Source organism: Acanthopagrus latus, chromosome 10 (assembly GCF_904848185.1).
Source record: "Acanthopagrus latus isolate v.2019 chromosome 10, fAcaLat1.1, whole genome shotgun sequence".
NCBI classification, from domain to species: domain Eukaryota; kingdom Metazoa; phylum Chordata; class Actinopteri; order Spariformes; family Sparidae; genus Acanthopagrus; species Acanthopagrus latus.
The window spans coordinates 10,914,226-11,058,404 of record NC_051048.1 but is presented as its reverse complement, the minus strand read 5'-3'; the positions used below and the strand labels follow the sequence as shown (position 1 = coordinate 11,058,404).

The window sequence follows — 144,179 nt, the reverse complement described above, 5'->3', positions numbered from 1 at the left end:
ACATTGCCGGGACATTACTTGCTGTTGCTTCCTTTCTTTAATCCCCCTCTGCTGCTCAGCCTTTTTCCGTTTCTGTGCTTCTGTTTTTAGGCTTCCCATATTGTGAATAAATGTGTCCTAGACATTTTTTTTTTTAATCATTATTTTTGTGCAAGTTTTAAATGGTTTTTTGGCCTGTGAGTTGCGAGGGAAACAGATGAAACTCAGCTGTATGGTGTGGTTCTACAGTTGAGTTGACCGGACGGGCTAAGTCCCCCGGTGATGCCATGTGTTAATAGCAAATTGGGAATCATTAAATAAGGAAAATTACTAATTTAAGAAACAATTGCGAAGCTGCTACAAAATGCTTTGCTGTTTTTTCCACCATTTTGAGCTGAAACTAATTAACTGATGGACACCATCACACTGTATGCATTCTAGATATCCATATGTTACCTTCCGCCACTTGTGGTGACAAATAACATACTTGAAAGTGAAATCTAAGGGAAAGTGTAAAATACTATCATGCACTTTCAGGCCAAAGAACCCAGTAAATATCACATGGAAAATGTCAACAGCTCTGCTTTGATAGCTGAGTTTGTCCCATGTTGGATTGTACTTGTAGCATGCTTCTCATAGATACAGTATGTGTTGTAGCTAGTGTGTTTTGATTGTTACACATCAGGTAAGTATTGAAATGATGGTTAAATACTTGAATATTTATTATAGTCAAAGACAGTGCTCTAGGGGGAAATGCATCTCCTGTGGGTATTGATAAATCTTGATATAGGGTCATTTCACACCGACTCACCTAGGACCTCCATGAATTGGGAGGTTGTAGAAGTTCAAGGAAATTAAAAAAGGAAAACAACCATAAAAGATATATTAAAAAAAATAATGAATATATATATATATATATATTTCAGCTGAGTAACTAAGGATCTACGATTAATATATTGTTAAATGAAAATGAATGAATGAAAAAAGGCTGATGAAAATACCTTGAGGTCAACACAGTACAAATATTTATACATCTACACCTACATCATAACATAAAGAATATTTGGAGTACAGCAATATGTTTTTGAAAGGTCCCAAAAAGGTAATGGAGTTTACTTTATCTGTTTATTGATTTATTTATCTATTTATTCAGAGAAAATCCATGACATGAACTGGAAAGAAATTTGAATTCTGGGTGAGTTGGTAAGGAAGGACCCTATAGTATAGTATAGTTAGATATAAAAGTAACCAGTGACTATAGTAATAGTCTCCAAAGTAAAGCTTCAACCACTTATTCAAAGTGCTCCTGCAGCATCATCCACCTCTCTGCTATGCTAGCTATGTTACCTGTAAATGTATTGCTCATAATTAGCCTTTTAAACTTTTAATCAACCAGCAGCTCGCATTCATTCAAGTTGTCTTGCTGTTCAACAGGAATTAACACAGTTATACGAGGTTAACGAAACTAAATGATCAGCCTGGATTGTGCCAGTGCAGCTAGAGTAACTTGATCAATATTGAAGTCACACAAAAACAGTCAATAATACATAGTTTACATGTCTCTACTTGTTCAAAAATGATTTATTAACTATCACCTCGATTGTGTTTGGTGGACTAAATTGATGAACACCCGCTAGGACGGACATTCACCTCTGACCAATTGGTTCAAAGGCTGTTGGCATAAGCAGTAAGACGCTAATGCTAGCAGTGTCATATGTAAAGCCAAGAAATTGAAAAAGAGACACATGCCTTGAGACATTTAGACACACTTTATGCTATCGTCCATGACATTCTGTATTTACTCACTCACACTACCTGGCCTCTCCCCCTCCAGTCCTGTAATTGTGGAGATCCCCCACTTCGCTGCGCTACGGGGAAAGGAAAGGGAGCTGGTAATACTGAGGAGCGAGACCGGAGAGAGCTGGAAGGAGCATCACTGTGAACACACGCAGGAGGAGCTCAACCAGATACTCAACGGCATGGATGAGGGTCAGTTCGTCTGCGGGGAAAACAGCAGAAAACCTGTCAGTTTGCTCCTACATTATTGTCTCTGACACATGTCACTCTCTGCTGCCGTCCTCTTCCAGAGCTGGACACGCCAGAGGAGCTGGAGAAGAAGCGCATTTGCCGTATCATCACGAGAGATTTCCCACAATACTTTGCTGTGGTGTCTCGCATCAAGCAAGACAGCAATCTTATTGGTCCTGAAGGAGGCGTCCTGAGCAGCACTGTTGTGCCCCAAGTGCAGGCGGTTTTCCCCGAGGGGGCCCTCACCAAGAGGATAAGGGTCGGACTACAGGTAATTGACAAAAACATCAGTATACCTGTTGACATGGTCAAAAGTTTTCGTACACTTGTAATGAACATTTACAGATGCATCTCATGGAAAAGTTACTTTTTCTGTAATTTATTTTAAAATGTCATATATTCTAGCAAACTAGACTATTGTTGGCCAACTGAGTCTTGTTAATTATTGGGAAACACTGCACAGATTGGAGTCAGCTGAAGAATCTGGTACAAAGTACACTCCAGCAAACCCTAACCAAGCTAACCCTAACCCTAATCCTAACCCTTCAGTCAGAAGACCAACCTGTGCATGACCTGTGTAGGATTTCTTGACAATAAGAATATAGGTCATTATATTCTCTGTTTACTCCATCAGGCCCAGCCAGTGAATGTGGATGTAGTGAGGAAGATCCTGGGCAACAAGGCCACCTTCAGTCCCATCGTCACTTTGGAGCCACGCAGGAGGAAGTTCCACAAACCCATTACCATGACCATCCCCGTCCCCAAGACCAACTCCGACCCAATCCTTAATGGCTTCGGAGGGGACACCCCCACATTACGACTGCTTTGTAGTATCACTGGTTAGAGAGCACACACACACACAAAACCTGCAAATAGACCAGCAAGACATATGCTCACAGTCTAATATAACAATCGGATATTTTGCATCCATGTGTAGGTGGAACAACGCCTGCTCAATGGGAAGACATAACCGGAACCACTCCATTAACATTCATCAATGACTGTGTCTCCTTCACCACCAATGTATCTGCCAGGTATCACAAAAAAGAGTTTGTTGTTACCCAAGTAAATCTATTACTGGTCTGATTTAACTCAAATGAGGCAGCCAGCAAATACTCAGTCTCACCGATTCTTCCCAACCCCACTCTGCTTTCTAGATTTTGGCTGATAGACTGTCGGCAAGTCCAGGAATCTGTCAACTTCTCCACTCAGGTGTACCGAGAGATCATCTGTGTCCCTTACATGGCCAAGTTTGTTATCTTCGCAAAGACGCACGATCCCATTGAGGCCCGACTGCGCTGCTTCTGCATGACAGACGACAAGATTGACAAAACCCTAGAGCAGCAGGAGAACTTTACTGAGGTGGCCCGCAGCCGAGACGTGGAGGTGAGGAAGGAGAGCATAGGATATACTTTTTGAAATGCTATATTCAACAGTTAGGCTGGGTTGAAAATGGATGCAATTACTTTTTATCATTACCATGTGTTATTTAGCCCTTGTACTCACCTGCCTGTTATATATCCAAGGTACTTGAAGGCAAACCTATCTATGCAGACTGCTTTGGAAACCTTGTTCCCCTTACCAAAAGTGGCCAGCACCATCTCTTCAGCTTCTTTGCCTTTAAAGAAAACAGACTAGCACTCTTCATCAAAGTAAGAACTATTTTTTTAAAATATGTAATGTGCAGCAATATTCAACCATAAGTCACCGTATTGATTTTCTTGCATATTGTGTGCATATAAGATAGACTTTTCCTGACTATTGCTGAACTGCTTGGCTGTTGCAGATCAGAGACAACACTCAGGAGCCATGTGGCCGTCTGTCCTTTATGAAAGAACCCAGGAACTACAGGTCACTCACCCAAAATGCCATATGCAACCTTAACATCACCCTCCCATCACACTGCAAGGTAAGGGCACCCTACTGTTGTTTGACTCAACAGAGGTTGCGTATCTTGTTAGTTCTTATAAGTAAAACTGTGCGTTTGCAGCTATAATTTACCATGAAAAGCATTCCAATAACCTGGACCATACTGCAAACTTGAGCCTATTCCCCCTGTAATGCTGTAATACATACTAATCTCCAACTTATCAGTTGTAATACCTTTGCAAGACATAACCTTAATTAGATTCTAAGCAATATTTCTAGTAGCAAATTCTTATTTCTTATATTTAAAGTTTGGCATCTCAAATCGCACATTAGTAATGCCGTGCTACTCAACTGTGAACACTGACTTTCTACCCAGTGAGCCTCCAATAAGTCACACAGTGTGATGGCTAGTCTGCATACCATGGCTAGTTCAAGAGGCAAGAAACATATTTTGTATGATTCAGGAAATCATGTGAAAGATGAATCTTATTTTATCGTGAAAATCTTTGCCTGTAATGCTTTTTTTTAACAATCACCGCGGCTTTCCCAGAAATCACACTGACTGGTTGTCTTCGTTGCTATGGTAACCATACATTGTCCACTGTCACTTTTTCCCTCTTTAACGTTGCTATCATTTCTATTTGTACATCTTTCTGCTTCTTGCTGCTTCTTGCTCCCAAAAGGAGTCCGATTCAGACCAAGAGCAAGAGGAAGAGGTAAAAGCAGCCACCGCTTCTCTCTCTCTCTTCTACTAACTAGCTCTGCTCGCCTAGCCTGTCCACTGCCTTGTCATCAAGACTAAATCAAAGACGTGTTCACAAGTAGTCAAATGTTGTATTTTAGATATATTTTGTTTATTGTAGTAGACTAGTGTGTGATTTGTCAGTGGCATAGCTCATTTTTGCTGTCGTTTGCTGTTTGTCCATTGTGTTCTTTATATCAACTAGCAGTTGTTGTAGTAATAGTAGTTAGAATAACAAGACATCCAGTGGATGAAAGAAGACTAACGGTGATCTATTTCCCATGTTTTTTTTCCAGACCAGCAGAATGCTAGAGAAATGTAAGACATTGTTTTCCTATTTAAATTTCTTTATTCCACAAAATAATATACTAAATTATATTGCTATTCTTTAATGATATTGCATGTGTGCTTATCTTCATTAATCAAACTAATATGACAAAATACTGATATTGTATGGGTGATTAGCCTAATGAAGTTAAACAGAGCAATAATCAGACTGACACACTGACACTGCCATTTAAGCCCTTAGCATAGCTGTAGATCATATCCATCTAATCAAAGCCCTTTAAGCTTCATGTTTTTTCGTCTTGTCAAACAAAGATTTCTTTCCTGCACCTCCCCCTATCTATGTTCTGTTTCTCCTGAGGCTTAACTTCACTCTTTACTTTCTTTTTCTGATTTCACACCTGCCACAATGTCTTCAATTTAACTCTGTCCCCCTCACAATTTGAGATCGGACATGTGGAGAAAGAGTCAGACGCTGCCATCTACGTATGTACTCAAAAATTGAGCTCATTCATACTGTGGTGATGTTTATTTGACAAAGACCTCTAAGTTTTTTGCTGGTCAGAAGCAGGCAGCCACTTTCGTTATTTATTATGTTGAACCTGTAGGGTCATTTAGTGACTCCAAATTAGCTTGAGGTAGGTGGATGGATGCAACTGGGGTTGTGTTCATGCAGCCAGGTCACATATTTTAGCTACGTGTTTTGGAATTAAAATGCCCGCATTTTTAAGCTGCATAGACGACACCAAAAATATGTTGTGGTTTCGTACACAATAATACCTCTCCAAAATCAAAAAAATCTTGCCACGTATTGTGACTGCAACACATTTCACTTTTTTTCATAGCACAGATTTAAATGCGCATCAAAACACATCTTTCCGTAACATAAAGGCTGACTTTGTAGAGGTTAGGTCAATGACAGACTGTTGATATTGATATAATATTAACATAAATATTAATGAGAGATCATTAATATTATTGAAACCTGCTTGTGGGATGTAAAAGTTCCCCAACCTTGGTTGCTCACACCCATGTGCACTTGCTCTTAGAGTTCCTGAAACTGGGTGCTAGCAATTGCAAAAGCACACAGTTTCAAGAGATTAGGGTTGAAGAATATTAGCATTCCCTCTAGTTGTATGCCTCTTGTGTAATGGCAAAGCAAGCTTTCTGAATCCTTCCCCTCCTACCCTTCTAACCTTGTTCATGTAGTAATGTGAACATGGCTAAAATGGAAAATGGCAAATAAGATTTACATGGGCAATTTAATTAGCCTGTACATATATGGGTCATGTGTTATTCTCTTAAATCGCATGTATGTGTTTTTAAGAGGAATGGAATATGTATAATATGTACAGAATATTTGATGTAGATATAACTGACAATGTATATTGGCAGTATTTGTGTAACTGGACCAAGAACTCACCACATTACTGAATGAAGACATATTAGCAAGCAGCTCTTGATCATGAGCATCTCTTTTGCACTAACTGTAAACTCAATCAGTACGCAGAACTTTCCACTCACTCTTTACCGCAACCTTTCCATCAGCACTTCCCTTCGCTATGCATGGAAATAACTTGCCTTACATTAATGTGTATGCGTGTGCTTGTATGTCTGAATAGTTACATGTAATGTCTTGTTAATAACAGCTAATTTGTTGTTGTTTTTTGTTGGTGTGGTTATGTCGGAATGTCCCCTCACAATACCATCTGCTTATGGTTTTGTACACAGTTATTTGTTTTCATTTGAGTTACTTGTGTAGGTTAAGCATAAGCCTGAACGGCGGGCAAAAGGAGTTTAAAGTTTTGCCCCTCCATGCAAGATGTTTTTTCTTGTATTTTAGCAATCCTCCTTTGATTTTGTGAAAGTGAATGATCTGCTTTGTCCAGAATTAAAAGCATGACAAATCATCTTTTGTTGTATAGACTATCACTGGCTTTCTTTGACAGAAGCAACTAGTATTCTAAGTTGTTTTCAAGTCACATTGACATTTTTGACATTCTGAGCAATCTTGAGATGTCTTGATGGTCTTTCTTTGTTTCCTTTGTTTTCCCTTGTTCCATTGTATTTGTTGGTTTCTTGGTTATCTAGTCATTCATAGTCCCTCATAGTTGGTATATTTTTTTTTAAATGTCTTTCAGTCTTGTTCAATAGATTTGTCTTGTGAGTGTGGGTGTGCTGAGTGTATAAGCAAGTTATTTCCTGCTCATATCATTTGCCATTGGTATTATTTAGCCTTTGCTCCCCCACAGTTCCCCAGAGACATGAAAGTATAAGCCCAATTCCTCCAATACCCTGATGTAGAACCCAATGTGAATTTGTTGTCCTATGATCCCTGCAGTGTGTTCCAATCTTGTCCTGACCACATTCTCCAATGTCTGTCTCCTTTCATTTGAATTTTTGATTTTCTTTACTCCTTACTTGTTCTTCTTCCATATGGAAGATGAAGAGACGGAGACATCAGTCCTGAAATCAGAGCTGATCCGAGAACCAGACCTCCTATCCGACGTGTCAGAGATGAAACAAGATTTGATCAAAATGACTGCCATCTTGACTGCAGACTCCACAGAGAAATCCCCTTCTTTAGGAGGGTGTGGTCTAGAGAAAGGGACTGAGGATGTTTCTGGAGAGCCATTAGAAATAATGGAGAAGGACTTAGAGAAAGTCAAAGAGGACCTAGAGAAAGTCAGTGAAATACTGAGGAGTGGAACTTACGAGGGAGAGGCAGCAGAGAAGATAACAAAAGCAGCTAGAATGGCTGAGGAGTGGGTTCTCCTCTCAGACAGTGAGGTAGAGGAGGCCAAAAGGATGGCAGCCTTAGAAATGCAAGAGCCTGTCTTACGTGAAAGTAGAGCTAACAGAGGAGCCCCCAGACCTAAAGCCATAAAGGACAGTGGTGACCTGAAAGAATACCTCCTGGATGCACCTGTGAGCTCCAAAACGAAAGCTAAAAAAGAACCAGTCGTCCAAGAAAAATTCACTGATGTTGTGCTACGCAGAAGTGCAAAACCAACCGCTTTAACCAAAGTGCAGGACAAAACAGCTGCTGGAGATGTTAAAAAGCCAGTCAGGAGGAAGGGGAAAGACCAGGGGCATGCAGAGGAATCAACAGACACAGGTGCCCTTCTAAGTGTGCCTGCAGCTCCTGCCCCAGCATCACCTGTATCCCCAGTCGTTGAAGAAACCCCCATTGGGTCAATAAAGGACAAAGTCAAAGCCTTACAGCAGAAAGTAGAGGCAGAGCAAAAGAGCAAAAAGGTCACCGGAAGCAAGCCTTCACAATTGCCTGTTATGGGCAAATCCTCTCCAAAACCCAAAGAAAGCCCTAAATCAAAACAGGGCCCTCCAAAGTCCCCCAAAGCTGAATCTGAAAAACTTGAAGAGACTATGTCAGTTAAAGAGCTGATGCAAGCATTTCAAACTGGGCAGGACCCCTCAAAGAGAAAGTCTGGGCTATTTGAGTTAAAATCATCCACCACACCAAGATCAGAGAAAACCACAAAATCTGAAACCACCCAGTCAAAATCCACAACCAAAGCAATGGCCTCGCGTGTTTCCCAAGAACGAGAAGTATCTTTGGATTCCAAACCTCGCAAGAAAGAGACTACCCAGCAAGACAGAGAGAAAGAAACCAAGTCAGTTGCTGCTGCCCATTCAGAGCTAACTGAAACTGTAGACTTTGGGAATGGTGGCCTTGATGATAGCTCTGACAGCTTAAAACATGAGGGTGTAGCAGACTCACTAAGTGCCAGTTCTGGAGATGGAACCCCTCATATGAGCTCTGAGGACAGTTACAAACATGAGGGTCTAGCCACTCCAGGCACAAGCCCAGAGAGTGTGTGTCTTTCTCCCAAAACTGGACAGCAGACCTTGACAACTTTGGCAGCAACTGCCACTACGGTCAAAAAAGAAAGTAAAGACACAGAGAAGTCTGGAGACTCTGGTATAAGGGCCGCTGGTGACCAACTGTCTACAGAATTGACCCTCCCTGTCTCTTCCAGCGAGGCTGCAGATGACCACACTACAAGTGAGTCCATATCTGTTAGGAGGAGTGAGTCTAAGCCATCTAAACCTCAGAAGCTTACAAAGCAAATTTCAGAGACTATAGAGACTTTTCTTAGCGATGACGAGAGCCCTGATCGTCAGCTAGCATTGTCATTAGTTGGTTCTCCAGCCTCTAGATCGTCATCTCAGCGTCATGAAAGCTTAGAACTGCCTTTAAAACAAGACTCAGATGCCCTCAGTCCATTAGCTGATGACTCTTTGACAATAAGCCACAGAGACTCTCTAGAGGGTAGTCCTCTCATGGAAGAAAACTCCTCCCATAAATCCCCAGACTCAATTGACCCTAGCCCAACCGAGGAATCACCCCCTCATGACTCCTTAGAGAGCAGCCCTGTAGAGCAAAAAAGCCACCCGTCCTTCCCAACAGCTCTAGGCTCACCTAGTAAACCATCTAGCCATCCAGAACCCTGCAAAGCTACAGAATTCCCCCAAGATGCTTTGCGTGGTAGGCTGCTTCGAGACCATGAGGCTAGTGCTGATGATGACAGTTGTGAGCAGACATCTCAGATGACGAGTTCTGGTAAGAGTCCCCTCTCCCCTGATACTCCTAGTTCTGAAGAGGTAAGTTATGAGGTAAACCCCAAACCCCCTGACCATACATTCCTCTCTGTTCCATCCAAACCGGCTGTCATCCCTGAAGATCCAGAAGAAGAGGATACATCAGACAGCTATGAAGCTAAGAGAAAACTCACTCCAGAGGAGGAGATGTTTAAGATGGCAGCCAAAATTAAAACATTTGATGAAATGGAACAAGACGCGAGGAGCAAAAAAAACTCTAGAAAAGATTTGTTCCCTTCAGCAGATGCCAAAATAGGGGATGACAGCTATGAAACATTAGAGCCCACAAGAGGGAAGCTTTCGCAGAGTGAATGTGGGCTCAGTAGACCCGCTGAAGATTCAAAGTTAGCTGTTTTTGTTGATCCCCATATTAAAGTACAACCTCCCTCTCCTTTTTCAGCAGGTTTGCATGATGGATCCCACAGCAAAGAGGTCAAGAACACAACAGCCAGTGTCACTTCAGAGGGACCTCAGTCTGTCTCAGGCCAGCATCATTCAAAATCCAAACTCGAAACCGCACAGGCACAAACAGTCCCACCATCTGCCGATAAAGACAGTACTGCCAAAAAGTCTGCTGGAACACCAAACGCTGAAAACAGAACAGATGAGCAAAAGGAGGAGAGTTTGAGGAAATCAAGAGAAAACAAAAGTGATGGCAAGGGTGGTCAAAAGTTAGGTGTTACCGATCAAAAGATTGGTGCACAAAAACAAGGTAGCAATGTAACAGATGAGGTGAAAGAGGATCATAAGGTGCATACAGGAGCACCAGAAGCTGCAACTGCTTCCATAGGTCGATCAAAAGAAATGTTCAAACCGGAGGTCTGTATCTATGATGATACAGAAGAGGATGATGATGCACTGGGACCTCCCAGAACTGAGTCAAAAGGTGTCACTGCAAGGGTGGACACTGACTCATGGTCTACCATGCGGGAGGATGATGCTGCTTTTGCAGCACGTGTCAAAGAGGAGGAACAAAAGATACTGAATCTGGCAGTAGATCGTCAGTCTCTCCAAGCAACTCCAGACACAACACCTGGTAGGACACCAACAGAAGAGAGCACTCCTACCAGTGAGCCCAACCCCTTCCTATTCCAAGAGGGGAAACTCTTTGAGATGACCCGAAGTGGTGCTATTGATATGACTAAGAGGAGCTATGAGGAAGAGGCGGGTGGCTTTGCCTTTTTCCAGATAGGAGAACAGCCTTTAGAGGAGCCTCTCTTAGAAGAGCCCAGTCAGGAAGTTGTGAGATCAGCAGAAGAACCCGAAGTTGGCCTCAATCTAACACTAGAGGTAAAGACTGAGGAGACTGAGAAATCAAAAGAAACAGCTGAGCTTCAGTCCCCAACTGAATGTGACCAGCCAGCCTTGAAAGCTGATGCCTCCAAATGTAAAATCCCTAAAATGGGCATTTCAGCTTCATCCAAATCTGCAAAGAAAGATCAGACATCCCCTGAAGGTCTAGAGACTAAAACAGAAAAACATGTAAATGAAGGTTGTTTAGATTTAGACACAAGTTGCCCTGACCAAATGATAACGAATGTACAGACAGCAGAAACTACAGTCACCAGATCAGTTTATCCTGAGCAGGGCCAAGAGTCCTCTGACTCTTCTCCAGAGGAACCTCAATCAGTGATAGAAGCCCCCAAACAAACAGGCAAGTCCAAACAAAGTTCTGCCAGTAGTGTTAAAAAGACTCCAGTGAAAACACAAGCTAAGTCTGCTGCTCAAGGTCGGGGAAAATCCACAATTCCCTCGCCATCTCATTCAACCTCCTCTTCAGCAACTCTTAAAAAAGAGGCCTCCTTCACTTCCGAATCAAAATCTAGAATACCCATCAAGGCTAGCACTTTAAAGCCTGATTCTAGTGTCAAGCGTGCCGAGTCAACCCAAGACAAAAAGCTTAAGGTTCCTGTAAAAAAGGATTCAAGGAGAAAATCTGAGACAGATGCAGGTCCTTCTGTGGATGCCAAAACCAAGACATCTTCCAAAGCCAAGAGCTTCTGTGAGGGGGAGACCACCAAGCCATCCGCTAAAAAGAGTGCTGATTCAGCAAAATCTAAAAGCTTCCAGTCCAGATTGCCAGTCCGTGGCAAAAGCGGTCAGTCATCTCAGCCAACAACGCCCACTAAAGAGACAAGTGAGCCATGCAAACAGTCCATTGATTTCTTTGAAGAGATAAGTGATGAAGCCGCAAAACTTGTGGCAAGATTGGCGCAGGCAGAGACAGAGAAAGAACATGAGGCTGCAGCTGCCAACTCGGATGATGAGAGCAGTCTCATCGATCCATCAATAATAGAAAGAGAAACTTTCCCTGAGATGCAGTTCCCTCCCTCAGGAGACGTCTTTCCCATTAGACCACTGTGGGACGACCCTGTTGAGACACAGATGCAGCGAATCCCAGATGATAAAGATCAAAGTCAAGGTATCCCCCAAGTTTAAGGGGCTATTCTCTATCTGTTGTGCCTCATTAGTACACTGCAGCTGTAAAGGTGCTGCCTCTCTGTCTCTTGTAGTTGAGTCCCAATTGTAGTTGAAGAATCCATGTGACTGTGTCACTTGTGCTGTGTTTGTGTCTGTAATGACGTCTATCTTTCCTTCTATGTGTGCTGAGAATCTCAAGATTGACTTAAAGGCTTTATGGAACTTGGGAAGACAACTTAGTGTCTAAAGTGTTCTAAAGATTATTTCAACCATTGCATGTAATGCTAATACTCCTCTAGTTATTGAAATGTACATTTCTTAATCATAGTACCACCACTAGGTTTATCATGGCTATTCTTTGCAGGCATTTCATGTACTTGTTTTAGGTTTCTTGATTCAATGTAATGAATTACCCCCCCCTCCAAAAATGAAAAAAAATCTGTCAAGGAAGCCAGTGAAGATTTCTGTCAATTCCTTTTGTAAATGTGGTCTGATTTGGTATACTCTGCGGCTCTGACCGCTCATGGCTGTCTGGTGGTATTTACAGTAGATCCACAGGATGAAGCAGAGAGAAAAGAGCAACGGTTGGCCATTATAGCTGACCATCTGGGCTTCAGCTGGACAGGTGAGTCAAACGTTAGCTGCAGTGATCAAGGTAGCAAACTTAAAAGATACATAATTACTTAATGTTTGCTGCCAAACATTTCAAATGCATAACTGTGCCATCGAAATCATTACTGTGATTTATTCTCCTCCACAGAGTTGGCGCGAGAGCTGGACTTCAGTGAGGAGCGGATCAACCTTATAAGGATTGAAAACCCCAACTCACTTCAAGATCAAAGCCATGCCCTTTTGAGGCTCTGGGCAGAGAGGGAGGGGAAGAGTGACACAGGTAAGCGATGAGTAGGGCACGAATGTCACAGAGTGAAATATTTTTTTTGACATGTAAGTTTTAGGTCTGTTTTCTGTGTCGCCAGAAACCACACTGATCAAAAGACTGACCAAGATCAACCGAATGGACATTGTTCACCTCATCGAAACCAAGATAATCAAGTCCACTCAAGACGAGACAACATCACATACCTATGCAGAAATAGAGCGGACAATAGCACTGGATCATAGTGAAGGTATGTGATGCAGATTTTCAGGTTTTTGTTATGCTTTTATAGTATAAGACCAATAACCAAAGTATACATATTTTCTATATTCTTGCACTGTATCCTCTATCAGGTTTTTCTGCCCTTCATGAAGACATTGACAGCCCCAGGCCGGGCAGGCGTACAGAGGCCACACGCAGGAGTCCAGGCTCAGGACAAGAGGTGCCCATGGTGTCAGCAGAGGACCTGTCCTCCAGCTTGTCATCACTTCATGAGACAATGGGAAGATCAGAGACAGATTCAACAGCAACAGGCCTTCTTAGAAATGCCCAGAAAGAGAAACTACAAAAAGAGATGGAGACAACATAGTAAGTTCCGCAGGAAATTCATACATGTGCTCAAAAACATACCTGCGGATGTCAGCACTGTTCGTTTTAGATGGTGTGATGTATGACTCAAAATATGCATTACAAATATTTCCATTCAATGATTATAATTTAAAAAATAAAACATTTTGATAGATTTCTGCCCTTATCACCATTCGCAACAGAACGTGAAATAAGAGTATTACTGTTCTGTCAAAGGCATCTTTGTAATGTGATGTAGAGGTGTCTACTGAAGTTAGCATGCTAACCAGTTAGCCCCAGCCCATCCTATCTCATAATTATTATTACATTTGACAAATGACACAAGAGGTGATGGTCCGATAGTGAGATATTCTCATAGTGAGAAGAGGCGATAGCCTGGCACTGAGGTTTAGTCCGCTAATTAGTCAAATGAATAAGCAAAATTAACTCGATGTCAAGAAAGGAAACAGAAAAATACAACCGTATGCCTCCTGAATTTAGGATGAGTGACCACACCTTATTCAACTTGTCAAAAAACACCATTTTCACAAATTTTCGCTGATGTCTAAGCTGGCATCCGTCAGTCTCAGATGGAGCCTGTTTTCAGTCCCAGTCTGGTGTCCAGCTTTGTTATGGTTCTGTTGCCTGTGATCTCAGGTGGTGGTCCAGGCTTACTCTGCTCCCCATTGAGCTACTTGCTAAAAGCAACTAGTCACTACACACACAGTTAGCTACAGCAAATAAGATAGTAATCAACAGTTAGTGGTCCCGCTGCTGCCTATAGTTTCGGAGATATCTTTTTGGCCACTGTTTTTATAAATGACACCTTTAATACATACTGTGTGATCATCACTGGTTTTATGGAACATGTTAAGTTTAGACATTATAATAACATGAAGGGATACTCTTCATACTTTGTGCTGAATATTGAAAACCTCTTTTTTTTCCACAGCTCATCACAAAGAATTTATGAAGAACTGACAGACACGGTACACACAGGCAGTTTTAAACAAGTAAGTCCTTTCTTCACATTGTACTGCACCACTCCCTACAATCTCAGATCCCACCTGATAAGCCCTGTGTACAGAGGTGTACCCATGTTAGACACCCAGATTAGCCCACCTCCTTGTCCCACTGTTGAACCATGTGACGATAAGGGTCCTGTTGATTGCGAGGGAGCAGAGGGCGGAGAGGGGTGGAGCTTGGAGTGTCTACAAACCATCCATACCGAAGACAGTGCCCATTATTTGTCACCATCTCCTTGGCGAGACTCATTCAATAGCTCTCGGACAGGTGTATGCGAGAGTCGACCGTTGTCTATGACTGACTTTGGGGATAGTTTGATTGAGTGTGATCATGCTGAGCAAGACTTCAAGAAACTGTCTATGGAGCTTTTGGAATCCAGTGAAGTCTCTGAAAAGATTTCCTTTATACAACAACCAACAACAAGTGAGCAAAGGCTTCAGCCTGCTGAGCTAACTTCAGATGCAATGACAGAATCCACGCAGGCCAAACAAATGGACAGAAGACACCTGGATGAAGTTTCACATCGACTTTATAAAGTCCTGTATGGTTATGATGTCGACCCGATAGACTCAGATGGTGACAATGTGTCTGTGGTGCCCGGAGACATAGTTCCAGCTGAGGTCAAGGAAGATGACGTTGAGGGAGCTGCTTCACAAACAAACATTGATGAACATGTGTTAAACCCTATCCTTGACAGTGTAGCTGACCATGCCTCAATTTCAGATGACCTTGATCTCAAATCCACTGATGCCATTAATCAAACACAGGATACTACCACTCAGGCATTAGCAGGTCCTTCTGATATGAATTGCACCAAGCCGGATCTCATGAGCTCGGACAGCTTTATTCAGGTGTTACATGACTCAGTTTGTGAACAGACAGATGCTCATTCAGTAAATAACGCTCTCTCAGTTATACCAGGAGCCGAGTGTAGCTTTGAGAAACCACTGTCCTCCACACGAAATGAACCTGAAAACGAGGTTGTGGATTCTGCAAAGTTTACACAAGACATTGAGGCATCCTGTCCTAGCTTATTTTATGATGGATCGTCTTCACCTGAATGTGTGACCAATGCAGCAATATTACTGACAGAAAGTAGGGCCTCATCGCCTGAATCAGCATCATCATTAAATGAGCTAAACTTTCTTGCACCCGATTCTCCAGTACCTCAGTTTAGGCCGTTGTCTCCCCTACCACCTGCTGTTTTTCCATGGGAAAATGTTGATGTTGAGCCTTCAGCCAGGGGGCAACAGGGAGGGACTTACATGCTGTTAACAGCAGAAGCAGAGGAAAGGCCATTAACACCAATGGTTTCTAATAAAAGACCATTTGGAAAACCAGTATCGTTAGGCAGCGATTATAGTGATGAGGGATCAATCTCACCTCAATCGTTAACTTTCGATCTAGAAGACAGGGCGTTATCACCGGAGTCTATCATTTTAGAAGCAATACCGTGGTTTTTTACATCCTCTGAGCGTTTGACTCCATCTCCTGATTTCCACGAGACAAGACCATCATCGCCTGAATCCTTTGGGTCCATCACTGCACATTGTCAGCTTCCACCAGACTCCCCCGTCCCAGAATTCAGACCAGTCTCTGAGATTTGTACAACCTGGCAAAGTAGATTGTCATCACCTGAGTCTGTGTCATCGAATTCGGATTTTGAAACACCACTATTGTTATCAACGCTTTTTAAAGACAGGCCATCATCCCCAGAATCTGTAGCATCTGTAAACAAATATAAAGCATTGTCAATTGATTCACCTATACCTGAATTCGGTCACAACAGGCCTGACTCAGCGGTTGTAATGATAGGGGAGAGATCTACTTCACCTGAATCTGTAAGCTCAGTTGAAGAATATGGTTCATCACTTAACCATGAAGACAGAGCTTCATCACCTCCTTCAGTCGCATCTGGAGATGAATCTGAATCTGTTTTACCTGTGGCTGGACATACATCACCCTTCCCTGAGTCCGTTGAATCTGCAGAGGTAGAGTGGGATTCCATACCTGATGATTATAGAATAAATTCACCTGAACCATTGGATCCTGATACACAGAGAAAACCATCAAAACCTGTGGAATCAGTGTCTGAGAGTGAAGATGATTGGGTTGTTTTATTGTTGTCTGATATTGAGGAAAGGCCACTTTCGCCAGTGCCTGACTACAGTCCAATGTCTCCACAGTCAGCAGAAGTAGACATTACAGCACCCTTTCCTGAATCAGAAACCCTCAATGAGTGTTTATCCCCAGATTCACCCCTACCACAATATAAGCCATCTGTCCACGATGCTGTTACTTTAAAGTGTCATGCATCATCACCAGAATCTGAGCTGTCAGATACAGAATATGAGGCAATGCCATTGCTCTCATATTTTGAGAATAGGCCATTATCCCCAGATTCTAGTGGTTCAAAACCAACAGGAGCTGCAGTTTTTGTAGAAGAATGTACTGAAAAGCAGTTTGAAACAGAAACAAACATTCATCTGGAGGAGTCAAAAACTGAAGAAAAAAATCTTCTGAAATTTGATGAATCTGAAGATTCCAAGACACAATCAGTAGTATTTGATGAGATTCAGTCTGACAAAACCATTGTCACACCACCCTCAAGAGCTGAGGTCTTATCGACTAATTCAGTTATGGAAGTATTATCTCATGATGAAGGAAACAATCCTGTTTCCAAGAAGAAAAAATCTGTGAGAAAGAAAAAATCAAAGAAATTAATCACAACTGATTATGAACCTGTGCAGGATGTTACACAACATAAAAGAAAATCACCTAAGCCTTTCAATAAAACACATGAGGAGATACTAGAATCTGATCAAACTCTGTCGCCTATTTTGCCTCCAGAAACTGCTTCTGATGCGCCGTCATTGGCAGTCACTGCAAATGTCCCTGAAGATCAGCACTTATTTAGAGAACACTGGAAGCTGATCTCACAAATCTGTGACCCTCAGTATTTGGGAGAAAGCTTCATGGGTAAAAAAGGAGGGTTTCAGTGTGCTGTAACAGAGATAGAGTCCTATCAATCAGAGGCAGATGTGACATTTGAAAATGTCCCTGTTGTAGAGAAAGCTTCTTTTCAGTCAGGAGGCTACGAAAGATCACTTTCACCAGATTCGGAAGCCGAATATAGACCCATGTCACCACATTCGCTGCTGGTCCTAGACTCACTTAGACAAGAATCCTTCCACTCAGGGGACTCTGTGGATAGTCAGCGAGCTTTATCACCGGATTCCCCTATTCCTCAGTACCTCGCCTCTTCCTCTGGACCCACACACATTTACTGTAGATCAGTGTCAACAGAGTCAGTACTGTCAGATCTGGAGGCTGATTTCAACATTCCATTTGTTTTTGAGGACAGACCAGCTTCTTGTGATTCAGTATCCTCCGCCAGCTGTGCACTATCACCCGAATCACCAATTGCTGATTTTAGACCGTTTTTACCAGATTCAGTTGTAATGACTGGATTGGATCGGTCTTCCTCAGTTGAATCAATAACCTCTGATCTGGAATGTGATTATTTCCCATTGCCGTTATTGTTTGCTGAGAACAGACCATCATCACCTGATTCCATCAGTGAAAATGGGCCACTTTCTACAGAGTCTCCCATTCCTGTATTTAAACAGACTTGCCTAGAATCAAATGTTTGTACTGCACTTGAAAGATCCGCATCACCTGTTTCAGTTTGTTCAGATAAAGAATATGGTTCTATATCACTGTCACAATTATCCTCTGACAGGAGACCATCCTCCCCTAATTCAGTAGTTTCTGGGGATGACTACAGAGGTGATTCGCCGATACCAGATTTCCAACCTGGGCTGACGGAATCAGTTCCATTTGTTGCTCATAGATCATCTTCTCCTGAGTCAGTGATTTCTGATGTTGAATCTACACACTCAAGTATAGACATAAGTATTTGCCAGCATAGACCTGACTCGCCAGAGTCACAAATACCGGAGACCACAGAGAGACAGTTAGGGTGTATTGGGCCAACCTCATCTCTAAAGGCAGTAAGTGTGCCAGTATATAGACTTGTTTATGATGCTGAACTTTGGAAGCTCATTTCTCAAATTCGTGATCCTCACTATGTTGGAGAAACGTTTTGCAGTAAAACGGGTGTTTTTGAGTATGCTGGAACAAGAATTGAGTACGTTCCGGAGGATTCAGATGTAAAAGAGGGAGACTTAGAGGATGGTGTGAAGATTGACATTGAAGAGTCATCTGATGCAGATGGTCTACAACCAATGCAAACAAAGGCCGAGGGGGAACAGAGACCAGTGTCACCTGATTTTGGTTCTTCAAAAGACTCCTCTCCAGTTATAAATTCTGAATCAGTAGTTACTATGTTTCAAGAAAGGCAGTCAGCTGCTAACGCAACATTTACAGTAAACCAGTTGATGTGTAAACTTTATGATCCTTTTTATGTAGGAGAAGCCTTTGTAAGCAGAACTGAGGAGTTTGATTATGTGGAGTATAGTAAGGAGTACGGTCCCCTTGACTCAGGTGAAGAAAAGACAGGTAGGCCAATGTCACCTGAGTCTGAGGCGGAATATAGCCCTGACTCACCAGTGCCTGACTTTAAGACAGAGTTACAGAACTCTCTTGCTTTGGTTGGCGGATATAGATCATCCTCACCTGGTTCAGACACCTCAGATCTTGAGGATTCATCAAGATGTTTTCCTTCCGACTTCGACATTCAAGACAGACCGGATTCTCCCCATTCAGTGACATCAGAAATTAATAAGAGGCGACTTTCACCAGAATCGATTCCAGAGTATAGGCCTTCGTCCTCTCAGTCAATGATGATAGCAACAGGATTTAGGACATCATCTCCTGATTCAACAACATCAGTCAATGAGCTCACAACATTAGCGGCAGATTCTCCTGTACCGCAGTTTAGACAACATGTAGAATCAGCTGTGTTAATTTCAGAGAGTGGGACATCATCACCCCTATCCGTAATGTCAGACACTGACATGTATGTTCTGGACACGCCATTTATTGATGTACAAGGGAGATCCTTCACACCCGATTCTGAAAATGAGTTGCGGGCACTTTCACTAGATTCACCCATACCTGAATTCAGACAGGCTGTACTCGACCCAGCCATTTCAAATGCTGAATATAGGTCTACGTCACCAGAGTCAGTCGTTTATTCAGATATAGATTATGATGATGATCCATTTGCATTAGCATTTGATGATCATAGGCCTCCATCTCCTGATTCAGTGTCATCCAAACGCCAGTCCATGTCACCTGATTCACCTATACCTCAATACATTACAAGAGTATCTGAACGTTTTCCGTCATTTGTTGAGTTTAAGCCAGCGTCCCCTCAAACAGGTACACTGGGTGTTGAGCGTGCACCTTTGATGAATTTCCCTCCTGATACTGAAGACAGACCAAACTCTCCAGAGTCATTAGAACTAGAAGTTGTAGAGAGACTGCTCTCACCTGATTCGGAAGCAGAGTATAAGTGTTTCTCACCTACATCACTGCTGTCGATGTCCAATTTCAGATCATACTCTCCTGAATCAACTAGCTCTCTGAATAAATTTAGGGCTCTTTCGCCAGACTCCCCTATTCCAGACTTTAGTCAGGCTCTACAAGAGGCCTTACAGAAGTACATGGAATGTAGATCTTCTTCACCAGAGTCAGTGTTGTCAGATTTGGAAGTGGAAATGGAATTACCGTTCTCTATGTTACTTGAGAACAGACCTTCATCAGCTGACTCTTTAGCATCGGTCAGTAAATACAGAAGACTCTCACCTGATTCTCCCATACTTCAGTTTAGGCCAGCTTTGCCAGTTCCACCCGCTACCATTGAGTCTTATAGGTCATCATCGCCAGAATCAGTGACATCAGATGAAGAACTTGCTCCCCTATTGTCTCAGCCATTTGAAATCGAAGGGAGCGCAAATTCTCCAGAATTGTTCTATGAATACCAGTGTTTGTCTCCAGACTCACCAGTACCTCAATACACCTATACTGAACATCCCGTGTTCACGGTAATGTATAGATCTGCATCTCCTTGGTCAGTACATTCAGATGAGGATTTGGAGACAGATTTATGTGTCCCCTGGCTTCTCGAGGAGAGAGCAGCATCTCCTGGTTCAGCTGCATCCAAAGATGAATTTAGACGTCTTTCGCCAGATTCACCCATTCCTGACTTTACAATGGGACTATGTGAATCCCAGGGTTCACATGCTGACTTAAGGTACACCTCACCTGAATCAGCGTTGTCTGATTTGGACATGGAAATTGAGTCATCTTTCCCAGTGATCATAGAAGACCGACCCTCCTCTCCTGAGTCCATAGCATCTCTCAATATATACAGAAGACTCTCTCCTGATTCTCCTGTTTCTGACTTCAGGCAGTCTTTTCAAGAGACGTATCCCGAGTTTCGTGCTAACAGGGCTTCATCACCTGAATCCGAGGCTTCAGAAATAGAATATGCTCCTTTCATTTCACAGATGTCGGATTTTGAGGACAGAGCAGAATCCTATCAATCAGGCTTGTCTGACTCTGATCTTCGAGGTTTGTCTCCTGACTCTCCAGTGCCCCAGTACACAATGATTGCAAGCACTATGTCAGGAGTAAGATACCGATCCACATCACCTGAATCAGTATTTTCAGATGAGGATTTAGACACAGATGTATGTATCCCTTGGCTTTTTGAGGATAGGGCAGCATCTCCTGGTTCAGCTGCATCCAAAGATGAATTCAGACCTCTTTCCCCAGATTCACCCATTCCTGAATTTACAATGGCACTATGTGAATCCACAGTATCTCACATGGATTTTAGGTCCACCTCACCTGAATCAGCGTCGTCCGATTTGGATATGGAAATTGAGTCACCTTTCCCAGTGATCATAGAAGACCGACCCTCATCTCCAGAATCCTTAGCATCTCTCAATAAATATGGAAGACTTTCACCTGATTCCCCTGTTTCTGACTTCAGACAGGCTTCTCTAGAGACATATCTTGAATTTAATGCTTACAGGTCTTCTTCGCCTGAATCTGAGTCAACATGTTCAGATATAGAATACATTGTTACGAGCCTAGGAACACTAGATTATCAAAAAAGAAACTCTTCTCCTGGCTCAGGAGAATCTGGAGATGAATACCAGGCCCTGTCACCAGACTCACCTATACCTGAATTCACACAGTCACGTCCTGAGTTCCCCATTTCACATATGGACTTGAGGTCCACTTCCCCAGAATCAGTTTTGTCTGATTTGGACATGGACATTGAGTCATCTTTCCCAGTAATCACAGAAGACCGGCCTTCATCTCCTGAGTCCTTAGCATCTCTCAATAAATACAGAAGACTCTCTCCTGATTCTCCTGTTTCTGACTTCAGGCAGTCTTTTCAAGAGACGTATCCCACGTTTCGTGCTAACAGGGCTTCATCACCTGAATCCGAGGCTTCAGAAATAGAATATGCTCCTTTCATTTCACAGATGTCGGATTTTGAGGACAGAGCAGAATCCCATCAATCAGGCTTGTCTGACTCAGATCTTCGAGGTTTGTCTCCTGACTCTCCAGTGCCCCAGTACACAATGATTGCAAGCACTATGTCAGGAGTAAGATACAGATCCACATCACCTGAATCAGTATTTTCAGATGAGGATTTAGACACAGATGTATGTGTCCCCTGGCTTTTTGAGGATAGGGCAGCATCTCCTGGTTTAGCTGCATCAGACGATGAATTTAGACGTCTTTCACCAGATTCACCCATTCCTGAATTTACACTGGCACTTTGTGAATCCTACATTTCACATGCTGACTTAAGGTCCAATTCACCTGAATCAGTCTTGTCTGATTTGGACATGGAAATCGAGTTGTCTTTTCCATTGACCATAGAAAACAGAAATTCATCTCCTGAATCCTTAGCATCTCTCAATAAATATCAAAGACTCTCTCCTGATTCCCCTGTTTCTGACTTCAGACAGGCTTCTCTAGAGACATATCTTGAGTTTAATGCTTACAGGTCTTCGTCACCTGAATCTGAGTCAACATGTTCAGATATAGAATACATCGTTATGAGCCTAGGAACACTAGATTATCAAAAAAGAAACTCTTCTCCTGGCTCAGGAGAATCTGGAGATGAATACCAGGCCCTGTCACCAGACTCACCTATACCTGAATTCACACAGTCACGTCCTGAGTTCCCCATTTCACATATGGACTTGAGGTCCACTTCCCCAGAATCAGTTTTGTCTGATTTGGACATGGACATTGAGTCATCTTTCCCAGTAATCACAGAAGACCGGCCTTCATCTCCTGAGTCCTTAGCATCTCTCAATAAATACAGAAGACTCTCTCCTGATTCTCCTGTTTCTGACTTCAGGCAGTCTTTTCAAGAGACGTATCCCGAGTTTCGTGCTAACAGGGCTTCATCACCTGAATCCGAGGCTTCAGAAATAGAATATGCTCCTTTCATTTCACAGATGTCGAATTTTGAGGACAGAGCAGAATCCCATCAATCAGGCTTGTCTGACTCAGATCTTCGAGGTTTGTCTCCTGACTCTCCAGTGCCCCAGTACACAATGATTGCAAGCACTATGTCAGGAGTAAGATACAGATCCACATCACCTGAATCAGTATTTTCAGATGAGGATTTAGACACAGATGTATGTGTCCCCTGGCTTTTTGAGGAGAGAGCAGCATCTCCTGGTTCAGCTGCATCAGACGATGAATTTAGACGTCTTTCACCAGATTCACCCATTCCTGAATTTACACTGGCACTTTGTGAATCCTACATTTCACATGCTGACTTAAGGTCCAATTCACCTGAATCAGTCTTGTCTGATTTGGACATGGAAATTGAGTTGTCTTTTCCAATGACCATAGAAAACAGAAATTCATCTCCAGAATCCTTAGCATCTCTCAATAAATATCGAAGACTCTCTCCTGATTCCCCTGTTTCTGACTTCAGACAGGCTTCTCTAGAGACATATCTTGAGTTTAATGCTTACAGGTCTTCGTCACCTGAATCGGAGTCAACATGTTCAGATATAGAATACATCGTTACAAGCCTAGGAACATTAGTTTATGCAAAAAGAAACCCCTCTCCTGGCTCAGAAGAATCTGGAGATGAATACCAGGCTCTATCAGCAGACTCACCTATACCTGAATTCACAGCCGCAGTGCCTGAAAGTGTTATTGTGAATGCTTGTTTTAGATCATCATCCTCTGAATCCACTGAATCAGAAATTGAGTATGCTTTGAGTGAGTTGTTGATGTCTATGAATTCTGGTGTTGAGGATAGACCAGTTTCTCCTGAATCAGCAGGATCGGAGGTACAAGAAAGGCCACTTTCGGTTGAATCCGTACCAGAATATAAACCCTTTTCTCCGAACGAACTGATGTTACTTGGAAACATTCGATCTGTATCTCCAGAATCTACTCAGTCATTTGATGAACACAAGAGGTTGTCTCCAGACTCCCCTCTTCCTTGGTTTACACAAAATGTTGATGTGACTATGACTGCAGGAACACACGTTGGCTGTTCATCCCCAGAATCAGTGTTGTCATATACCGAATGTGGTTTGGCTTTATATGATGAAGATGTCATTGACAGGCCACTATCACCTCAGTCAGAGAAGTCAGATGATGAATTTAAACCCTTGGCAACAATACAAACCTTAGGCCAGTTATGTACAGAGGAGACTGGAGTATCACCAGCATCTGTTGAATCATGTATGGAAGAATTTCTCGGTGTATCCAAATCTTTAGTACCTGGAATAAATGTCCAAATTTCCAATGAAGCAACCATTGATAGCGCTGCTTCATCAACAGCGATGGCACCTACCTCACTTGGAGAATCAGTCATCATGGTAGCTGAGTATAATCTTGTTGAGGATGCAGAGTTGTGGAAGCTGATTTCTCAAGTACGTGATCCTCTGTATGCTGGTGAAACTTACAGTCGTAAAACGGGGTTTATGCAATTTGTTGGCAGTACGTTTGAAACGAGCGTTCCAGATGATGACCAGGATACTATAGCAAAATATGAAAATCTGCAAGATTCCTCTGCCACAGCACCACCATCAGAGGTTACACATCCAGTAAGTACAAAGGACACAGCTTCAACAGATGATGGCATTCTTTGCACTTCAAGTGCACAAGTCGTATCTAACATACGCGTCTTAGAGTCACCTCCACCGATGATTGAACAGATTTTGTCCTCAGGAGCAGCTCCATACAGACATGCTCAGTACACATTTGAAGTACCTGCCACTGAGGCACAGGCAACAGTTTCTGATTATGATAGGATGGTTGTATCAGTATCTGACAGAAAGGATAAAGATGAACGGTATTCACCGGAATCTTGGACAGACTCCGGACCCATGTCCCCTGATGTAGCTATGGTGTTAGAGACAAGAGCATCATCACCAGACTCTGTAACATCAGTCAATGAGCTCAGACCGCTCTCACCAGATTCCCCCTTACCTGAATTTACAGTCGCGTTGCCAGAATGCATAACGTTCCTGAGGTCAGTATCATCCTCACCTGAAAGCGTAGCATCAGATTATATATCATTTGCAAATGTGGAGTCTCAGTTTGTGGAATGCAGGCCATCATCTCCAGAGTCTGCACTGTCGGAAGATCGGAATCTGATCGATAGGTCTCTGTCGTCAGAGTCACAGCCTGAATATAGGCCCATGTCACTTGAATCGGCCATGCATATGGCTGACAAAAGAGCGTCATCCCCAGAATCATTGCCTGAGTTCAATGAGAACAGGCCACTGTCTCCAGACTCTCCCATCCCTGAGTTTACAGTATCATGGAAGGAGTACACTAATATGCATAGGTCATCATCACTTGAGTCATTGGTCTCAGATTCAGAGTGTGAGCTTGAAGTCACTTCATCAAGTGCTGCTGAGTATGACAGACCATCCTCACCTGAATCGGTCAATGAGGTCAGACGACTATTGCCTGACTCTCCAGTGCCTGAGTTTATGAGAATATTGTCCTCTTATTTTTTGGATGCTACCAACATGGATAGATCATCCTCACCAGTGTCTTTATCATCAGACTCTGAATTTGTTGCTTTACCCATTGATTGTTGGATTGATGATAGCCCAAGGCCACTAAGCCCTCAATCTGCTGAGTCAGAGGAGGAATTGGGCTTTTGTTATGAGAGGACTGACAGATATGTCTGTAAACCCAAACTTATGAGTCATGTGACATCTCCTTTATTGCCTGATCTGTCTTCACCATTACCGAACAAAAGGCCTTTGGCTGCCTCACCGTTGCTAGTTAAGACCGCTAAGACAAAGCCAGAAGAACAAAATACAACAGGATTGAAATCAGAAGTCTTGTCATATAATGAATGGATGCAGCATGAATCAGAAGCTGAAGGGAACTCAACCACACAAACAACTGTTTGTGAGGAAAAAGGACTTCCTGTGAAGCCATCGCTTGTTCAAGACTCAAGAAAAAAGACCTTACACATCAGTCCTGGAGAACTTAAGAGCAAGACAGCCTCAGAACGGGTAAGACTGAAAGCATGACGACCAAGCAAAGACACTTACTTTGGATGAATCCGTTAACGTGTTATTTGGATGGACTAAATAACTGTGTGGTTTGACAAACTAACAACAAAATGTATTGCAGCGTAGTCGTTGAATTTGCCCAGACATTGCTAGGAGGCTTAAAAGTTGCATGTCATGGCTTCACGTCTATTGCTCTAAACCGAATGAGATGTTGGCTGGATGGCAAAAATCTGTCACTGCGGAGTGATGTGATGCTAACCTGATGAAATGTTAAGGTCAATCTGATGGTGCATACCAGCCTGTGGGTTTTTGTGAACTTATTTAGATCATGTCGATATTCACTTACAGGCTCTTCCTCAGACGCCAGAGGAAACACATTTTCATACAGACGACGAGATGCAAAGAAAGCTGTCGACTGCCACAACAATGACACAAGACACCACTAAAGTAGATTTTCTGTTCGCCACTATGAAAGCAACAAAATCAGTTCCACTACAACTTCCTGACCAGAGCCTATACACAACCCACAGAACTGTTACTCCAGTCCTACCTGAGAAGACATCCTGTCCAAATTCTGAAAGATCCTATGGGTACTCAGATTTAGAGTTCTCCCCTAAGAAAGCACAGATCAGTGAGCTTTTTTCACCCATGTCAACACAGTTTCTGGTGCCACCAGATTATGAAGCAGTATTTTCAGGACATCAAACCCTAAAGGTTTCTGAATGTAGCCAGGCCTCCTTGAATGATTTGAGTCCAGTGTCTCCAGTGTTCAGTGACTCCATTTCAGCTCAGGCTGTGAAGGAAGCAAACACCAAAAGAGAGTCTGAAAATCCTGAAGACTTTGAGTTTTCGCCAGACTTTGACCAAATCCTCTCAGAATTTGAGAAAACAGTCTCTGAACTTGAATCGGAGGATCCAAAGGACCTCAGCAAGAGATCAGAATCTCTCGAGCACTCTGACTCTGATCTGGAATTCTTTGACTGCAGACAAGCCATCTCGGAATTCTCTGAACCAGAGGAACTGAAGCTTGAACATGAGATTACCTATCATATCTCCGAACCCCCATCCCCAATGCCCGGGAGCAGCCCAGATGTTGGCTTCCTGAAAGAGAGCCTTCTGTACACCGATCAGCCTTACCTCCGCGTGAACGATTCCAAGCGCTTCTCCTCTGGCAGTGAAAGTCTTGGTGAATTTGCTTATGATTCAGAGGGTTCACGGGAGTGTCAAACAGAGGGCGACGCCCCCGTGTGTGAGGAGCTTCCTTCCAGAGATCAGGCAGGGTATTACGATGACGATGACTTCCTGGGAAGGGTAAGAGTTAGAGCATGAGCACGGTGCTACACTGGCTGGTGATTTGCCTGGCCAGGCTGGTTGCTGTTGTGCGTCGTCCGAGACTTAGAAGATAAATCACACAAGTTTGCACTTTATGGACTAAATGAGTGCTTCTGTGTGCATGTGTTCCTAAGCTGTTGAGAAAATAACACAAAATTAACAACTGTGATGAGTTGCTGTAATAAATACTGCATCATGAGTGACTGCAAAAGCGTTTTTGATGTTGGTGTTGAGGTGTTGGTATTTGCAGATCCTCTTTATGAAGTTAGTGGTGACATTTAAAAAAAAAAAAAAAAAAAAAAAACCTGCTGTGAAGAACTGATCCCATAACATGTAACTCTTTGTTCACATCAGCATCCGCACGTCTTTGATTTCTGCTTGTTGTTGTTCCCATGGGTGTGCGAAATATCATTTGGACATTATGACTCTATCTGTCCATTATAGGCGCAGGGAAATTAAGTCACTCAAATAACAATATACTACACGTACAGCTTTGAAAAAAATTTCAATTTCCTCCGCCATCAAGGTTATGTTTTATTTATTTGTTGACTTGATTTTCAACAGGATTACAAAAAAAACTATGTACCTGATTTTCACAAAATAGACTCTATGAACTTTTAGTGCAGATTCAGTGTAAGGGACAGATCCAGGATTTTTTTCCTCACTTTCTTAAACATTGCTAGTAAGGACGTTTTCATTACCATTTCAGGAAATAATGCATGAAAAAATCTGGCACATTTAGGTGGCTGTTATCTATCTATAAGTGAGTATAAAAGGGGTATGTTAGGGACCCTGGAATAGCCGTGTTGGCTATCTGCATTCGGGTCTGTTCAGAGATGTGAAAACGTGCCCTGTACCTGCAAAGCTGAGCTCTGTAACCAACCCATTACACTCAGTTGTCTCTAAATCAATCCTGACTCACAACCTGACCTGTAATCATATGTACTTCAAGCAGTCTGAAGGGCGAATGGCAAATGTCCAAATCTCATTTTGATTATTAGTTTATTATGAGATATAAAGACTATGCTCAAGATTATTCTGTTGACTAAATGAGGAATGATATTGTGTAGACAGACTTCAGCTGTCATGTCATTGTCAGTGATATATTGTTTTAGCCTGCTCACCTCTCAGTATTGTCAAATCCAATCTTCACAGTGATGAGCCACATAAATATCTATGTTATTGTTTTGACCCGTTTCAAGTTCATTCTAGGTGTTAATTGGGGGTCTGAGATTCTATGTATTTCGCACACCGCTTCCCATCCTCGCATGTTTACTTCATTTGAAGGTTTTTGCATAACTGTGCCTTCTCTTCCTCTCACGTCACTATTTTGTACAGTTTCATTTTACACCCTCATTCCCATTCGTCTGTACACATACCTTTTTTTGGTAAATGAACACAAGAGTGAGGCAAGGCGAAAAGAAGGAACAGCCGCAGTCTGCAGGAGTGTGCTAGACTAACACTTTGCAGACCTGATACGTTGACCCATGCTGGTTGTGTGCTGTCTCCCAGGAGATAGCAGAGGAGCTAGGTGTACTGTCCTCTGATAGCTCAGAGGAGGAGGTGCTGACCACCAGAGTGGTCCGACGCAGAGTTATCATTCAGGTAAACAAGCATGATGAAGCTGTGCAGCCCCCAGTGCTCTTTGGAGTAATGCAGGGTTAGTGGGTAGCAGAGTTTATGTGATCTTTGTTATTTTTTTTATTTTTTTCTTGGGTTAATTGTATAGTACAGAGCATCCAACACTTACATTTGCTTGGCACAAATGTCCTCCATCTTTTTGCAATGGGGGATGGAGGGGGAGCTCTAAACCACATTGTGATTTGTCATTTTCTTTCGTTCCTACTACATTTTATTTTTTCATGTCATGTCATATTTTTGTTTGATGAAGATTCAGTAGCGAGAAATGAAAGCCACAATGTTCCACATTTTTGATATGTGTGTTTGTCATTGTCAAAATACTTTACGTCATGAAAAAAAATAACTTGTTGTTGATTGTTCCACATGAATTGACAATTTTGTGTTTTGTCGTCTTACAGGCAGATGACCTACCAGACATCCCATCACAGACGGTCACGGAGGAGAAGTACACAGACGAGCACGGCAACATCGTAGTTAAGAAAGTAAGAGAACACTCAAAGATATGAGCAACATCAAACTAGCCGACATTCGCGCAGTCGTCACAGTAAAGCTATTCTCTTTCCACGTTTTCCACCAGATCACACGGAAGGTGATTCGCAAATATGTGTCACCTGATGGCATGGAGACGCAGGAAGTGACCATCGAGGGCTCTCACCAGGAGACGGTGCAGATCGAGGAGGGAGACGCTGTCTCTAGAGTGGTAAAGAGAACTGTGCTTCGCAGTGAGGGGGATCAGAAAGAGGTTAGTGTAATAATTTAACAGTGGCAACATTTTGTGATGTTGAGTGCTTTGAACAGTTACAATCCCGCCATTGTGCATTGCATCTGTGACGCTGCACCTGGTATTTGGTCATGAAAGAAAGTTCTCTGCTGCATTCAGGAGTTGTATGACAGTTGTAAATGTTGACTCTTGCCTCATAAAAATGAAAAAGAAATTGTAAAGCTGCTGCCAAAACACACAAAAATACACTTGTAACAATACACAAATGGTGACATTTATGTTTGAGCCGCACACAGTCCCCATCCCCACAACTAATAGTGATCAGCCATGCTAGCAGTTCCGTGAGGCTGCGCATCCAACACCCTCATAATGACAATGCTAATGTTTACCATGTGTAATGCTAACCCTGTTTGAATCTTAGTTTAATGTGTTCGTACGCTAAAATCAACATTTACTACTAAAACAAAGCACCCTGGAGGCTGATAGGAATGTTATTAGCTTTGTGGGTATTTTACCATGCTAGTATAGGATGAATGAGACATTTTGACCAAATGAGATATACGATAAAACTTGACAGTACATATATACATTGTACAAACCAAGGTGCATGGATTTTGTGTAGATTTTTGCTTGACATCTTGTCATCATCTCTGCAGTTGACCTTCTCGGAGCCTTTGGCCCTGGGCGCCGCCACATCATCAGAATTTGAGGTAGAGCCAGTTCAAGGTCGAAAGGTCAGCAAGGTTGTCAAGACGACGGTGGTGAGAGGAGAGAGGATGGAGAAGCAAATGGGAGACCCCTCGCTGGCTGCAGATCTCCCTTCGGCCAGAGAGGACTTCGAGAAGGTCAGTGGGTCCAATCCAGAAGAAAATCTTAGGAATGATTCTGTCAACAACTGATTTCACACATTAACTAGGTATTTTATATTAGTGATGAGAGGAACATTTAAGTAAGTGGAGGTGTAGCTGGTTTTTATACCAAAAATGCTTCCATAACCTGCTAATGCAGATTTTTTTAATAACTTGTCAGTGACTGCTGTTGAGCAGATCTTTACGTCGTGTTTCCAGCGTCTTCACCTCCCTCTGATCCCTTCCTCGTTCTTTCCCCACCAGGCATTGAGTTACACTGGAGGCTTTGGGAAAATGCTCGTGCCTCACGTAGTAGAGAAAGAGGTTGTGCAGGACGACGGCTCTGTGGTTAAAAGGTCGGACAGCAGCATGGGATTGTGTTGAAAGTGACCACAAAGACATCGGTGTTTGCTAAGAGGACACTGAGCAGATCTTAACCTGGAAGCATGGTGTGATTTGCACGCTATCCTCTAACCATTAATGTTACAGTCCAGACTCTCATTCTTGAAGTGGCAATTGTCCAAGGGAAGATAGATGTACATTGTACTCACTAGGATTTTTGCTGATCTTCAGTGACACTTCCCACACACTACCTTCTGGGAAAGATTTTAAGGTTTTAAAGCCCCAATATTTTAGATTTTGTATCCGTGTGTAGAATTGTTTGAATCCCGGTTAAAATAGTGCGATGATTGTATTGCTTGCATCCCATTCTTCATTGTGTCCAACAGTGTAGAGACTAGCACTGGGGGGCACCAACATTGGTGAATTCCAAATTGTATACATTGTTTCTTCAAACAAGTCCCTGGTGTCGGTATATTATTTTATTATTCGTACACTAATATGTCATACCCAAACTGTCGCAAATTGTTTAACACTGAACTCTGCTTCAAGACTGAAGCAGTTGATGGCTTGCGGAGTAACGACATTACATGTAACAGGTTTAAGTAGTTAGGATATAAAATTTACATTACAATTTTGACATTGGAATGATATACTTGTCTTATGCACATGCGCACACATGACAACACTTCACACATCTCACACAACGTCAGCCTGGTCTTAAGTGAAACCGAAAACACTGGTGTTTATTCTTGCAGAAGACACACAGGTTGTTAAGATAAATAAAAATGATCTTGTCTTTTTTTTTTTTTTGCTTGTGTTTGGCATTGAGGTGACCGAAAAGTAATGAAAAGTAAGAAAGTTACATTACTTCAATACTGTTACACTAGAATTAGGTTACTGACTACATTTAATATCAGGTAATCAGTAACTGTATTGGATCACACTTTCAAAGTAATCCTCCCAACGCTGCCTGCCTGATTGGAAATATGACTGTGTTACTGACTGTCTCATAAAGATGTATTTAGTGGGTTTTGCTGCTTTACCTTGTCTTTGGCAACATTTTGTACATACACATGTACAAAAATGTTTTCATAACCAATTGAAGTGATGGCCAGATGAAAACAAAGCTAGACATCACTAACACTGCTTAAACATTGTAATGTTCCATGGGTTGCGTTCAGTTTTTTGACAAACCGTATTTAAAAATTCTTGTTTAACACAACTTTTAAGTTGCTGTGTATTAATATGTGTTAAGGTATTGACCTTATTGACCATTAATGACCATGGACTCCTTTCTATTCGCATTTCAGTCAAATTAATGATTTGTAGTTTCAAGGTTATTTGACTGTGCCGTCAGGTTGGTAGTTTGCACAATATTAATTTATCATATCATAATATTATGTATGTATATATCAATTGTAGCTTTCATAGCTAGCAAATGACTTTATCTCAAGGTGTCACTTTAATTTAGGGTTGGTTGGAATGCAGGTCACTCTGTCGGGTTCTCAACTTGCAATTTGGTTACACAATTAAATATGTAATATATAGATTACACAATTGAATGTTGAATATTCATTGACAGCCCTTAGCATGCAGATGTGACCAACATTACGCCAAGTTACGATAAAATGATTTAATCCAACTAAAATATTCATTTGATGCATGACAAAATCAAAATTAGAATTTAGAAAATCCACATTTTAGATAGCAGATATAATATGATACAATGTTTTATGCAATTGTTTGCATGTGCAGAATGTATGAATGTATCATCTGCCCAATCCATAACACCTAGACAGCAGAGTTTCACTAGAGTATCTGTTAACTGCTGATAACTGTGGCTGCCATGAGCTAGCTAGCTCAGTTAGCAGTGCAGCAATCCGGATCTGCTAGCTGACTTGACTGCTCAGACTGAAAGTTTGGGGCGTGTTGGTGTCTATACCACTAGCACAGGAGCCTCTGACCACCATTTTCATTTTTGTTATTTTTTTAATCTTTCATACTAAAATACCCTGCAAAATGTAACTACATTTCACAAATCATGAAGGGATCATTCTATTTTTTTATTTTTTTATTTTGTATCGCATCATGTGCAGTCAAATTGCACACACATTTCGACACTCAGAAATAGTGACTGCTAATGTGTGGCTCGTTCAAGCCCTACGAGAGTGAACTTGGAGGTGACCAGTGTTTTTCAGTCCACACCTGCACACATGGCCGGTGATGACAGTACATCAAAGTAAATTTAGATGTGGTGTAAAGCTTCTTTTTTTTTCTTTCTTTCTTTTTTTGCTCCTACAGAAGCCACATGCGTAAGTCACGAACCCAGAAGAGGACTGTGATGAGGGATGCCCAGGGGAAGCACGTGCACCTGGAGCGTCTGGACGACACCCCAGACGCCCTGCAGCCCGACGCACTGCAGCAGCACCTGCACCAACTGCTTCGACGCTACTGTGAGGACGACAGGGAGGAGGAGGGGGAGGACGGAGATGAAGAGGAGGAAGGAGGCGACATCGACGAGAGTTTTGACTGAGCGGCCGCTTCCCCGCCGGTCCTCTCCATACATCACCCGCTGAAGCCTTCGGTGGCGCACGCTTCCTCAGATCAGGATGTTCCAGATCCCCTTCCTTGTTATCCTCGCCGATCACTGGATTACAGTTTTTCTATCGTCCTCTTTTTGTCGAATGATGGAACAACAGTACATTGTGCTTTAACACTCTTCCTTCCCTCACATTGTGTTTCATTTGCTCTTTTTGTGACCAAAGATAGCACCCTTCATTTTTTTTTTTTTTTTTTTTGTCGGATGATGTTTTTTTTTTGTTTTTACCTTTTTGGCTGCTGTGGTGTGATAACGGTACGATGCACCAAAGGTCGATGAAAGTCTAAGGCGGGGGGGGGGGGGGGGGCAAATCGGACGTTTCGCCTCATGCATGGCCTCTTCTTGAAGAACTCTTGTAAACATTTGTAAATAGAGGAGATGAAAAAAAGTCATGCTTGGACCAGGGGGGGGGGGTTCCCAAAAATTCAAAGCATTTAATACATTAGCCCACCTTGACCTGCTGTACATGCACCGATTCAGCTGGAGAATGGCCACCGTACAGATGAGATTAATGTTACATAGAGAATAAATTGGGAGGAGTGAATGTTGTGTACTATCATGGACTCTTTATACAGCCAAACGTCACCCTGCTGATCTGTTTACAAAGGCTGTGTGATCACACCTTTTGTCATGCCACGATGCATCCGCCCGCATTTTTTTGGTTCGTGTGTCTGCCCTTCCAAGGCGTGTTTGTGCATTGTTATCATAGCTGCCACCTCCGTGCGTGTATATACAACGTGTTTATTGAGAAAGAAAGTAGCGTTGAGGGTTGTTCTGATGCAGTTCAAGCACCTACCCCGCTGTCCTTGTAGCTCCTGTCCTTACACCTTAACGTGCTGCTTGCTCATACAATTGTCCTACATGAAGTCTCTCAAGGAATAAGGCTGGCTGAATTTTTTTTATTTTTTTTGTCTTGTCAACGAATCCCATGCGCAGAACCAAACCAACAATTATAGATCTTATTAACTTGTATTGTGTATCTTCTTCCTCTGTGCCATAGAGCTCCATTGTTGTCCAAAAAAACAGTTGAAAACACATCAGGGGTTCAAGTTTTGAGGGTGTCTTCTGTGGCTCTGGAGGAGCTTTGACGAGTCCTACAAAGTGCTACTGTTGATGTCATAGAGATGTGATCAGGGCTATCTCAGCAAAAAATGATTTAACAGAGAGCCGGTGTTGCAAAATGTGGGTATGTATCAGGTAGGGAAGTTGTAATGAAAAAATGCTACTGAGTTGCGTTGTGGGAAATGCGTTTGAGGATTTAGGATCTGGGGTGCGTTTGATGTAGCCGCGTTGGTGTTCTTCAGCATTAAAAGTGGAAGCTGGAAGCTAGAAACAAGCGCAACTTCTCCCACGTGTATTTTTTTTCCCAACCCTCATTCTGAAAATTTGAATTTTTCACTTTCAGTGATGGCTCTCTTGCAACGTCAATTACGGCGTTGATGGGACACCAACACGGAGACATCAGACTGTGCGAGGTCATTAAACATCCTCTTTGTGTGTCTCATTACTGATGTTTTATAAATTACTATTTCTCATTTATACCGCATCATGGCTCATATCAGCGAGAATAGAACCGTCTTTATTTCAATGTTTTTTCTTTTGTTATTGCTGCCTGTTGTCTTTAACATGTTTCACCTGTGCTTGATTTCTATTTAATCATGTGTGATGCTGTAAATCAGTCGCTCTGTGTCTTGCATAGACTATATTTTGATGTGAGCTTTATTTATACAATTCACATTTTCCCTGAAGCATTGAGGATGTTTAATTATTTCTTCGAGGCTTTGACCACTGTTATTTATTATAAGCTGACCCGCATACGCTGTCCTGCTGCCCAAAATACCCACGAGAGCAGAACGTGTGAAGAATGCGCTTCTTGAAATAGTCCCCAACAAAAGCACTTTCTTGCGTTCGTGAAACATTTGTTTTAAAAAAGTGACTTCGCTGTTTTGTTTTTTTTTTTTTTTTTTTAATGACGCTATATTTGTTAGTTGCTTGTGAAGTGGGGCCGAGTGGTAAGGAGGTCAGTAAAGTATTGGTAGATGCATTATCACTTGGTTGGTTGGTTTTTGTCTTTTCATGGGGTTTGTTGACAAGAAGAAAATATGAAATAACACCAGACGTATCCTTTAGGGTTACAGACACCACGCATCACATGCAGGCACTTTCCTTTCATTAATGTTGTCAATTTTGACTTGTTGATTCACACTGCTATCCAAGGAATCAGCTTGAAACTCCAAGCAAAGGCAGATTTCCACCATCTTCACTTATCACATACATACCTATTTATTTATTGCCGTCCATTTGTGATCCCTGTATACTCCGAGCTGATATAAGCTGAGAGTGGCTTAGCGTGTGGTGTGCGTGTTTGGGTGTGTGTTGGAATGTGTTGACAAAAGCTTAAAGTGGAAAAAAAACAAGTGAAGACTTTTTCTTTTTTTTTTTGCCTCCATAGACGAACAGGATTTGATTGGAAATCTGGTTGAATTGTGTACAGACTTCTGTTCTTGTGTTCATCTTACAGCCGAGACTTTACCTATGTAATAACACGATCCTCACGTTGCCATTTACTTTGAGTGTGATCCGATGGAAGAATAAAAGAAATGTCAAAAAGAGACCGTTGATTTGATAAACGAGCATCTTGTTTCCATGGTGATAACAAATATATTAACAGCGCAAATATCTATGCGGGCATGTATGACTTATTACTGAAAAAAATAAATAAACCTGAAACGCTAACAAGGCATAGCAGCTGCAGTGTGTACATGGCAGAACAATAAACTGTAAATGTGTCAAATGTGAAGCGACGTCATTCTTTCTTTCTAACGGCTGCCGGAAGGAGTTAGAGGTCAAAATATATGACATTCACCGCCAAGGGTCATTGCAGATGGTTTAAACATTGAGAAAATGATGTCACATGTGAACAGAGCATTGTTTTGTGAATATGTAATTAGGTCATTATTCATAGGTCGTAAGGTGTAAGGTATTCCAACAAGAAATACATGACATGAAATATACATTTTTACATGTAATTCTACTTGTTCCAATACTTGTTTCTACCAACTCAGTCATTATACCCATGTTACTCCATGTTTTATATATATATATATATATATATATATATATATATATATATATATATATATATATATATATATATACACATACACACACACACACACATATACACATATATATATACATATATATATGTATATGTATAGAACAATGAAGTAGCAATTTTCTACTTCGGTTGTATGTGTTTCTCTGTTGTATCACATCAGCAGTAGCATCACATTACACTTTACAGCACCAAAACTAAAAGGTAAATTTAAATTAACACTTAATTTACGACTTAAACTAAGAATGGCGGCTTCATCTTAAAAGAGAAATATTAAGCAAAAAGTAAAACCTCTGAGCCTCCTTTAAAACAATCATCAATTTATTAATTTCTAAGCTTCAGAAATTAATCTTCAGTTGGATATAAAAGATCTGACTATTTAAGCACTTTTCATATTTCTAATTAGTAATACTATTTCTCGTCGGCTCCTCTCCAGCTGAACATTTTGATGTCCATCCCCAACCTCCCCCTTCATGTATTCATGAGGGATTCATTCCATTTTAAGATTGTGCTATATCTTCAGTGTTGGAGCAACACCCTTGATCCAAATAGCTAAATATTCTTCCAAGCAGCAAGAGTCAATAGTTTGAACAGTTTCTTGTGTTTGATATTTATATGTCCATCTGGAAGACCACGAAGGAGGCACACAGGCTGCAACTCTACTGGAACAGAAAAAATAATGTATAGCTCACTCACAACACCAGATCAACATCTTTGTAGCTTCACATGCGACCACAAACTGAATATGATTAATCATGGACTTACCTTTACAATAAAGAGGAGACCATTAGCATCCATTTTGTTCTTAAAGGGATAGTTTGTGTTTTTTGAAGTGGGGTCATGTAAAGTACATATCTATAGTCTGTTCCCTACCGTAATCACCGATCAGCGCAGGCTCAGTTTGGAGAAGCAGAGAGCCGCTCCAGCCCAGACGCTCAGCTTTGTACTGCAGTGAACAGGGTCCAGAGAAAAAGCGAAATAAACCACCTAAAACAAGGCTCACCTTAAAATTTTTTTTATAACAGTTCAAGTGTACCTTATATAGGGAAAATTCACACCGCTTTACATCGCCATCAGACCTGCCTTCCTTTTGGCACTACATTTTCTCAACCGTAGAACCTCCGTATCCCTACGCATTAGCGCAACTGGGCAACAGGCGATCTGCGAGAGGCGAAATACGTCATTCAGTGCGAGATCGAAATGCTGGAAGCAAACAGGACCGCGATCCCTGGAAAGTTTCAGGTTTGACAAACTCTCTTGCCTGGCCTTTGAGATGCTAGACAGGAGCCTTTTTGACTCGACGGCTGAGGGGAATTTGATGCCAAGAGACTTGATGACATTCGCCCTGTGATTCACCAGCTTCTAGTAGCATTTGATGCCCTGAAGGGTATCAACATGGTTCACACGGAGGAATACTGGAAGGCAACTGGTCTCGAACCTTGCCTTTTTTGGGATTTCTTCGAGGAGTTCGGGGATTTGGAGGGAGAAGTAAAAAAACACGCCAACAAAGCCAAGAAGGTCTTGAGAATGAAGACGCAATGGCATTTTTAAGCCTCCTAAAATCATGTCTACATGAATCCAAGCAAAAGATTGACACCAAACCAAGCCCTAAAACACCCCTCCATTACAATGACTCACTGGTAATTGAGAAAGACACTCAACTCATATGCAAGTGAGGCCTATCAGCTCATGGCTCTTTGCGCTACATGTCATTCAGATGAACCAGGTGATCTTGGCATTTGAACTTGACATGGAGCTCAGACATGAGGAGTCTTTTTACCCAGGTGATGGCCTTGAGTTTTTCATGCAACGGCCATGACCACTTGGAGTTGAAGGCTTCGGGACGGTCCAAAATGTTTTAGCATGTCTGAAACCTTGGCATGAACCCAATAGTACGTGAGGGTGCGTATGGAAGCACTGGACACTACGCCAGCATAAATATCCCATGATGCAATGCAGCAGTGATGACAACAACAGCACAATAGACAATTGCGGACAGCGACCATTGCAGCTCTGGTGTAACGTCTAACGTTCCAACGCTTCAATTTAAATGCAAGTATAAGGTTTCACTTATGATGACACACTGCTGTGGTTGTTACGTTAAGTGAGTTAACTACGGAGCTAACGTTAATTAAACGGCTAATGCTAGAAACATAAGTTACGTGTTACCGTTGAATGAAATGCTACATTTATTTGATTGATTCCCCAGGGACAGATGAGCTCCTGGAAATGCTAATCAACTGGTGAGTTTACAGGCAAAAGAAATGCTGCTATGAACGGTTTTGAGTAAGTTGACTCTCATACGCATTAGGTAGGACATACATTTTTGTCATTGTCATGTTTTCGTGTCAGTGTGTATATTGTAGACATTTATTAAAGATCGTTTGAAATTCACCAATATACTTTAACTCAATTGCTTACACCTTATTACCTTAGTAAATAACTGCTTGTAATTAATACATTTCCCTTTTCCTTTTAGGCTATTTAAGTACAATGTTTGGCACGTAGTTGGAGCATATATCAAAGTTCTCTCCTCGTTAGTAACATAAGTCTTTTAATTTAATGGTCTTTTTGGTTAAACTGCAAATTAAATATTATTTAGTGAGTGTAAAGAGGAACATCTTCTACACAACAATTACAAGTAACCAGTAAAGTTGAATAAATATAATAATAAAGTAGCACTAGTAGCAATAATAACAATATTAACAAAGACATTATTAACAATGTTAACAAATACAATAATAAAATAGTAGTAGTAGTAATAACAATATAATAAAGTAGTAACTAATATAATAATACTTAATTCACATTACAATCAAAAAATGTGCTGTACTAAATAAATATAAATAAATATATATATATAATAATGTTTACAAGAGTAGAGAGTCAGTTTCTGAAGCTGCAGAATCATTATCTGATTATCCTCTGCTCGCAGATCAGCTGTTGCCCAGTTCGCTAATGCGTAGGGATACGGAGGTTCTACGGTTGAGAAAATGTAAAGCGGTGTGAATAAATTGAACCATATATACAAATGGTTGATAGAGAAATCCTTACCAAATAACCACAAACTCTATGGGATCACTACAGGGTCAAATACATTTGAAGTAAAAACAGCAAAGGGAGACGATCAAACGAACTATGTACATTTTTACAAGATAGAGGAACATCCTAGACTCATCTAGACTCAGCAGCTTGAGGTTATCACCAGTAAAGTACCAGTGGAACTGCTAAAGACTAAGAAGTCAGAAAATGAACAGGTCAAAACAGAGTAAACAGCAGCTATCCGGTCTCAAATCCACCCGTAATATAAAATATTTCTCGCCTTTCCCCTGATGATCTGAATAATTCGTTAAGTTCGCTCAAAGACCTATTATTTAGACCCACCTTAGGGCTACTGCATCCTGGGGGATAGTGAATACCCTTGCATGCCATATGTGAACAGCCTCTGCAGGACCTGCACTGTGGGGAACAGCTGCACGGGCGTATCGCTGCTCCACTGTCTCCATCGGTGGCACACTACATTTCGTTATGCATTGTGGGATACTTTGAGCGCACTATATAGGGTATAATATTACCCACTAGACATTTTGACAATACTACAAAATGGCGTTGTTAGTATATAGTGCACTATATAGTGAGTAGTGAGTGATTTCAGCTGGTGGCTTGATTCTTACATGGCAGCCATCAACTGCCCCAACCACGACACTGAATGGGGGACGTCCCGCCACAGTCGCTGTGTTGTTCACTGTTTAGCTATCAGAGTAGTGAAGAGGACTGAGAGCCAGCCAATCCTATGCTGAGTCTCGGACAGTGTTGTTGAATTTTAGCCAGTGAGAAACAGTAACTTTCTTACTTTGTGGAATAATTAAGTTATTCCATAAAGTATGGAATTACATTTTAATCACACACAAACAGAGAGAAAGTTGAGACTTAAGTCAAAGTGCCATTGTTTTATCACCTCTGTGCTGATACGTAACACCGGGGTTTGACTCATAATTGAGGGTCTCCAAAATAATTAACATTTGGAGAGGAGATAAATAACTACCTCAAAATTATGAGATTAAAAGCTCAAAATTATTACATAGGTTATGCCCCTGGTCTGGGGAAACCCAGGACATAACATGATGCGCAACTTTACGTTGTTTTCACTCCCAAGAAAGCCAGTGTCACAGAGAAGTTACGTCCAAAGTAGCATTTATTCTTCTTCAGAGGGAGAACAAGGCAAACACGACAAACAAATGAATCTCTTTACCACAATTTCCTGCAGAAAATCAAATATACAGTAGTCCAACAACACACTGGTCTGGGCTGAGAGTGGAAGATTGGTGGAGAGGGGAAACTGCAGTCTTCCGGCGGTTCAAAAAGGGCTCCTCTCCTCCCTCTGACCAATCCTGTGTCAGCAGTCAAGCTGAGCAAGCCAATCAGCAAGTCCAACCTGTTCACACACACACAAAATAAATTCTACATAAAAGTCTCTCCCAGAAAATACAGTGTAAATGGTGACAGCTCAAGTTAAAAAAAAAAAACAAAAAACAAAAACCCTGATGAATATACTGGAAAATACATGCCAGAAATGCGTAAAACTGCAATGCATTGCACTGAACTGCTCTGCTGCAGCGCCGGATACTTCAGTAACAGATACGCAAGGCTTCAATATTTGCCGGATGCAGCAGCACGGCCCATCAATACGGCCGAATTCAGCAAACAGCAGAAAAGAAATGAGATACTGAAACAGCAACGTATCGTGTGGTTAATTTTCAGACAAAAACACTCATCAAAATCTAAAAAAAAAAAAAAAAAAGACAAATCCAAAGCTCATCTTCAAATACTAGAACACCTTTTCTTGTGTTTATCACACTTACGTATCCACCTTATTCCCGACTTCATGAGTTTACCCATAATTTATAACAGTAGCCCGTTAGTTCCGGTTGACCTCTGTGTTTAGGCTAGCATAGCTGTCATGCTCCCTCTAAAATCCTACTTCTGACACAAGAAAGCGACAGAATGGACAGAAAGCGGAGGTGGACACACAGTACGGATGTTTTTGAAAATTCCTGAGGACGTTTCTACAACGGGGCCTCACACGTCAGTTCTCATGGAGTGGGTAGATAAAATTAACCAATGGCCTTGTCGCTAGCTACGTCGACATAGTTAATAATCTTGTATTTTTGGAAGGTGGTCACGGCCAGGAATTACGCAATTACAAAGACGCGTACAAGTGCCTGCACGGTAACTAAATAGGGAAAGTACTGTTGAAGAAACACAGAGTTTGTATTTGTGAGGGCAGGAAGGAAGGAAGGAAACAGTAGAGCCCAGCCACAGTGTCAATCAATATAAACACACAGTGTGGTGGAAGTATTTATCCATCATGGCGACGCGTCCTCAGAGAGCAGGCTCAGCTCCGGCTCTTCTTGCGATGTGTTCTTCAGGTTCAGGCTCAGCGTGGCGTATTCTTGCGATGTGTCCTTCAGGAGCAGGCTCGGCTCCGTCTTTTCCCCCGTAATGTGTCCTCCAAGATCCGGCTCAGCTGTGTCTTTTCCACAGAAACCTGATGTTGTTCAGTGCCAAATTTAGAGACGCGAGATGCGCGTTATCCTTCCCTCTCTTCCGACTGTCTCTTTTCTTGCGATGTGTTCTCCATGAGCAGGCTCAGCTCTTTCTTTTCCTGCAATGTGTCCGGGCTCAACTCAGTGTTTTCTTACGATATATACGTTCTTCCGGAGTAAGATCAGTTCTTAAGCAGAGGAAGTTAAGTTTTACAGCACTGCTTCAATGTCCTGCCGTTCCTGCAGCCACATTAATAAATCAAAACGTAAATATTTTATGGTTCCAACACTCATGATTACGTTACCTCACTTGGCTATCTTCTGTGTGGTCCATTTGTCTGTGTCAGTGTTTTCTTAAAGATTTTAATCATATAGTAAGTATAAGTTGTATAACTTGAATGAGCAGATAGTTGCATGTGTATTTTTTAAGTATGAAATTATTCACATGAAAACTGATAATGACAACCCCCCAAGTTGCCATTGCAACTTTAAATGGCTTTGACTACAGAGATCAGTGCTGAAGTCAGGCGAGATTTTGGGGTTAATCACATCCATGACATTATTAAGTGAGCTACAGGGTTTTATTTTCATTTGCAGTTCCAGTGAAGGTAAAAACAACAACAAAAAAGTCTTATTAAGGACATTATTGTGGCTATTTTCAGCTTTTGGAAACTTTTGTTTTTTTTCTTTGCCAAATTTTGGCCATTCATTGCTATGGGGAAGTTTTCAATTTTACGTCTGCTACTGCTTCAGCACACATTAAGCTAGAGCATTAGTCAGTAACAGGCGGACTACGGGCCGAGTCCAGACCCATATTTGCAGCTTTTCTAGACTTTACAGCACGGTACGGTATGCAGCCAATCCAATCTGTGCATTCCAGGCGACTCTGATTCCAGACAGATGAGAGAGGCGAGACGCCAGTGGCAGACAAGACAGAAGACGAGTGAGGCGGAGACAGCATAGCAAAATAACTACACATGGCCTCTCTAAGAAGAGAAAAGTGGACAGCCACTTTCTGGCACCAAACGGTCTCTGAGACTTTCCCAGGTCTGAGGACACTTGCCCTGTGACCCTCGACTACGTTTGGCTCCACATACAGCTGTGCGGCAGCTTTCTTCAGAATGAACATAATTAAAACAAAATATTTTTCCATGCTCACGAATGAGCACCTGCACATGTGTATGAGGATGGCCCTGACACCATTCAGCCCAGATTTTAAAGTCCTGGCAGGACAAGCTGGAGCTCAGTTCTGTCACTGAGCAACAGAAAGTGGGGGGAGTGGCATTTAGGAGGGAAAGAGAAAGAAACTGTCAAACTGTTCAATTGTTAAGATGTGTTGAGATGGATCTGTTGTAAAATTGGTTCAGACTTTTAAGATGTCAAACATTAACAAATAAAAGAGGGAAACTCAAGCTGCTGCTACACTTCATGTTTCAAAAATCAAGTACTTTATTTTAAGGTGCACAATTTTCAAAAAGGCTATTTTATTTATTTTCATAGTTTTATTTTTAGAAGCCATTTTAGATGCATATCTACATTATTCTCTATCTGTATAATGAAATGGTAAGTGACAGTAGATATTGTCCAGATGTTTTTGAATTGTTCTCTATTTATTTGATTTGACAGTTTGACTTGAATTGTAGTTGAAACTGAGCGAGAGAAACCGTTGCCCTATCCAAATTCTCAGCTTTTTAAGCTCTTTTAGCCTTGTGCTTTTCAGCATTTTTTGCCTTTTCAGCTGTTTTCAAATATTCAGCTTTTCACAACAAAGAAAAGATTTTTCAGTTCTCCCCACATTTCTCTCTCAGTGATAATTCCCAGCCCAAGCCATGCGATTCTAGTGGTTGCACATACGTTGCGGAACAGCTTCGCGACAGTTTTGCTTTATGCTCCCTCGTCTGTCAACCCTCACTGGGTGCAGCACAGCACTGCTGAAACAGCTGGAGTTTCTAGACCGGAGAGTTCTCGCGATAGTTACGGAAACATGCGTGACCGCATGCTATACGTATGTGTTCATAAACACAACAAAGGCAGGCAAAAGGTTAGTGTTCCCAACTGCGGGACTTGGAAGAAGTGCATGGATTTGAGTGTTTTATTATAAAAATCGTAATCTTGTTGTTTCGGTGTCTGACTTCCTGACTGCTGAATTAATTCCTGCAGAAATAAAAGCCTTCCGTATCTGCGACGGAAGGAACCGGACTGCTGGAGCATGAGAGAGACATCATTCGTCACGTACGTTGCGAAATGGCTTACCTACAGTTTTGCTCTATGTTCCTGCGAGATCACGGATACTCACTTGACAGCAGCTATACATATACTTCCCATTCATTCTTATGGGGAATTTTTCAATTTTTGTACTGCTATTACTTAAGCATACGTTCAGCTTGAGCAACAGTTTTTGCCATGAAAATGTTCAAGTCTTTCAGCCTTGTTTGTTTTAGCTTTTTTAAATATTCCAACTCTGAAAAGTTACAGGACTTTGAACTATTCAGCCTTTATTCAGCTTTTTAAAATCTTATACGGTTTTGGAATCATCACAGTTTTAGTTTTAAGATTTTTTAGCTGGTCATCTGATTTTATAATGGATGTGTATTGCATGAGCTAGAGTGCGTGACATCATCGCTAGAGTGGAGAGCAGCTGGAAAACCTTGAGAAGAATTTACTTCCGCTTGATTTGGAACCCACAGCGTTTATTTCACATATACAATATATACATAGAAGTGTAGGAAATCTTGTTGGCTTTCAGTTGGTGTTCTTATTTCAGAGATAGGACTCACACTTTTGGCTGTAGAAGCCCTAGACTGACAAGCACTCCAGCAACTCCCCCCATAAACCACAGTGATAATTTTCAGCCTACATTTCTGGGGGTGGATTTCATCATTTGATGTCGAGATTCGATTCTGGTCAGTCAGTTCGGCAGGAAAAAACATTCATATCATTTGTTCATTCAGTTTCCGGTGGTGAATCATGTAATGCACAGTTCTGAACTCCTCGTTCTCAAACGATCGTGCTAACAGTCAACATAACACTGAAGTACAAGGCAAATACATAGTTGCAAAATCATGTTGATGTATATTTTCAGACAAAACAACAGTGGATAATGTGTATATTCACCTTGACATTAAATTGACATGTATTTAAGGTAAATAGAGAGTAGTTTTTTGCTCATTTTCAGCAAAGGCAACTAAATAAAGAAACAAAGACCCAGTATGTCGACAAACATGTTTAAAAGTTTGGCAAAAATATTATATTGATGAAAAGGTTTCAAGCATAGACATATAAAGAGTAGACGCCGCAACGGCTGCCGGGCAGGGAGAAATGCGGCGGCCATCTTGGGGCGGTCATTCTACTCCGAGTTGAATGAATGTAGGCTACTAAGAAGAACGAAGAAAGAGGCATTCCACTTCCTTCCCGTCCCCATTTGTTATCCAGGTTTTGTTTTAGTCACTCATGATTCTCTCTCTCTCATTTCTCACTCATTGACCTGATATGAGTTATATTGATACTCTATATATGATTTATATATATTTTCATATTCTCTGATATATAAATGTATCTATCTATCTATCTATCTATCTATATATCTATATATATATAAATAATATTATATATATGAATCATATTGATACTCTAAATGATTTATATATTTTTCATTTTCTCTGATATATAAATGTGTATATATATATATATATATATATATATATATATATATATATATATATATATATAATATTATATATGAATCATATTAATACTCTACATGATTTATATATTTTTCATTTTCTCTGATATATAAATGTATCTATTACATATATGGATAGATATATATGATTTATATTTTTTTCATATTCTCTGATATATAAATGTATATATAATATATATATGAACATATTGATTGTGTGTATATATATATATATATATATATATATATATATATATATATATATATTTCTATATCAGAGTAACGATTGATTAAATCGCGCCTGCTGAACAGATTACACTGAGTGGAACGGGTGACCGCCCCAAGATGGCCGCCCCAATTCTCATCAGCCAACAGGCAGCAGCGTTCGACGCGGCGTCTACTCTTTATGTCTATGGTTTCAAGTACCCATTTTGCATACTATGCTACACTTTCTTCCTCCCTTTAAAATTGGCCTACAGTAGGCCTATCCCTCAACACTGAATGAGCTGCTGTCAGCTGTGGAACACACAGACTTCAACATCTCCTTTTGGACTATGAAATCGTTCTGAGATCAAATAGATTTGAAGGTAAAAAAGTGTGAATGATCATTTAAAAAAATTAACATCGCCATTTGACTTTTGTGTTCTTTGACCTGAACAGTGACGGCGACGAAAATCCAGGAACTTCTAGAAAACTGGAGATGCCTGACTGCTCACTCAAAGTTTGCATTCAGGAACATCTTTGCACCAGACAGACGTTCAGATGGCACAGATGTCGCGACAACACAGAGTCTGTCCATCATCAGTCAGCGAGTCAGCGTTGGATAGATGACAGATCTACTTTTCCACCAGGTCAGTGGATTGCTGGACCTCGGGATCAGTGCCTCTTTTAGGAAGGGCCGGACCTCAAGCGTCGCTTCTGTGCCAATATTTTCCACCTATAAAAAGGGATCGGAGGTTGGGTACATTCTTGCAACTTACTCATATTATGGACCCGTCCACTGCAGTCCAGCTATCAGTGCGACATTTTGAAATAAAATTGGGTAAATGCCAATTAGGAGAGAATGAGTAAGATCCACTTTTCGTTATCAGGATCACTAAATCAACACAGTTATAGTTTTGTTGCTGACTAACATATTATTTTATAATTACATTGCGTCTGGTTTCGGGGAACGTATTTGTTTTAATCAAAAACATCTTTAATTGTGATGTAATAATTACAACATACAGACATAATAAAGGTGGCTTGCAGGCTTTAGCGCAGAGTGATTATGGCACTACTGTGTAGCCTAGTAGGCTAAATGGGGAATAGAAACCTTTCCATCAATATAATATTTCTGCCAGGCTTTTAAACATGTTTGTCAGCGTATTGGGTCTTTATTTCTTTATTTAGTTGCCCTAGCTGAAAATCAGCAAAAACAAGACAATAAATTAGCTGATTTAACCGTAGTGTACTCTCTATTTACTTTCAGTACATGTCAGTTTAATTAATCCTGTTTATAACGTGTTTCAGTTCTCTCAAGTGTCTCAGAAGTGCAGCACTCTAACAGAAAGTGCGAGGTCTGAACATATGTCAACATTGCTCGTATGAAGCTCTACAGCGCAATACGCATGCTTTTAGGTTTGAGTTGGAGCTGTACTTAACTTAATTAAAGCAAACGTAATACGTAATGGTTGTGGACACCAAGCAGACAGGCTCAATACAGGATGAAGGCTTTTCATAAACAGTACACCTACCCCATATCTGTCACTGTACCGCCAGGCAACAGAGCAGCTTCTTTACTCTATTATTTGAGAGCCCCTGAACTCATCCTCACCACTCCACCATTTCTCTTCTTGTGTAGCATAAAATGAAGCACAAGTTGGGTTTTGTTGAACCTCCATTTTTATTTGTTCAACTGACGGTAGCAATGGTTCATTAATCAGGGGTTTGGTGGTTTGATCCTCAGTCCCACCCTGATCAGCAAACTGATACTCTCTGTAAACATAGTCAAAGTCCAAAGCTGGTGTAAAAGGACAGTTCTATTTACATTGTTTCTGCTGAGTCATGCTTTTAATTGGAGCAGCCAATCAGAGAAGGGTTGTCTGGTAACCTCAAAAACGTGTGTCCAGCATCTCTCTCTGCTACTATATAAGCCTGTCTGAGGCCGGAGCTGCTAGTTTTAGTCTGGAACAGAAATAGGCAAGGTGACGAGCGAGCATGTTTCCACTGTGTGCAGTTAGTCTGTTGGTTTTCTTGTCACTTGAGGGAATCAGTGCACAGCACAAGCTAGTAAGTGTCCAGGTAGCCTGGAACAACAGTGGACTTGAAGCTGTTGAAGGTAAAAACAGATTAACAGTATTGCTCTGTGTGTGTGTGTGTGTGTGTGTGTGTGTGTGAGAAATCGTTTCATGCCTTCAACTTCAGCCCCACAGCTTCATCTCCATACTGTAAATGTCAATAGTGGCTGTACTTCAAGCGAGCCACAACAACAGCACTTATTCTCTCCATTCATTGTTTCCTAGCCTACCTACTTAGCATGAAAGGTAATTTTGATGTTGTCATATGTCCAAACCACACTAACTTCCTGCCCTTCATTCATTTCTACGTGATGCTGTATTCCTGTGTCTGACAACGTGGAGTTTGTTCGTTGGACGTCATGATGTTGTCATTTTGGTTCCATGTTGTGGTCATGTTCCACTTTAGTCCATTTTAATGTTAATTTATGCTTCTTTTCATATTCATCAGGCGGCGTGTATCCCGTCACATCATCCCTTTGTTTCTCTTTGTCTTTGTGTTTCAGCTCGTAAGCAGGAGATCATTAAAGTCACCGAGCAGCTGATCGAAGCCATCAACAATGGAGACTTTGAGGCCTACACGTTAGTTCTGCTCGTTTGACCCCAAATATCTGAAACACAGTTATTTGCCGAAGCAATTCCTAATATGTCCATGACGCTAATATGGCTGTGTTGCGTTCAATTTCAGGAAGATATGTGATCCTGGCCTCACATCCTTTGAGCCTGAGGCGCTGAGGAACTTGGTGGTGGGTATCGACTTCCACCGCTTCTACTTTGAGAACGGTAGATTTCTGCTTCACGTGGTAGAATGACACATTAGAAACACAGCGTACTGTATATGTCTTGAGTTTAATTATGGTCAAAGCATTCAATCTAGTTGACCATGATAGATACAAATTAAATAATGAAAGGCTTTCTCAATTAACCATTAACTGCAGATTCCCCCTTTTGTAAAATGAAGTGTGTGGGGTTTCAGTTGTGATGCTCACACAGTTGAATGACATTAAACACTGAGAGTAAAACACTCTGCACAGTAAGAAAGTAAAGTCTGATTTTTTTGTAAGGATGAATTGGTTCTTTTAAACAGACATATTTGACTGATGCCATATCGAAAGCAGAAGTTGCTTTGTGCTTTACTCAGTTCCAATCCACTTCCTGCTGTGAGTTGTCAAGGAAACAATCAGGTCTGTTTTTAAATGTTCTGTATTTTGTTCTGGTTAGAAAAATAACTTTACTAAAGTAGTTCAGCAGGTTTAGATGATAACTGTAATGGAGATAATTCTAACTCTTTGGATGGTGAAAGGAAACAACTTTTTATACATAAACACACATTTTTGTACCACAAATGATCATTTTAATTCATTAAGATTGTGTATTTTTGACCCTGCGGATTGGTCCTTTTTCCAAAAGGAGCAGCAATCCTCTCATAACATGAGAACATGAACATGAAATGAAACAGTGAATTAAAATCAGCACACCATTTGTGCAGTAATCTTTCTTCTCTTTTGAATGAGGTGTGGGACACACTACAACCGGGTCCATAGACACACTGGCAGCCAATGCCATGGCCCAAACTAACCATTTAACCACTTTATTTAGTTGCCAGACTGAAAGTGAGTGCCCCTCAAATGATGGTAATAAACCCTCTTTGCGCACACAACTAGAATAAATCCCATCAGTCACGGTAATGTTTTTTGCCCCAACTATCTCAGTAATAATAACATTGTACACCATGTCAACTGTGGACAGGAAAGATGACCAAGACTATAGAAATCAGACCCAAGCTGTGATTAGGTCTCTGAAGATGATACCAAATACTAATAAAAACCAGAGTCCCTAAACGTGCCCCCCTTTTTCTCTTTTCCTCTGCAGCTCTGTCCAAGACGAAGCAGCCCATCCACACCATCCTGCTGAACCCGCACGTCCACCTGATCGGGGATGAGGCGGCCTGCATCGCCTACATCCGCCTCACCCAGTACATCGACGGCAGCGGCATGCCTCGCACCATGCAGTCAGAGGAGACCCGCATCTGGCACCGCCGCGACAGCAAGTGGCAGAACATCCACTTCCACCGCTCCGGCTCGCCCACAGTGCCCACCAAGTAAGGCAATTACACGCACTAGTATTACATGAAGTCCAACTTTGATTATCCCAAATGGGGAAATGAGATATCTGAGTTTCTATAAGGGAACATCGAGCAAAAAGAAAGTAGAAAATATTTGAGTCACAGGACAAAATGAAGTTAAATGTCATCCTATTTTCCAGAAGAGGTTTTGATCTATTTAATGACTCCACATGTGATCTGTGTTTTCAGTTGAGAGGACCATCCTAGACTACAAAACACTCTCCAGCCAACAGCAGTCAGCTGAACAGACCCTGCCTACCAAGTGTCCATCAGCTCCTTCAGCCAATCCCTGCCCATGATAGCTACAGCTCTGCCCTCTCAGTTTGTTGTTTACATATTGTTGCTGCTGCACTGAAGATTATTGTACATGTGTAAAACAAAAACAAAAAAAAAGATTGCGGGAGAAACCTTCCAAGTCCTGACAATATAATTTTGTAGTGAGAGTGTGGTGTTTATTCTTGGATATTGCCACCTGCAGCATGTTTTTATTTTCGAGGTTTTTAGATCAGTATGTTTGGAATAGAAAAGTGGTTTTCAGAGGAGCCAGTTGTTCCAGCTGTTTGTTGTTTATTTTTATTTTTTTTTATCAGGCTGGTCAAATACGTGAAACATCCAGTCATCATGTAGTGAAAGTTTTTCATTTCAATATTGCAGATATAGAGGAGTCATGACCTGTTGTGATGTTTTTCGCCTTTGGGCACGATGGCCAATATATCACCAATCTGCTTTTTACACATGTATCTTTTCTGAATTGCTATCCATTAAAGCTCAGACACAAGCTTGCTTTTGTTTTTTTTAGTGATGTAAAGGTTTGGGTAATTGATGTAAATTGCTCTCTTATCTTAGTCTTTAGCAGTATCCTTATGTACTGAGTTGGCTCATTTCACAGATCCGTTTGTTTACTAGGAATTTTAACTACATGTTTAAAAGGGAAAAATGAACTAAAGCATATGTTTTACCTTGGACCACCATCTTCGCAGAGCAGCATGTGAGAACAGTCTCTTATGAGAGAATGTAAACTATAGTGATGCATATAATTCTTTAAAGCCATTCTGTGACTCTCCAGTTAAATCATATCTGCCTGCTGTGCCTCCTGTGTGTCATCAGACATGTATAGATATATGTATATATATATATACACACACACACACACGTTACAAGTTATCAGTTAATGTGTTAAATTACCTACCTTGTCCATTTTATTTGAAATTTTGGGAGTTCTCACTTGCTTACATGTCACCCGTTTTTAACACATGTACAAAAATCTAATAAGAGCAATGTAACCTTCATGACAGTACGATTAATGGCTGCTGTGGTGTGGATAAGTGTTATTTATAATTGTGTATGTACTCTGTTGCATTTAAACATGTTGTAGCCTTCTAAATGGAGACTTTCAGGTCACAGGTGTGTTTCTGTGGGACCTAACATTCCTCTTACTTTACTCCTCATTGCTCCTTCTGCTACTATGCCTTTTTAAAATATTAAGCTTTGTTCAACTCGTTCCTCTCTTCTTCTTTCTTCAAATGTCAAAACTTTCAGCTCCTCTGTGAGAATTCTGCCACTTACACATGTTCTTACTGTTGTGCCTTTCCAAAAACTAAGCCTTTTTTTCCCACTTTTTTCTCCTTTCCTTTATTACAATTAAAACAATTAAGCACTGACAATAGACTACTTAACACGTATCTAGTGACTTCATAAAAACATAGAATGGGTAGAATGATCTGATGGTTGATCCGATGGTGCTGTAGTCCTCTGGGATTTCGGTGTCAAGACGTTGAAGTTCAATCTTGATTGACATATCAAGGGAAAGCACTTGGATGTTCAACTTGCAAACAGGTGATTCCGTCCAGCTGCCCTGCACTAGCACTTTTGTGAAGCATCTGTGGACCCAAAACAAAACTCTACTGTAAGGACCGTGTTTCACGGTTTGTGCAATCGGCTCCATAGTCCAACCTTTGTGCTTAACCTGGGACTCGTGTTTTATGTCTTGGAAGCGTTGTCTGATTTCTCCCTGTCCCTGTAAGATAGAAGTATGACACTTCACAGCAGTGATGTGCACAAGGGGGGGCAGGGGGCGCAGTCACCACCCTTGTGGCCCAATTGTTGAAAAACGCGTGCTAAAGTGCCCTCCAGGGAGCCAAAACGTGCTAAAGTGCCCTCTTGGGAGCCAAAAAAGCGTGCCGAAGTGCCCCAACACAGTAAACTGCCCCCTTGGCTGGTTAAAACATGTTCAACTTCCCGCCCTGGGAGCTAAAACTTGCGCTAAAGTGCCCTCTTGGGAGCCAAAAATTTCGCTAAAGTGCCCTTCTTTTTGCCCCTGCCCTTCAAAAAGTCTGTGCATGCCACTGTTTCACAGAAGCAGATGCTTCACTCAGTCGACAGATTCGAGCAATGAAATCCCTGGCTGCCTCCCCAGGTCTGAAGACACGGGAGGCACAGCAGGCAGTGGAGTTAAACATGTTTTAAACTAATGCACAAGAGCAGAGAAATGAGACATGACTGTGCAGTTAACCAGGGGTTGTTTTTTAACACCCTGGCTGAAAGTCTTGAGCAAAGAATGGGGCTGTCTACCAGGGAAGCTGCACGACATACAGACAGATATCGTCAGTTCCTCGCAAATATCAAAACCCCTGCAGCCTTCCAACTGGCCAGAGGAGTGTAGGGTGAGATAGAGGCAGAAACAGAGGTGCTGGAGCTCTGCATTTTCTCAAAAGCTTATCGGCTTTGATTTTCATTAAATGCGTTGGTGCTCCTGTGAAATGTTTTTTTTTCCCCAAGACATTATGTGAAGTCTCGGCTAGCAGCCTCCAGGCAAGAGAACATGAAAACAAACAGCAAAAGCACAAGTAGGAGCCAATATGGCGTCTACTATGAGCAGCTGACTGATGGTGATGAAGTGAAATGATGATGGTAGTGAACCACTCATGGTTGTGCTGATCAGAGTAAGAATCTTGTACTGTGTTCACAATGGTTTTCACAGAGAACACAAACTTGTTTGTTATTCATAGATTCCTCTCCCTTTGGTTGGTGGCTGGTTAGGTCAGGGGTGCAAATATTTCATGTGTATTTTCAGTAATGTTAAAGTTTCATATTTTATGTTTTATTTATTTAGTTTAAAAAATAATAGTAAGTTTGTTAAGAGTTTTTAGTATGTATTTTAGAACAGGGTGGCTTCTGTAATGTTGGTAATTGCCATTTTATAGTTATGCGTCTGTTATGGTTTGTAGTTTAAACCATTAGTGAGGTAGCTGTTACATTTCCTAACACCAGCTGTTTTATCCCCCGTTTAAGTGCACTCTGCTGGACAAACTATGTAATTAAACACAATTTTAATTACCCCAAGCATGTTTTTCTGCATTATAGTTTTTAAATATAAGGTTTTCATGTCGGCACGTATTGGGCAACATATACGTAGATACCAATGTATCTGTGACAGGCTAATAACGGGCAATAAAATCGGCCTACTGATAAAATCTGTCCACTGAAAAATTGGTCTGGCTCTACTATTTTGCACAATGTTCATTTTGCGTCTTTCAGGGAAAATTTCAAAAAAATTTCAAATGACCCTGCTTGTAGTGTGTATTGTGAGAAACCCTGCCTGAATTAACTCATTCCACTGCATACAATTTAAAGGTGTATTTACTCATTATTTTAATACAGTTATAAGCAAGACAATTGTAGTAGGGAGAGAAAGAAGATAACTGGATGGAAATAGATTTGTAGAATTTGAAATGTCACAGTTATGGTTCAGGCATCCTGCATCGTTGTCCTTCGGGAGGTGTAGGTGTGTCGGGGCAGGGTGGTGCTTGCATTGGGCCATCTCCCCTGTTAAAAATTAATTAATCACCTACTGTATGAACATATAAAACTATGAATCAAGACTTGATTGCCTGTGGAGTGGCAGTGCCTACTCTTGCCCAGCCTACAGAATTAGAGCATGAGCTTTTTGATTAAACTTCATATTTTTAGATTAGTTTTAAAGAAAGTGTGTTTGTGCCAGTAAATTACAGTCTTTGTGATATTATTACGAGTCCTTAGCGATTCTGTAAGGACACTCCCACCCAGAGTCTAAAAGCCTGCAACTCCCCTCCAGGTATTTGGAACTGAAGAAGCCTCTTGGATGAGAGGTGAAACATCTTCAAGAAACTGAAACAAGTCCAGTTGCCTACGATACAGTGCTTGGAGTTACCATGACCTGGATGGCTGAGAACTTTCATCAGCAAACCTCCATAAAGTATAAATACATTACAATTGTACAATATTAGATCCAATGGTTTTAGGGAGATGGCGAGTTGGTGAGCGTACAGGATATCTCTATATTCCAAAGATAGTTTTTTTTTTTTTCTGTTTTCATTAGCTAAAAAAAAGTCTCTCAATTAACAATCCAATTTAAGTTTTTCATTTTTTAGATCAGGTGTTCAACATGAGATTCGCACATCAGTAGTTTGGTTTCAGTTTTGTCTAAATGAGTTTACAGCAGGTTACAGTTAAAAAAAACCAAACCAAAACAAACTGTACCCTCAAGAAGGCCAGATCGCAGGCCAGGCAAAGGCATAGAGAGACAATTAGGAAAATATATATAATTGATGTATCAAGTGAACAAAAAAGGGCCCAATAATGATCCTTGTTCAATATCTTTATTTACAACCTTCGGCTGATGGTTGCAGTGAGTCTTTCACAACATAAACACATCTTGCTCTAGCATTTATAAGTCAAAATGCAAAAAAGTCAAAAAAGAAGACAAAAGGAAACAAATACAAACAAAGTAATAGCATAAATCACACATTTTATTTGATATTTCATAAACATACATCTTGTCCCAGCATGGTAATGTTATTTCCCAGCACCCCATTGGGAACTGAATGTATCTTAGATTTAAAAAAAAACAAAAAAAACAAAAAAAACAAAGGGCAGTGTGTGAGGGAGGAATGTCATTAAACCAAACAATGCAAGCATTTTTCTGAAGAGAAAATCTCAATATCCTCAACATACATAATCATTCGTTGGGACCCCATCTTTGAACGTGACTCGTGAACGTTTTTTTTTTGTGGGTGACATTTCAAAACATCCTAATCTGAAGTGTTGTAAATATGAACCTATGAGTGATGCTAACAATCTCCTTTCCCTTTAATTCAACAGTGACACAAAAATAACTAGAACGGTGGTTTGCTGATTATTCTGGCTAACGATCAAATTCCTCGTGGCAACAAAACTAAATGAAATTAAAATGGGAAACTTATTTTCAAACTGAAGTTTAAGCTGAACATCATGATTCTGCTTTGGTCCTGTCCAGTGTAAAACATAGTGCAGTAAAACATTGGCGTACGCCAGTCAAAGAAAGAACAAAGGGGGTCACCGGTGAAGGTAAATGGGGCTTAAAGGAAAGTAATAATATTAATAAGTGGAAGTACAAGCAACAATATCACAATATAAAAAAAAGTAAACAAGTTAGAACTGATAAAATTCACATAATTAGCTTCTAACTGTATGAAAATATGATTTAACTGGAGAGTCACAGAATGGCTTTAAAGAATTATATGCATCACTATAGTTTACATTCTATCATAAGAGACTGTTCTCACATGCTGCTCTGCGAAGATGGTGGTCCAAGGTAAAACATATGCTTTAGTTCATTTTTCCCTTTTAAACATGTAGTTAAAATTCCTAGTAAACAAACAGATCTGTGAAATAAGCCAACTCAGTACATATGGATACTGCTAAAGACTAAGATAAGAGAGCAATTTACATCAATTACCCAAACCTTTACATCACCAAAAAAAAACAAAAGCAAGCTTGTGTCTGAGCTTTAATGGATAGCAATTCAGAAAAGATACATGTGTAAAAAGCAGATTGGTGATATATTGGCCATCGTGCCCAAAGGCGAAAAACATCACAACAGTTCATGACTCCTCAATATCTGCAATATTGAAATGAAAAACTTTCACTACATGATGTCTGGACGTTTCACATATTTGACCAGCCTGATAAAAAAAAAAATAATAAAAAAAAAAAAAAAATCAACTGGAACAACTGGCTCCTCTGAAAACCACTTCTATTCAAAACATACTGATCTAAAAACCTCGAAAATAAAAACATGCTGCAGGTGGCAATATCCAAGAATAAACACCACACTCTCACTACAAAATTATATTGTCAAGACTTGGAAGGTTTCTCCTGCAATCTTTTTTTTTTTTTTTTTTTCCAAACATGTACAATAATCTTCAGTCCAGCAGCAACAATATGTAAACAACAAACTGAGAGGGCAGAGCTGTAGCTATCATGGGCAGGGATTGGCTGAAGGAGGTGATGGACACTTGGTAGGCAGGGTCTGTTCAGCTGACTGCTGTTGGCTGGAGAGTGTTTTGTAGTCAAGGATGGTCCTCTCAACTGAAAACACAGATCACATGTGGAGTCATTAAATAGATCAAACTCCCTTCTGGAAAATAGGATGACATCCAACTTAAATTTGTCCTGTGACTGAAATATGTTCTACTCTCTTTTTTCTCGATGTTCTCTTATAGAAACTCAGATATCTCATTTCCCCATTTGGGATAATCAAAGTTGGACTTCATGTAATACTAGTGCGTGTAATCGCCTTACTTGGTGGGCACTGTGGGCGAGCCGGAGCGGTGGAAGTGGATGTTCTGCCACTTGCTGTCGCGGCGGTGCCAGATGCGGGTCTCCTCTGACTGCATGGTGCGAGGCATGCCGCTGCCGTCGATGTACTGGGTGAGGCGGATGTAGGCGATGCAGGCCGCCTCGTCCCCGATCAGGTGGACGTGCGGGTTCAGCAGGATGGTGTGGATGGGCTGCTTCGTCTTGGACAGAGCTGCAGAGGAAAAGAGAAAAAGGGGGGCACGTTTAGGGACTCTGGTTTTTATTAGTATTCAATATCTTCAGCGACCTACTCACAACTTGGATCTAATTTTTATAGTCTTGGACATCGTTCCTGTCCACAGTTGACATGGTGTACAATATTATTATTACTGAGATAGTTGGGGCAAAAAACATTACCTTGACTGACAGGAATTAATTCTAATTGTGTGCGCAAAGTTTTCCTGCGCAAAGAGGGTTTATTACCATCATTTGAGGGGCACTCACTTTCAGTCTGAACAATAAATAAAGTGGCTAAATGGTTAGCTTGTTTACAAAATGGTGTATGGGCAATGACATTGGCTGCCAGTGCGTCTATGGACCCGGTTGTAGTGTGTCCCACATCTCGTTAAAAAGAGAAGAAAGATCACTGCACAAATGGTGTGCTGATTTTAGTTCTATGTTTCATTTCATGTTCATGTTCTCATGTTATGAAAGGATTGCTGCTCCTTTTGGAAAAAGGACCAATCCGCAGGGTCAAAAATATACAATCTTAATGAATTAAAATGATCATTTGTGATACAAAAATGTGTGTTTATGCACAAAAACCTGTTTCCTTTAAGGATCCAAAGGGTTAGAATTATCTCCATTACAGTCATCATCTAAACCTGCTGAACTAGTTTAGTAAAGTTATTATTATTTCTTTTTTTTTTAACCAGAACAAAATACAGAACATTTAAAAACAGATCTAATTGTTTCCTTGACTACTCACAGCAGGAAGTGGATTGGAACTGAATAAAGCACAAAACAAGTTCTGCTTTTGATATGGTATCAGTCAAATATGTCTGTTTAAAAGAACCAGTTCATCTTTACAAAAATATCGGACTTTACTTTCTTACTGTGCATAGTGTTTTACTCTCAGTGTTTAATGTCATTCAACTGTGTGAGCATCACAACTGAAACCCCACACACTTCATTTTACAAAAGGGGGAATCTGCAGTTATTGGTTAATTGAGTTAACTGAGAAAGCCTTTCAATAGTTAAATGTGTCTAGTTCTATCACGGTCAACTAGATTGAATGCTTTGACCATAATTAAACTCAAGACACATACAGTACGCTGTGTTTCTAATGTGTCATTCTACCACGTGAAGCAGAAATCTACCGTTCTCAAAGTAGAAGCGGTGGAAGTCAGTGCCCTCCACCAAGTTGCCCAGCGCCTCAGGCTCAAAGGATGTGAGGCCAGGATCACATATCTTCCTGAAATTGAACGCAACACAGCCATATTAGAGTCATGAACATATTAGGAATTGCTTCGGCAAATAACTGTGTTTCAGATATTTGGGGTCAAACGAGCAGAACTAACGTGTAGGCCTCAAAGTCTCCATTGTTGATGGCTTCGATCAGCTGCTCGGTGACTTTAATGATCTCCTGCTTACGAGCTGAAACACAAAGACAAAGAGAAACAAAGGGATGATGTGACGGGATACACAGCGCCCGATGAATATGAAAAGAAGCATAAATTAAGATTAAAATGGACTAAAGTGGAACATGACCACAACATGGAACCAAAATGACAACACCATGACGTCCAACGAACAAACTCCACGTTGTCAGACACAGGAATACAGCATCACGTAGAAATGAATGAAGGGCAGGAAGTTAGTGTGGTTTGGACATATGACAACATCAAAATTACCTTTCATGCTAAGTAGGTAGGCTAGGAAACAATGAATGGAGAGAATAAGTGCTGTTGTTGTGGCTCGCTTGAAGTACAGCCACTATTGACATTTACAGTATGGAGATGAAGCTGTGGGGCTGCAGTTGAAGGCATGAAACGATTTCACACACACACACAAACACACACACAGAGCAATACTGTTAATCTGTTTTTACCTTCAACAGCTTCAAGTCCACTGTTGTTCCAGGCTACCTGGACACTTACTAGCTTGTGCTGTGCACTGATTCCCTCAAGTGACAAGAAAACCAACAGACTAACTGCACACAGTGGAAACATGCTCGCTCGTCACCTTGCCTATTTTCGTTCGAGACTAAAACTAGCAGCTCCGGCCTCAGACAGGCTTATATAGTAGCAGAGAGAGATGCTGGACACATGTTTTTGAGGTTACCAGACAACCCTTCTCTGATTGGCTGCTCCAATTAAAAGCATGACTCAGCTGAAACAATGTAAATAGAACTGTCCTTTTACACCAGTTTTGGACTTTGACTATGTTTACAGAGAGTATCAGTTTGCTGATCAGGGTGGGACTGAGGATCAAACCACCAAACCCCTGATTAATGAACCATTGCTACCGTCAGTTGAACAAATAAAAAGGGATGTTTAACAAAACCCAACTTGTGCTTCATTTTATGCTACACAAGAAGAGAAATGGTGGAGTGGTGAGGATGAGTTCAGGGGCTCTCAAAGCTAAAGTAAAGAAGCTGCTCTGTTGCCTGGCGGTACAGTGACAGATACGGGGTAGGTGTACTGTTTATGAAAAGCCTTCATCCTGTATTGAGCCTGTCTGCTTGATGTCCACAACCAAAAGTATTACGTTTGTTGCTTTAATTTGTTGCTTTAATTAAGTACAGTTTCAACTCAAACCTAAAAGCATGTGTATTGTACTGTAGAATTTCAAACGAGCAATGTTAACATATGTTAAGACCTCGCACTTTCTGTTAGAGTGCTCCACTTATGAGACACTTGACGACGTGAGACTATATGTTCGATCTCTCATGAGGGCATGAAGTGAATGCTGGTGGGTTGTCGCACACACTTATACTGTGACTGCAGGAAGAGAGAACTGAAACACGTTATAAACAGGATTAAACAACTTAAGTCTAAAATAATTTTGATTCAAGAAACTCATCCGACATTCTCAGATATTAAATTGGTTTAAAAGACCAGTGTGACTTCCATCACATGGACATGGTTAGACACAGTCAAGACAGTGACCAGAAAATGGAAATCTGCAAATCCGAGGATGTTGACTGCAAGTTGTGGCAATACTTATCTTTTCAAAGCAAAACACGTTCTGGAATATGAAGAAAGCAAAGAATGTGTCCTCCGCAAATGTCAAATGAATCATCTAGCAGCAGTGGGAAGTAAAAGTAAAAAAAAAAGTAAAAGCGGTCTCTGCAGGTCAGACATCACTTTATGAGGCATTCTCTACAAAATGGTGGAGAGACATAACAAATGCCATCACCATGTACTTGGACATGGATCCTTTTCAAACAGTTAAGAGAAAGGGGTTTAAAGACTACATACAAGCATCGGATCCAAGATGTGTGGTACCTGGCAGCAAGCACTTTAGCACTTTAAGTGCTGGGGTCATGGAGGTTAAAACACTAGTATGCATAACCACAGACCATGGCACAAACACTGTCAAAGGAGTAGCACTTAATGACTAAAAAAAAGATTGCAGTGCTTCTGCCACAGGCTTTACCTTACCATCGGTAGGTCGAAATAAGGCTGTCAAATCCAGAAAGTACAAAGTACATTTAATAAAAAAAATAAAAAAAATTTGCTCAAGTGCTTTCATTTCGATGCTATACTTTATACTTATTATATTACTACTTCACTACATTTCTAAGACCACTATTGTTCATTTTACTCAACTACATTTGTCTGTCGGCACAAATGATTAACAAATAAATCGGCTGAAAAAGTATGATATTATAGATTAAGTTACCCAACAGTGTATACGGTCATTAAAATTAGCTCAACTTTTACCAGCTTTTACAATAAACGTTCATGAAGATCGGTTCAGTAATGAATTTATTACAGGTCTTCTTTGGAAATGGTTGAAACGAAAGTTAATCTGAGGTGGCTGGTGTGGAGGTGCTTTACAAGGCAAAAATGTGCTTATTAGGTATACATCCCAAAATGTTTATTTTGAGTTCAAAACTAACCAAGTTAATAAACTTTGGACTCCTGCAGTCCAAAAAGATAATGGCCTTATATTGCGTAAAACTGGATATACATACATATAGCGAAACGATGTGAAAACCTTTAATTTCCTTAGATGTCAGGGTACACAACCAAATTGCTGAATATCTATGTCTTTTTGTATTACTCTGGTTTTTGATATTTTTCTTATGTTATTTCATTGTTAAATGTGTGAAGTACGTGGATGTTTCAAACAAACTGGTTCATCAAAAAAATATTAAAACACCTTTCCTAAAAAAGGTCCAATCCTCAATAAGCTGCTCAATTGAAGCACAGATCATAATGAGCAATAATTAAGGACAAAATATTCTAGAGTCTTTGTCACAAATCAATTTTCAGATGCTTGGTTGCTCTTCAGTCATTGGAACCCTTGAAATTAAACACCCTGCGAGACAAAAACATTCCTTTTTCCTTTTTAAGACCATAAACTGAAAGTAGTTGTCTGATTTTAAGGGCACAAAAACCACACAGGTTGGAAAGCACTTAGTGTAAATTTGCATTAGGATTTAGGCTGTCATGACACCTTCTGACCTGTGGGGGGTGTTATAGGATAGCTGTGGTGCACTGTGACAAAGTGGATGAGGTGTGGTTCAGTCTTTAACCCTTGAATGCAATATGTTTATATGTAAGCGCCTCATGAACTGGGAATGTGTTCAGAACCAATAAGTTATGATGACCTTGTAAATAAGCATCAAGTCTGGAGCTCAATCAAGGTTGTTAAGATGGTCACATTCCTTTAAAGCTGTAATTAATCTACTAAAAAGTAAATATGCTATTCAATATATAAAAACTCTTCTGAACACCTATAATTTTGTCATTCTGCTTAAATCTCCAGCAAAGTCAATTCAGATTGCTTGAAAATCCAACAGTTTAGAAGGAAAAGAACCCAAAAGTAATTAAAAACAGTCTGCAGACTGTGACAGGTGATACTACTCTCTACCTGTGACCTAACCTATGCCCCCCCCCCAGCAGTACAATGCGCTCTGCTGTGTCACAGAAACTGATCAAGAATGACCCAGGGATTGTGGCAAAGAGCTAAATATGTTGACCTGGCCCCTCAATTCCCAAGATCCTAGCATTGAGCATCTGTGGGACTTTCTAGAGCACGTCCCATTTCATGGATGCCCCACCCTCATCATATGGGACCCAAAAGAACGACTGCAAAGGTCCCTGTGCCAGACACCACGGGACACCCCAAGAAGTATTTTGTCCATTCCTGGATGGATCAGAGCTGTTCTGGAAGCACAAGAGAAACTTGCAACATATAAAGCAGGCCTATTTAACATGGTGGCTAACCAGCGTACATTTACACTGAATCTGCTCAGGTTTAACTACATTATCTGGCATCACTGGCTTGTCAGGCAGGCAGCATTGAATGCCATGGTCACCTCGCTAGTCTGGCTGTCATCCTTCCTTATCAAGCACTACTAGTCTGACAGAAAGCTACCAATCATTAACTCCTGTGGCATGAGGGAACTTTTCCATGCATGACTCATCAATACCGGCTGACCTTTTTAATACACCTGCACTAAATGACGCACTGATTTAAAGTGTCATTAAGAACTGAACTCTTACAAATAATTACAGCATAAGTATACCCTAATCAGTCATATTATTAAAACCACTGCCAAGTAAGGGGATTAACACTGATCATCTCTTTACAGTGCAATGTTTTACTGGGAAATGGATCCCAGGAGTCATGTAGATTTTTGATATAGCATCCATTGGGTGTGCAAGAACAAGTCAGATCCATGGAGGCCCCACCTCACAACCGACAGGATCCAGTTAGATAAAACATTAAAACCACTGACACTGATCAGCCACAACAATGTTTTAATGTTAAGTCTCCATCTGTCAATGCTGTAGCTGTGAGGAGGCTCTACTATCTCCAGTGGTCAAAAAACATCCCACCTCAAAGTCAGGACTCAAGGATTTCCAGCAAAACATTGCATTTTAAAGAAATTGTCAAATATTATTCACTTCCCCTGTATGCTACTGTTTTCATTGTCTGTATGATAATATATAATCTAATTATATAACAATAATTGAATTGCTTGGTTAATGATTGAAAAATATTTGGTCCTTAGTTGTTTGACAGGGTGTACATGGGCAATTTAGCATTGTAAGGATACATTTAAAGATAATATGGTAATTTGTAAAATATAGCCAGAATTTCAAGGTAGCACCTGCGTGGGAGTGTCCTTAATGGACACTCCCACACAGAGTTTAAAAGCCTGCAGCTCCCCTCCAGTTAGTTAGAACTTAAGGTGCCTCTTGGATGAGAGGCGAAACGTCGTCAGCAAGAGGTTATAAGATGTAGTGACTCTCTGCTAGCATACAACTCCCAGCTGAAAGTATGGTGGTTATCGGACCTTCTCTTGTGGTACAAAGTGGTATAACAAGACAGGATGATCCAGCACTAGCTGGTTAGAGCGCTAACCACAGCAGACATCTCTTCCACACAGCACATGTATACAGTACACAGATGCCTTTGGCATAAGGTCAACACTGTTGTTTCTTCACATTCTGTTAATAATGTTAGGTGAACAAATGCAGAAAAACAATCAAATATTCAAAAACTTTGAAGGATTTTGGCGGGCCCAATTATTTCTGAAAATGTTTAAAATATTCAAAACGGTATTTTAACAACATGTTGGTATGGTCCCCTGCCCAACTGACTATCCAGAGCAATCCAGACAGTTTAAAGAAAAATTAAGTTACAAAACATTCTTTGATGAATCTATTCTTCCTTAATTCTTATATATTTTAAACACATTTTATATAATATTTTTTCTAATCTTTAGTGTTTTGTAAATAATTCATAATCCTCCTTCTTACACCTGCCCAGTGATATCAAAATGACGGGAAAGCTTGCAGTTTCTTCCCAAGCGCTGTGAAATGGACTTACACTGGGAGTCGGTGGGACCCAGGCTGGGCAGGGGCCCCTGCGTGGGGGTTTGATGGGGGCTGCAGTGACATGTGGTGGCATGGTCAGAGCAAAAGACCAGAAAGGAAGATGTAAAGAAGAGAAGCAGGTAGGCGGCAACCAGTGCCCACAGGATGTAGTGGCAGCACTCCTCACCATTGGGCCAAACACAAGGAGAATACCAGCAGGAGGAGGAGAAGGATGAGGAGGAGGTAGATGAGGAGGAGGGGGTTGGAGAGGGGGAGGCTGGCTGTTGAACGGTGGAGCCACGTAAGTCCTGAAGGTGGAAGATTTGGGAATGGGAGGAGTGAGAGCGAGCTGAGATGAAACAGAGTAACAGTGGAAGAAAAAAGGATGGGAAAGATGGATGGATTTAAATTGGAGTGGTGGCCGCATTGGGGGCAACAGGAAACATGAAATGGAGAAAAAGAAAAACATGAAATGAAGAATGAATGAAGAGCATGCAGGAAATGACAGTTTGTTCAAAGCCCTCAATCATTCTACAAGCTGAGAACAAATTAGTTTGGACACAGATGAAAAAAGAATGACAACAATAATGGAAGCGTCAACACCTTTGGAGGGAATCAGATGACATTAGCATTAATTTGGACTCATATCTCTGTCCACCCATTGAATCCAAGTCCAATATCATATCACAACATATATATCACTCTCCTTTTAGCTGTTTTCCTCACCAGCATCAACTCCTGAGGAAAAAAAATGATCCACTTTGTTCACCAGCTAGATCTAACAAGCCCTATTAAAATGGGCCCCGAAAAGTCATCAGCTGTTAACAGATCGTAATCATCATATAACTGCCATGATATACACTGCCCAGCAAAAAAAAAAGTCACCATGTGTATTTAACTATGCAGATAGGCACAGGGCTTACCATTGGATAATTCCCGCAATGATTAATATGTTTCAGCTGGCAACACATCATTTAACCCTAACTGATGCAATGAGTAACTTCTCACTTCTTAAACAACCTGTCCTGTGGTTGTGGAAAACACGGTACTACTGTTCCAGAAGGGTCAAATTATTGACCTGCCTCAAGCAAAGATAACAACTGAAAATTGGGTTAATAACTGTCCAAAGCATTATTAAAACCTGGAAGGATAGTGGTGTACCATCTTCTTCAAGGAAGAAATTTGTGATTGGAGATCACTTAAATGTTTAGTGAAATCAAACCGTTAAAACTCCAACAGTAAAGCTCACAGCTATGTTTAATAGTGAAAGTAAAACAATTCAACGCGTTCAGTAAACGGTGTCCTCAAGAGAACCCTTATCAGAGAGGCTTATTGGAAAAAAAAAGGCGTGGTCTCCTGTGGTCTGACTCCAGATTTCAGATTTACCCTGTACAAGAATGACCGGCCCATCAGGCTAAGAAGAGAGGCGGGTGAAGTGATGCACCCATCAAGCCTGTGAGCGCAGTGCTATGATCTGGGGTTGCTTCACTTGGTCAGGGTCAACAACATTATGTGCCCAAAAAATTAGGCCAGCTGACTATCTGAATACAGTGAATGGCCAGGTTTTTCAACCAATGGATTGTTTTCTTCCCTGATGGCACAGGCATATTCCAAGACGACAACGCCGCATTTCATCGGGCTGAAAGAGTGGTTCAGGGAGCACGAGACATCATTTTCACATATGGATTGGTCACGACAGAGTCCAGACCTGAACCCCACTGAGAATCTCTGGGATGTGCTGGAGAAGACTTCACACAGCGTCCCGACTCTCTCATCTCACCATCAGTGCAAGATCTTGGTGAAAAATGTATGCAACTCTGGACAGAAATAAATGCTGTGACTGCATCAGCTAATCAAAACAACACCACGGTCCAACAAAATACTGTGCCTTTTTTTTTTTCTTCAAGCCGGGCAGTGTACATATTCTGCATATTGTGTCTGTAAACTTTTGACCACAACAAGATATTTCTTTTCAGCTTCTTTTGAGAGCCCCAAAACACTCTCACCTGTCTTGATTCAAACAGCAGCAGACATCTGTATCCAGTAAAGAAAACCTCGGTACACTGCCTGCCCAGCTCTAAACAGCAGACAACATAAACTTCTCTCATGGAAAGTCAAACATCTAAACACTAATTTATTTTCTCAGGAGTTAGAAGAGATCAGACCACAGCCAAAAAGTGAGTATATATTGGACTTACTCAGGTGGACACGCATGCGACCCCAATTCATCGGCAATGGCTTGGAAGTGTTTAAATAGACAGCTGCTCGCTAACATGTTAGCTTTAACATCTCAAACAATGATTGGTGTTAGGTTTTCATCTTTCTGTGGAGTTTGTTTTCCTACAAGTATCCAGCAAAACCCATTAATGGATCCTTGACATGCTTCTTCCTATTAAAATACCTATGTCGCTGTCATCATCTTTCAGCACAAACAGAATAAATAAATAAATAAAAAAGATATGCTGGCCTCTTTATCTTTGTCCGCTGAATCAACCATCCATCATTCACATTGGCACACATGAGTCACAGTTAAATAGGAAATACTAGTTGCTCTTTCATCATTCCACTTCCTGCCACAGACAGCTTTGCCACAAAGGGACCACCACTAAAATGACAAAAGATGTCATTAGTTATATACTCTACTGATTTCAAAAAAGATTTCTAAGCCTCTTTGTAGGCTGAGGCTCTGATTAACGCCTGGGAAGCAAGAGAGAAGAAGAGCTGTATTCTAATCAAATGTCAAAGAATAGTTGGGAGTACAGAACACAGGAGAGAATAGAAGGAAATAATGAGGGGAAATCTCATCTTAAGATGCTTCTGAACGCTATCAGAAGTAGAGCAGTGTGAAGCAATTTCAAAGCTCCGCTGAATAAGTTGAATACTGAAGCATTTAGGAAGGTCGAACCGATCAGCCATGAATAACAATGGGGGCTGATGTAACTTAACGGACCTGTGTATGTTCTTAAGTATAGAAGCACATACAGTGGTCTATAAAATGTATTGGCTCCCTTTATTGTTTTCCTCTTGTGTTGCTTTTATAAATGGAATTGTGGTCAATATGCAAAAGAATACACTAAACTTAAAATATACAAAAAAACAAAACAAATGGTAATTATTTAAAAATATATAATGTCAAATAAGGGATTGCATAAGTATTCTCCCCCTTCAATTCAATTCTGTATTTAGTAGATGCACTACAATCACAACACTGAGTCTGTGTGGATAGATCCTATTCAGGCCTGCACATCTGGACAATGGAATTTTACTCCATTGTTCTTTGCAAAACTGCTCAAGCCCCATCAGGCTGCACAGGGATCAGGCGTGAATAGACCTTTTCAAGTCCAGAAAAAATAATGTCTCTGTTAGACTGAGGTCTGGACTTTGACTCACCCACTCCAGAACATTCACCTAATTACGTTTAAACCATTTCGGTGGAGCTTTTGCTGTATGCTTCAGGTCATTGTCTTGCTGGAAATTAAATCTTCTCCCATGTTGGAGTTCTCTTTGCGACTGAATCAGGTTGTGTGCCTTTGAGTGATTTTAATGAGCTTTCTTCAACAGTGGCCCTTTTTTTGCTACTTTCCCATAAAGCTTTGACTGGTGAAGAACCCAGGTAGCAGTTGCTGTATGCAGGCTGCTGAAGCTTTAACTCGTTTATACTACGATCACTTGAGACACATTCACTGCACTCAGGTAATCTCCATTTCACTAACTGTGCAACTACTAGCACCATTTGGCTGGACCTCTGTTGAATTAGGTCATTTACTTTAAAGGTGGTGAATACTCACGCAGTCACTTATGTTACATAATATATTTTTAATTAATTAAAATTACTTGAAGAAATCTGAGATATTTTTGTAAATGTTTTGTTTATACATATTTGAGCGAGAGAGAGAGAGAGAGAGAGAGAGAGACAAAATGTGAACTCAAATCTAATTTGTTTGACAGATGGTCTATTCCATCAAAGGTCACTGCTGTAGTGGACAATCAGAAAATACACAGGCATACAATTGCAAATCAATTCCTCTCTCCAAAGAGAAACCAGAATTAATGTTTTCACTTTTTTTCCACAGTTTTCACCATCTTTTTGCCTCTCTGTTAAACTATATCCTTGGAACTGTGGGTATAAGGTGTCTGTCTGCTCACAGTCAACAGAATATTTCTATTTTGTGGCCATTATTGTGCCTTGGTTGAGATTACACTGCATTGCATTGGACGCTGGAATACAGCACAAGACTGTCTTGCCATCAAACCGGAGCAGAAATGAATTTGTATACTACAACATTTTCTGCACAAATGTTAATATGAATAGACGCACACACAGTATTCTCTCAATACATTGAGAGACTGTAGACGTAAAGAACTAATTCTAAAAAAAAAGAAAAACACAGAATCTATTTTTTAGATGATGAAAACATGATTATGAAAATTGTATTTCATTTCTGCCAATAGATCCCGCTAAATCCTACAACTGGAGGTGGTAAAAGTAAATAGTACTGGAGAAGCCATGAGATGCAAAATGAAGCAACATGTTGACAAGGAAGGACATTAAATAACGCAACATGCAACACACTCATGCAATAGACACAGCCAGTAACAGGATGTTATCAGACATGGTTAAAAAACATGGTCCGCCCTGACCTAAAAATAACGTGAGCCAAAGATGTCAAAACATTAAAGGCAGCACTTGTTTTTAACATTCTGAGGAAAAGCCTTTTAATGAGGTGTGTGGGAGTTGCCTTTGCTAACAGACAGGTTGTTTGTATACGTTGAGCCTGAACCTTCCTACCTCTCACATCCTCATCCTCAATGGTAGTGTTGGCACTCTCACTGGACTCCTGTGAAATGACAAATAAAAAGATACATGAGTATAACAAGCCTGACATGAAAGTGCAGTGAAACCAAGCACAGAAATTTGAGTTCAGCTGAGATCAGCACACTGTTTGTTCACAACAGCTAATTTCATCATAGCACACATTATATCCTTACTTGGGATGGACCTTTGACATATCTTTTTTTTGGAACACTCATATAGTATGTATTTTACATTGAAATGTCAAATGTCCACAGCTAATTCATTTGTTAAGGAGGCTGCTGCAATACTGTTCTGCTGTGAAGCTCCAGAAATGTTTTGTGGACTATGAAACTTCAGTGGACTTTTCATCACCATGGGGTAGATAATAACTACATTTTAATTTTTGGCTGAACTTTTCCTTTAACAAGTGTGGCTAATCCCACAGTTTGTCAAAGAACAGTCCAATTGCTAGACTAGCCACTTATTCCGCCACTTATTCCTTTTCATCCCTTCGGAAGGAGTGCATCATGTTTCATGAAACATTACTTTCAAAACAAAGCAACCATTAATTATGAATGAACAAATATCACATTTAAACACAAAAAAGCAGAATATTGCATTGGTACATGTAAATTAAGCAAACAGCTCTCTTCAACTCCCTTATTATGCACAAAACCCCACACATACGCTACACTATGAGCTACAACAACATCATGTCACTACACAAAGCAAAAGATACAAGCATGCACATGTTCTAAAACTGTCAACTGATGAACTGAAACATGATCATGTAGATCCACACGTGATATCGACACAGTAAACGGACTCCAGACTATTCTGTGAAGGATTTTGCTTGGAACAGGTTTGGTATCCATGGTAATGCATGGTCTTTCAATTTGTTCCAACGGCATGCATAATCCCTTTGTCACACAACTGTAAAACTGACTGTGATGTTACAATGACAATTGTCGTACGCGGTTCTCAAAGGTTTTAACATGTGTATGTAAGATGACACGAAACTCGAGGTTTTTTTTTGCTCATGATAACATATGTATCCAAAATGGTAAGTTATACACAAAATTGTACACATGGATGAGCGGCATTAAGTTTAAGATTTACATGCAACAGCTGATAACAGCATGCAGTATTTTACAACATCCACAGTCCCTTCTTTTATCAATATATGACAAGGATCAATAACATCCAATGGGCACACAGATCTCATCATCAGAAGCAACATTAAGGCATTAAATGGCGCAAAACATCAGTAGTGACAAACTACAGCCTAACCACTAGCATCTGCTCAGCGGTATACCTTGTTTCCATCAGCTGGGTTGTGGATAACAGTGGTTTGAGGCTCCTGATTTGAGAGGACCAACAGTAGGAAGACAGGTTGGTGAAGAACCAAAGTGAGTGAGGAAGAACGTTTCACGGAAAAGTATTTTGCAGGAAAGGAAATAAAAAAATGACTATAAAAGTTAGGAAGGAAGTGGGGGAGATTAACATGATTGGTATTTGGGGGAAAGCAGGTAAAGCCGTAAAAAAAAAACAACAGAATCACCACAGCATACTACTGTTAGAGACAGTTGGACGATGGAAGTTTTGACAATTCCCTCAGCACAGATGATCAGGTTTTACCCAACAAGATTACCTTAAACACAAACATCATGGAATATGCCAGTTAACAAACTTCTGTTTCCCTTTCCCTGAAAACAGCTGTTAATCACATCAAACATCAAAGGCAGGCACTGGACCAGTCACACACTGCTTTACAGATAACAAAAACATTTACCTGTATCAGTCAAAAGACATTAAAGAAATCATCAAAACTATATATAATGAAAAGAGGCAGCACAATTAAATTGTCAAGATGGATTGCCCACTCAAAAGAACATGCTATTGCTGTATACTGGTGCTGTATCACTGTATCCTGTATGACTGACTGAAACCCCTCTAGGGCAAGGCCGGGCTGTCTGTAGGTGAAGTCTGTCACAGTGATAATTTTGCCGTCTGACAGAAGTATCATAGTCTCTACTCTACCTAAGGATAATCCTTCCTTTTCCAGAGCTGGACTTGTGCAGGTGTGCCCACGACCATTCTTCAATAAAGAAGTGACAGGGAACACATTTAAAAAAAAAAAAAAAAAGAGTAGATGGTAATGGAACCCTCCTAGTTGAATTATCAGCAAAAACATTTTTTTGAACTGGGTCAGAAAACATTGTGCCTGACAAAAAGTTAAAAAGGAAATCCACTTAGAGTCAAAGGAATAGTTCAACATTTTTAAAAAATATTCAGATTTGAGTGAGATGAAAAGATTCGTCTCAGTCTCACGCTGTAAGTTTACAGGTTTGGAGTCTGGTTGTGGTTAGCCTAACTTAGCATAAAGACTGGAAAAAGAGGGAGGCAAGCCGGTCTGGCTCCGTTCAAAGTTTTACAAAATAAAAATATATCAACAACTTTAAAGTTGACTAGCTAACATGGATCTGGGTTAATCTGTAAACAAACTGAAATTTGAAAATTACAATTTGTGGATTGATGACATATAGTTCCAACATGTAACTCCCTTTAAAACCATCAATAATCATTTCTACATTTCTGACTGCGTACTGATTAAACAAAGTCTGATAAATCTTGTTAATTAATTTAGAGCTGTAGTGCGCATGTATGAATAGTTCAACCTAGGGGTGTTCTGATATACAGGTATTAAAGAGATCCAATAGCCTATACTTAAAAATCAAAAACTGGTATCACGGTACTAAAATGTCTGTTATTACTGTGTAAACATTCCAGCACCTCTAAATTAATTTGAGTTTCTTTCCATTATCACTCATCATCATTGGTGGCAGCAATGCACATCGATGCTGGTTGCAACCCATCATGAAAAGGAAGAAAAGATGAAAATTTAGTGACGCGCTAACTCGTCACCATAGTGTATGGCTAGTGTTTCCAAGAGATTGTTGTAGTTTTCTGAATGCTGCAAGTTTTATGTTGATGTGTAGTGAAAATTTGTTATCAATAAAACAACACCAGCCAGGTTAGCGGTTTCTTTTTAAGTTTTTCTCACGTGATAGCTAGGCTAACTATGCTCAGATTCTAGTTCCATACTTTATGAGATTGATCACCCTATCCTACTTTAGATACTAAACATGCAAAAAAGGAAATGTGAAAGGCCCTCTGTAGAACTTGTGTTTAGTTTACTCCATTGAAAAGTACCAGCACCCTCTGTAGATTTTGTGGGTAAAGAAAACATTACTCTTAGTTTTAAGGTATATTAATCTAATGGCATATTTATGAATATCATATTCCATTAAGGCCACTAAATCCCCACTAAGTCTCATGCACTATGCCTATAACACAATTAAAATCGACTCAACAGCAAACCAGTATCATGGCCTGTCTGGTTGAAAACACAATACGTATACTGTTGCAACAGTATATTAGCCCCAGTGACATGCAATGGCCCCAGTGTTGCCATTGCAGCCATCATCAACAACAACGGAAAATGTAGCCCATGTACAGCAACCTGGCAATGCAATAAAGCAGTCGAGCTAGTGTTACACAGCTACTAAAGGCATCTGTTGTTCTTTCTGTAAGCTTTATGGAGGAGAACAGTCACCAACGACAACATGACAAAAGCCATTCAACAACATGCATAATCAGGACAGGCGCCACCAAAAGTATAGGCACGCGTGCAAACATGCAGGCAGCAAGGCAGGCAGACATTGTACCAGAGAAGGAGTGGGTACAGGCTCTTTGGGGCTGGTGACCACATTGGCCTTGTTGTTGATCTGGAGGGGCAGAGTTGACAGACAGGTAGACAGACAAGCAGGGCAGAAGTGACAAGGCTTAGTGTTCAGACAATCGCTCCTCAAGCAGCTGCTGTGGAAGGAAAAGTGACGCACTGTCCCCAAGAGTTGCTGTCAGTGAGTCAGTCCATTAGTGTGTACATAAAACATGTGTGACCCATGCATCACAGAATAAGGGGTACGCAGATAAAGCCCTGTAAATGAACACCCGAACAGTATCAAAAAAATGACCAAAGTTCATCAAGAGAAGGGTAAGTAAAACAGAGCACGGAGCAAATGGATGTTAAGAGACAGTGAAAAGGAAAACAAATGATCCAATTACTTTACAGAAGAATGACAAATTAGGTAAAATTGAACTGACTTGTCTACTTGATGCATGAGCGCTGCCTTCTCCACTTATCACAGTAAATGGTATTCCATTTTCTGGTTGCCATATCCTGATACTGATAAGGCAATGAGGCAAAATAGACACTGCTCTTTTAATGTAGCTTTGCACGTGCTTTTTATCGATTACTGGAACTGTTGAGTGATTTCATGTTTCATGGGTATGAATGTTTTTTCATGTTGTTGAGCCTTCACTGAGGGTTATCTTCTGTCACTATACAATAGGCTTAAGAGTCAAGATTCAAGAAACTTAATTGTCTATGATTCCTGCATAAGACACCTGAGATGACACAGTACTCTGCAAGACATTGATGCTTAATGGAGATTATCCTGTTTAACACAAAGTCCTATTTTTGGACACAACTTTACATGACAGATCTTATTCAATATAATGGGTCTGTAGTATTATAGCACAAAGAATCACGACAAAAAGTTGATTCTACAGCAACACTAGCTGCTCTGCGTGGCTGTACATAGGTACAGTGGTGATTTAAGCTAGATGCTGAAATCAGTATGTCAGCATGCCAATAAGCTCACAGTGATGATCCTAAGCAGTGTTTGGCTGTGGATGTTTAGCACCTGAGGTGCTTTCAGACAGCAACTGGTGGACAGATTGCCATCCCCAGAACTGTGTTGTTAGCATGGCTAAGAGCTAAGAGAGCTAATGACAGTTGATTAATATTGTTGCTCACTCATTAATGCTCTTCCTTGAGATGGTAAAATAGAATTATGAATACTTTCATACTTAATATTCCAATTGAATTACGCTATGTTAAATGTCATAATTGAGTTCATTCTTACTGATTTCCTTTGTTTCATCATTATTTGTATGTGAGGATTGATCTAAAGTGTATCTTAAAGATGCAAAATATGGGTCTCTGGGAAGTAAACATAGTACTACAAGCCAGTTTTTCAAGCCATTTTGCATGCCAGTAAGCTGTGGAGACTTCCGGGTCCTTTGTTACTTTCAACTCTCTCAAAAAAGATGTTAAACGCCTAAGTTCAAACTTTTGTTAACAGCAGAGTGAGTCAGGGTGCACTGTAAAAGTCTGAAGAAATTACATGATACTGATACTTTCTTACTTCACCAACTAAGATGCATTTACATTGGTTTTATTTATTTAGTGGGGAACATACTGACTTCCAAAACCTGGAACATGATAACTGTGTACAGAAAGCGGATGATCAGGAAATCTTGGAAATTACAGAATCATGTCCACAGGAATATGAATAATCAGTTAACTCTCTGTTCCATGTAAACATCGTGTGACAACCAGCTTCACAGGATACAACTCCTAACATTTAAGCTTTGAAACAAATCATTGACAAAGACATGTAAGGAAACAGACTCAACAAAGCAGGAAAAAGGAAATGAATCAGTGTCTTCATAACATGTTGGGCCTGTTAACAGTCAGATAGGACAAGAATGCATCATGGGTCTGAGTCTCACGCTATAGTTACAGTTGACCTGCATCACTATTAAATGACAACTACAGTGCTATTGATCCTCTGACTCTAAAAGGTGCAAGGAATAGGTCTCGAAGGTTTACATATGCTGGGGACACACAACATGACTCTTCTGACACAATATGTAATGACAATTGATTTTCCTGTTTATGTGCGGTTGGTCATTTTTACACGCATGTCCTTGCAAACTGTGACTTCTGGGATTCTGAGTCATGGTCTGAAGTGGCCTCCTACACTGGTTAATTCTAATAACCTACTGTAATGAGGGAAACATTGGTACATCTCAAGCATCAATACACAAATATATTCATCTTCAAAACCAATAAGGGGCTCTGTGAAAGATACAGGAGCTGTTTATTTAAAGTGCCACTGTGAAATTTTGGACTTATTTCAATAAATATATGAATAAAATAGCTTAGTGTTATAATGCTGAACAGAGGCTTCCCTGTTTGTTAAGTCATGCAATGCATTCCGAGTCTAAAAGCAGCACACTGCAGCACTGTAGTGGAATTTAAATGCAAGGGGTTTTCTATGGCTAACTACCCACTGCAGGACTCAGTCAGGACTCAGTCAGGCTAATGAGCAGCAGCAAGATCAGGCCTACCCTCAAGTTTTCTGTAACATCTGTCTTCCTCTTCTGTGTTTAGCAGCCAAAACACAGCAAGAGAGAGAGAGAATGAACTTGTGCCCGACTCGACACACAAGGTTTATAGAACATATCTGGTGCAATGACCAGTCTGGTGACCAGTTTGCAGTACAGGCTAATGTAGGAAAAAAAAACAGGTGATACAGATTAACTCACAGAAGTGTTATTAGTACTATGTTGGGATCTCATTACATGGTCCTAACAATAAAGAGGCCTCCATCGAAAACCCAAAGCCTGTGGCACATCAGGAAATCCTGCAAACATAAACTCAGAGGTCCACTTGGTTGCGAAATGTACTCAAATGTACTCGATTTGGATGATTTGGAAGATTTATTGTAGACTCTCTTGCATATATTTTCTATTTTGTTAATATGATGCAGAACTGTGATCCCCCCCACAATAACAACTCTGAAATTAATAACGGCAAGCGCCAACTGTGAGTAGATTTGCAGTTACATCTCTAAAAATGATCCACCTCACAGGCAGATAAGTGTTCATGCCGAAACAATCATGATTAATACATTTCCTGCAGGTCTTTTTTTTTTTGTTTTGCTGCTGTCTTGTGCTTTCTGTGTTAGAGATTAATATGCACACCACATGGAATTCATGGTGCACCTTATAAACTCCGAAATCAACAACGTTTTGTGCAGCAAAGTGTGTGGGTGATGATAGGGACCTCATGTTGCATTCAAATGAACCTGGTAAACTCAGAAATGCATACAAAGAAGTTTCAGTTTTTACCCCCTATTTTCCTTTGTTGAAATTCAACAGCCTCCATCTGCCATAACTTTATTGTTATTTCACTATGGCATGTTTGATAATTAAATGCTAAAATCATAATAATATCGCCTTCATTTCTCTATAGGCACAAATTAGTCACAAATCTCTAAACCACTTCATTTTATTCAGAATGTACACAATATTTTTAATAATGCACCAAGTCAAAAGGGGTTCCTTACACTATTTACAGCATTAGGAATTTCTTTCAATGCAGGAAAAATTGGTATTATATTTAAACTAAATTCATACTGAATCAAATCAACTGAGGAAATCAGATATTTTTTGAATTGGGTGAAGGACTCCTTTGAAGACCAATTCCAAGGAAAATCAGATTTTTTAACATGGTTTACCTGACCAAATGATGTGTTTGATACAAAGCGCATCATGAGCAGTATAACCAGTCAGTTAAGTTGAACCAATTGTGCGGTCAGGCTCTGGCCATTCCATCTCATTAACATAATGCTGCTGGGCAACAAGCTGTGTGCAGATGTGGCTAATTATCTGTATAAAAATGCATGAACATTCTGGCTGCTGTGGAATAGGGGTAGGGATATAATCTAGGTCAGAAACAAGTTAAATTGCGTGCACACACAGGTACACTTTCCTGGAGAATGATGGAGCGCTGAAGCCCATCTCGTGCTCTTGAATCATAATTTAATCAGCAGTTATTACTTTCCAACAGTTCCCAGGGCTCATACAACAGATGCCCCTCCTTTTCTAAGACAGACTGACAGCGCAGAGTCGGGTAATTATTGTGAAATCTCTGTCACTTGGGGATGACTAAACTTGAACTGCTATTTTAAGCAACACATTGTCGACAATGCTTCGGTATCTGAAGAACAACACGTAGACGGAAGAGCGGAAAGCTGCTGAGGTGCGGTGCGATATGCCAGCACCACAGTATATCTAACAATGGTGAAGGACATGTTAGCTTTCTGTACATTACTTGAAATCAAAAGTGTGAAGAGCGTGAGGGTGGCTGAACTTACTTTGACACCATCTGGTTTTTTGTTCAGCAGGCTCTTGGCTGCTGTTGGGAAAAAGATGACAATGCAGGGAAATTAGTAGGCAGCTGGAAATTATATGTACGCACACACGCACATGCACAGTGTCTATTCAAGGCTGGACAATTACTATTGAGCCCTGCTAGAATTGGAAGAGAAAATGCAAATTAAGTCAGGAGATGAATTAAAATTGTGTGAATCATTAGCCTGGAACATGCGATTAGATCCATCTGACAAGACTATATGAGACACTGTCGGCAGCATGGGCAGTCACTGTTCAGAAATTAGCTCCATGGTTTCTCTTTCCCTTTCTCTGCCTACTTTTTTAAAACTTTTTTTAAATCAAGACTTTTTTTTTTAAGAAACTGTTAGCCAAAATCATGTCTGTGTTGACTGTTTCTTCGGGTTCTGGTGGACAATGAAAACAACCTGCTTTTCAGTTAACATGCAAGGACAGTGTGAGACACGAACACTTGATTGGTAGTGGCAGGGAGAGAAGCAGGGTGGTTTCGGGGTTTCGGGAATCCTTTATAGCAGTGAGGAGTGATTTTTTTTTTTTTTTCCAACAATTTACATGAGCATGTTTAGTAAGTGATAGAGGCTTTACAGTGACAGCGAGTATCTTTAAGAAGCCATATTCGAGGAAAGTCTTTTGAGAATTTTTTTTTCTGCATGTCCCATAAGTAGTTTAGACTGCTGAACTACTGGGATTTTGAATTATGAATTTCCTCCGATATGGCCACCAGTGGATGCACTTTATCAGCTGAAAGCCCTATGCCGGTGCTTTTAGTAGACATGCTTCAGTACAAAACCTGGTAGTGTGGTTTGACACTGACGAAATGGCGGCTACACATAGGACTCTTACCTTTCACATCAGTTTACCACACAGGAGGGGAAAGGAAGAAAAACAAAAGCAAACACTGAGGGCATGATCACACTTTGACTGAACACTGTCAACTGACCGTCCTGACATAACAAAACTAAAATTAACTTGAGTTAAACAAATGCTAGCTTGACTGTCATTTGTCATGAAGAAAAACAATCCATATTTGACTCAGTTGAGTGTTTTGCCCTTTAAAAGGGACCTGGAGAAGGGACTGCATCGATCTGTATGGTCATTCAGTCTCTGTTGATAGCAACTGAAATAGGAGGACAAGATAGAGCATATTGGGTGCTAAAGGCCAGCAAAACTGAAAAAAAAAACAGCAGCACTGAAGAGACCATCAGCGCACTCAATGCCTAAATACATAATCAAGACAGAGTTAAGGGAGCATTGAGAAAACAACTGCCATCAGTAATGCAGGTTCTGTCTATAAGAACCAATATTTCACGCGGGAACAGAAGCATTAGCTGCCAGTCCTCATTATTTCTGGTTCAGTCCTACCTGAGAAGTTGCGAGTAGCAAGCATAGTAGTCAGGATAGCACCCTAGGGAGAGTGAAAACAACAGTTAGAGGGACGGACTCTGATGTTTACAAAGAATGAAATGTTAATGATTGGATATCTTGGGTACTATAACTGGATTTAGCTGATTTAAAAGTGGAGCAAGTGGAGCAGTATTTTCAAGAAAGATGAGATCTTTTCACGTCATCATCACAGTTGGAAGCAGTAACAACAGGTCTTCTAAAACGACTTGCCCAATCCTTTATAGTCACTCACCTTGAGTTTCCTTCTCGCGTTAAATTTCTTCAGGCACTCCACAGTCTCCTGTCTGTGCATCATGGATGCCACAGTGGAGCGTTGCTGTGAACACAGAGACAGTATGTGATGATGTAGGATGTCTTCACTTTGTTTTTTGTCACAATAATGACTGCATAATTACATTTAGTGACAACTCTAAGAGGCGACATCAAACTATTTGTGTGTGTGTGTGACACCTACACAGATCCAGGGGTGTTTGAGCGCATCTGTGGCGGTAACTCTCTTGGCAGGATTGATGGTCAGCATCTTGTTGATCAGGTCTTTAGCCTCTGGAGTCACTGTATCCCACTCAGGAGAAGGGAACTGTTCCAGGAATTACATCACAGAAACCATTTATAATGTCCTATCTACAGCAAATCAAAACAAAATTCATTTTCTCAGCAGCTCAGAGCTAGCCAGTTCTGGAGGACAGAGTTCTGGGGGAAGACTGCCTCTGATCTGGATGAACAAACTCCTGAGGTCACATCAGATTCTGCTCTAGTGTGAGCCGTTCACAGATGGCAGGAGAGGGCCAAAATTACTTTTTTAACTTTTCTTGAGCTGAACACTCACTCAGCCACAACACTTGCTGACTGTGGATGTATCCAACAGTTTCTTGACAATGACATGTCATCCCAGTTTACCAGCATAGGCTGACCTTCTCTATGAACTCACCCCACTGGTATGCATTAACACCATCCCACCTAACCTACAATAATAGACCTTTTTGCATGCCTCAGAGACCCTGACAGTAGTTGACAGAAAATGTAACGCAAGTAGACCACCAACGCAATCTCACGATTGATGGCAGGTTCTGCACAACCATATCACTGGCTAACACCAAGTGAGAGGAGGAGAAGCCAACTAACTGTTCCTCTAACCACCCTTCTTTCCATCTTCCTTTCTTTCTCTCTGGTTTTACTTGTTTCTTTTCATTAGAGATTCAGAGTGTCGCCTATTTATAGTGCCACATGGTTCGGATCCAGAGGCCCGTGATCGTCAGCCCACTGATAGGATGCTACAGGTAATGCTACTCATCAACAGTGAGGAAAGAAGCTGAAATAACGAGGTGGACGGACACTCTCTTCGCTGTCTTTTGTTGCCGTCTTGTTACTTTTCTTGCCGCTTTACAGGCACAATCTATAGTGGAACTGTGCAAAAATATTGGCAGTAACGTGTATGTCACCTGGGAGCTCTGGTGATCTAAATCCCATTGTCTACATGAGAAACAAGCAAAAAGGGGACCCACTCATTACAATATTGCCCCACAGCAGTACCAGTTGCCAAAAACATCACTGACTACCTGCAAGGTATCAAAAGAAAATGTTTTTTTGGCAGGACTACAAGTAAAAGTCTTGTACTTGCACTGATGTTGAACATTGTTCGAACAAGTGTTCATGACTATAAATCACATCCCCATCCCGCTGGGGCTGTAATTACACATCTATTGAAAGCGCATTTAAACTGACATGCTTATTTTTTGCATTGAAAATTAGTTGCTGGGCTGCAATTAGAGCTGCACAATATATTGTTTGAGCAATGTCACCACGATGTACGTGTGCGCAGTAGTCACAATGCAGGGCCTGCGATGCAAATGAACTCATCTCATCTAATCGCAGGGTTAAATAAAAATCGCAATGTCAGTTTTTTCCAATATCGCGCAGCCCTAGTTGCAATATCATTTTCATTTAAAGCAGAAAAATACATAAATGAATTGCACACCCACCCTCTTGCCATCACATTCCAACAGCCAATTTTTTTTAGAGTGGACAACGCCTGTGCATGAGCAGACCTTTCGACTGAACAGTGACTGAATCAGACAACATTCCATCCATCTCCACTTCCTTCCCCTTCTCCCACTGGCTGGTTGTGCAGTGGAGAACAGACAGTGAACACTGTTTACAGAGTCATCTGCTGTGGTACAGTTTGCGCAGAGATATTGAAAACCCCAGACAAGTAAGGGTAAATCTCCTTTTATTTGGGAAAGGGAACAGCATTAAGGTTCTTTTAGCTGGAAAATATGCATCTGTTTGCTAAAATCTGATATAAAACTACAACAGAGTCTGAGAAAAGTCCTAATGATAGGAGAATAGAGTTAGAATTTAAAATCTGATTGTAGATGTTTGGAATGTTGACGAATATTTTGATATTTAATAACTCTGCAAGTTGTTTGTCTACACTTTAGCTGTTACGATGTTTGATGTGAGCATTTGTACGACCCCGATGTGAGCATTTGTACAAAAAAAAAAAAAAAGCAGGCTTATTACGTGGCTGGTTGATATGGAGACTATGAAAATGAGATGAGGCTTGACTGAATTAAAGGAGACTGTTGGGCCTTAGCGGAGTATATGTATTGTCTTATGATTATCCAATTTCTGTAGTTGTTTACTCAATTAACACGAGAGTGTTTGTGTGTCACAAAAGATTACCCACATCATAAGCCCCGGCTTTAATCTGCTGGTAGAGTCTGTGCTGGTCCTCATCCCAGAATGGAGGATATCCCACCAGGAGAATGTAGAGGATCACACCTACACACACACACACACACATACACATGACAAGTTTAATCATGACAAAACTCCCACATTGTGACCCATAACTGAATTTTGAATCTGACACTCTAAGTCCAGTGAATAAGGTGAGCGTTGAAGAACTGTAGATACATGGTGCATACACATGAGGTCTAAATATAGAAGCGTGCGGTAACAGACACACACCTACATGTTTGTGTTTGTTATTGTAGGCTGGCCAGATGCCAGGAAAAGATGCAAAGCCCTATATCTGGCCACGAGACAGTCCAACCACAGAAACAACACCGCCTATTGTTTCTGTGGACTCAGTGAGTCAGCACAGGTGTTTGGAAAGGAGCATGTGAGTCTGTTTGACAACTCGGGCCTAGGTGGCCAGCCCATCAGAGGGATGTGGAATGAATGGGGGTGATGATTAATTCAAGAGATTAGAGGCGGTACATACAGTAATACTATCAACATTAAACAAAAATGATCATTTGCAGCCAGGTGTTGTGGTTTGACAAAAGGTGTCTTTAACGTTCCATGCTGGCTTGTATAAACCTACAAATTAGATGTGTGAATCTTCACTCGCTTCATGATTCGATTCCATTATGATTCAGCTGTCAACGATTCCGATTAGAAAATGATTCTCGGTGCATCTCAGTGTATGGCATCCTCAATGATCTATATTACTGCTCATTTAAATTCCCCTTTTATTCAGAAAGTCCTTCTAATAATCAGACCACTGCAGTCTACATTAAAAGCTGCACCTTATCAATACAGAAACATATAACATATACAAATCTTGTAATCGAGAAATGTTCACACCGCAATTCATTTTACCCTCTACCATTGTAAGCCTTCCAGGGACTTATGCCGAGAATCATCCCCACAGTATGATGCTACCACCACCATGCTTCATGGTGGGGATGGTGTGATTGTGGCGTGTGCGTTGTTTGGTGTCTGCCAAACATGGCATCTATAGTCTGATGGCCAAAAGGCTCCATTTTTCTCTCTCTCATGTCTACCACATGCCTGATGTTCATGCCACATGAACTATACTTAAGATTAAAAGGTCTTCTTCCAACAGTGGCTTTCTCTTTGTCACTTCTGACTGGTGAAGTACCCTGCTAACAGTTGTTGTATGCCGAGTCTCTCTCAGCTCAGGTGCTGAAGCTTTTAACTCCTTCAGAATAGTCACAGATGTCTTGGTAGCCTGTATTACCACCACTGAGGTATCTTTGAGCAAGGCCCTTAAACCTAACCACGTCAGTGGAACTGCACAGTGACCAGCAGATGAGACTATGGTTATAGTGAGCAGCTTCCAGGTGTGAATGTATACCTGTGTTAATGAGATCAGGGCGGTGATTAAAATAAAGAAAGAAAGAAAAGTGCATAGCTCTCAGTGAACCCTCACTGAATAAAGGTTAACAATAGAATCTGTTTATTAGTTTTACTTTTCGGTCACAATTGTAATGGTAAACCTAGCAACCGTATTGGCAGGGGAAAAAAGATCTAAATCGCATTCATCATGAGCAGTTATTTAGGATCAGGGGCCAAGAAAACAACATACAAACAAACCAGTGTTCTTTTTATGTAGTGGCACAAAGTAAGTCCTGCCATTGGTTGTTTCAGGGCATGACATCTGTGTGCAACTACTGATAAGCAGCTGCCCCGAGGCACTTCCCTCAATTAGACAAATGTGCTATGTCAGCCCAGAGTCTTACCACAGGCCCACATGTCCACTGGCTTGCCATAGGGATCTTTCCTCAGCACCTCCGGGGACAGGTACCCTGGTGTCCCAGCAAAACCTATAGCACACGCACACAGGAACACAATAAACAGAACAACTGTTATATTCTATTAAACTTTTTGACCATGCCACACATTTAGACACTAAATTCACAACCTTCTGTATGTGGAAGTTTATCAAAAGCTTGTTAGGACCCTCTTCCTAAAGCAAAACATCTCACAGTTGCTAAGGATCAGTGGTCCCATTAGCTTTATGAGGCGAGACTAACAAGGTCCAAGGAAAACATCCTTTGTGGGTATGTAGTTTGGCTCGTGACCAGTGACATGCAGCCTACTTTTAGAAAAGCCTCAAAGTATGAGCAGAACCTCCAGGCAATGAGACGTAGTACGACTAATAGTAAAGTCAGAGCACAAAGTGAACTGGATCCAGATAGAGGCCGGAGCTGGGGGAATAGAGCAATTATTTCTCTGTCCTAAAAGGGAACTGGGGGGAATAAATAGGCCTGGAATATATTCAATCCTGACTTGATGTAAGAGCCGCAAGCAGTGGCACACCTAGTCCCTTTAGATAGGTAGATCAGGCTTTGATGATAAAATGGCACAGTAGAATTTTATTGGGTTTTCTTCAGTCAGTTCATCAAGACCTTCACTAAGAATAAGTGCAAAAATATTACACTGTTATATCAGAGAGAATTGAACATCTAGAGATTTGATTTTGAATTTTGATTTTAGATTTGAGCACTGGCAAAATGGAGAGGATATAGGGCAGAAAAAAAACAATGGCATACATTCATGAAGATTATCTTGCTAAACAAAATGTCTTAGTATCAAGAATTTTTGAGATAATTTTCTGAAATAATCCAAAATTCAACTGAAAAATCCCATCCCAGGCTTTTGTCAAGAGAGCTGGGGTGACGCTAACTTCAGGGTTAGACTACAAAAATACATCATCCCTGCAGGCCTCTGCATAGAAAGTTGCGTATACTTACCAAACCATGCTTGCTGGTCTCCCTGCACTTCAATGGCCAGTCCAAAATCTGCCAGTTTAACTGCTGCCCCCTTCAACTTGCTGGCTAGGAGCAAATTCTCTGGCTTAGAGTGAAGAGACAGACAGATATGAAATCTTTCAGTACCTTTGTGATCACATAGTAAAGTCATTCTAAAATGAGAAGAGCTCGATTGAGGTATAGGCTTAGATGTTTCCACTCAAGCCTTCAAGCAGCGGGAAGGGTTACCAGACTTGATAGAGCAGCAAGGTTTAAGTTGCTCTCCAGTGTATTTTGGTAATTTTGTAATACTGTTTTGCCAAATAGCTTAATTTGTGCTTAAAGTTACAAAATCTAAGCTCTTGCCAATGTGGAATAATGACATATGACTATAGTAGAATCTTGGAGTCATATGTCAACTTCCAATTGGGGTTATATAAGAATCAAAGCTCCTTTAAGAAACAGGGCAGTGTGTAGTGTGTGATTTGTCAAGCCAGCGAAGGAGTGATAGCTCTGGTGGATGTGTTCAGAGCAGACCGGTGTTAGTAATCGGAGCAGAGAGGAAAGTTTAGCAGAGAAGTTGTCTAGTGACAGTAAACGTACAGTACCTGTGACAGTTTGACCATGAATAAACTCTGCAGCTCCTCAATACACAAGAAGTACTGCTGTTTGGGTGACTGCTAGCACTGTCCCTGCTATGATTAATGCTGTTTGTCCACGCTAAAATGGATGCAAACACTAATCCCTGCTCATAATGTCAATCCTGCTAACAGCAATGTGGTTGTCATGGGAAAAAAGTACATGTGAATATAAGCAGCACCCCCATTCTCTGTTTGAGAAAGAACGTTGACCGTTAGACAGGAAGACACACTGACTATAGGTGGGCTTTCAGAACTGATCTCAGATCTGAGTTTGAGCGTTCAGCAGTTAGGACTAATAGCTGGACTACAGGTCAAACTGTAGCAGCTGTCCAGTCTATAAGATAAATGTCTGCTGGAGGAAGGCTTCACAAAGATACTGATAAAGCTACCCACAAAGCCATGGAATAACTTATATTGAGCATGATCACATTCAGGTTTCCTCGGGGGCCGCGGCTACCCTCAGCCCAGCAGCAAATGTGATTCAACAAGATGCTGGCGAGCTGCGGTCATATCAGGCACACGAGCCCGACCGGTAGAGACGGACATGGTGAGAGAGGCGGACAATGACCGATGCCAAAATAATATATTTGCTGACAATCCTAACAGTTTCCTCAATGGAGCCAAATAAGAAATTATTTGAAATGGCTTTACTGTAATTTACAGTAATAATAACAAGAGGGGAGGATGCTGTTGATCAAAAGGGAAGCTGCTTTTATTTGGCAACTGTTATCCCATTTTATCTTAACAACAGTGAACACCAAAGCCATAATTCATTCTGCGCTTCTCAACATAGAGTGTATTCATCCTTACTGAAGACTTTTTCCTCAGCCAGTGACCCTGGCTCAGGACCCTCAGTGCAGCTAAGACAAAATCAGCTGGATAAAACAGAAGTCCAGAAAACAGAAGTGTAATACTTTGCTGTAGTACTTGTGCTTCTAATCTATTGTAGTCAGAGGCCCAGAATAAATTATGGCTCATATGGCTCAAAATACACTGCCTCCACATCACCTACACATTATTACTGCCTGAGGTATTAATTTCAGAAGATATCAGATATGTCATTCACAACATTCAATTGAATCTTTGTCACTGTTTCTATTTCTGAGTCATGCGATCCCTCAAATCTTTGTTGTGGGCAAAGGTTTGAGGAAGCATAGGTAAGGAAAGAAGGCAAAAGGGAAGAGCATGGAGAGAGTAGTTAGGGTAAGAGTATCAGCATCATGCAGTCATTGCAAATACTTTTACACCATCCGATTAGCTCAGCCCACTGCAACCACCCCTTCTCACCACAGGAAAAACAGGTAACCTGGAGGGTAGGAAAGGGTTGTAAAAAGGATAGGCAAGTTTTGGGTTTGATCATGTCAGTGTATTTGTTATGCTTGTTTAGCAGCAAACTACAAGTGTAGCTGTGTTGCGTTCGCGTTTGGCTTTTCTGCAGGCAAACCGCTGAACCCGCCTAATAAATTTAATCTGTGGTGTTTTGTGTTGAAGTGCCTCCGCAAATTAAAATCCTTTGCAAAGGACGTGCACCCATTGCAGGACAAACACATTTGCTTGCCCTCAGCAATCTCGATGTACAATTAATTCTACATCAAAGTTTAACTGGACCATTAAATTAAATTATTTAAATCCAAAAACCTTGTACATTTAGGGATGTAACCCTATCACTCAAATAGACCTTCATGACTGCTACATTATGTGGGTGAGTCCTGTGTTTCTTTGTGAACATGAAATAAATTGTGAGGAACAAAAAATGAAATCAGAATGCAGACCATGGAAACACTTCCATAACCAGCAGCTGTTCCCATTACTTTGTATCATGTTATAATGACTTATAGACACATTGTCTTTGAAAGTATCAAGACTGAAAGACTGCTTTGCACTAGCTGCATCACAAGAGGATTTGATATAGCACTTTATAATCTGTGTTATGATCACAGAAATGGTACCATACGGATGATGGGTGCTCAGGGTGCTTTAACGCCCATTAGTACGTCATTGCTTTTTTTCCTTTATAAATCACTCTACCTGTAAAGCATTCAGACAGCATTTAAATACTAGCAAGTGTGACTCTCAGGCCTGCAGATAGGGCTGCAAAGGCCCCACGCATGCAAACACAGTCAAAGTTAAATATAAATAAATACCCAGAAAGCATGTCACTGATGGCATCGTGTAAGATGTGGTCACGTTAACCGACAAGCCACATTACGCAAGGCTGTCAAGTCAGTATATTGCACTCTAAATTCACCTTGAAAATATTGGGTGCATAAACAAACTCGCACAAATACATGATTGGGTTTTTTCATCTGAGTACACGAATATGGTTCTTATCAGGTTTCAGGATTTATGCTCTCTCCTTGCTGCTAGTGTGAAATTGCTCTAATTGGATTGTGTCTAATACAACGAGCCATAAAATAGATAGAATTACTGGCCGGCTAAACCATCTTGGTGGTTCTGCTTCAGTCAATGACCGTTTACTGATGAATGCAAACACTGCACTTGCTGCCAAAATTTGCAAGAAACAACTCTGCCTCAGGTAAGTTACGCAGTGCAAGACTTGGATTTCTTTGAGTTGAAACTTAGAGAATAAAGCCCTGTACACATGTGCATGGTTATTACTTATGTGTTTTGGCCTTCTGTTCACATGTAAACAGCGTCTCAACTGAGCTTTTGGTGAATCCTGCCAGGGTGAAGATATTCAGAAACAGCATTTTCAGGGTTTATGGGTGGACAGGAAAACCGGTGTTTTTTGGCTTATCTCCTTTGTTTGATGTAAAGGATGGATGCTTGGTGTGGGTGCGAGACCTGGTTGCCCCCCCACCAGGCTCATTTACTCTAGGACAGCGCTCCACGACCAGCTCTAGGTTAGCTTGGAAAGGCTTGGACTGAGTGCTCACTGTGCCTGTTGCGTCCTTTGACGATGTTTTGACAATCTATGCCTCTATCTATATAGAGGCACTATTAAATCACTAGGAAGTATGGTGGACTACTCAAGTCTTCACAAATGTTGCTCCTGGCTTTGCATGCCTCCCTTAGCATCCAAAAATGAAAGTTCCAATGCATTTGCGCTGCTCGTTGTGTTTGCTATGGAAGGAGATTATGTTTGAGAAGAGAGGTAATTACCTCCTACGCTTTGATTCTTTTGAACACAAGATGCTAATGTTAGTCTCTCTTGGCCTTAACCTTTAGCTAGCGACCTATCATCGACTACACTGATAACGCTTTGCAGTTAAAATGAGTTGAAGGTTGCCCGCTCTTCATCTCTACTTCAGGCTAATGGTTCGAGGCTGTACTTCTAAATCAAATGAGAATTGTACACATTACATGTTCTCTTGTTTCTTATTCAACGTGACAATATTCTACAATATTCAATATTCTACAGCAGTTGGGTTCACTGAAGGCAATTGTAGGCTAGGGGTGTAACAGTCCATGTATTCATCCCAAACTGTCACAGTATGGTTGTCATAGTTCAGTGCATGCAATAATAGAATATAAGAGAAGAATAAAAGTGTTTTGATCTTCACTCTAATCTAGTAAGTAACACTAATGACAACTGCCATTAAAAAACAAAAAGCAGGAGAAGACACTACTGTCTTAAACTACCGTCAGTCAAAGATAAAGAAGAAAATAATTAGAAATTTAGGATTATGCATTACAGATATTTGTTGCATGCTTCCTGCTGTACTGAACTTACGCTGAACTGTGACCCCAAAAATTGGGAAAAAACGGTAAATGAGGTAAATGTAAATAACCATGACTTTAATGTACCATTTAACCCCTAATATTGGCATCAAGCTTTCATGATGTACGAGGAAAAAAGACAATGTGTGTTTATCGGCAATTGATTCTGACTCTTTAAAAATTACACAAAAACTTCTATGAGTCCCATAATGTTGTATAAGAGCAATGCTATACTGGTGTATAATGTATTCTTAGATTGAGACACTTGAGGACAGCATGAAATAAATAATAATAACAATAATCATGTGTCTAGACTACATAAACTTAAAGCTTTACAAGAACTTTATAACAGGCGTGTGTATGTGTATGTGGGTTTGTGTGTGTTTTGTCTCCTTGTACTAACCTAATCTGGAATCATATTCATGTGAATTAAATCACATGAATATACACAGTGTTTCCCAGTGTTACCTCTGCTCTGTAGCTCGCTTATTTGGGTTGTATTTGTTTTGTCTTTGTGTTTCTGCAGTGAGCCACAGCAGCTGCCTGGTAACAGCCAATTGGAGCGCGGAGAGATGGCAGGGTATGGTAAACCAAATCTCAGACACACCTGGTTCATTTGATTAGCAAATCAGAGCTTTCGGAGGATACCACAGGAAGAAAACAACAGCATTACAGATGGAAACAGACCACTGTGGTCTTAATGTTTATTAAGATCTAAACTCCAATAACAGTCAAACAATGATAACAATGGTAATCTGACTATTTCATGCACGTGACCCTGACCGCTAAATAGCACACCGTTTTACGACAAGATGGTGTTTCAGTACATATCTACTCTTCAGCAGAACTGACATTTTACTACAGGATGGGCATCCTTAATGGAGGTGCAACAGCCCCTGGAAGAGGTTCATCTATTCAAAAAGGCCGATGAACAGTATGCACTGCTTTTTATAGCTAGATGACTGCCAGTCTTATTTTCTGGAGTGTTAACACTTTTCTTTCATGGGGGTGGGGGGGTGGGGGCAAGTGCAGTGCCTGCTTGGTGGAAATGTAAAGTTGATATTTTTGTTAAAACAGGACACTGACAGATACAAACACCTCTATGTGAAAGTAAGGTGCAATATGACATTTACAAAAGAACTGAGAGTCGATTTACATCAGAGTAGACAAGAAAAGAAAAATCAAATAGGAAAAAAAAAAATGGAGAAATAAATACAGAGGCCAGGTAAGACATGTTGGGAGTGTGAGGCCACAGATCAAAAATCAAAAGGAAGAATCTGTATTTGTTTGGTCTTCATATTGAGTCTACTTACCTTGAGGTCGCGGTGGACCACACCCATCTGGTGGCAGTGGAGCACAGCTTCTAGGATCTGCTGAATGCAATGACTGCATGCAAACACCAGGGGGCCATGGGTTAGTGATAAGCTACCACTCACTGTCTGTGGCTGTGAGCTCGCTTTGACACCCGGGGAGTTGCTGACCATGTTAGTGCGGTGACTGTACAAAGATGTGGCAACTGAGCCCCGCAACCAGCAGCCATAATATGGAGCCATTTACGCTATGTTATAATTTTTAAAACTTTTTTTTTTTTTGCGTTTCTTCGTTCACAAAATGATATGCTATGACAGGCACCGGCTAGAAAAACAGAGCTACAATTTCATCATCATCATCATCATCATCATCTACTACGCACACAGCATGGCCAATTCTCTGCCCGAGTCTCAAAACAGAAGTGGTGTTAGCTCCTGGCCAACTTGAGGCTGGACCTTGAGAGACGAGAGGAGGGAGGTAGGAGCTGATGGAGGGTGTGGCTTGAATCTGTTACTGCTTCTCAGTTACAACCCAACTGTTCTCAATGGGTTGCAGGAAGTGTTGTGGTGTCTCTGACAACCATTAAACAAGTTGAATAAGATTCACATCTTATTCAACATGAGTGAATCAGTGATCATTGCATACAAATTGTCACAAATTTCCACACATGATACACACTAAGTATTTCGTCCTCCTCTGCCTCCTCCTCTCTCAGCTGTCAGCCTCTCAGTGGCCACGTCACTGCATGGTTTTGGACAGATGCTACATGCACTTTGTGCTCCGGCATACAGGAGGGGCAGGCCATCATGAGATCTACCAGCTCCCCCATTACTTCACGACCTACCACCTCCTCTCCAGTAAACCTGCCAACAATGCCCTGCAGCAGGCGGATCTCAAAACACTCCTGTCAGGTGGCTTTGCGTGAGGGTGACTGGTAGAGGAGAAGGCGTGGTTTTGGAGGAGGCGGCACTCAGTGAAAAGGTTAATTGGTCGACTGGTCAGGCAGTGGAGGAGCAAGGCAAGGTGTTACAGGTGGGCAGGCCCGTGTCTTTTTGCTGTTACTGTCGTCACTTACTAACCTTTAGGTCCCTGTGCACTATGCCATTAATGTGGCAATGATTTACACTTTCTAGAATCTGCTGTATGCAGTGACTGTGGAGGAGAGAGAGAGACCACGCCAGAAGCAAAAAGAAGAGGAAGAGGGAGAACAGGTAAATGTCAAGAAACAAAGGAACAAGAACAGGCAGACAGAACACACCAACCACATGAAAAACAGCACTTTGACAAAAGAAAGATTCTAAAGGAACAGTTCAACATTCAGGGAACTGAAGCTCTGACTAAAGTTCAGACAGGCAGAGTACTCTTTCGCACGCTCAGTCCTTTGGTTTATTTCTCATACCAACCTCTCATTCAGTCCTCTCACTCATGCTCACATATAACTGCCTGTCATCATCTGGGGCCTTCAATCGATATCAGCTGCTCAAATCAGCCTGGCACATAAACACCCAATAGCACAGTGGAACACCCTCAAGGTTAGCCCATCATCTTGCTGCTGTCTTTTTGAATATGACTGTCTCCTGCTCTCTAGTTCATTCATTCTGCGTGCATTCATGCAGCATTTTTGGGGGGTAATTTCAGCTTGAATCATCAAGAAAAATATAATATTTATGGACCTTTTTTCCAGCAAGCTGATGTCTGATTATCCAGACTAAAGGAGAAATGCTCTTCTCAACCTGTATTTGCCTATACACAGCTTCATCAGCTCTTCCAGGACACTCAGCTGTTGTCAACAACCTGATCACCACCACACTGTCTCTGGCTTATTTCATCCATGCTAACTCCACACACCTTCAGTTAGAGGAAAGTAATTTATCATTGATCCTCATCGCTGCCATTTCTGTTCAGCCTTTGCAACATTGCTTTATATCCATGCTGTTCATCATTCTCAGGCCTCTGTGCAGAGGGCTACAACTTTCTCATGCAAAAAAATATAAAATAAAAATGAGCCTCATCCTGCCAAAACAAGGTTCATGAAGTCTGATTACCGATGTTATCACCTCTCTCCTCAATAAATGATCTGCGTTCAGCTTTTCCGTCTCATTGCTCACATGCATTTTGGTATCTGTTTTCCGTTGCTGCTGCTCAGGGCAGAGGCCCTTCGATCACGAAATTTCCCAGTAGAGTCTAAGCTAAAGATTTTATCACATATCATCTGCTGTCAAAACCATTTTCTTAACGTCATTCACAAGTCTCTCTTAAATGAAACCCAGTCATCCGCTTTCTTGCCAACAGTGAGACAATAAGATTGATATCAATCACGATGCAGCTGGCTTAGCTTAGTAGAAAGACTGGAAGCAGGCAGAAAGCTGCTATAGTATATTATGTATCTTGCGTGTTTTATCTGGCCATAACAGCAATCTTCTCCCAGCACTTCTGTCTACTACCTCTGGCTATAATGCAGACTGCCAGAGTCCATGATCACAGATATTTGTATAGGTGTCTGTGTAGGCACAACTGTATCTGGCAAACTCACTGTGACAAGATCTGCATAGAGTCACTGCCCCCAGCTGTTGTTCGCCAAGAAATACTTCCGCACACATAATGCCTAAGCTAGGCTAACCATATCAGTATTTAGCACTTGATCTTCAAGTCACTCTTGGAAAGAAAACACCTTGTTGAACTGTTCCTTTAAGTAATTTGACAAGGAAAATACAAAAAGGACACATGCATATTCTTTCCAACCATTACATTCTTTCAGATATTGCTTATGCTAAATCAATTCATACAAATAAATAAAATCCACAACAAAACAGAATCCAGATCCATCACATCTAACAATATGTGAACGACTAATTGTCTTTTTTCATCTGAACTGAAAAGATTACGACTCTTGATGACAACTGCTGGAGCGGCTCCATCAACTGAAAGTCACACTTCAATACAGCTGGATGGAAACAATTTAAAAAAATCTTCAGACTTATTTAAAAATATGAAAAAATAAACCTTAGATGAAACTTCAATGGAAATGCTCTGGTAGAAAGCTGCTTTCTTTAACAAGAACTGCCACAAAAAATGCAGACAGAGTTTGTTTTGGAGTGGATTTTTAATGGACAGGTCATGAGGTAAAATTGGGAAAAGTAGATCTATAATCAAAGGACAAAAGGTAGAACAGGAAATGAAAAAGAGTAATCGCAGGCATAAAAGGCATATCAAAGGCAACACAGCAGGAAACACTTCTGTCCGCTGCATAATGAGCAAGGGCTCTATTTTTGTGTGCATGTATGTCAAATAGATACTCATAGGTAGGTAATGCAATTTTATGACTTGCATGGATATAATTTTGTCAGCTGTTCTATACTTTGTACTGCTTGAATATGCCTTTTTTTGCCAAAGTAGACTCAAAGGGTTTCACATTACATTTATTCAATAAATAGAGAAATATCAACACAAGAGAGCATTACACATACCTGGCATCAGCTTCACTGTAGTACTCCCTGGCAACAATATCCTCAAACAATTCACCACCGGTCACTCTGGAGGAGAAACAAATGAAGTGGCAGACAGAAAAATAATGAGAACGCTGAAAAGAAAATACACATGTGGAAAAGAAGTGAAGTGTAAAATCACAGATGTTCATGTGTCTATTGAGAAAAAAAAATGGCTTGATAATTAATGTAGTCGTACATTTAATCTGCAAGAGATTCTTTTTAGGACCAGCTGGACAAAAAGAATGACGCTGTGCCAAAAATGGTGAAATCACTACAATAACATACTCCAGCATGTGTGGCCACACAGTATATGGACGCTGTTTATTCAGCTGGGAGAGTTTTCCATGTCCCTCCATGAGGTTATAGCCAAAAGCCAAAGTGCTTTTCCAACACGAGCAAATCTATAATATAATGGAGGTGCAGTTATAATAGAGCACGGTAAATTGTGCAATGAGTCAGTCTTTGGACCTCAGGGAGTGATATGTTTATGTACAGTAGATATCAGTCCACAAGTTAAGTTATTGTACCCAGAAGGAAACTGGAGCACACAGGTTTTTCTCTTACCAATTTGTTTTTTAAATTTTACAATTCTCATGATGCTGGTGATGGTGATCTTTTGAAACTCTTTAAACTCAGTCAACAAAGTTAATGGGGTCTTTTCACAAGTGGTGCATAGTGCCTCTATTACAAACACAGCAACTCGAACTTGTCATTGCCAGTATATGCCATCACATAAACTGGCAAAAGTCCAAACTGTTAGCAGACAGCACAGTTCCGCAGCAGGACAAGTCTGTAAATTTAATTTACAGAACTATAGAACTGAAATCAAATCAGTGTAAAAAAAATACACATTTCTTTATAAAAGGCAGACATAAAAATAAAAATCTTAGTGATTCCCAAGCATAACCAACTTGTGTATGTAAACTTGTACACATTATATGATTATTATTTAAAAGCTTACCAAACTTATCTTTATGTTAACCTTAACACATTTCAATGGCTAAACCTTTTAAAGCATGACAAACTTGTTTTATGTATATCTAAACACATTTAACTGCTTATCGACTTGTTTTATATTAACTTGAGAACATGTCAGTGCTTTTGAAGTAACTTGTATTACGCAAACCTGAGCACAATTCAATATATCTGCAATTATGCATGTTCTTCTTCAGGAACAGCAACTGATCAGTATGTTCAGAGGTGAGTGAACTTCCCCTCCCCCTTTTTTGCAACACATAGGAGTGCGTTTCCCACTCGTAATAAAATGGGCAGTGATTGTCACATACTGATGGACTCTGTGGCCCGTTAAGTCAGTCCATCGCAGGTAAGTGAAATTCTCTGCAGAGTGGAGTGCATCTTCCAACTTTCATCATAAAGAGCAGGAACAGCTTTTTGGTTAAAATATTTTCTGCTCTGCATTTTCTACCTTGGTTCTGGTGTTTCATGTATTTCTACTTTCCTTCATTTATGTCCACACTGTATGGGCGAGGTCCTTGCAACTATACCCAGCGATGGACTTTGTAAAACTGGCAGCCATTGGGGCCGAGAAAGGAGGTTTTGCTTTAAACATTGCATTCAACGCTGCACATTTAATTACAGCACTAGCATTAGCCAAGGAGATCAGGATATTCTTTAGTTGGAAGAATTATTACCATCCCATGAGTTTCTTACTATAGGAGTCAGGAATTAATCCACTGTTTTCTAACCATGTAAATTTCAAAACATCAATGGAGTTGCTTTTTAAAACATTTAAAAGTGGGACAGTGGGTTAATTTAAATGCAATATGGAATATTACTTTAAGGATATTATAAGGCAAGATCTTTTCCATGGCGCCTAGCAAATGCTTTCGTTCTGGATTCATGCAACTCTGTGTTTGCTCTGTAGAGCATAGACTGTTGACCTTCATTCAGCGGGCAGGAAGTGACCCACTGTGAAATATGTGGTAAATGAAGTGTCTTGATTTTCTTTTCTGAATCCAGTTCTTAGAATCTTTCACACTGACTTCATTCTGCAAATTCACATAAATCTCGATTAACAAATTCAATGTTTTAAAATTCCATCCAATTTATTTGCTGAGAAATGTGACGAACACATTCCTGTAGAAATTATTTGGCAATCTGGTCATCATTAATCAAAAGATTAATTCTTTTCTTTTTGCTCAAAACAGAGCAGAGAGTATTTGACTTACAGAGCAGATTTGCAACAGTAAATAACATGCAATTTAATTTCAGTTAGACTTTGATTTCTTCTGATTTGATATTGATATTTTAAATAAGGTTTTGTGCCTGGAGAGATTTTGATATGTTTCTGTAGGAAAAGCACAGGTGTACATAGTACAACAAAACAATATGACTAAATAAATGCATTTACCCTTCATCTGTGATAATTATCATTTATCATTTAGAGAGCTGAAAGATGTGAATATGATCCTCTTTAATGTAATCAAGCTCATTTGTATTTCGTCTCTGTGTATGTGAGTATGTTAGCAATGAATTTGTGCAGAATACAAACACTGTGAGGCTGTGTGATGGCGTACACAGCACTGCTGAGACAGATGGAGCAAAGAGGAGGCGAACATGCCACATTCGAATTCCCATGATGCCTTGGTGACAGGACATGTGATTGACAGCTGTCGGCAGAGCATGACATTAGTGTGTGGTGCATGTGTGGAGTATTTAAAAAAAGCCTTGCACTTACAAGTCGAAGACCAGATAGTGGAATCCCTCCTCTGATATGCTGTCATGAAGCCGCACTGGGAAGAAAACAAATAAAAGTTATCTAATCATGTACTCCACGGCACCAGCCAACCTGCCACATTGGCAATAGTGTGAATTATGAGCACTTCCATTTAACCACAAACTGAGCACTGAACGCCAGTGTAAAACGTAACAAAAACAGGACACACACACACACACTCTTAATCCAGAATGCATGCTTTCTTCTCCAATGACGAGATGGGCATCTTCACCTTTTTTACACATAAAACTGTGTTCACAGGTCTGTGGGCATACAACTGCATTTCTGGAAAAAAAGTAGTTAATAGACTTTTATGGCTCCAGAGGAAGCAACATGTAAGCAGATAAACTATCTCCATTAATGTCATTCACTGGCTAAATTGCATTGTGGGTAATGTAGGCACCAGGTTTTGAAAAAAATGTCCACCAGAGTATTACTGCACTCTAAGAACAAAGGCCAAAGAAGAAACAGTAACAGGAGATATTTCTAGTTAGATATGCAGTACATTACCAACCATGCAACTCAGTAGCTAAGTCATATCCAAGGTTCATCTCATTTACTGGGTACTGAACAACATTTCTTTTTAAAATATTGATTAATAGTCTCTTTGGTTTCATGGTATACCAAGCGTGGTAATGCCAAACGACATGTCCTTGATAAGGAATTAATGGAGTGATTGATGGACTTCATTAATTTCTGAAAATGTACAGGCAGCCACCTTTACATGTAGCATGACAAAGGTATGTTTAGCACACATCATTTGTCATTTACAATGTCTTAAAGAGCCACATCCATTGAGCTCACCAGAGACCTACTGATGTAAGAGAGCATTGCTTCATGCTGCTCTTCATAAAACTCACGAACATGCCACTGAATTTGAATTGATTGGCAGGTATTGAAGTGCACACCACTATTGCTGCTCAATTTTTAGCCTTCAGAGGCTCTGAATGAGCATGAATGTTAGGGGGCAAGGCTAACTCTGTCACTTTTGTTGAACAAGAATAGGATAAAGGCAGCACAGAGGTAAGAAGCCTGTCAACGCTGAGGTTTCACTGAGCTAATTAGCTATACTGCCTAATGACCATGAAATGACATGGTGTGAAGGGACAAAGAGTGCAAGAGTGAGACTAAAAATATGGATTTGACAAGCACTGGAGTGCTTACTGTCGCCTTAGCTCAGGGGTTTAATCTGTTCCAGTCTAGAGACATCTTAGAATAATTACCATATTATTCTGACAGAGGCAGCTTTGACTAACAAGGCAACATTCTTATGGAAATGTATACTTCATATTTAAGTGATTGTCATTGATAAACTGAAATGTACAAGCAAACAACATGTCCTTCAATTTCTGTCCAGCAGTGATCTGTGCTTTTATCAGCTGAACTGACATTTAAACAGTTAAAGGCAGTGAACTGTGATCATTTCGCTACCATTAAATGTTCCGCTGGGAAACTGTGGGTCCTTGCATTCATATGGATGCCACTTGACACACACCACAACATCACTGGAGAGAAGGTACATCCCATCAAGGTAACTGTCTTGCTAACCTCCCTGATTACAGTGGTACCCTCAGCAGGACAATATGGAAAATACACAAGAACGCACTGGGAAAAACTGCTCAAGAACGGCCAGAGAAACCTGACAGAGTTCAAGGCATTTGGCCATACTCCAAATTCCCCAGATCCCGATCTGGTCGAGCATCCGTGCGATGTGCTGGAACAAGTCCAGTACATCTCTGGTGATTTCTGTAAAATGGGATCCACATGAACAACCGGGGTCAAGGTATTCCAACAGAATGTTGCATTGTGGGAACAAAGTAATCAATTTTATTCATTTGACAGGTCAGTTAAGGACAATGTGGCAGCAGCGTATGGTGACCCCAGAAGAGACATCAGAGGCTGCAACAACTGTGTGCTGTTCCTGCAGAGAATCTTGCTGGGGAGATAGCCATGGCAGCCATGACCAGTTCCAGATGGTTGTGGCTGACAAGAGCTTGCAATTGGAACCTCTCTGCAGGTGGGGGCTAATATTGTCATTGCTGCGCCACTCAGGTGAGACATCCAGGTTACGGGGGGAAATGCTAATGATCCAGAGGCACCTTTTGCTGGTGGGTTCCCGACATGATTTTGGCTCAATGTCTAAATAACAGACAATGATTGGTTTGTGTTTCGCTTACCTTTAGGTTAGCAGGGAACACATCAGCCTCTAATTTCCCTATATTGGCCAAATAATGATTCAGTTGGTAACGAAATACTGATTGTGCTATAATTGGGTGTGACTGTATGATTGTGAAACAGGCTTCTGGAAAAAAGATCATTCAATTTTAGCACTTAAGAGAGAATAACAGGCCAGAGTGTGAGATGATATATGGAAAGATTAAAATTGGCAAAGATTCCCTGGAGAGGGTTCTCCAACATTTCTGTTGGCTTGTCTCCTGATTGACATCTAAGAGCTCTATCAACACAGCAACCTCTAAGGAATGAGGGCTTTCCTAGAGCTGGATGGTGTGTGAATAGAATAGTAATGAGACCAGAGCCATCTGCTACCTGCCATAAGGGGAGACAGATCAGTCCCAAAAGACTGTGGTGTGTGAGCAGATGAGAAATGAAAATCTTCCGTGATGGATTCAATGATGGCATCAATAACTGTTAACTCTGTGTGTTATAAGACATTCTTGGAGGATTGCAGGAAAGTGTATTGATATGAGGGTCTTCTGTTTCATTTACAGTAGAGGACTTAATCAAAACTGTTATCGAAATTGCAACATTGCAAAGTGCAATATCTAGACTTCAATTTTTTGATAAATGTGAAATGTATCACATCATGGGCTACCATTATAAATGAAGCATTGTGATGAAGCCCTGGTTTACAACTCATAACCTAGACAAAAACATGTGCATATTGTTGGTCCTGGTGTCACCATTATGCTATATTTTAAAGAAAAGGCTATTCTATTTTTACTTTAAATGATTCCATCTGTTCTATTAACATTGCGCTAGCCAAAAAAATGGACGTTTGCTAAATCTCTCCAAAAATTTTAGCAACCATAACTAGGCACAGCAGGCCAGTCTAATTTTAGATTTATACACATGTTGAAGCAGCATGCATGGTGCTGTAGTATCAGCAACTCTCAGTTTATAAAGAGTTTGACAATGGTGTGTTTTCTGTAGAACCCCATTTAAACCATCTAGGGTGCATGGTCCATGGTGCGCGTGTCCAAGGCCATTTGCTAGTTAGACGGTAGATGACCTGGGTGCAAAGGAAGGCACAACGTGCAGTCCCTTTCAGAACCTGGTGCGCCAGTATATGTCATATATTACTATTTGATAAGCAACTGTTGTCTTCTCTAAGGGAAGGGTATGTGGTCCTTTGCTGAGGGACGCTCCGCCTCTGCTGCTTCCCAATCCTCTGTTCCATCAACAACTCTGATTGCATGAGTAAAATACACTGAAAAGTAACTGCAGTAAGGTTAGCATTGCAGCTAAATCTGAGTTGTCATATTAAGTGCATGCCATGTCAGAATAGGCTTGACAGGCATGGGAATACTGATTGAGGTTGACTGGAATCAGCAAACCATCAGCGGTTGAGTTTTACTGTTGGAATGTGGCAGAAGTTCTTTAAAGAATAGACCCAACAGGACAATAAAGACAAGCAGATTTTATTCATTTATTTATTTATTTATTTTTTTAAAGAATAGACCCAACAGGGCAATAAAGACCAGCAATCAGCGGTAACATAAATAATAGTTTTCCTAAAAAGATTAAGAAGTCTTTGAAGGAAAAAAGGTTTCTTAAGCCATCATAACGTGCAAATTAAATGTATTAATTGTTACAATTAAAAAGACATCAAAAAATATGTATTGGTCTGAGAACCTGACTGACACATATGGGTGCCCAAATTATGCCAGGTTATCACCGATGTATTGGCATTGGGTAACCACAAAAGAAAAGGGTTACTCTAACAATTAAGTTAATTCCTGAACTGTAAAAGAGCATTACTATCAATTGGTTGGTAACTGGTTGTAACTGATGTGTCAGTGTCAATATCATTATTGATTTATTACTCTCAAATATCAAAGTCAAGTGGGGCTTTCAATGGGTCTTTCCTTATTTATTAGCGACATCAAGCAACCATGTGAATCCAAGTACATTTTTATTTAAACAGCCCTCCCGGTGGCTTTAAACTAACCTCCTTCTAAAGCTGCAACTGTCAAAAATGAAACGACCATGATGCACTAAAGTAAAGCCATTGATTTGGTTCTGGGCTCTGTAAAAAAATTAATTAATTAATTAATTAATTAATTAATTAATTAATACAAAAACCCTATTCAGTGGCATGTAGGTTGGTCCATTTCTGATTCCAGGAGAAGCAGCAAACCAAATAACCCCCTATCTTCCCAACCCTCCACTCCTCATTTTCACAAAAGAAAAGAGGGACCAGACAACAAATAAACGCCAGTTTTCACTGTGTGTCAAAGTCATTGTTGAGGTGGTAATTACAGTTTCTTAGCCTTTGTGGCCCCCAAAGCAAGGAGGGAGGGGAGACGGGGTGGTGTGTATGAGAGTGTGTGTGCATGTGTGTATGTGTTGAGTAGGAGGGAAGGGGGCCATGTATGCAGATGTGCTCTATTTGTAGACATAGCCATTACACAAACTGTACTAAGCAGAACAAAATGGCTACAGGCAGAACCTGTTGGTTTACCTTTATGTTAAGGATATCTACACTCTCTGGCAAGCATTTACAAGTATAATTCAGGTTATGAGACATGTATCTGTTTGTGCACTCATACTGTGGGATGTACTTCTCATTTGGAGACAAAAAACTGGACTGGCCAAGTAAAAAGCTACTTAATTATTGATCAGGGCTAGGGTGAGGATTAGGGTAGGGCACGTATCCACAAAAAAAAGTTATTAGAGTTAAGGTTAGGGTATGTGCGCTGGGGGTCTAAAGCTGCAAGTATTCTTTATCAGTGTTGCTTGTCGAATGGTTGAACATCTTCAGAAATACAGATTAGGATTAGCCCACTACAACACTGCTCTTTCCCTCAGCCTGGAATTTCTTGCCCCAATGAAAAAATGCTGTCTCTATCTGTCCAGCTCCATGGTGCACCCCTGCACCATGAAGGCCTCTAGTCATCGACCTGAAGACCGGAAAAGATCATGTGAGATCTCTCGAAAACCTCTCTCTAAAACCAAGACACAATTATACTCCACTCTCTGAAAAAAAAACAAAAAAAACCAAAACCACCCAGAATGTTGTTCTCAACCATTAACCACCTACCCTGCCCTAATGACCCCCACCAACCTCCTGGGGACCTTGACCATTGCTCCCAAGTTCCTTGATTTCTTCCAGGCCAAAGTCGGCACTTTCCATCGCCATCTCCTAGTACCCCATTGTAATAATCTACATGCTCAACAATGGACAGATCATCTGCCAACAAGGTCTCAGTTTCCACTCCCACACCAATGATACACAGCTCTAACTTGGCACCAAACCATCCACTCAGCTCCCCCCATTACTTGGTCAACTGCCTGCATGATATCAAAGCCTGGATGTCAACAAACCTACTTACACTCAACAGCAAAAAAAATGGAGCACCGATTGTGGCCACCAAGGTGCTACTCTAAAAGGCTGAAGATCTCCATCTTGATGCAGATGGGTGCTAGGTCTACCAACCCTCTGAGGTCCGCAACTTTGGTGTCATCCAGGATTCCGCTCTCTTTTTCCAGCCTCACATCAAATCGACCACCAAATCCACCTTCTTTCATCTTAAAAAAAACGATCAGACTCCAGCCATCGCCCTTCAACTCTGTGGCAGAAACCCTGGTCCATGTCTCCACAATCCTCCTTCTCACCTACAAATCACATCATGCCCTTGCCCCTCAATACCTCTCCAACCTCCTTTACCCTTACACACCATCCCAGAACCTCTGGTCCTCAGAGTCTTCGGGGTAGCAGCCCTCACCCTCTGGAATACTCTCCCTGGTGACAACAACACTTCATCTCTGGACAGGTTTAAAAAAAAATCCTCAAACACCACCTGTCCACTACAGCCTACAACTGTTTCCCTGGCACACACTCATACTGCAGTTTGTTCAGTTGTGTTTTGCCAGCCTGAGTCAAATTTTGTCCATTTCCATTTCTTGTGACAGGACATTAGCTAGGAGCAACCTTAATCCAAGTAAATTAGCATGGATCTTATTCCAACTCTCTTCCTCCCTGGGGTGATCGAACGGTCAGGTTGGATAGTTGAAAGACTCCGTGGGACGTGATTGTCTCAAAGTCTGCTGCTCTTGGTACAAAACCCCTGCTTTCTTCTCCAGGGATAATGACAGTATTTCTCCCATAGGCAACATGTCCAGCAACAAAGTCAAAAAAAAAAGTAGCACAGTTTGGAGGAGCTACCTGCTGCAGCACTTTAATATGCCACTGTTGCCATAGCAAACCCAAGAGAATAGGGCACACTTCATCAGAATCGAATCAAATATAAATGAGGTTCCCCCCTTTTCCCTTGATACATGTTATTTTCCCCTATGTGATGGAGCGCCTGAATGAAGAAACTGGCATGAATTACTTTTTGAGGCAGAAGTGACTGTGTTTTTATGTGTGAGTAAAATAAGATCGAAAATGTATATTTCTGTGTATGGCTGATAATCAAATAACCACTGTATGTAAAAAGAAATGGCTATGAAAAATACAGGGAAAATATATCATACATTATCTGCAAGCAAGCTGAAGCACTTACGGGGGAAATGTGAATCCAGTGAACACCATAGATTTTGAATAGATATTCCTCAAAACCATCTTCAGACTAATCTTTATATGTTTTGAAACATAGGTGTATATTAAATATAACTCTCATTGGGACATTAGCAGATGAGGACAGACAGACACACAGTGACAATAATGGGAGCACTATTTACCAATGTTGGGATGCTTAAGCAGGCGGCAGATCCTGGCCTCTCGCTCCAGCTTCTGGTGATCTGTAGAGACAAAAACAACACATCTGTCACATGTGTCTTTTCAGGCCTCATGAAATTTTTCAGAAGTCTGCACAGATATTTCACATATTAAACACCATTCAACTTTCTCTCCTGCCGTATCAGATAAGCTGTTAAACTAACAGCCATAACACATTACTACATACTGTAGCCAACAGATTAACATAAAGAAACCCCTGGCACATGTCCAGTATTACTGCCTATTCATTTTCTGTGTTAGCTGGTCAGACCGGTGCGGTGAGGTTGCAGTGTGGCAATAGTCAAATTCCCTGTTCTATTAAAGAGTGTATGCTTGTATATGAAGTCACTTTACAACTGAAGAAGAAAAATAGTGGTATGATGTGTGATAGAGTTGCAGTTCCTTTCCCAGGTTAAAGGTATTCAGATGGGAGAAAAAAAGGACTGCCCAAGGGAATAGCAAGACAAAGCTTACATTTAAACGGATATGTTCACCAAAAATGCAGGAACTATTTTTTATCATTTTTTTTTGCTGGCTTAAAACAAGTCCCCATCTACATTAATTGTTAAAGAGAATGCTGCAGTGCTGTTTTGCTGTGTTTTGAGGACTATGAAACTTCACCCAACTTATAAGCTGGTCCTTCTATAATAACTTAAAACAATCTTTAACTAGCCAGCTATGAGACATCAGAAAACTAGTAAAGTGTTTTTGTTATTTGTGCATGACGGTCCCATATGCTGAAATATCTTAATGATGCATTCCTCCCCTTTGATGACCCCCAAAATTTAACATCAGTCCAGTACTCAGTACCGCTCCTCTGATATCAGTTCAGGCTTGCAGGGTATGTGAGAGTACCAGGATTGCCATGGTAACACAAGAGAAAATCACCACAGCTGAGGACAACATATTGGAAATGTAAAAAAAGACTACAACATATGTTCCCCAGATAAAATCTGACAAAAACATTTAGCGTGAAAGAAAATCTTTCAGTGCATTACCACATTTGAAATCACCTCCAAAATCTTCCAGGTTTAAGTGGCGCCAAGTTTGACAGAAGTAAGTATTGTTCACAAATGACTACAAGTCAGCTTTATCACAAAACACTCAGATGTAGATATAGATGAGGTTTAAGTTGAAGCTCGTGTGGGTAACATGCACAACAACAGGGTGGGCTATTCTGCTTTAAAAAAACATTATGATCCTGCATCAATTTTTCAGTAATGATATTCATAAAGATTTCATACAATCTATAATACACATTTTAGTGTTTCAGGGTGTCTAATAATAATCAAGCCACTTCCGCACTACCTACATCTACTCCTAGTCTATTAAAAAAATGAACAGAGTGATAAAAATAAATCAGCATCTCATGATACTATTAATACTGTGAGATGACAAATGTGCAGCTATGCCATCAGTGATTATCAACTGCATTACAAACTTCAACCAGTCAGACAAACAGTACAAGAGCGCTGCCACCAGTGGAGCCAGTTGGTAAATCAAACACTCCCCAAACCCAGTGGACAAGAACAGGAAAAACCTTTAGTGCCACTCTTTGCTGCTCTTTAAATGAAATATACTGTCCAGTTCTGATATAATTGATGCTATAGCAACAGCTACACTTTCCTCCTGAGGAGCCGCCATTTTTGCTTTCAAACCAACACAGGCGTCTCTTGCAGGTTTTCACATCTAAACTGCCAGTAGTTTCTAAAAGGATGCAGACTGGTTTTAGTGACTATGATTTTGGCATAGCTTGAAAACCTGGCAAAATGTATTTGCTGGATAAAATGACAAAAGGACTCATCAATTTTATGTTGATGTGACATTTGTTGAGGCAGGCACCAACAAACTGTTGTTTTTTTTCCTCTACAGAACAAGATTTGTAGGCCAGAATATCACTGCAGCACAACAGTACTTTCACGTAATTGTTGGATTTTTCCTTGATATTCGATTGTTCTTCTCCATTTATTTTATAATTCTGTCCTTTTTTTGCCTTTTACATTTATTATGGGTTCCCCTATAAAAGCACTTTAACAAGTTTTCATTATAGTATTTCAGAGACATTTAAATCAATATAGGTCTGTAGTGTTGTCATGTATCAACCAGGGGGAGCTGTGCAAATGATGGGTGTAGGGCAGACTGAAAAGAAAAGAGGGGAAAGAAGCAATGGTACAGTATGAGTGTGGGTCTATGTACACGTGTGAAGTTGGAGGGGCAGGGTGGAACATGGGCATGATACAGTGGCTAAACATCACTTCAATGGTTCTATTTCCTCCATTTCCCTGTTTGTGAATTTGGCTGCTCTCCTGTTCCCTATGCAAAGTCTCCACTGTAAAAAGTAGGCAACTTCTACAAGACATCATTCTTACTGAACTATATATTCTTATGTTCATGTTAATGCATAACAGGCAAGACATTTGAAATGGTCAGCTGACTTTACAAATCATAAACCTCTAGTGACAGACCAATCAAATATTCTGCTGTGTAGATTTAACATTTGGTTCTCCAATAAACACAGCCGGCACCAATGGGACAGGCTTCTGCTCTTGTAATCCCGTTTTGGTTCCAACCAGATATGATCACACCATCTCCAATCACACCTCGCTTTACAAGTCCCTAATCCTAATCAGACCAATGGGATGTGCTTTTACAGGAGCTGTAATCCTTATGGTCACCGGGTCAACATGAACTTGTCTCCCTTTCTCCACATCATCCTTTCCATGCGCTGGATGGCACGCTGCTAATCTCTGACATAACAGGATTTACAGTCTGAGTGGTGCTCACTTACCATCTCCAGCCGCACTGCAACCACAGTTAGCTGATCTTTTCAGTTTGTCTTCACTGTGAGTCTGCTGTATATTCATGCTGTATGTGGAGCTTCTTGACTGAGAATTAGATGTATACTCTCATACTTTAATTTTATATCACTCTAAGTGATAATTACTTCAGAGCCAAAGTGAACATATTTGCATAGAGCTGGGTAATGAACCTCAATACTTTACTATTTACGATTAAAAATTGGACAATTGCTGAAATGGTATTTACATTTTTTGTTGCTCAGAAAGTTTTCGATATGAATAAAAGTTTTGCCTGACTGTTTATATTTCACTGTTCTGGTTTGACTGTTTGTATTCAAACATATAATCTCGACACATCTTTTGTCAAATAAAAAAAACCCATGTCTTGATCTGTATTTCTATTACCTAATTTCTTGTTCCTCATCAACGTTGTATGACTTATCCGAAAAAAAGTATTAATATGAATTAATAACACATAATAACACTGGTGATCTATCAGTTAGTATATCCAGTGCTCTAATTTAATCTACATAATAAATCTCTTTTATATGGAAATAAATCGAATATATCTTTTTGCCTCCTAGAAGTTTCATTCAAGCAGCATGAACGAAAGATTCTTCCATTTATTCAGGAGGTCAATCCAGGCATCAGACCCATCAGCTGTGCCATAGGAGCAAAATAGGGAAGAAAGACTAAGTGTACTTTTTTCCCACAAATTCCTTCAAGACAAAGCGCAGGAAGGATGACTAGGTTTAGAAGTAATTAAGATGATATGACCGCAGTCATGAACAAGCTTATAGGAAAACGGCGGACGGGCATTTGGTACATGTTTTTGTCACCGACTGTCTTTAGCATGGATACTTTGTTGATGCAAAATGGTATAAAGAACATTTCCTACTTGAAGAAAGTAGACGTTGACTTAAAATAGGTCTGAAACTGAAACAGTAGGTTTACTTCAGTTTTTTAGTACTTATTTGACTATGACTTGTTCCCCATCTTCACTTACTGTAATTCCTTCAGTACTACAAATAACTGAAGCTACAACAGCTGTGTATTAGATGAATGGTACTCAACTGAAAGCACGGATAGGTCAAAATCCTTCTTCCTTCAGTGGTTGAATGTGTAAGGTTTAAGCCCTGAGTTCATATTTGCACATTGATTCTAGGCTTTACCACCCAAAGCCCACTCTACTCCACCAGAGCCCAAAAAGCAAACATGTCTCTCAATCGGAACTCCAAGACTTGCGTGTGATTCACTCTGGAGCTGGCCCATTTAGAAAACCCAGATGAGTTTGTGATCAGGCCGATGAAAACGAGGACAGCGGCTATTTTCAATGTTGCCGACTGATCAGATCAGCTGCCTCCACAGTACTGTAAAGCAGCACATCTGGTTCCACATGCAGTGCCCTCAGGTTCAGTCACTTCATAAATAATCCCTAAATGTGCCCCACCCTCATTTAAACCTAGAGAAAGTAAAGAACTAAAATAAAAAGTCTGTCATTTCTCACAATTTGTACCTGCTGTTAAAAGCAAGAGGTGAGTAATTGAGTTTTGTGCCAAGAGGCTGACAGTGTGAATGTGATACAAGAGAAAGAAAGTAAAACAGGGGGGGGCAGCAAACCCCCCTGACGGACCACACCATCTTTTCTTACTGCCCTACTCATTTCTTGCTCTAACCTCTTAATTCCTTTGTTTCAGAAATATACAACACAAAAACATAAAGATCATAATAACACAATCCAACTTTCTGTTCAAAGGTTTGAATCAGGAAGAAAAAAATATGGTTAACCCTCACAGACCTAAGCAGCCACTGGCAGCTAAAAATAGCCACTGCAGTAGCATGTTTAATAACCTTTGAACCGCTAATCCTATCCAAATGCTTTATAATTCAGTTTTTCAGTGGCATCATGTCTTGTTGGGGCTTTCTGTGGCTCTGTAGTGAACATGATTACACTATTATGCTCTGTAGCATTGATTTATCAAGGAAACCCACATAGTTTCTTCCTCTGAGCCAACGGGAAATTGTTGTAGCTATGGTACATTTGTCGTTCATTTTAAATGGATAATATATTTATCTGAAAAAAGGCACTTTTTCCATTTTTTTCTCTTCTGTTATGAATCAACCTCTGAACTCACATCTGCATGATTAGTATATGAAATACGGGACTTCACCTGTTTTTAATTGAAATAATTAAACATACCTATATACACAAATAATAAATATAAACTGCATTTCTTAAAAAAAAAAAAAACAACAACAAAAAAAAAACACACTGGTGTTTTAATATGACAATCGTTGAGTCTGTAAAAGAAAGTCAAAGATAAAAGGCCCAAAGCCAGTCACAAAAAATTTCCCGGCAATAAACCCCCTTCAGTGGCTACTCTCACTTTGACAGACATGACAATCAAGGTTTTGATTTGGAATATCCCGATCCGAGTCCTTTAATCTTTAGTAAATGCCGATACCGAGTCCTGATCCGATACTTAGCATGAACTAATATTTTCCTGGATAATGCAGCTGGCATTCTGAAAAAAAGTACCTTCGTCCAAGCTGTTCCTTAATAGGGTTTTTGTTTTTGTTGAAACAAAGTATGTACTTTCATATGGCCGCTTCTTATTCTGCATATGCTATTGCAACATTGGCCTGCCACCCTCCTTGTGTTAGCAGGTGAGTCTGTGACGCTGCACTGTGACAGCAGATCCTCGTGTACAGCCAGCTGAAGTGTGGAAGTGTGTGCGAGACGCAGCCCATACTTGGTACCTCCTTATCATCCATGGCTTTTTTCATATTCCTTATGTTGTCATGTAAAATGACATCAACCCATTGCTTGTGTATTTCACATGCTCCTCGATTGCCTGTTTTACATGCTCTGCTGTATGAGACCCACGAAACTAGTGGGATCAATGCAATGTAATGCAGAGATGGTAGGGCATACCGGGGATTAAAGAACTCCAGGTGACAAAGAAATCCCTGATCCTCTACCACAGAGATGAGCTGGTTATCCAGAGCAATGAATTAAATTAACTTCTCTGTAGTATTTTGGGCCATGTCGCTGTCTTGAGGATATTTCTCTGTGCTTTTGAGAGTATCCATGATTGTTTATTGCTTCGTTGCCTTTGCCTGTGTTGCACGAGTCAACTCATTGTATTCTTTGAGTAATTGTTTTTTTTTATTTGTCGTATCAAATGTGTAGTATTAAATGCAGCTTGTTTGTTACCCACTCACAAAACGGTCATATCGCAGATGTTACATGTCTTCGCTGGACTGCTTTCGCTTTCCAATTTAAAATATTTCTCACACTGCAGACATTTTATCCATAGGCTTGCCAGAGTTGCATGCGCATCTGCGTTCTGCCACAAATTGTGCTCTGACGTAACAAAAAAAATAAATACATAAAAAATCGAGCTTGGGTCCATGTTAAAAATTGCCGATCCCAATCAGTGGAAAAATGCCCATATTGGCCCCTATCCCCAATCCCGCAGGTCGGCTCGGGACACCCCTAGTTTTGATGAAAGAACTATCAAGCAGAAAGATGCTTTATCTTCCTAAACAAATACTCTGTCATACCAGAGGAACAGTCAACTACGGTATGCTAAGCTTTAGGTTTTCTGTCCAAGCGGCTTTTACTGTAAGCACCCCGGGCACACTTTCCTGTCGGACATTCAAGCTGTGGTGGGGGTTGATATGACAAGTGAGTCTGTGGGCAGGCAGGTGGCCTCACTAGGGGAAACTGCTGCAGAAACTCTGACACTGTCATAAGCACTCAGTGTGACATCCATCACACTGCCACATCTGACAGGCCAGCCTCCGGACATGTGCGACACACTTGGTCCGTTCTCACTATCATCTGTCAGTTCTGATGAGCTCAAGTGTGGCAGGCTATACTTCGGATGAAAAAGGCACTCAAGAGGTTAAGTAATGACTGAGTGAATGCTTAATTGCAGAGAACAACACCAGTGGCAGGATTCTTCCAAGATAAGCTATTATGGGCAATAAAGTTACATTGATATTCAGAGCACTGGAGATAACACCACATACTTATATTCGGATTTCTTAAAGGCATTCATATAGACTAAAATAAAGTACAAAAAGCCGGTGGTTTCTGAAGTGTGCCTATTTTTGCTTGCAAACAGCTGCAATACTAATAGCCAGATTGCAGTAACAAAATGGGTGCTGATGGCTTAGACTGTTCATGTGATGATGCTATGTAGTGTAAACAGGAACAAGACAGACCCAGCTGTTAAACAGAGAGAGGAGGGGGGGAGGATGGACAGACCAGCTGGGTTCTTGTTCATTTGTAAGTTTCCTCACAGGCTTTCAGCGTGTCTTTAAATGTGTGATTAAGCAAGAAATTAGACAGCTATGCAGTCTTTTCCAGTTTGAGGTGTACTTTTTTCTGAGCAAATGTAAAATGTCGAAGCTGGTCTTTGAAGAGTTAATCATTCTCTGCTTAAAATGTGTTGAACTTAAATCTGTCACAAAAAGGGGGCAGCACATCAATACAGTATATCAGCATTCTTCTGATCTTTTGAGCATTTTGTTTTTCATTTTAAACGGAAATTGGTACACATTTTGAACTTTAAATACCTGTGTGTAGTCAAACACATGTCCTCAAGTGATGCCGCTTCAGTCAGCATTGGTACAGTGTTGTGTTCTCCTAATAATGCAACCATTAGTATTGTTCTTTTTTTATTTCTATAATTTTAGATACTCTTAACTTAAAAAAGGAAATGTACCTGCAATCTGTACAATTTTAACAATTTGCAATATAAATTGGGATAATAAATATAATATTAAAATAAAAGTCATAATCATTAAAATTATTGTTTGGAGCAGGTGACTTGGATTTCCAAATAGCTCTTTTGAAATATAAAATATCAACACTATAATGTGGCACAATGGATTATATAGACTCCTACTGTGCATCCTTCAGTAAATTAAAACAAGAGAACAGTTAACATTATGTCATTTCACTAAATGTATTCATCCATCTGGTATCGAAATGATAATATCATAAATATACAAATACAATCACACACATTTGCTGTTTGCAAATTAACACACAGTATTTGCACTGGAAAGTCAAATCAGTGACAGCCTGTTTGCAGGTCATAAAAACTGCAGGAGCTAGGAAAATCCCTCACTCCTTCCTCTCAGGCTGAGTGCCCAGTGCAAAGAACCGACCCTTAAATCTCCTGCCCTTACTCTAATCTGGGACTGAGAAAAAGTAAGAGCACTGGCACTGAGAATTTAGAAAGGTTCTTCTAAAACCAAAGCTTACAACTACTCCTGGCAATGGGAGCCAAGCAAGCAATGGCATCCGCACCAGCATGTTCATCAAAGGAGGTCTTACAAAAAGGTCACCAACAATGAATTACTCTACAATACCGCCACTAAACAAAGAACATCATTCCCTTGAAAATGATTGACAACAAAACTCAAAGTAGCATCGCTACTGAGATAAAAGTATTTACAAACGATACCTTTTAATTCACATACTTAAGAAAAAACAATATGTGTGCTCATAATAACAGGTATGAACAATATCTAATATGCTTTGGAAATGAAATTATAACTCCCGAGTTCAAATTATTAGCTCAATATGCTGCTGTTACACTATTAGTAAGCCGCTACAGCAAGCTCAAGGGGTCAAAATGCAAACTCAAAATTCCCATCAGTTAAATTACATCCACCACTAGAAAGAGACTCTGCATGTCAGGAGAGGGCAGCATATATACATCTTGATGTTCTTCTATAATATTGATGACTTCTTGTAGCACTAGGTTGATAAGCACGAACAATTAAATGTAGTACTTTACTGCAAAAAGTATTTTATTTCCCTGATTTATATGCAGTACAGAGAGATGGTGGAGCACGGGTCTCAAACTCCCGGCCACAGTATATAATGTAATCCGGAAGGCAAAATTACTTTTAAAATGTTATTATAATATACGTAATGGCAAAGGGCAAGGGCGATGCACATGTCGGTGCAGTTTTTGACAAGAAAGCCGGCTTGGTGTTGTACTTGTTGGGCTGTGAAAACCAAAGATGTCTCTTTGAAAAGTCAATGGTGAACAAAGAGGACTATCATCTCAACAAGGTCTTTTCCATATAGCAAAGAAGAACCCTGACGCTGCAGTTGAAGCAAGTTATGCGGTGAGTGAATCACCTGCCAAAGTGGGAAATCTTTTCGCCAAAGGGTGGTTTCTGAAAGATGGCATGTTGCAAGGTACATGTGTCCGATATATGTGTCCAGAAAAGTCCACATCGACAAAGCGGATTAATGAGTTATAAAGTGACGTTTAGGAACAAAGCCCAAAGTTTCACTGCATAATCTGTGTTGCTTTATGAAATTACAGACGGGACTGACAATGCACTAGCCATGTTCATCAGGGGTATTAATGACAAATTTGAGGTGACGGAAGAGTTGCTGACTTAGTGAGCTAAAAACTAAATTCAGCTAGGCACAAGGAAAAGCAGACATGAGTGGACAACCTCCCTCTATCCTTCCCAGAGCTGTCCAAAGTATTAAGTCAGGTAATGTGCATTTAACTGGAAGCACAAATCGGGGTGCGAAGCTGTTCTCGATTATGAACGTTAATAAATCCAAACACAGGTCGAGGCTTTCTGATCACCACCCTGAAGCTGTACTTAGGGTTTCAACTGTCAACTCCATCAGGGCAAATGTGGCTCAGCTGTGTGAGCAGAGGCGCTGCCAAGTGCCTGGCAAGAAATAAAGCACCAGTCTATTCAGGGATTTCATTTGTTAGTGCAGTCAAAGTTCTAAATAAGTAATTTATGATATAAGGAAAAAATATTTACACCAACGGCTGAAAAAAAAGGGATAATGACTGCTGTGTGCATTTTTGTTTTTTGTCATGCAGAAAATTAAAGTACAAATGTATTTAGGTATTGCATTTGCTAGTTCAGTGCAGGTTTATTTTCAATTAGTTTTTGATATGGGGGGGAAAAAAGTCTAAAAATACAGTTGGCATGTTAGTATTATTCTGTTAATGATAGAAATAACACTATATTTTCGGAAATATTGTGCTTTCTTGTTGGACCGAAATGCTGAAGTGGCCCTTTGAAAATATGACTCACAATATATACACTCTAGTCTAAGTGAACAATTCATTTGTTATTACAGAGAGATGTGTATTTTCTCCATTGGAGTACAGTATAAGGAAGATGTTTTTACACCATGGCAGCAATCTGTACCTAAATCTGTCCTGAACTCCAGCCGTGTCCGCATTTTTTAGGGCAATCAGTCTGACTGCGGTGGATAATGCAGGTACAAACTTGTAAACAACTGGGTGTGGATACCACAGTAATGTTTTTCCTCTCTTTTCCTCTATTAATGCATGTGTGCACACAAAACATATAGGGGGATAATGCTTGCAGGCAAGTAGTTAGTACTGCAATCATCTAGGGTTTAAGAGATTAAGGTTACCACCAAAAGCCTGGAGAGAACAAGAATCCGCCCTCTAAAAGAGCTCTTAAAGCTTTTTACATTTGCTTGAGCTACGATAAATGCACCTTATTCAACCTTATGGTGGCATATACTACCTATGTTGTCTTAGGGTTTGCACAAATCCCGCCTGATCTGTGTTGGGTCTTCTGTTTATAGAGGGCAAACACAAGCACATTGCCCTGTCTGTCAAACCCCAGGCACATATGGCTCAGAGAACATCCCCTGCCAGCGACCTTTATTTATCGCCACCCACACACTTCCACATCTCTCACTTTCATCTTTTCACTTCGTCGCCATCCTTTTCCCTTTTATTGCTCTCATCATTTCAAGGTTTTGTGATCTTTTTCTATTTCGTCTCCTTCTCTCCCTGCATTTATGTCTCACAAATTACATCTTATATCATCTAACGTCTAACAGAACGCAACGTATTACGGGAGCATTTTTTTAATCGCCTGAATTGTACAGTATCTTGTATCATCACTCACCAATCATGTCTTCTTAAAAGATTTTAAGAAGACAGGTTTACTGGGTTCAATTACAACTAAGTGTTTAGGAAAATGTGAAACAGAACCATAACAGACATCCCTATGTAAGCTTGGAATTAAAAAAAAAAAAAAAAAAAACGACAGATACACTTAAATTTATAAATAATTTCTCATAGAGCCAGCAACACAAAAGGGTAGCACTCTGAGGTAGCAATTACATGCTCCATTTCATCACATGAACCCTTCCTTAGTGTTCTAATTCATCAGGGAAAGGGGAAAATTTGAAATCACGGGCTGATCCAACATTTATCACGGTAACTCATAAATATTAATCAGTAGTGTGTACAGCCCTCCGTTTGCACGCCCCGACAAAGTCTGTGCATGCTCCTGATGAGTCGGTGGATGGTGTCCAGGGGGATCTCCTCCCAGACTTGGATCAGGCCAACAGTGAGCTCCTGGACAATCTGTCGGTATTTGGCAGCATCAGACGAACCAAAATCCAGTCTTACTCATGAACTTGAATTTTAGGTGACATTCAATTCTTTTACACAGCTGACATCATCATTGTCATCATCAATCCTGCATAACAAAGTACCACAGTCTGGCAATTTACATTTAATTGGAATTCTTCTGGTGAGTTGTTCCGGTTTATGGAACCATGATTGGAAACTAAACCCTCTCTGGAAAAATATTCCAACACTGCAAGTGTTAAAATTATATAATGCTAAAATTAAAAGCAAATACCCAAATGCTTTGCTCTGTGATTGGTGGCCTTTAGTTACCATAAGCAATGACACCTTTTCCATTTGTTTCATGACCAACTACCGCCATTTCATCATGTCTGGATGTCAATTTTCCCGGAACAAATGGCTGAAGTTCCAATGTTTTTATCTTAATCAAAGCATTTGTCACAGTCACACTTTATCTTTAGACAAGCCTGTTGTTAAAACGCCAAATGAAACATTTTTGTTTAGCAGAAACTCTACCTCACAGCCGATGACGTCTGACTCACCAAAACACATAGTCCTTATCTTTAAAGGGATGTTTACCACCCTGCATGTAGCAACGGGGATGTTTTAACGCACCTTTTATTGCATGATCAATGCAATAATCACCTGGTAGGATTCATGAAGAACTTCTCAAACAAACTGATATTTGACGGCAGCAGGTTCAGAGGATCAGATTCAATATATGACCCCAAAATGGTTGTACTCAACAGGGTATGAACTGCCACATTTTACCAGCATCTGAGGTTGTGATTCAACCGTGAGTCACTGCTGGCCAGGAAAACAGTTTGTTTAATGAGTCAACCTGTTGCCTTGAACTCTCTGCCGCACACAAAGGGGACTCTGTTGCAAACCTGCAGTGAGTATAACGCCCGTCTAACTTGGCTGTAAAGAAATCACTTGAGATATTCAAGGTCTTAAAACAAGTCTAAAAAAAAATGAGTAATAAGTCAAATTATAAGTCAAATTAAATAAATTAATTATTAATCTTTATTCCATGTGCTCTATCATAGGCAACTGGAAGTGTTTCTGTTTCATGAACACATTTCACCTCACACATGTAAGTGAGGTGACATCATAAGAAACTATTGTTTCTTCTGGGTCCAGTGTTATTTCTCCCACCTTGTTGGAAGAAATCCTGTGAGTTTTTGATGTGGTGTTGAATGTTACAAGCCAAAGGAGCTAGGATACTGACTAAATGCTTGTATTTGTTAGTAATGGAGTTGATGCCACTGATGATGATGTGTCTAAGCAGTGCTCCTTCCTTATGTATCTTGCGAAGTTCTTGAGCTTTCCCAGGATACATTCAGTAATACAATGGCCTGCCAATAACTTTGTCCTTGTCCAGTTTTTGCAGATGTTCTATAACCTTATTTTTGTTGCTACTGGTAGGATCCCACCTCAGTGTCTCATGGGTGTTAGTATCACGAAACAGATCGGTGACTTTGATGTAGGAGTCCACTGTGTTTTACACTACAACACATCGCCCTTTGTCTGCCGGCCCGATGGTGATGTTTTGGCCTCTTTTGAGTGATGCCAGGGCCTTCCAATCCTCGTTAGTGATGTTGGAGGTGAGTGCTTACAAAGAGTGGCTGATACCTTCAACCGTGACTTTTCTGCCTCCGTGTCTGAAAACTTTTTGTTTCTGATGGCCAACTCTGCTGTGATGAAATCTACTACCAGTATGGAATTACTTCAAAGTTAGTCCTTTGGCAAGGACATCCTTCTCTGGTTGGGTGAGCTCTCTGTTGGACAAGCTTTTCACCCACTTCTCTTGAACACCACGATGTGCTGTGCTGTGCTGTTGATGTCCTTTTTTCTCCGGGTGAGAGCTTCTTTTCTATGGGAGTAGCTTTGACGTGTCTGCTGTTCCTTATGTGCGTGATGCTTGTGCCTTCTCAAAAAACTTGGAACTTGGAGACATTTTCCAGGACGACTTTGCTTGGTAGCAGTGATCTCAGCTCCTCAAATGTATGGTTAGTGTTAGTACTGACTGCATTGATGGTCAAATGAATCTGTTGCACTCTTTAATTGAGTAGCTAGTTTTTAGCCCTCTGAAGTATCCTTATGACCCTGTGTCTTTTCACGGAATGTATCAGTAAGGGTTAGACATAATCTGAAGACTGCAACTCCCCTCCAGTTAGTTAGAACAAGTTTTCAAAGATGACATGGTGTCAAGAGCTTAATTCATAGCAATGTCCCTCAAGTCTGTGTTAATGTTCACCACAGGCTGCAGGGGAAACACACACACACGGGTTGATGCCAAACTTTCATTAGAGAAGCTCTCTAATCTGATTGAGTCTATGGGATTAAAGTAGAAAGAGACCACATTACCAGTGTGCATGTGTGTCAAACATGACAAATATGTGTGAAGAAAAATCCTGGACATTTATTTTATTTTCTGTGGAGGTTGTCCTATCTGAGCCTGGCTGTTTTGTTTACTCAGGTTCCTCAGTCTGCAGAGCTCAGAAGTTCCTCACTTCTCTTTAGTTTTGTTTTAAAATTCAGCTAGAATTCTGTCACTTGTGAGAAAAATACTTACAGCTCTAACAATGTAGTGATGACACCCATCAATCTTGTCCTCAATTAATGACAAGAAAACATCCGAAATCCCTGTAGAGGGCCTTTAGTGATAGCAGTTTAAATTGTGAAGAAAACACTCAGTAAGGGACTACCACTTCTTCCTCCTAACTCCCAGCTGTCATTTGTCCCATCTCTTGCCCTGCAGGGCTTTTTGACAGATGTATGATCAAGACAAAACAAAAGCACGAGAGGACATAATCCAAAGTGGTTTAGTGTGTGGAGGAGGTGTGTGATTCACTGGCTGCGATGCAGTGACAGAGCACAAGACAAAGATTATAAACCCTGGATTACACACACACACACACACACACGCACACAAAACCACTGTTGCATTTGGCCAGAGAGCTGCCATCACTCATCTCCTGAAACGTCCTGTGTACAGAGGCTTTACATGTCATTCTTTCATATCATTAACATGTCAAGCACGATGACAGTTAGGACTGATGAAATGAAATTCCACATCTCGTAATCTAATCGTATCTTTGACCATTTTAGCACCTCAATGGCCGATTGTTTGGGCTGTAGATTTGGGTGTTTTATGCGCCAGGCGCCGCAATAAGTAATGATGGCTAGAGCACAGAAGTCTGGCAAGATCACTTCTTAATATGAATAGGTACAAACTGTTATTTGCTTTTGGGTATCAGATTCATAAACAAGAAACAAAATGACAATTTTATTTTTCATTTACAGTTTTTGGTTTCCAAATTGAATATTAAAAGGAAAAGGGATACACAGATTCCTTATTTTCAAATTCTATCTTCCTATTTCAAATTAGAAATTCGTCGGCCTTCAAGTACAACCAAACCATTGTGCTGCCTTTGTTTGACAAGTAGAAGGACTCTATTCTAACAAGACAAGTAACATGGCTTTAGTAAATGTTTCATTATTTCACACTTTCTACCATTTTCTGACATTTCATTATGCACAACAACTAAATAATCAATCAAGAAAATAGTGGACAAAGTAATATTTTTGAACAACTGTCAAAGTTAACGCGATAATGCAAAATCCTCTTAAGGCCTGTGTTATTAACGCATGCGTATTATGACCCTTGGCCTGCATGTAATTTGGGAAATCAGGAAACAATTTAGCAGTAACGTAGTAGATAGCAGCAGAGACAAAAGTCACTGAGCAGATAAAGGTGGATAAAGAAAAGGGTCTTTTGAAGGGCGAGTTCAGCCTTAAAGTGCTACCAGCTGGTTCTCTCCACAGGAACAGAGTTATTTCCATTTACTGTCAATGTGAACTGAGTCACCACTGGAGTGCGTCGAGTCTCAAATACCACTTGCTGGCCAAGCACACAACCAATGCAGAGAGCCCTTCTCTCCCTCGCTAATGGGTGGCTACAGCTTGCAGGCCAATTAAAATTAAAATCAAAATTACAATTAAAATTGTACAGTTAACATTCACAAGTGTAAAGTTCAACGCTTCATTGTGTTAGTGTTAATGAGGAATGTTAAGTTCAGGTCAGTATGCCCATCGGTTGTTGCTTGTTTGGCTTGGGTACATTTTTAAGGTACATTCAGAACAAATAACAAAATAGTTAATGGTGGTGACAGTCTGCTACTTAACGGTGATAAAATAAATCAGACCTCAGATAATGTGCATCACATATTATTGGCAAGAGATGCATTCAAATAATACAAATGCAAATTCAGTTAATGAGGCTTTTTGCTTTGATTTAGTTCTTCCAGACCATTTGAAAGCAGCTTTTAAAATGGTGGAACTTTCATTGAAGAACAAATCTCTTTATTCCTTTATTACTGTCAGAGTGAAATGTATTTTAACAGAATCACTGAAGTCACTAAAGCCTGCAAGTCTCTCTGTAATAGCTCTTCTTCGTTTAATTTATTTAACATGGTGTCACCTGTGGCACCATTTTGGATTTCATGAACAGCAACTTCAACTTCAAAAAATTAGACTACTGAATCAAATTTTCTGACACACAAAACTGTTAAACTTATGCACACAGACAGACGAGACACTACAGAACATAGACGTACATATTTTATTCTCTTCTCTACCTCATTGAGTCAATTTATAGACGTGAGTCACCTTCAAGTGGAGGCGTTTAATCTCGACAGTGGTGTGACACAACCTCAATTATCTTTCACTGCAGCGACTGTGATCATTCCTGGACTTAAATGTAATGGAAAGAAAATATTTTTTCTGTGTTTCATATGGAGACTTGACCACTGACATTGGTATATTTGAACAGTAACCTTTACCCTTTGGAGTAACTCGACAGGCACAGTTTCAGGTGATCCAAAAAAAGACTACATGAAAAGCAACAGCTGTGTATTGAGGCTTAGCATCACAACATCACTATTGCTAAGACTACTGTTGCATTGACATTACATATATAGCAGAGACGTAATTTCATGGGGTGTTTTTTGGGCGGTCTAATCATAGCCCATAGGCTTGAGTCGTGAACACCATTAGGCAAGAGTATCTATTATGTTATCCTATCTAGTTTTTCATAGTGGGCGACACCCAGCACCAAAATCCTGACAGACTAGCATCAGACTCATTTTACAGATGTAGTAAGGTAAAGCTCAATCAACAATCAACCCTGCCTCTAAATCTCTAATTGGATGGGTTTGGATTTTTATTTAACAGCCACTTCCAGTGCTGTTCTGTGCCTGAATGATATGAGACTGAAATACAATTGAAGATATTGTTTAAGTTTGTTTAATGCCAAAATGTGCCAAATGTAATCACCAGGCAGCAGAGCAATAAACACTGTGATAAATATCACACCTTGGACAATCATATCCAATTTGTTCTTTCAGCCATAGTCAATGAGCTGAACTGCTTAAAGACAAAGTGATCAGGGGCCCTTACCACCTCTGCTAAATGATTTACTTTGAGAAATACTGATATACTTAAATTTGTGTTCTCTGTCCATGTTCCATTTTTCCTTGTGTTTTCATGAGCCACCACAGTCTAAGTGCCAGCGAAATCCCTGAATTTCAGTGGAACTACAGCATCAGCCTGTCGTTTGTGTGCCCACTTCAGCACTGGCAAGCAAAGTGACCATCTGTTTGGGGAGATTTCCCCTGGTCTCCAAGCACAGTCTAGCCGCAGTAGTCATGACTAAAAGAAAAAAAAAATGCCAAGACCGTTCTGGAGCCAACAGTTGACAAAAACTGTGGAAGCTGGAAGCTGGAAGCAGACGTTTGGTGATGCAGCCAAAACAATAAAAGAGGAAGAGAGACATGAGGTGGGATGAAAGAGGGATTATTTTGTTTTAAACCATGCCACAATCAGCATGACGGTACACAAAGTGAAATTTAATGAGTTTGTGAGTGTTGTGTGAATGAGATTCAAAACAGTGGCCGGAATGTAACTGACATCAAGTGAATAGCTGTACTGCTCCCAAATATAGATCGGGTCAGTCAATAGCCAAGAGTTCTTGATCAGTTCATGCAGAAAACCTAATCATGATAAGAAATGTTTTGCTCCATATTCAAACTGGCAGAACACCAGATCTAGGCAGGGTAGTAACAGATTCTTGCTTTGTATTACCAGCAGAGCCACGTTTATACAGTTTGGTTGGAGTTTCGAGAGGGAACATGGCGACTCTCGCTTTCGAGATCTTTCTGAGCTCTTTGTGTTTGTGGACGCATGCTGACAAAATGTGAGACAAAAACATCTGTCGTTGATCCAACAGCCCTACAGCGGCTAGATGAGTGTGGGTAAGTTTTCAGTTTGCACAGTTCTTCATTATAATGCTGTTATGGCCAGCGTTTTACCTTCATCAAATAACTGCAGTATTGCACTGCACTATTACTATTTGTATATTCCACTTAGCCATATTGTAATTTCCATTATGCTTCGTTTATTGTGCAGCCCTAGTTAAAACTACAGATTTTTTCCATCATCAATTTTACAGGGTTCACGTTAATGTATTCAAACTGCTTCATTTATCAAACTAACAGTTAATAACCCTAAAACATTGATTTTATTTTGATCCAAGACTAAGGGAACCTTCAAATATTGAAATTCCAGAAGCTGGAACAAGTTCTTTGTATTTTCGTCTTAAAAATGGCAACAGTTTAGCACTATACACATTGCTCTGTGGACTAATTAAATAACTAACTACCTGGCTCAGCTTTGAATGCAACACTAAACCACCACATTAATATTCTAAAAACACTGCCTAGGCAAAAACAAAAATTCACAGCTTGGAATTAACTAAATAGGTAAGAGATTTCCACTGGTTGATTACTACAGTGAGTATTATGTTTCAGCTGGCAAATGTCTTTATCCCCAACTGCCTCACTGAGTAGCTTTGCATTTCTTCTGGCTTGCATCAAGTAAAACATCATCAAGTAGAACAACCAAGGAGACTGCTGAAACTACCAAAATTGGGTTAAATACTGACCCATGCTTTTTTTTTAAAACCTGGAAGGTTGATGGTGAACCATCATCTTTAAGGAAGAAATGTGGACGAAAAAAAAAAATCTATAATCATTGTGATCAGAGATCACTTAAACATTTGGTATAATCAAATGGTCAAAAATCAACATGAGAAGTCATGGCTATGTTAAATACTGAAAGTAAGAGCGCTTACACATGCACAGCCCTGCTAGAACTCAAGGGATTGGGACTTAACAGTGGTTTGGCCTTAGAGAACCGCTTCTCAGTAAGGCGAATTGGGAAAAAAAGTTTGCTAGGGAGCATAAAGTCTTGACTCTGAAGTAATGGAAAAAAGGTCATGTGGTCTGATGAGTCCAAGACTGAGTGATGCGGCCATCAGGGGAAGAAGAGAGGCTGATAAAGTGATGTAGACATCATGCTTATTGCCTACCGTACTAGCCTATGTGAGCAGTGTTATGATCTGGGTTTGCTTCAGTTGGTCAGGTCTAGGTTCAGCAACATTATGTGCCCAAAAAAAATATACTGGATGACCAGGTTTCTTCATCAATGGCCTTTTTCTTCGCCAATGCAACCGGCATTTTACAAGATGACAATGCCACCATTCAGCAAGCTCAAATTGTGAATGAGTGGTTCAGGGAGCACAAGACCTCTTTTTCACACATGGATTAGCCCCCACAGAGTCCTGACCTTAACCCTGTTGAGAATCATTGGGATGTGCTAGATAAGACTTTACACAGTGGCCCAACTCTACCATCATCGATACAAAATCTTGGCAAAAAAATGAATGCAACTCCGGATGGAAATGAATGTTGTGATCCTTGCATAAGCTGATCAAAACGATGTCACAGCAAATGTGTGCAGTAATCAAAGCTCAAGGCAGTCCAACAAAACATTAGTGGGTTTTTTTTGGCTGGGCAAAAACCAACTGCAACCATCTTTGATAACCAAATAAGATCATAGTAAACTATAAACTAGACACAAACTTGATACATTAAGTTACTCAAATGTGTTAAAACAGAACGTATAGAAGAGTTAAGGTTACACTTTTTCTGATGTACCACCTAAGCCTCTTTATGAGCCAGAAACAAAGGCTTTTGCTATGGCTGACCAGAGAACCAACTCAAATCATCTCCAGTGTATGATGTAATCCCTGATACCACCCACTGAGGATGAGAGAAAACATGTTGAAGGGAGGGAAGGAGAGAGACAAAACAAGATTTTGGCCAAGAATGTCTATGGGGGATCGCCTTTCACATGGTTCTGGCAGCTTTTCCCCTCTGCTGTTGGTGCACAATATGTGTGGGTCATCCAAACATTAGGAAAGCCGTATTACTGACACAGTCCAGATAGTGTTTATCTGAGACATGAGGAAACTCCATTAGTGTAGTAACCATTCATTATTACAGGAGAAGCCCCATGGTGCTGTTGAACAACACAGGGTCATCATAAGAGAAATGCTCTGTGGACTTTATTAACTGCCTCAAGAGTCTTAAGAGTCCTAATGGGCTAAATAAATCATGTAAGTGTGGCACAGTGTATTTCAAATATTTCACAAGTACCTTCCATTATTATGCCAAGACAAAAAGGGCAAGACATATTCTAAGTGCTCGGAGCCAACACTGGTTTTTGGTGAGAGTAATATTTTTGTTTCACAGTTTGACTACTAAAGTGTTCACATTGCATTCATTGTATGTTTACTTTCCGTCATGTTCTTTTCTTTTCACCTTTGTGGAAATGACAAGGATTGACATTAGTAAAAGTTACAACTTATTTTTATTTCAAGGGCTAATCATGCAGCAGGAGGAAAGTCCTATTGTCTACATCCTTGATAACTGCAGCAGCATTACATGAATACATTATAGAAAAATACAAATGGAGTACCCTGAGGAAACCTTTGCATCACGGGGAGACGACAAGTAAACTCCGCACAGCAAAGCCCTGATTCAGTGGTACTGAACCCAGGACCTTCTTGCTGTGAGGGAACAGTGCTAACCACTGTGCCACCATGCTGCTACTGTTGTGATGAACACAAATATCCAAAGTTCAAATGCTAATGCCACAAGAATAAGAAAGGCAGAAAACAGTACAGGATAAAGGAAAGGGTTGCTTTACCAGAGAGCCACAAAGCATCAGAGGAACACAGAGCGACTGACCTTGTGCTCTCAGAGACAGCAGAGTGGTTTATTAAGGCAGAGGAGAGCACCGCTGGAAGATTCTGTCTCTAGACTGAAGCAGCCAGTCTCTGTCTGACAGACAAAGAAGCCCTAATTAAAGCAGGCAGCCTGTCCCTCAAGTGGCTGCCCTACTTGGCTAAATGAGGATTTAGTATAAAGCCCAGAGGAAATACTCCAGTTTATCAGTTTCAAAGAGATGGGAAGAGGTGGCACCTGAGTGGATGACACCAATGAAAGACAAATCAGGAGGGGCCTCGGGATTACCTACTGTAGCCTTGACAAATAATACAAAACATTAAACAGAAGTTCTAATGCATATAAACAGAATTATATTACTCTTTCCTGTGTAAAAGGTCTTATGATACTTAAACACCTTCACTTGCAAATATTGACTCTTCCCAATTCAACAATTTTCTATCTAGTGCTCTGGCCAAAAAATTGTAGGTGTTGACTCTCATCCCTAACAAAATGGTCCCTCAGGAATTCAAGAGAACCACATATTCTGCAAAAAGCAGAGATCTAATCCTGTGACTACCATGCAAGACACTGTGCTCATTCTTGCTGCACCTTCAGATGCTGGTCATGAAGGTCAAGGTGCAACCCTGGCAAAAGTGGCATTCAAAGTAGCATGAAACATTAGCACCGTTATTATCTGCTACACCAATTTATATGGGCCAGCCATCACTTTCAGAAAGGCTATATACAGGCTACCATTATCACTTACACATAACAAAATTGCATTATTTGGGCAATTTCAGCGGTGTAACTAGGAAACTGCGTATGCTGATCTTAATGGAAACAAATCATAGGAGTGTGGTATTTTTGGAACTACAGTGTAGAGGACTGTGACGTTTATAACTTCACTCAGCTGCTTTACCCTCCTAATGCAGTTCCGTCAGCTCACTAGACCTTCTCACCTTTCTCCACCCTGTCAGTGGCACCAAGCCTTCAGTGCTGATTTGCTATTACTCGTGTCATTGGCCCGGCCAGTAATTGGTCGACCCCTACACCATATCGAAACTATCCAGCTGAGGTGGTTGGGGTGTATGAATAGCATGCCTTCTAGGGAGTCATGTCCAACTGGGATGTGTTGTGGGCATCCTGGAGGAATTACACACAATATCTAAGGGAAAGGGAACTCCTCGGACCAGGCTAGGTAAATGGATGGAGTGGCAACTCCATAGGATGGAGTGGCAACTCAGTCACATTTTTGAAGGGTATTAAGGGTAATTAGAGTTTAACTCTCCCTTTGTCAATTTCACGATTGTTACGATAAAGGACAGGCAGGCTAACAATGCAATATGGGAGTAATCTAATTACCAAGCATCACGTAAACTAGCAATCGACAAAGATTGGTTTGTTAATCAACAAATTAAAAACAGAAAGCAACACCACCCAGTTCGACGATGTGGCAATGAAGAGAAAAGAGAAAAATAGAATTCTAGGAGGAGGAACGCAATCTGTCTGATGGATTTTGAGACTAAAACTCTCGATATCATGTTTAGATTGTTTTAATAGTTTCATATAAGACACGGTGCCTATAAAAAAAAACTTCCTTAACCATTGCTGATTCTAGTACATGTATTAGAACAACCCTAGTGTTCACCATTTTGAAGACATCCAAGTGCTTGTAAATCATGGCATTGGGGCAGCTACATTGTACCGCCATAAAATGGCTAAAAACAGAGGAAAACAATTGGTTGGTTGTTACATATTCAAATTAAACAGAGAGGGGCAGTAAACTCTCACATTTGAAAAGCTGGAACCAGAAAATATTTGGTGTCTTATGATAACTTAAATAAAATCACTTAAGTTACTGACATCGATTTTCTGTCAAACTGATCCTTCCTATATTTCTCTTCTAAAAAATTAGTATTAGACTTCAAACACCTATTTGCTCTGAGTCGGATATGAGCTGAAAGAAAGCCAACAGACAGTAAAGTGGCCCTTTTTTATCTCCTGTTTGATTCATCAAACAAAGGCTTGACTTCAGAGTGACTGAGACGCTAATCCATGGAAATCCACCTAGTGTTTTTATTCAACAAGAGATAGACAATGCAGCTTATCAGTATTGATGAGGCACCTTTTGTAGGCTTTGACTGAGTGGCTGATAGCAGACAAATCAGCTTAGCATCTGCCAGCGTGTTTCATCATCCATCACTCAATACCTGCAATCTGCTGCCTGCACTACAAGGGAACTTCGAACAATTGTATCCCCCCAAAAAAAAACTTAACTAGACGGTTAATGTGGCTGTATGTCATGAACTGGCATTCTGAATTGCTCAATAGTAATTCTATTAGCTTGCCATTTGATGGATGTGTTTATCTGAAATGTACATCATGCTGATCTTTTTCCATGACTTAGTGTCTTCCATTCTTTCATTTCCACTGCTCATTATTCTCTCACGTATTCATCCCTTCTTTAGCTTGAACACAGTGAGATGGAGTTGCGGTGGAAATAACATTAATTACCATTTAAAAACAGAAAGGCTGGGACGATCATTCTTTCCCTTGCCAGTTGATTGATGAGTAAATTAGGCAGGCAGAGATAATAAAAAAAAATACCGGATGCCAATGACTGGAGAGGCCTCCACTCCCGCTGACAGTTGTCCTATAACATGGCAGTCTGATTTCTGTTTTTCACGCTCCCTTGCGTTGTTCTAAAGAGATATTTTTAGCCTGCCGCAAGCAACTGTGCATCAGTTACAAGAAGAGGGAGTCTGCGGTGAATGATTACAGATGTACAAACACAATTCTGTCATCACACTATTGTTAAGATTACTGGTGCATTTCAACTGTAAAAGCACCAGAAACATTTTCCTTCTTTAGATCACTGAATATGTGAATCAAAATCCAGTTCAAAGCAGACAGTTTAAGAGCTCCAGAGCCATTTGTCTCAGCTTAATCAATCACAAGGGGTTTAACACACAGGATTTATGTGGAAAAAGAAAAGAAACGCAAAGACAAAATAAAACTCCATCCATCCCCATCTCCTGGGGAAACACACACAGCGCAGACAAAGAAAACAAGGATTTTGTTTTTTTCCCCAGAAGCTGACTTTTCAGTCACAAGAATGTGGACAGCTCTCCACTTGGTTAAACACAGTGATGTCATCAAAAACAAAATTGCTGAGATTCACATTTTTTTTACTCTGCATTGTTGTGGAGAAATGTTCAACAAACTTGTTTACATTCAAGACAAGTCAAAAGGGGACACAGGGGATTCTGACACACGGTGCCAAAAAAATAAAAATTTAACTTTTGCTGGTAAAATTCAAAATCTTAGCATTTTGGATTGTTTGGTGTATTTGACGTATTATTTGTGAAGACTACAGCTGGTTAGCCTTCTTGCCTTTTCTTTAATTGGCGCCATCCGCCCAGGTGCCACCTCTTCCCATTTCTTTGAAACTTATAAACTGGAGTATTTCCTTTAGGCTTTATAATAAAAGGAATTGGTTCCACAAAATGCTCGATAGTTTCATTTGGATTCATTAAATGCAAACAAACTTGACAGCAGATAGCCAATAAGCCCAGACATATAAACAGCCTATGATTACCCTTGATGATGGAGTCTGCTACGAGTGACACACAAACAGCCAATCATTTATCAGTGTATGTAGTTCTGCTGCACCACAGCCATGTGACTGACAACAACAGAGGCATTACTTTGGGCAACTTATTAGTATGGGTTCTCACAAGACCAGTTAAATTATTAACTCACAAGTAGTCATGTCTGCTTTCGTGGCAGTCTGATACTGTAGCCTAGGATCCGCAGATGTGCTAGCAAACACACTGGCCATTTCGGCCTCTGCACCATTCCTCTGTTGCTCCCCTAGGTGTCACACATTCTCCAGAGCCACTCTTCACTGCCAGAGTGTCTCTAGGCTCATTAGGTAGAGCAGACAGGCCAGCTCTGGTCGCAACTGCTCTACCTACGAGCCAAGACACACTGCAGCTGCACATATAATAACTGACTAATGAGTCATTACAACCTGTGAGCCTGTGTGTGGAAACTGTGAATGAAAAAAGAACCAGTGAGATTTCCCATATGGCAGTATTTTTATTCATTAGCGCAATTTGGGGAGGGGGGGGGGGTGTTGTATCACGCTAATGCAATTATAATTTGTGTGTCTTGATTAAGTGGTTCTATTCAAAATGGTTAAATTTGACAGTTTTTGGCCCAGTACTGCCTGGCAACCTCAAGGCTCCAGGAAATTTCCAGACATTGTGCGAAGCTATGCCAACCAACTGCCGACTGTAGCCATAGATTTACTGGAAAGATATGAGGTAGTACTGGTCTTCTGAACTAACAGATGGCAAGAACGCAAATTTGTCAAAATGTGGCACTATTGCTCTCATAGCATCCCACTGCCTATCAAGGTATGGAGACAAGTGCTAACACATAATTTTCATATCCTTCTTAGAAAACACTAACCAGTCTACAAGTACTCTTAGCCAATTATTTAAAATTACATACCATTTAAAGAGACACAAGGACATTCTCTCTGGGCGTTGTGAGTCATCACTTAAGCTTGTGTCAACAGCTCGTTGGCCATCCAAGTCACAGGCCATATGGGTCAGCCAGGACCTGAGGGATGAGCTGTGGATACAATGCCAAGATGCACTGAAAAGTCTTTGCAGGGAACTGTGTAAATTGCGTGTGAGCCTCTGACATTAGCTGCTAAGCCAACTGCTGGCCCTGCACACACACCAACCAGCGGTGTGTGCTCTGATAGAGCACTTTATTTAGACACACTGTGTGTTTGTGTGTGTGTGTCTACGCAGGGGAGTGTTGCAGGAAGGATTTAGGTACCTCAGACCGGTTGTATATATAAACCTTAGGGTTGAGGGGTTAGGTCATCACCTTTGAAAATAAAAAGTAGTTGGCTCAGGCATGTTAATCTACAATTTTTGAGTAGTATTTGTGCCTGTGTAAACATGACAGATAGAACTTACTTGCTGTAAAATGAAGCTAGATCAAAGAAATTCAGTAAATTAGATTATTGATCTTAGTTTAACTGAATGAGTCTGAGCTTTGCAATTCATACAACACAAACACCATCATGCGCTTGGACAATTAACAGCACCAAGACTGTCATATACTCCAACGCCTATATTACCCCACAGACTATATTTAGCTCGCCATCTCTTTTGTTTCCATGGGAATGAAGAGTTCACCATGAGCGGCTGGGGCCTCGGGTATTTTCCAGAAGCAAAACGTCAGAATGGCTGGCTCCTGAACCATAGCTAGCTTTTCCACAGCCTGGTGGGTTTGTCAAGTGATCATTTTCACTCCGCTGAGTCCAAGCATCACTAGGGCTGTGTTCAACCACTGCCCTAGTTTTTCCACCATACGAGCCAGTGCTGTCAGAGAAGACAGGCTTTCACTTCAGTACATCTGGATAATGTTTTAGTTACATGTTCTGTGCTTGTCCCAGTATTAGGGCTATAAGGGCTTTATTTGGAAGGGAGTTGTTTGGGCAAAGAAATGCACAAATAAATGTGTGAACTTCCACCATGATCAAATTAATTCATAAAAATAAGGTAGATAATTTGGAATAAATAAATAACTTTAGAACATTTAGAACAGGAAGAAAGACTTAATTGAAGAGTATACACATGTTTGCAATGATTTTCCTCAAATATACTCGTAACAGCAAGGGATAAAAAACATGTCATAAAAGCAGCTTGATCTACAGAACTATTAATGCCATGGAGGCTTGACTGTAGCTATTGACCTCAACCATGGTCTCATATGCAACAGACCCACTTGAACAGGCTGTGTAAAGGGGCTCATATGAACAGGCTGCCCCACTTGACCACTCAAGCTTAAAAAAGAGAAGCCAACAACACCTCAAACATCAACAAAATGACACAAAGCCACAACAACGATCACTGCATACTGCATATTTCACATGTCTTTATATGATCTGGCATGTTTTACACTCAGGATCCAATCACAGTGGAGGCTACACCCTAAGGAGTAACACTCATGCTGCTCTCAAACCAAGCTGTGTCCTACCTACATATCGACGACCCACTTCCTGATTCCCCTGAGTGGAGGAGTGACCTCGCACTGTGCTTTTCCTATAAAATATTCTTGACAGCACACACACAATTGATGGCACGAATATGTTCTCACAACAATTCAAAGCTTTAGGTTCGAAAAGAATTTTAAAAATGCAATGCTAAGTTGACGTCACACTTCAATAATTCAACTGCAGCACAATCACGTCAATAATCCTTGGAAGTGCACTCCACCCAAAAGCCCTGCCTTTGGTGTGAAGCCAAGGTTTACAGCCACATAAAGCCTCTCCACTGGGATGGCGCTTCCTGTTTAAGATTTCTCCTCACGCAGCAGCAGTGTCAGCAGCCCTGGCAGTGACTCTGGGGTTTCCCCTCATTGAACGTGATCTTCACATCAGCCTGCCTGCTTCAGTATCTATCAGACGGTCTGACGACACACTGCTGTCCATCTGCCTGAAGGCACAGAGAGCCTTCAGTAAGGTTTTCTCTCGCCATCTTTTCTGAACACCACTGCTGTCATGTGAAACCCCTGTAAGGTGGATTATGGGGAATTTCACTATGAGGCTGCAATGTGCAATTTGTTTCAGCACTAAATAAACCAGACGTGTTGTTATAAATCTTATCATCAGTAACCCAGCTGTTAACCTGAGGGGTCTTTCAGTGACAGGGATTGTGGGATGCTGCAGAAAATATTGAGAGTCATAATAAAACAATAATATAGTGAGAATATACAAGGACTGATCTGGCCATTTTCAGGTCAGACAACATATCAAAATGACAACTGGTGTGGATATCTGTCAGGAAAAAGACGATTTTTATATTCATTACTGATGTTATTAATTTCAGGTGAAGAAAATCATCTCAATTACAATATAATGTTCTGTATTACAACTTGCATCTTATCTTATAGATTAGATTATCTAAGTGTTGTGCTCAGTTAACAAAGTACAACCTCAGGTTCTGTCTCAAGATTTGTAGCCATAATTTTGGACTTGTCTCAGTCTCAGCCACAGGCACATGTCAGTCTTTATTCAAAGGTAAAGGTAAAGCTGTTCGTCTTTGCCCTTAAATAACCAAGCATTCACATTTAAGAAATGCAGTTTGATGCAGCAATACGTACAATGATGTCATCTTTTCAAAGTTATTTTGTAATCATGCGCAAAATATTTATCTCTGCCAGGACAGGAATGTTTTCACCACTGTCTGTTTGTAAACTGGTTCCTCAGAAGGATTACAGAAGAACTACAGAACCGATTTCCACCAAGATTTGGATAGAGAATGGATTTTGACCCAGAATAGACCCCATCAACTTTTTTGAAGATCTGGAGACTCATGCAGGAATTTTATCTCACTTTCTTCATGATTGCCAGATAAGGTGTTTTCCAACATTTACACACATTTCCCAGGGAATAATGGATGAATCGTGATTTGAAAATCATCACACTTTCCTGGAGCCCACGATGATGTCTTCAGAAGTCTTGCATAGTCCAATCAACAGTCCAACACACACACACATACCCGTTTACAACAGTCTCAAGCAAATTTGGACTCATCTGGACTTAATCTAGAGGCTAGGAATAGGAGCAATAGATGACCAATGTTAGTTTTTCGATAGGCCAAAACTATGAAAATACAGTCTGTTCTCACATGAAGCTGTTGATGCTGTTAGGAAACCCCCTGCTTCCCTCATGAGACGCTACATCTGTTGCTTCTATGCTGTCGCTCACCATCACTGTGTGCCTTTTCAAGCATATCTCCTTTTGTTTGTGTATTTGTGTGTTGAGCGCTTTCTCATCAGCCCAGGGATCAATCAGCTGTGCATAATCTGGACAGTGGGAGCTCTGCCCACACAGCACAGATAATGATGGACAGAATAGTGAAGGTGAGGAGAGGAAAATAAAGAATCCATGCTGCCACGTCCTGAACAAACATTCTGTTACAGATGCAAGCACACAAAAAGGTCACCGAGAGGGGTTTTTCTTGATTCTGCCAGTGTGCTGCCTTCACTGGCTTGTGTTTTACTGTGCAAGAAGACAGTGCAGTGAGTCACATACAGCTCATCAGACAGAGGCTGTGGTTGATATCAAAGAATGAGTCACAAAAGGAGCTCCTTCATGTTGGTGCCATTCTGGTGAGTGGACTTACAATAAATGGAAATCAAGAAAGTGAAAGGGAATTTCATGCTCTTGAAATCTGACAACCTTCCACTTATAGAAATGACTGAGAGTAGGGGTGAGAAAACATGTACAGTCAAAACGAAACAAGTTGGTTTGAGGGGTGACATGGCTAAAAAAAGGAACAGTTTCACACAAAGACACTGTCCCAGAGTGATCTGTGCCGCAGCCTTGTGTCTCTATACAACACAGTTAACAGAATAACAAAATCTAGAATGACAATCGCTTCTTCTGAGGTTAAAGTAGGCCTGACAGCAATAGTTATCTGCAATAAGCACATTGTTTCACAAGTGTGCATTCAATGCAAATGAACTTGACAGCACATGGCTGACTTATAAACAGCCAATCATAACCCTTAATAATGGTGTGCTACAAGTTACACCAGAATAGCCAATTTAGCAGGTATGTGGTTCTGTTGACCATCGCCATGAGACTGACAACAACAGAAGAGGGTGTCACAGGCATTACTTTGGGTCACTGCTCTCACAAGACCAGCCCGTAAAACAGTATAAATGCCAGCAAGCACCCCAACCATTTTGGCCACTGTCCCCGTCTTCTGCTGCTCGTCTTGGTGTCACGCGTGCTCTGGGGCCACCCTTCACTGCTGGAGTGTGTCTGGGCTCGTTACATGGAGCAGATAGGCTGGCTGTGGCCGCCGCTGCTCTGCCACCCGGCCTGCAGAGACGCTGCAGCTGTGACAGCCAAGGTGTTCGCCGCAACCACCAAGGCATCTACAGCCCACAATCTGCAGCGCCAGCACTGTTGCTGTTCAACTGTTTTACAAACCATCCTTTGACAAAAACACAAGAACAACCAATTCAGCAATTTTTTTATTATGTTAATGCGATTATAACCTGTGTGCCTTAATTAAGTGCTTATATTCAAAACAGTGAGGTTAAATTCAGCCCCTTTTCGCCTGGTCTTTAACAGCGATAATAATAGGACGGGTCTTAGGATCAGTAATTATCAATATCGGCCAATATGAAACTTCGCTATCGTGACAGACATTTGGTTCATATTGCCCTGGATTTGGTTAAAGCCGCATTACAGAACATGTACTCACCCCGGGCAGACAGCTTCTTGGTATTGATTATTTTGGCGGCGTATTCCTGCCCTGTGGAGATCTTCATGCACCTTCTCACCACAGAGAAAGCACCCCTACAGGAGAGTTAGAGATGTCAGAGAATGCCAAGATTTTCCAAAACACACACACAAATATATATCATCATTATTATTATTATTATTATTATTATTATTATTATTATTATTATTATTATTATTATTATTATTACTATTATTATTATCATCATTATATTTATCTATGTAATTTTGTAACTGAACATTTTAGAGCAGAAACAACAGTCTGGACTTGTTTTGCTCCCAACTTTAAATAAACATAGACTAGTAATTACTTGTTTTGAGTGTGAAGGGCAGGTGCCACCCATCAGCCCTCCTACGTAATGAATGACAGGATTGTATGTGCGCAACTCATTACATATACAGTATACCGTGTAATGGCTTGCATATCTAGAGCTGTTCATCTCTGCTAGCGAGATAATGATGACAACCTTGACTGAAAACACAACTGACAACTTTAATTTGACTCTTTTGCTAACTTACACAAACAATTTTATAAAGACCCAGAAAATATACCAAGGAGGTGACCTCGCTGTCCGCAATGGTGCCTGTATCAGTTTTCTAACTATATTTCTTTAATCACGTCAAGCACCTTGCGACCTCTCTGCTGCACGCACACAAAAGTGCCTTAATGTTCAAACGAGAGATGTACTGAGTTGATTCTAAGCTTCAGTCAGGCTGGAATCTACCCTGCATTATTCTGGACTTTCAGTATATCTAATTCTCTATAATCTGTATTCTAATGAAAGAGTAACTTCACCAATTTTGGCAGTACTACTCCATATGTGAAAAAGTAATATAAAGCCTTTTTTATGGCTCCAGAGGCAGCTGCATGTAATCTGATGATTTCCTTTTAGTGATGTCACTCACTGGCTGGGATGCATTGTGGATAATGAGGGTGCCAGGTTTTGAACATTGTTGAACTCATTATGGATAGCTGAAAACAAGAAGATCAAGAGCGATATAGGGGAACCAGAGATTTCACCATTTGAATCCACACATTCTTCAGGCCTGACACTTAATTAACAGTAGACTGAGGGAGATGTCAATCAAGCACAGTCTGAGCACAACCCAGACAGTCCTTTAAAAAGAGGTCTAATCGGGGACAAAAGTGAAAACCCCTGCGCAGGCAGACGGTGGCTCTTACATCTCTTTTTGCCTAATGTGGATTAGCAGAATTCGCTTGATAGCTATGCCTGACTTGTTGGGGATTAAATCATTAATATTGCTCGGCAGGATCCTCCAAAAACACTTTGATGCAAAAGGGTCTCCATTTGCAGCCGCGCAAACACATTTCTGGTATGTACATCAAGAATGTATGCATGGGTGTCAACAAGTGGTAACACGACATCCGAGGGAAGGTCTTGCTGCAGACTGTGTGAAGCACTGCTCTGAACAGCGAGCGAACAGATTCCGTCATACGCTACAACATACCATGGATTGGCTTTTTAAAAAGTCCCTCTGAAAAATCGCACACGTATACATCCTGTTTTTGCTTGTTCTAAAAGTATGCAGCTGGACTTGCAGGAATTCAAATCACTATGTGCATGGGCTCCATTACAAGATTTCTCATGTGGAATGAACCCGCGGGTGGCCTACAGGAGAGCCGTTTCCAACTCACCCATTTGCCAAACAAACTGGCAAACCTGTTTTTTAGCGACATTCCTGAAGACGGAGTGGAGCAGTAATTGGTGTCATGGCTGGTTTTCAGTCAAGCCAGTGTGATGAATAATGTGGACAGCGTTACTATCAGCAACACTCTGCTTGCTCTTCAAAACCAAACCACCTGGAGAGCCAACAGGAGAAAGCGTTCATCTGGGTAAACACATTGTGAAATGTGGAAGCTCGCATCAAGCCCTTTAACAATTATTCTTAAACCTGCAGGCTGGTACATTGCAAGAGAGGCAAAATTGCACTAATTTCGAATTGTAATTCTGTTTTGTGGATAGGCATGGTTCTCAGGAACACCACTGTGGAATGAGGAAGAGCACGCTCAGATCCTTGTCTACATATCGTTCCTCTCGTTGCTGCAGTACTGTTCGGAGAGACACGTTTAATTAAAGCTCCCACACAGGTGCGTCTCCGCCAATATCGCCAAACTCCATTCAAATTTCTGCTTATTTTCAAGTGTCTGGCACGTCGCCGGGGGAGCATGCTTCGCTGAATCACTGTTAAGAATGACAGACGAATTATGATGTAACAATTAAACATTCGGCATGTTTTTCAAGCCACTCGGCTGCGTGTGCTTTAAAAATGGGGGGATCAACTTTTTGAACTAATAGGCAAAGGTGCGCTCTACACCGTCGCCCCCGAAATACAAGCTAATGGGCGTTACCGAGCAGCGATTCAAAAAGTTAAAATAACAATGAAAGCATTCGGAGTATTCAATATACAGACAGAGGGTTTTTATTATTATTATTATTATCGGGTTTTTTTCTCGCTCGCATTCTTCGACAATAAACAGTTCGTAATAAGTTCGTTCAATCGAAAGAATTTTGAATTCGGGCTCGCGAGACGCCCTGCCTTCACGCGCTAACCGAACGCGTCAGGTAGGGAACAGGTAAGCGAGGGGGATCTCCCGATACAAGCGGGGGCAAAAAGCACAGGGCAATTGAGCGTCACTTTCATTTAAAACTGCCGACGAAAACAATTCGAAAGATGAAGCGAACTTACTTCCCCAGCTCCTCGTACAGCTGGTACTCATCGGTGAACCGAGTGCAGGTAGTTGAAGCCATGTTAAAGGTGAGCGGAGGAGACCGACTTGCAAGCTTCGCGCTTTAGTGCTCTCTCCACGGATCCTTCCCCCCAACTCTTGCGTCCCAAAGTGCCACTTGTCGCCTTTTCGGGGGACAGAAACTTCAAGCGAACTTGGCTTCAGTTATTCATTAATGTCTTCTGAACGCGTTGAATAGCTCGCTCCTCTTGGTTACTGTCCGCGGAGCCCCGGTTCACTCCTGGAGTTGACAGGGACGTCGCAGCCTGCTGTTGTGTTTGACACTGACACTTGGATCAGTTGGCCCCAGTCAAGACACTGAATGTTGACTATGGCACACATCCGGCGGGGAACTTTCAAAATAAAACTCAAATTAACGCAGGTTGAAATCCTATTGCTTTTAATGTATTTGCTTAGGTAAAAAAAATACCTACATCATTTTAAGGAAAAACAGTAATTGATGAGACTATCCTCTGCTGTCATCTGAATTGTGCAATTACGTAATTTGTTTGTAGGTTGTTTTACCTGGACCTGGAATTTACAGATTTATTGTATTTATCATTAACATACAGTTGTGTTGTTTTTGTCTTGTTTTTGTTTGTTTTTTTGCAATGTTGCTCCATCGCTGTATCATCCCAAGCCATCAAGGGTTGAGCATGAAGGTAAGAGAATCAATTAGAATCTGCTATCCGTATCTACGAATAACTATTTTGCGCCTCTTAAGAAGTAATAATGTTGATGAGCAACTATATAAAAAAAAACACATTTATTTTTAATTTGAAAAAGATGATGTCAGTTATAGAAAAATACTTCCCTAAAGGAATGGTATAAACAAATACATGACTGAATGAATAACAGTTGGCAGATTTGTCGAAACCCACCTTTAAATGATTTGTTTTGTCTCACGGAAACACATTAAACTTTGCACTATTGTGTATATTCAAATGTTAGATTAACATTTTCACCCCATCCTTTGGGAACTAAATGTTGTATCAAACACATTTCTTTCAATGTGGTACACTTTTGTATTTTATTTTGGAGGTAAATACGCTGTACGTCCGTTTTCCTTGGTATGCCAGGTCTGGCTTGAAATAGCTTAATTGCTCCTTACAGCTTTTCCTTGTTGAAAAAATGCAACACAACAGCTCCATCTAGCCACAGGGCTGACCCACTGCCTTACATCTGCTTAGGGGAATTGCAGCTCAGAATATGAAAACCCACAGAACCACGTTTCCATAAACACTTGGTCACAGACCGCTATTTTGGGTTTTGTCGATGAGATCCAAACCATGAAGTACAATTGGGGGGAACAAAACAACTGTATTTTGCTTTGACAGATATTTTTTTTTCTTTTTTTTTTAAGTGCAGTATCATCTGGGTCGTTATCTAAATGGGGACAAGAAATGTTTTCTCATCTTGGTTTTGGCTGAGAATTTTACCGCAAGTGTAAAAAAGAAAAGAAAAGCAAGCAAGCATACAAAGACTTTCCATATCATGTGTCACATGCTGTTCTGGTATCATTTGTGTTCCTGCTTGGGCAATCTCCCCCCTATATTGGCTATATGCCCAGAAAGTGGGGCCTGCCCTTCAGTTTGAGATCCACTATGTTATGAGAGCATAGTTGCACTTCAGAGCTGCTATTGACATTCAGCTAGTAGGAGAAGAAAGGAAATCAGCGCGCTGTGAGACGGAAAAAAACAAATAATTGCGGGTCGCTGTAGGACAGCCCAGGAAAGTTCTTATTTGCAATCGTTTTTTTAAAGTTCGTTGGCAAACACAAACCTGAGTCACCAGTTTGAGTGCTTTCTGCTAAAACTATGCTGATTAGTATCCAGAACACGATACGAAATTACCCGTGTCTGTTTGACAGTGGTGGAATAAGTACTCAGATCCAAGACAGCAATGCAAACGTGGCCTACTCCATAACGAGTAAAAGTAAAATTTCTACATCTCACTTAAAGCAGCTACAAGAAACTTTCATGGTGTTGATTCTGGTGGTGCTGTTAACCCAGTCTAAACGTCGGGGTCCCTCCTAAGGGTCACAGAGTGAATCTGAGGGCTCACAAGGTGAAGGGAAGGGCAAAAATCTGTATCCACTTATTTTCATTTCTACCTTTTGAAATGTTATTTTCTTTTTGTAAAATATTGACGTCTTTTACTTTTAGGAGGGGGAAAAAAAGATGGAGGAAATCTCAGGTACAGGGGAGGCATCCTTGTCCACAGATGGACAGACTTGCAAAAGATGTTGTTTGTAGTTTGTAGTTTATCTGACAGCTATAGCTACCAGTTAATTTTCAAATTCAGATCTGACATAAAAACACTGATGCATTGATTAATATCTTCCAGCTGGCAACAGGTTATTTAAACTTAATTGATGCAGTGAGTAGCTTCTCATTTCTTAAACGATCATGTCAGAAGACATGTCCTACGGTGGTGGAAAAGATGCTGCTCTGTTTCGGAGGGGTCAAAATATTGGCCTGCATCAATTAAAGAAATCATCAAAGGAGATGCTGAAACTACTACAATTGTGTTAAGAACTGTCCAACCCATTATTAAAACCTTATAAAGTTACCTTATAAAGGTACCTTCCCCACTACCTTATAAAGGTAGTGGGGAAGGTACTAAGTTACCACTAAGTTAAGAGAACTCATGGGATTGGGACTAAACCGCTGTGCAACCTGAAGAAAACCACTTCTCAGTGAGGCTAATTGGAAAAAAAGTTTGCTAGGGTAGTTAAAGACTGGACTCTGGAGCAATAGAAAAAGTTCATGTGGTCTGATGATACCAGATTTTACAAAGGCATCAGACAGTACAAGCCTTTGGGAGCAGTGTCATGATCTGGGGTTGATTCAGTTGGTCAGGTCAAGGTTCAGCAACACTATTTGAATGTACAGTACAACCAGGTTTTTCCATCAATGGATTTTTTTCTTCCCTGATGGCATGGGCATATTCCAAGATGACAATGCCACAATTCATCGGGCTCAAACTGTAAAAGAGTGGTTCAGGGAGCATGAGATTTCACACATGGAATGGCCACCACAGAGTCCAGACCTTAACCCTGTTGGGAATCTTTGGGATGAGCTGGAGAAGACTTTATGCAGCGGCCCGATCTTCGCCAAGATCATTTCATCGAAAAATGAATGCAACAGAAACAAATGTTTTGACAATGCAGAAGCTTATCAAAATGAAGCCACAGCGAGTGCCTGCCATAATCAGAGATATGCTCGATCTGATTGCGATTTGGGAAAGTTGGAGTTGCAGGTTGACACCCTGAGCTCTTTGTCAGATCCTTTGTTCTGCTGCAGGGGCTACAACCATTGTATTTGACCTGTGTTTGGGTGTGGGTTTTTTACCATTCTTTTGATAGCGTCAGTTCTCTTTTTTATCTATTTTTTTAAATCAATTTTTAATTCAATTCTGCTTTAAATGTACTATTTGTTAGAAAGTGGTGCTACTGTCCACTGATACTGGATGCCCACTGGTTGATGACCTTTGGCCTCTTGCTGTCAATACTGTTGTCAGAGGTCAAGAAGGAAATTTCAAACTCCCGACAACTTTACTTTAACAAGAGTTGTGGACTTTACACGCTCAGATTGAGACCTCAAGGGCAACACAGTACTTCACAAGTAGTCACTGACTGTAATATATTAGGCCAAACATTACCAGGACACTAATAGCTAATCAAAGTAATTAGGTCGTAGTATATCTAGAGCTGCTTTAATTTTTGATGTCCTTCAAAAAAAACTCTCTGAAGTAGTTCAGTTGTATAGCTTTTGAAAAGTACAATTCAAAAAAGAAACCATCAATAAATACAGTCTCTCCAGTACAGAACCAGGTCCAAAATGTCCTCATCAGGCGATCAGGTACACCTTGCACACCTACTGTTTACTGGATTTCCATTGATCCTCATTTAGCCTATATGCCTAATCTGATCTAATCCACCAGCACAGTCATTACTGGTCATCAGGTGTATGTGTGTGTGTGTGTGTGTGTGTGTGTGTGTGTGTGTGTGTGTGTGTGTGTGTGTGTGTGTGTGTGTGTGTGTGTGTGTGTGTCCACCGCCTGCACCACCATTTAATCACTAGGCACCGACTGAAACGCTACTTGAGCGTGTGGTGACAGACTGAGAGATGACCGCCTGTCATATAGATAGTCCCGCTTGTTCATTCGTTCATTCAGTGAGGAAAGACTGGGCGGTTGTGTATTGCTCGAGGAAAAGAGAAATAATTCAAGCTGTCTAGATCTATCTGCATCAGCCCCATCACCATGATGATGTGCTATTTATAGGAGTAGAAGTGAATCCAGCACTTGGATTCTCCTGCCTCTGCTGCCCTCTAGTGACAAGACATTGTCATGGAAATCATGATATTTTTTTCTTACAGACAGAGCAACAACCCATCAAATTTAAAGGCCACTACATCATCAGGTTTAGTCTTCCCATACGGAAACATTTTCGATATTTTGAGTAAGAACTTTGTTAAAAGCATTTGAAAGGCAAAAACTTTCTGCACATCATATCTGATTAATAATTAGGGATCCTTCATATCTAACGAGCATTTTTATCCCAGAAAATAAACAGCATTAACATTATTGTCTGTTTTGATGATCAATTGCAGCTCAGAAGAATATCCATTTACTTGGGATAAGAATACAGACAGCTGTCCGATATGTTTTAATGATACATAGTTATCTGACTGGTTCCCTGTAATGGACAGATGCCTCACAGAGATTTAGTGTACAGTTAGGTTAGCTTCCTCACACGATTGCACAAGGAATCATGGGAAAATTCATGTTGATGTTTATTTCAAAGCTTATATCATCATTGTTTGATATCTTTATATCATCATTGTTTGATGATATCTTTATATCATGAAATGATGATTTAGTGGCCTTCCTACGGTCACTCTGAGGAATATTTATCTATGACCAGACTTCACCACAGTATATATACTGTATATAAGATGATCAAATGTTATACAAAATCAAGGTCTGACATTAAAAATGGTTCTTCTCCTGATAAACTGTTAGAATTACAAGGTACAATACTAACGATTAATAACTATTAAATTGTGTTTTAAGTTTAAGAGCTGTTTAAAGACCTGGTTAGGTTTAGGAAACGAGGGGAGGTGCTTAATATATCAGACTTATTGCAGAGAAGAGTAGTAGTCATTACTGTGCACTTACTATGTTAAAAGAACAGATCTATTCTAGAAATCAGGATTGTGCTGCGTTATGGGGCGCGACTGGAAGAGGCCGCTGTTGTTCTAGTTCAGCTGAAACTAAAGCCCTGCAGTTTTTGGCCCCAGCAGACGACGTCGGAGAGAAAAACCCGGTGGAAAAACAATAAAAACACGTCCAAGACGCCTGTCCTCTTGAGTAAAAGGTAAGAGTGCCAGGGGAGATTTATAAATCATGGTCTTGCGAAGGATCCTTGTTCACTTTTGTTTTAAAATTTACATTATATAGCTGCACTCCTGTCATCAAAATCTGTTTACATTCAGCATTTTTTTGTGCTTGTTTTCTTAGTGTGGTCTGTGCTCTTCCAGGTCACCATTGCAGAGAAGCAGTTTGGTTATATTTGTGTTATCAGATAAAAAAAATTTTCTCTGTAACCTGCATAGTTTCAGCAGGACATCCGTTTTCTTCCCTGCAAAAAAGGCCTTATATCGGAGGGGTGTTTTTCCTTGAATCAAGGGTCTAAGGACGGTGTCATATAGTGCAACAGATTGTGTCCCCTGAGACATTGTGATTTGTGATTTTTGGCTGTATAAAAAAAAACTGACTTGATTTACACACTTGAACTTACCTGGCGTGTGTGTCCACAGTGTCACCTGAATTTGCAGATACTGAAGACAACAAAGGATGTGCAGGTTGCGTCCTCCAGGAAAAAGGAAAGCTTCTTTTATAGGAGGCAAACCTGCTGCGACTGACTCTTAATGGACCGTACAGATATGATCTAACTAAAAACTTTTCACATTTAACAGACATGTAAGCATCGAAAAATCTGCCAGTCAAATCTTGGCCTTGTTCTCTTTTTCTTTATTTACCAAATGTACAAGTGCTTTTGCTATGATTTATATTTAGGCTTTATTAAAACAGTAAATATGGTTTACCATTGTGAGTAGTAAATGGGCTAGAAATGCAAAACCCCTGCAGGAATATAGATCACTAAATACTTTAAAAAAAAAAAAAATACATTTGAAAGGCAACAGTCAAAAATGCTATTTACTAACTATTTACAATATTGTTAACAGTAGTTTTGAAGTAATGAAGCTAAAGCTAGCAGGTAAACACAGACAGCTAGTCCCCAAGCTACATGCCGGAAACGACCAGCTGCACGGCTAACTGAGCTAACTAGCTAACAGTGTTATGCTGCCTCCCTATTTGTTTTTAGTATGAATTTGAAAGGTAGCCACAATTTGCTGTCAAAAATCATATGTTTGTCTGACCATATCGATTGTGCAGCTGTCTCGAGTTTTTTTTTTTTTTCGTTTGCTAGTTTTGTGACTCTTACCTGGAAACAGCCTGAAACATTCTCACTGACTTTGTAGAGTTTCTCACTTTTTCTTTGGGAAAATAAGGTTTTAAGTCTCAGTTTATACAAACATAGCTCGCCGAAAGCTCACATGTGCTAAACGTTAGATACGGATACAGACGGAGCCCTTTGGCTGTACTCTGCTTTCATTTTGTCCATATTCGGTGGAGCATATAGACCACGTACAGAGATCTGTCCAAGATGGACATCTGGAAGTACCAGGAATGAAATTCGTCGTCAGTATCTATCATTGGTAGAAGGGAAACGATTCTCATTCCACGTGTCACGATATGTGTTATGGCCTCACAGACCACCACAATCTACAACAACCTTTTGGCTCTTTCCTAACTGGCACAGAAACTGTCAAGTCTGAGTTGCCATCTTGTGGATGTACTGCACCAAAACACCCATGCTGACGTGCAGGAAGCTTTGGAAGAACTGTTACATCATTTGAGATGGACACAGTGGGGGTAAAGACAGAACGAATGAGCCATTAGGTGGCAATTTTTTTTTTGCAGCGCATAAAAGGCGAAACAAGATAAACACTTTTAACAGTCGGCAACATAATGTACGTTCAAGTCATACATACTGTACATAACTCTAATGCATCCTTCACATGTTGATCCCAAATAAAACAGTTACAGTACATATTTACTACATTAAATATACATCCGGCACAACAGTATACACAGCACATGACACTTCAGAAACATAACCCTCCCCTTCTCCAGCCCTTCCTGGCTCACAGGTGGTCTATATACACCGAATCAGATGTGAGATTTATATTGGAACATACAGCGGTACATTATTCTCCCACGTAGTGCCGGTGCGTGAGCTGCAGACGGCGTGTGGACGATCCAACCTTCCCCATCTGGTGGTGGGAGAGGCTCGGAGGGAAGGTCAATGCGAAGGCCCGAGAGGCTGGAGGAGAACGAGCTCTTACTCACACACACTGTAGTTACGTAACACACATATGGGCTTTTGAATGCCAGTAACATGAGCAACATTTTTGATTTCTTTCAAATGCAATCTTTAGGGTCCACACTCAGGACCCTGATGTTACTTTTAGAACAATGGATTACAGACAAAAGGATTGAATAATTCCTATTCCCTATCAGAACATGCTAGAGGGCATGCGGTTTTCTAATTCTCTCTATAAAAATGCTATTCTCAATCTCGAATCCTCGATGAGGTAGAAGCAATAGATGTATTTTACTTATTTATGGGGGGAAAAAGCTAGATAGAGAGCATTCTGTGTGTCTCTTTTTGCAAAACATTTCATAAACTCAAGTTTTAGACAACCGCTGTTTAAATAAACTTGATTATAATTGCCGTTCAGATGCATGTCTGATTGTGGTGTATATTGTTCTTTCCCTGCTCGTCCGCCTCAAGCCATGTGTGCGCCGCTCTCTGTTCTCCTAATTGTATGGTGTATCGAAAGAGCACTGAAGTTTACGCATCCATCAATCATGCCGCGGGACATGACCCACGGTTTCGAACCAGGTTGAAGATGAGGTGAAGGACCAGCTGCGGTATGTCAAACGCCAACTTGATCTGACGCAAGGGTAGCTTTTCCCCTGCTAGCGGTTAGCCTAGCGTGCGGTCTGTATAATAAAGCGGCAAATCTTTTCTTTGACTCGGTGTCTCAAATTTGGGATTGTTACTGGTCACCTCTGTCTTGGGAAGCAAGCATTCTGCAACAAGCATGGACTGGCCATCGGGAAATTCAGAAATCTTTCCAGTCCGCTGATTTAAAAAAGAACTAACACACAGGTATTCAACAGGTCATCTACAGCTGAAGCGATGTGGCTGACGCACTTCCTAACAGCAGATAGTGGCTGCCATCACAGCTGGAACTGAAAGTATCTAACAGCCTAGCAGTTAGTATATTCGGATGTTTTTTGTTTTTTTCTATAATGATAAAAAAACTTGAACTCTGACTGGAAATGGGTGAAATAAACATGTAAATTTATTTATATAGGCTGAAGGGCATAACGTATTTGATAGGCTAGCCAAAGCTATGCTAATGATTAAATACTTGCTCTACAGGTGACCATGGTTTGTGTGTGCGTTGAATAACTTGGGAAATTGCTGGACGTCATAGAGGCAAGGTTAACAATAACCTAAACATGATTATTCAGGGGCACTAAAGTTTCATGGTATCACCAGTGCGACCCATTAGCTTTGGTTAGCAACATCTACTTAATCCGAAGACCGCGCCACTAAACATTCCATCCACTGGACCTTTAGGTATTTCGGAACTGGGGAGTGAAAACTTGATTTTAAAAAACAAAATCTTTGACTGTCCAGGACAGCAGGTGCCCCACTGTGCTGACTTCTTTTCAAGAAGCTGTTCTTCTTAAAAATCTTGATGGTAATCAATAAATTAGATTTTCCAGTGACTCTGGCCTTGGCAGGCCCCTAATAAGCCCACCCAGCTGTTTTATTCATTCATGTTTTTAAATGATACATACTTTCAGAGTATGTAACTTCGTCTAAAGCTACAACCCTGAACTTGTTGGATTTGGAGGTGTAGAGGAGTGATGTGGCGGCGTGTTTCTCATGGTGGCATTATGCTCTGCAGTCGGTTGATTCTGAGTGACAGTGGTGGTCGGGAGTTGTCTTGCTGTGCTTTGCAGGACAAATCAGGAGGAAGGAGGAAAAGGCTTTTCCACAAGCGAAGGTGGTGGCGAGCGGGCAACAGGCCTTGGGGGCCTACAACCTCTGAGAGACGGATGACTCTGTGTTAGTGGGTGATCC

At 40.6% G+C, this 144,179-nt stretch overlaps 3 protein-coding genes and 1 long non-coding RNA gene across 50 annotated transcripts in view; 3 read left to right on the top strand and 1 right to left on the bottom strand.

Moving 5' to 3' along the window:
• The window catches only part of ank2b (ankyrin 2b, neuronal), a 186,512-nt gene extending 152,822 nt beyond the window's left edge, over positions 1 to 33,690 (top strand). For 17 of the 27 annotated variants that reach the window (XM_037112339.1, XM_037112338.1, XM_037112346.1 and 14 more), the window contains 20 exons: positions 1,814 to 1,968; positions 2,067 to 2,278; positions 2,642 to 2,846; positions 2,945 to 3,041; positions 3,165 to 3,393; positions 3,534 to 3,659; positions 3,794 to 3,916; positions 4,560 to 4,592; positions 4,915 to 4,936; positions 7,347 to 11,948; positions 12,495 to 12,572; positions 12,708 to 12,839; positions 12,925 to 13,074; positions 13,178 to 13,412; positions 14,344 to 14,404; positions 29,293 to 29,376; positions 29,472 to 29,636; positions 30,272 to 30,460; positions 30,728 to 30,819; positions 33,107 to 33,690. In XM_037112339.1, coding sequence (XP_036968234.1) covers positions 1,814 to 1,968; positions 2,067 to 2,278; positions 2,642 to 2,846; positions 2,945 to 3,041; positions 3,165 to 3,393; positions 3,534 to 3,659; positions 3,794 to 3,916; positions 4,560 to 4,592; positions 4,915 to 4,936; positions 7,347 to 11,948; positions 12,495 to 12,572; positions 12,708 to 12,839; positions 12,925 to 13,074; positions 13,178 to 13,412; positions 14,344 to 14,404; positions 29,293 to 29,376; positions 29,472 to 29,636; positions 30,272 to 30,460; positions 30,728 to 30,819; positions 33,107 to 33,338 — 7,222 coding nt within the window. In that variant the 3' untranslated portion in view covers positions 33,339 to 33,690. The other 10 variants (XM_037112353.1, XM_037112352.1, XM_037112349.1 and 7 more) reach the window with 9 other exon arrangements.
• A 9,960-nt stretch (positions 33,691 to 43,650) lies between these two features.
• On the top strand, positions 43,651 to 50,930 carry LOC119026632 (calcium/calmodulin-dependent protein kinase type II delta chain-like). Of its 5 annotated transcripts, XM_037111058.1 has the most exons (7): positions 43,651 to 44,109; positions 44,229 to 44,300; positions 46,411 to 46,601; positions 48,533 to 48,608; positions 48,715 to 48,809; positions 49,899 to 50,127; positions 50,341 to 50,930. In XM_037111058.1, exons 1-7 carry the CDS (start codon positions 43,955 to 43,957, stop codon positions 50,342 to 50,344), a joined length of 822 nt encoding a protein of 273 aa, XP_036966953.1. In that variant the 5' UTR covers positions 43,651 to 43,954; the 3' UTR covers positions 50,345 to 50,930. The 5 variants fall into 5 exon arrangements, with proteins under 5 accessions (XP_036966953.1, XP_036966954.1, XP_036966957.1 ...); XM_037111059.1 differs by lacking the exons at positions 43,651 to 44,109; positions 44,229 to 44,300 and adding an exon at positions 44,854 to 44,971; XM_037111062.1 differs by lacking the exons at positions 43,651 to 44,109; positions 44,229 to 44,300; positions 46,411 to 46,601 and adding an exon at positions 46,783 to 46,817.
• Positions 50,931 to 54,774: 3,844 nt separating this feature from the next.
• Positions 54,775 to 135,173, bottom strand: LOC119027066 (calcium/calmodulin-dependent protein kinase type II delta chain). 17 transcript variants are annotated; one of them, XM_037111878.1, is made up of 21 exons: positions 134,845 to 135,173; positions 132,098 to 132,192; positions 102,398 to 102,457; positions 95,435 to 95,489; positions 92,716 to 92,781; positions 90,328 to 90,400; positions 83,619 to 83,721; positions 82,605 to 82,688; positions 80,801 to 80,895; positions 78,569 to 78,691; positions 78,347 to 78,430; positions 78,073 to 78,115; positions 76,674 to 76,714; positions 72,330 to 72,389; positions 69,917 to 69,961; positions 68,596 to 68,644; positions 58,662 to 58,682; positions 58,329 to 58,404; positions 58,128 to 58,222; positions 56,752 to 56,980; positions 54,775 to 56,538 (listed from the first exon to the last, which is right to left on the bottom strand). In XM_037111878.1, exons 1-21 carry the CDS (start codon positions 134,904 to 134,906, stop codon positions 56,535 to 56,537), a joined length of 1,563 nt encoding a protein of 520 aa, XP_036967773.1. In that variant the 5' UTR covers positions 134,907 to 135,173; the 3' UTR covers positions 54,775 to 56,534. The 17 variants fall into 17 exon arrangements, with proteins under 17 accessions (XP_036967773.1, XP_036967776.1, XP_036967772.1 ...); XM_037111881.1 differs by having other exon boundaries at positions 76,674 to 76,711; XM_037111877.1 differs by lacking the exon at positions 90,328 to 90,400 and adding an exon at positions 89,251 to 89,323.
• On the top strand, positions 89,330 to 91,338 carry LOC119027068. The gene is made up of 2 exons (XR_005077296.1): positions 89,330 to 90,280; positions 90,382 to 91,338. It is a non-coding gene; the product is annotated as an uncharacterized LOC119027068 (long non-coding RNA).
• Positions 135,174 to 144,179: the final 9,006 nt, after the last annotated feature.

Bases quoted from the DNA above. Each gene is read 5' to 3' on its own strand.
- LOC119027066 (XM_037111878.1), bottom strand. From the start codon at position 134,906: ATGGCTTCAACTACCTGCACTCGGTTCACCGATGAGTACCAGCTGTAC. The intron at 80,896-82,604 runs GTAAGACTCTGG...GTGTGTGTGTAG, and splicing joins AGTGGACATGTGGGCCTGTG to GTGTGATCCTCTACATTCTC. The intron at 78,692-80,800 runs GTGGGTAATCTT...TTCCTGGAACAG, and splicing joins TTAAAGCCGGGGCTTATGAT to TTCCCTTCTCCTGAGTGGGA.
- LOC119026632 (XM_037111058.1), top strand. From the start codon at position 43,955: ATGCTCCCTCGTCTGTCAACCCTCACTGGGTGCAGCACAGCACTGCTG. The intron at 44,110-44,228 runs GTTAGTGTTCCC...TAATTCCTGCAG, and splicing joins ACAACAAAGGCAGGCAAAAG to AAATAAAAGCCTTCCGTATC. The intron at 48,810-49,898 runs GTAGATTTCTGC...TTTCCTCTGCAG, and splicing joins CCGCTTCTACTTTGAGAACG to CTCTGTCCAAGACGAAGCAG.